Source organism: Chrysemys picta, chromosome 20 (assembly GCF_011386835.1).
Source record: "Chrysemys picta bellii isolate R12L10 chromosome 20, ASM1138683v2, whole genome shotgun sequence".
Taxonomy (NCBI): domain Eukaryota; kingdom Metazoa; phylum Chordata; order Testudines; family Emydidae; genus Chrysemys; species Chrysemys picta.
The window spans coordinates 15,128,696-15,269,911 of NC_088810.1; the positions used below are offsets into that span (position 1 = coordinate 15,128,696).

A 141,216-nucleotide genomic window follows, 5' to 3' on the forward strand; every position below is an offset into this window, starting at 1 on the left:
CCCCTTTCTGGTGTGTCTGTGATGGAGCATCTCTCCACCCCCAACCCTGCTCTCAGGCTGTCTCCCTTGTGCTTGCAGTGCCTGTGTCCGGGGCCACCATTGCTGCAGATCGCATGGGGCCAGAGGTCATGGCTGGAGAAAGCCTGAATCTCAGCTGCTCGGTGGAGTCTGGCACCGCCCCCCTGTTCAAGTGGCTTCACAACGCCCAGGAGCTGGCTGCAATCTCGGGGCTCGGCCCGCCCACGGCTGTGGGGAACACGCTGTATTTCGGGTCTGTGCAGCTGGGCCATGGCGGGAATTACCAGTGCATTGCCAGCAACCAGCTCAGCCCCCAGAGAGTCTTCCAGGCCCGCAGTGAGATCCTGGCCATCACCGTGATAGGTACCTGCAGGGCTTGGCTCAGGGACAGGGGAGGGAGAGGCCAGGCTGGGATCTAGACTCAGGTCCAGTTCACATTCAGGTTCAGAATTCAGATTCCAGACCCCATCGGGATGGGATGTCCATGGGTAACCCCCTGGCCAGCGTGTGTTACATGTCCCTTCTGGGCCTGGTCCACACAGGAGCTGGGTCCGGTAAAGCCCCTCCTAGAGAGGCTTGGCTCAAGCTGTAGCAGCTCCTGCTCTCAGCTCTGGAGGTCCCCAGACCAACCCCTGGTGTGTCGGCCAAGATGGTGGCCATCACAGTGACACCAAAACCAGATGGGCTCGCCTTGTGCAGCTTTGGACACAGGCTGTGAAACTCTCACAAGATCAACTGTTCCCATGAGATTCCAGCCACGCTGGAAGGGAAGCTGGGTTTGGAGCTGACCCAGAACCAAAGCTACAGAGTTAGAGATTAAAAGGTGAGCCTCCTGCACCATAGTCCTTACCCAGAAATCAAAGGGCTCTGATGCTGGTGGTGGCCCGTTCTCTCTATTGATCCTTTCAATAGTAACCAGAACAGAGCTCCTCATTGCTAGATCCCAAAGAGCAGATCAGGGTCACTGGCCCCATGCTCTAGTTCAAATGGGAATTATTTCAAGGGCCTGTGCTGTACAGGAAGTCAGGCTCGATCACAGAGGCCCATCTGGCTTTGAAATCTATGATTTGTATAGATGGGAAAACTGAGGCACAGAGCAGGGACAGGACCTGCCCAAGGCCACACAGTGAATCAGAGGGAGAACTCAAGTGCCCTGGCTCCCAGTCTGAGGCCTGACCCATTGGACTGGGTCCTGCGCCCTGTGGTCACTGGCAGAGGTGTGGTTCAACAGGCTCAGTTGGTTTCTGGCGGGAAGTCTCTTCTCCAGGAGCAGTGTGTTTATCTGGGCATGTTCCCTTTGTCTTCTCCAGAGCACGCGAGCTCCCGGGTGGTTGTGCCTGTGACTGTCTCCTTCCTGTTCCTCCTGATGGGTGTCACTGCGGCTCTGGTGTTCTATTTCAAGTGCTGGAAGAAAGCAGGTGTGTGGCTCCTTCCACAGCGTGTGGCTATCACAATCCATCGGGTGCTCGGAAACTCATGGCCGTTTCCGAGTGTCTCTGGGAGTCTCAGCCATGCAACCGTTCCTGGGGAAAGGGAGCTTGAACTGGTCGGAGCCAGGGCAGATTCCAACGTCCTGCCAAATTCACACCATGAATTCTAGACCTTTGTCCCCACGCTTGCTCTACTATAATTTAGCTCTTTTGCCAAATCCATCCCACAGCTTTAGCCCTGAAGGCTCCTGAATGGGAAAAGGCTGATCCCTTCGGTCACATTTGGTGTCTCGTCTCCTGTAATGAATCACCCATGCCCCCTCCCTTGCATTCACTCCTCCTGAGAGCGACCCAGGCCTGATGGCCAAGGTGACACATCTGGAGAGATTAATGCACCTTTTTCTCGCTTGCTTTGCAGAAGGAATGGTTTTCAATGCCCAGGGGAGGTGAGTCGGGCACAGACGGGGGGAGGCATGTTGGGGTGTGGGGCAGGGGAAAAGGACGAGTTCAGTGTTGCTTTGATTTAAATGGGTCGTGATTTAATCAAGTGACCCGTTGATTTCAGCTCTTGGCCCTCCTGGTTGCTTCCCCTCCGTTCTATGTGGGCTCTCTGGAGCTGACTCTATATAGCACGTCCACCTGAATGCTTTGGGGCCCGATTCTCCTTTGCCTTGCACCTTGTGGGTCATTGATCCCAGTGCAATGTGGGTGTAAAGTGCCATCACATCAGAGCAGCAGCGTTTTACTGCCACACTCTGTTGGTGCAGAAGGACACACAAGGGACAGGGCAGCAGAGAAAGGTAAACATGGTACCTTTAAAAGTGAGAGCAAAGAGAACCCGGGGAATTATAAACCTATCAATCTAACTTCGATACCTGGAAAGATACTGGAACAAATAATTAAACAACCAATCTGTAAGCACTTAGAAGACAAAAGGGTAATAAGTCATAGCCAATGTGGATTTGTCAAGAACAAGTCATGCCATACCAACCTAATTTCCTTCTTTGACAGAGTTACTGGCCTAGTGGATACCCCCTCCACTAGGCCACTAACTCTGTCAAAGAAGGAAATAGAACATAAGAATGGTCATACTGGGTCAGACCAATGGCCCATCTAGCCCAATATCCTGTCTTTCGACAGTGGCCAATGCCAGGTGCTTCAGAGGGAATGAATAGAACAGGGCAATTATTGAGTGATCCACCCCCGTCATCCAGGCTAGGGACATCCAGAGCACGGGGTTGCACTCCTGACTATCTTGGCCAACATAGGCACCGACTCTGTGGTGCTCCAGGGCTGGGGAATAACTGGCTAGGCAGTAGAACTCCTGAAAAGCATCTGGGGGTTGTAGAGGATCACAGATTGGATGTGTCAACAGTGTGATGCCTTGCAAAAATGGCAAATGTCATTCCGGGAGGTATTAACAGGAGTGTTGCATGCAAGACACGGGAGATAACTGTCCTGCTCTACTCAGCACTGGCGAGGCCTCAGCTGAAGTACTGTGGCCAATTTTGAGTGCCATGCTTTAAGAAAGATGCGGACAAATTGGAGAGAGTTCAGAGGACAGCAAGAAAAATGATAAACCCTGGTTTACAAAACCTGGCCTATGAGGAAAGGTTAGAAAAAACGAGGCATGTATAGGCTTGAGAAAAGAAGACCGAAAAGATCAGTCTTCATATATGTTAAGGGCTGTTATAAAGAGGACAGTGGTCAATTGTTCTCCAGGGTCACGGAAGTTAGAACAAGATGTAATGGACTTAATCTGCAGCAAGAGAGATTTAGCTTAAATACTAGGAAAACTTTTCTATCCGTAAGGGGAGTTAAACTCTGGGAGGTTTAAGAACAGGTTGGACAAACACCTGCCAGGGATGGTCTAACTTTCCATGGTCCTGCCTCAGGGTAGCGGACTGGATTTGACCTCTCAAGGTCCCTTCCAGCCTGACATTTCTGATTCTATGATATTTTTGTACCCAACTTGACTCACCTTGAGGCAAAAGGGGAGACACCAAAGTCACAGGTTGCTCCTGAATATTTGGGCCCCCACTTGTTCAGCGGTGGAAGACAGCACAGTCACCGCCTGCTCGTTATGAGATGTAAGAACCAGTTTTTCATTACTGAAGCTGGCTTCTTCGATTTACCTGGCCTCTCCACTGTTCTCAGCTTACAGCAGTAACCTTCGTCACAGGGTGGGCAGCAGCAACATGTGGTCTGGTAGACTGCCTGGGGGGGGGGGGGGGGTGGAATCTCCATCCTTTGAGGTTTTTAAGGCCCGGCTTGACAAAGCCCAGGCTGGGATGATTTAGTTGGGGTTGGTCCTGCTTTGACCAGGGGGTTGGACTGGATGACCTCCTGAGGTCTCTTCCAACCCTGATTTTCTATGATTCTATGATTATGTCTTGGAGTCAAAATATCTGGTTCCACAAGAGAATATTGCTTGGAAACAGCTCTTCTCTACTTGTTCCGAGACAATCTGCACCTCTGGCTGAGCAGAGGCCAGCAGGATGATGTCCATTCATCCGTCCCCAGAGCCCCGTGGCCCCCGGGAGAGGACCCTGTCCCAGAGAAAAGGGGCTACAGGACAGAATCCCAGCAGGGGAGGAGCCAAGAATGCCAATAGGCCTTTGTTAAAGATGTGGGTCTACAAAGTTGGTGTTGGTCCTGCTTTGAGCAGGGGATTGGACCAGATGACCTCCTGAGGTCTCTTCCAACCCTAATATTCTATGATTCTATGAAAGGGGCGTGGCTCAGTGGGCGGGGTTTATTCAGGGTTTTGCCTGCCAGGAAGGGGGTGGCCACAGAGGGCCAGGTGCATTTCTGACACTAGATTCACACAACAGTCACATTTAGTGAGGGGATGGGAAAGGCCCATGACCCAAAAGCAGCAGGACCCCTCTCCCCCTCCCCCCTTCCCCTGGAAATGTTCAGGGCTGAATTCTCATTACGCTCAGCCCTGTCATCCCTGGCCCTGCCCTCGGTGTGTATGAGCTCCGGCCCTCAGTGTTTTCCTGCCTTCTCCATCTCGTGCTGGCTCTTCCTCTCTCTGGTCTATGTCTGCCCGGTTCCACTGTGTCTTCCTATCCGCAGGGACACACGGCTCCCAGCCCAGCACGAATCCCCTGGCCAGAGGCTGCCTGCACCAGGGAGCTTGGGCCTCCAAGCTGAGGAGCCATCTTACGGCAATGGTAAGGGGAAATAACCCAGGCTCAGGGGATGTGACGTTGCTGGAGGCCTGCGTGTGGCCGACACCAGAGAGGGGAGGCGGTGCCCCTCCCCCGAGGCAGGGGCTGGGTCCCAAGGCTGTGGAGAGCTGCCCAGGCGCTGTGGCTGTGCTGCTGTCTCGGTTGTTGTCCCATTGTGCACACACAGCCTGTGACCTCGCTGGGAGGCACGGGTCAGACATGGCTCTGTGACCCTGGCCGCTGTTCCGAGGGAACGACGGTTAATACCAGTGTGTGGTTAATACCAGGGCTTTGTTGGCCTTGTCCGCCTTAGAGCAGGGTTCTCTGCCTTCCCCAGGCTGGGATCTCCATTTCCATACCAGGACCCCTCGGAGCTCCCATCCCTCCCAGCTGGGACCCTGCCCCCCCTTCCAGTGAGCAGTGAGAACCCCAGTGCTAGAGAACTGAGCCGACCCTTTGTATTGAGCCCGTTTGGGTGCAAACAGCTCAGTGTGTCCATGCTGGCCGGGCTGGGTCATGCTCTGAGTCTTTGCACATCCCCACTAGTGCCATCCTTCCAATCGTAACTCCCACTGAGTACCTATCCCCCAATCCCTGGCGAGGGGCTGTGGTGGGAGGAGGGTTTGCGCCGTGTCAGGGAGCTGGCTCCACCCTGGCACTGAAAGGGTGCAGGTGGCAGTGGTCAGCGCTCAGCCCTGCTGTAGCCTGGTCGGATCCCAGTGAAACGTGGCAAGTCGGCATGTTGGGACGCCCTCTGGGAGTGGGCAGCAGGCACACTGCAGCAGCTGCAGGGAGAGCAGATGGTGCCTAGTGCAGGTGCTTGCTCTAGGGGCACAAGGCCAAAGGAAGATGTGGCTTTGTTTTCACAGTGTGTCCCCTGGAGCCGGAGAGTGGAGAGGTGGAGTATACAGTTGTCAACATCAAGAAAAGAAGTGGGGGTGAGTGGAACAAAACAGTGTCTTGCCTCAAGAGGCAACAAAGGGTGTAATAGAGATGTAGGGGATGAGACAGGCAGATGCGACTGACGTTTCCTTCACTTGCTCTGCAACTCTGCAGGCCAATTAACTTGTCCCTGGTGAAAGCCCCTGCAGGCGTACAGGTGTGGTTCGTTAAGTGTAAAAAGCTTGAAGTGGTTGAGAATTGAAAAATGGATGGTAACAGACTGAGAGTCGCAGTGATTTGACCCTGGTGAAATCCTAAAGAACAAAGAGCTCTCGCTCCTGCTTGTAGCTGTTTCCGTGGCCTCACTCTGACTCAACAGACACTCTAGGCTTAGAGTGACAGAAACAATCCTGGAATCTGGTTGTATAGATTGTGCCACTGATTTCTGTCTGTGTGTGCACAGGGGCAGAATGAACACAGCAGATAACATAAGAAAGGCCGAACTGGGTTAGACCAAAGGTCCATCTAGCCCAGTATCCTGTCTACCGACAATGGCCAATGAATGCCAGGTGCCCCAGAGGGAGTGAACCCAACAGGCAATGATCAAATGATCTCTCTCCTGCTATCCATCTCCACCCTCTGACAAACAGAGGCTAGGGACACCATTCCTTACCCATCCTGGCTAATATCCATTAACGGACTTAACCTCCATGAATTTATCCCAGTTCTCTTTTAAACGCTGTTATAGTCCTAGCTTTCACAACCTCCTCAGGCAAGGAGTTCCACAAGTTGGCTATGTGCTGTGTGAAGAACTTCCTTTTATTTGTTTTAAATCTACTGCCCATTAATTTCATTTGGTGGCTTCTAGTTCTTGTATTATGGGAACAAGTAAATAACTTTTCCTTATTTACTTTCTCTACATCCCTCATGATTTTATATACCTCTATCATATCCCCTCTTAGTCTCCTCTATTCCAAGCTGAAAAGTCCTAGCCTCTTTAATCTCTCCTCTTATGGGACCTGTTCCAACCCCCTAATCATTTTAGTTGCCCTTCTCTGAACCTTTTCTTATGCCAGTATATCTTTTTTGAGATGAGGAGACCACATCTGTACGCAGTATTCAAGATGTGGGCATACCATGGATTTATATAAGGGCAATAAGATACTCTCCGTCTTATTTTCTATCCCCTTTTTAATGATTCCTAACATCGTTTTTTTTGACCGCCGCTGCACACTGCGTGGACGTCTTCAGAGAACTATCCACGATGACTCCAAGATCTTTTTCCTGATTTGTTGTAGCTAAATTAGCCCCCATCATATTATTTGTATAGTTGGGGTTATTTCTTCCAATGTGCATTACTTTACATTTATCCACATTAAATTTCATTTGCCATTTTGTTGCCCAATCACTTCGTTTTGTGAGATCTTTTTAAAGTTCTTCACAGTCTGCTTTGGTCTTAACCATCTTGAGCAGTTTAGTATCATCTGCAAACTTTGCCACCTCACTTTTTACCCCTTTCTCCAGATCATTTATGAATAAGTTGAATAGGATTGGTCCTAGGACTGACCCTTGGGGAACACTACTAGTTACCCCTCTCCATTCTGAGAATTTACCATTAATTCCTACCCTTTGTTCCCTGTCTTTTAACCAGTTCTCAATCCATGAAAGGACCTTCCCTTTTATCCCATGACAGCGTAATTTACATAAGAGCCTTTGGTGAGGGACTTTGTCAAAGGCTTTCTGAAAATCTATGTACACTATGTCCACTGGATCCCCCGTGTCCACATGTTTGTTGACGCCTTCAAAGAACTCTAATAGATTAGTAAGTCACGATTTCCCTTTACAGAAACCATGTTGACTTTTGCCCAACAATTTATGTTTTTCTATGTGTCTGACAATTTTATTCTTTACTATTGTTTCAACTAATTTGCCCGGTACTGATGTTAGACTTACCGGTCTGTAATTGCTGGGATCACCTCTAGAGCCCTTTTTAAATATTGGCGTTACATTAGCTAACTTCCAGTCATTGGGTACAGAAGCCGATTTAAAGGACAGGTTACAAACCATAGTTAATAGTTCCGCAACTTCACATCTGAGTTCCTTCAGAACTCTTGGGTGAATGCCATCTGGTCCCGGTGACTTGTTAATGTTAAGTTTATCAATTAATTCCAAAATCTCCTCTAGTGACACCTCAATCTGTGACAGTTCCTCAGATTTGTCACCTACAAAAGCTGGCTCAGGGTTGGGAATCTCCCTAACATCCTCAGCCGTGGGGACTGAAGAAAGAATCCATTTAGTTTCTCTGCAATGACTTTATCATCTTTAAGCGCTCCTTTTGTATCTCGAAAGTCCAGGGGCCCCACTGGTTGTTTAGCAGGATTCCTGCTTCTGATGTACTTAAACAACATTTTGTTATTACCTTTGGAGTTTTTGGCTAGCCGTTCTTCAAACTCCTCTTTGGCTTTTCTTATTACATTTTTACGCTTAATTTGGCAGTGTTTATGCTCCTTTCTATTTACCTCACTAGGATTTGACTTCCACTTTTTAAAAGACGCCTTTTTATCTCTCACTGCTTCTTTTACATGGTTGTTAAGCCATGGTGGCTCTTTTTTAGTTCTTTTACTGTGTTTTTTAATTTGGGGTATACATTTAAGTTGGGCCTCTATTATGACGTCTTTGAAAAGCGTCCATGCAGTTTGCAGATGATCAGCAGGGATGTGTTGCGTGAGAGAAGAATTCCCTCCACACACGGCTTGGGCACCCCAAGTTGCATTTACAACCTAACAGGCGACACAGGGTGTATTTCACCCATACAGATCACTTCTCTCCACCCACCCTAGAAACGCATCCTCTTAGGAGTAGTGCTAGCTGTGTAAATGGCACAGCGACAGGGCAGGAGAGTGAGAGACAGGAAGCGGGGGAATACCACATCCGAGTCACTTAAAGGGACACTGCCAACTTGAATTTTTTTAAATTGACTAATTTCAAACAATTCTGTTTTAGGGGAGAGCCCCCTTTAAACATTGCGTCCCGAGTTGAAAGGAAGAGGGGTTCTGTGCTCCCCTGTTGATGTTAAAGGGGGTCTGCTCACTTAGTCATTTTCTTCTGTGCTTAACTGATTGTTCAAGGAAATTACTGTTCGAGTAACCCCATTCATGGCTCATCAGTCTAGTTTGAACCTGAGACTTTTAGCAGTAAAAGCATGGGCCTTTACCATTTGACCAAAAAGAGTAAATCCATAAGCTGGTAGCAGTAGTAGGTTCTTGTCCTCTGTGTGGAGCAGGCATTAGTGGGGGGGAGGGGGACAGCCCATGTAGACAGAGTGTCACACTTTCAAATGACAAAATAAACAAAAAAAATGGGAAGAAGTATTTTCTCTACACTAACTTCTTACAAGTTCAGTCATCTCAGGCATTACTCATAACGTCATAACTACAAAACCAGCAGATAAATGTGATTTGCAAGTTGAACATGTCCCTTTAAACCAGCAGGAAATACTGAGCTGGGTGAATCTCACGGGTTGGAATTGGGATGCTTTTCTGAAGCTCTTGGGTGGAAATTTCTACTGAGGTTTCTGGCTCTCCTGGCATCCGGCTCCGGCCTGGAATACTGTGGGAATGGTATTTCCCTTGGCATTTTGGCTCTTGTGTCTCCATTCCCCATCAGAGTCCAGAAGCACCGAGGCAAACACAAACATGAAGAATAGAATCATAGAATCCTAGAACTGGAAGGGACCTCGAGAGGTCATCTAGTCCAGTCCTCTGCACTCGTGGCAGGACTGAGTATTATAAGTAGGGGCATTGCTGTATAAGTAGGGGCATTGCCAGCAGATCAAGGGACGTGATCATTCCCCTTTATTCGACATTGATGAGGCCTCACCTGGAGTACTGTGTCCAGTTTTGGGCCCCACACTACAAGAAGGATGTGGAAAAATTGGAAAAAGTCCAGCAGAGGGCAACAAAAATGATTAGGGGGCTGGAGCACATGAGTTATGAGGAGAGGCTGAGGGAACTGGGATTGCTTAGTCTGCAGAAGAGAAGAACGAGGGGGGATTTGATAGCTACTTTCAACTACCTGAAGGGGGGTTTCAAAGAGGATGGATCTAGACTGTTTTCAGTGGTACCAGATGACAGAACAAGGAGTAATGGTCTCAAGTTGCAGTGGGGGAGGTTTAGGTTGGATATTAGGAAAACTTTTTCACTAGGAGGGTGGTGAAGCACTGGAATGGGTTACCTAGGGAGGTGGTGGAATCTCCTTCCTTAGAGGTTTTTAAGGTCAGGCTTGACAAAGCCCTGGCTGGGATGATTTAGTTGGGGATTGGTCCTGGTTTGAGCAGGGGGTTGGGCTAGATGACCTCCTGAGGTCCCTTCCAACCCTCATATTCTATGATTCTATTCTATGGTTATCTAGACCAGTGTCTTTCAAACTTTTGTACTGCTGACCCCTTTCACATAGCAAGCCTCTGAGTGCGACTCCCCTTATAAATTAAAAACACTTTTTAATATATTTAACACCATTATAAATGCTGGAGGCAAAACGGGATTTGGGATGGAGGTTGACAGCTCACAACCCCCCCATGTAATAACCTCGCGACCCCCTGAGGGTCCCAACCCCCAGTTTGAGAACCCTTGATCTAGACCATCCCTGACAGGAGTTTGTCTAACCTGCTCTTAAAAATCTCCAATGATGGAGATTTCACAACCTCCCTAGGCAATTGATTCCAGTGCTTAACCACCCTGACAGTTAGGAAGTTTTTCCTAATGTCCAACCTAAACCTCCCTTGCTGCAATTTAAGCCCTTAATAAAGATGGCTGACACCTCCCACTGTATTTGATTAGACTGAAGCCAGGCCCACAGGCAACCACCCTTGCTGCAATTTAAGCCCATTCCTTCTTGTCCTATCCTCAGATCTTAAGAAAAACATTTTTTCTCCCTCCTCCTTGTAATAACCTTTTACATACTTGAAAACTGTTATCATATTCCCTCTCTGTCTTCTCTTTTCCAGACTAAACAAACCCAATTTTTTCAATCTTCCCTCATAGGTCATGTTTTCTAGACCTTTAATCATTTTAGTTGCTCTTTTCAGGACTCTCCAGTTTGTCCACATCTTTCCTGAAATGTGGCTCCCAGAACTGGACACAATACTCCAATTGAGGCCTAATCAGCGTGGAGTAGAGCAGAAGAATTACTTCTCGTGTCTTGCTAACAACACTCCTGCTAATACAGCCCAGAATGATGTTCACTTTTTTTGCAGCAGTGTTACACTGTTGACTCATATTTAGCTTGTGGCTCACTATGACCCCCAGATCCCTTTCCGCAGTCCTCCTTCCTAGGCAGTCATTTCCCATTTTGTATGTGTACAACTGATTGTTCCTTCCTAAGTGGAGTACTTTGCATTTGTCCTTATTGAATTTCATGCTATTTACTTCAGTCCATTTCTCCAGTTTGTCTAGATCATTTTGAATTTTAATCCTATCCTCCAAAGCATTTGCAACCCCTCCCAGCTTGGTATCATCCGCAAACTTTATAAGTGTCCTCTCTATGTCATTATCTAAATCACTGATGAAGATATGGAACAGAACCAGACCCAGAACTGATCCCTGCGGGACTCCACTCGTTATGCCCTTCCAGCATGACTATGAACCACTGGATGGATGGAAAGGATTGGAAACGTGACCTCGGCTTTTGAGACCCTTCAAAACTTGCTAAGAACTTGGTTCCAGAAGCAGGCGGTGGGCTGGCAGTGCAGGGCTCTGACATCTTGAACAGATTCAGCCTGATTAGCATTTATGTTGGTGGATGTAACTCCCCAGGCTGGGATCTGAGCACCTCAGTTTTGTGTCTCACACCCGTCCCATAGCTGGGGCTGGTCGCTGAGGAGCTGGGCTGCTGGTGATGGGGGCTCAAGGGGTGAACGTTAATGCCTAGTCCTGATCCCTTCCTGTTCCTCTTGCAGATAAACCCAAGGGAACTCTGCCAAGGGACAACGTAAGTGCAACACCTCCTCCCTCCCCAGTTCTGCTGCTCCCTCCCTGCTACTCTCTCTGGCCTTTGTCTGCCTCTGTCCCCGCACTCACTGTCCATGTGCCCTCTCCAGGAGGAATACTATGTCAGCTACTCTGTGTTGCCGGACCCCAAGCCCACCTGGGAGTCAGCCGCAGGAGCGAGGGCTCCAGAAGGAAAATCCCTACCGGACAGTGACCTTTATGAAAATGTTCCCCACCTGTGACCTGCGAGTGACCCCAGCCCATCCCCTGGCCCACCCTAGGGGAGTCTGACAGCCTCATTAACACTTCACTCCCCTGCTTGGCATGTAGGGCATGGAACGCAGCACACGCAGGCTGGGGCCATGAGGGCCTTGTCCCTGGCTGGTGCTCTCTGCATTGGGACTGACAAGCCAGAGCAAAGATGGAGGCAAATGCTCTGGGTCTGCACAGCTGCTGCTGCTTAGTGAGGCGTCGTGAGCAGATGATTTGCTGAGGGGCCCGGGCAGCAGCCCTGATCTCTGTTAATCCCTGTGATGGGTCTGTGCCTGTCAGGTATCCATCCCAGGGGGTTGCCGACTTGGCTGTTGTGCATGGAGGATCTGGCCCAGTGGGACTTGTGACAACTGGGCTTGTCCGCCCTGCTACCAATAAAGGTTGGATTTGCTACCTGGTTTGTCTTTGAGATTCTTTCATTTGCTTAAAATGGCTTTATGTACAACCCTTGTCCCCGGGGACTGACCCGCGGGAAGTGCCCTCTGCCTGTCCTGCTCGCCTAGCTCAGTGCTGTTCCCAGTCAGGCATGACCCTGTGCAAGGACATGCTGAATAGAAACTCATCCATGGCTTGATCCTGGAGAGAGCAGGGTCAATGTAACACCCAGGGAGCAAGTCTGTTCACTAGGGAACCTGCAGCTGGGAGAGAGATTTTCCATCCTGCTTGGCTATAATGATGAAATACAGCAATAGACCAGCGTCAGGACTGGGTCCCTATCCAATACGCTAGGAGGAAGCCTGCCTGGGGAATGGCTGTATCCATGATCACACAACATGGAGCATGACCAGCTGGTATCTGACTGGCGCTGGAGGTGATTTGCACATTGGTTTTCTCTAGCACAAGGACACCTGGTGGCCAAAGATTGCTGGAATTTCCCAGCCTCGTCTCTCTGGCGGAAACTTTGTTCAGTTAAACTTTACAAAGGTGTCTTCAAAACTGTTTCTTTTCTTAGAACTGGAAAAGCAATAAAACACCAAAGTGCCCAGAGCAGCTGGAGAGAGCCACTGTCCCACCTTTCATAGATTCCAAGGCCAGAAGGGACCATTGTGATCATCAAATCTGACCCCCTCTGTAACATAGGGTAGAGAACTTCCCCCAAAGCTTTTAGAAAAACATCCAGTCTTGATTTAAAAATGGTCAGTGATGGAGAATCCACAATGACCCTTGGTAAATTGTTTCAATGGTTAATTACTCTCACTGTTAAAAATGTACACCTGATTTCCAGGCTGAATTTGTCTAGCTTCAACTCCCAGTCATTGGATCATATTATACCTTTCTCTGATAGACTGAACAGCCCATTATTAAATATTTGTTCCCCAGGTATATACTTATACATTGTAATCAAGTCCCCCCTTAGCCTTCTCTTTGTTAAGCTAAATAGATTGAGCTTTTTGAGTCTAGCACTATAAGGCATATTTTCTAATTCCTTATTCAGTCTCATGGCTCTTTTTTGATCCTTCTCCAATTCATTAATATCCTTAATTGTGGCCATCAAAATCTACATTGTGGACACCAGAGCTGGACACAGTATTCAAGCACAGGTCGCACCAGTGCCAAATACAGAGGTACAATAACCTCTCTGCTCCTACACGAGATTCCCCTGTTTATGCCTCCCAGGATCACGTTAGCTGTTTTGGCCACAGCATCACACTGGGTGCTCACGTTCAGCTGATTATCCACTACGACCCCAAATCTTTTTCAAGGACACCATCAAAGCCAATCTGCACTATAGCAGTATCAAACCTAGGGACCTTGAGGACGCCGCCAGCGACAGAACACAGTGGCGTGCAACAGTCAGAAATGCCTGCATCGCCTTTGAGGAAGACCGCTGCCGGCGTCTACAAGAGGCACGCGAACGACATCACAGAGCATCAGCAGCGCACAATCCACTGACCGCGAACTTCCCATGCACCATCTGCAGCAAAATGTGCACCTCTAGAATTGGCTTGTACAGTCACCAGAGGGCACACCATAAGACCAACAACTGATGATCTGCACAGATTTGTCATCATCGGATTCGATGGACTACCAAGGACTCTTCATTATAAACCATTCCCTCAATTTTTGTATCACTTGCAAACTTTATCAGTGATTGTATGTTTTCTCCGGGTCACTGATAAAAATGTTATACAGCATAGGGCCAAGATCCAGTCCCTGCAGGACACCACAGGAAACACACCTGTTTGATGATGATTCCCCATTTACAGTTACATTTTGAGACCTACCAGTTAGCCAGCTTTTAATCCATTAAAGTGTGTCATGTTTACCACTCAAGAAAGAGATTTTGGAGCCATTGTGGATAGTTCTCTGAAAACATCCACTGAATGTGCAGTGGCAGTCAAAAAAGCAAATAGAATGTTGGGAATCATTAAGAAAGGGAGAGATAATAAGACACAAAATATCATATTGCCACTATATAAATCCGTGGTATGCCCACATCTCGAATACTACGTGCAGGTGTGGTCGTCCCATCTCCAAACAGCTATATTGGAATTGGAAAATGTTCAGAAAAGGGCAACAAAAATGATTAGGGGTATGGAACAGCTTCTGTATGAGGAGAGATTAATAAGATTGGGACTTTTCAGCTTGGTAAAGAGACAATTAAGGGGGGATATGATAGAGGTCTATAAAATCATGACTGGTGTAGAGAAAGTAAATAAGGAAGTATTATTTACTTCCTCTCATGACACAAGAACTAGGGGTCACCAAATGAAATTAATAGGCAGCAGGTTTAAAACAAACAAAAAGAAGTATTTCTTCACACAACGCACAGTCAATCTGTGGAACTCTTTGCCAGAGGATGTTGTGAAGGCCAAGACTAAAGCAGGGTTCAAAAAAGAACTAAATAAATTCATGGAGGCTAGGTCCTTCAATGGCTATTAGCCAGGATGGGCAGGGATGGTGTCCCTAGCCTCTGTTTGCCAGAAGCTGGGAATGGGTGACAGGGGATGGATCACTTGATGATCACCTGTTCTGCTCATTCCCTCCCACTGTCGGAAGACAGGATATTGGACTAGATGGACCTTTGGTCTGACCCAGTATGGCCATTCTTATGAACGATCAGTTGCACACATACAAAATGGGAAATGATTGCCTAGGAAGGAGTACAGTACTGCGGAAAGGAATGTGGGAGTCATAGTGGATCACAAGCTAAATATGAGTCAGCAGTGTAACACCGCTGTAAAAAAAGCAGACATCACTCTGGGATGTATTAGCAGGAGTGTTGTAAGGAAGACACAAGAAGTAATTATTTCGCTCTACTCGGTGCTGATTAGGCCTCAACTGGAGTATTGTGTCCAGTTCTGGGTGCCACATTTCAGGAAAGATGTGGCCAAACTGGAGAAAGTCCAGAGAAGAGTAACAACAATGATTAAACGTCTAGACAACATGACCTAGGAGGGAAGATTGAAAAAATTGGGTTTGTTTAGTCTGGAGAAGAGAAGACTGAGGGGGGACATGATAACAGTTTTCAAGTACATAAAAGGTTGTTACAAGGAGGAGGGAGAAAAATTGTTTTTGTTAACCTCTGAGGATAGGACAAGAAGGAATGGGCTTAAATTGCAGCAAGGGTGGTTGCCTATGGGCCTGACTTCAATCTAAACAAATACAGTGGGAGGTGTCAGCCATCTTTATTAAGGGACGCGTCATGCCCCTTGCAGACAGCTGCAGGGCAGTGGCCATATCTTCAACTGCATTGACAGTAATGGGAGATGGCCATCTTGAATAAGGGAAAATTCACCAGTTGGCGCCTTTCATCATGTTTTCGTGAGGCAGGTAAAAACCCACCTGAAAGTGCTGGAGTTGCAATAAAATCGTGATAATTGGCAATTCTGGAACTCTGCTGTCTGGAGGCAGCAAGGTCCCATGCTCCAGTTGTGCCGTGTCTGTGGGCTCTGTTGTCCCACCCTTCTGTGGTTGCTAGGGTGACCATCTTTTCAAAAGGCAAAACCGGGACACATGCAGGAGCCACACCCTCTCTGTGACCACACCCTCTGCCCCACCTCTTCCCCTGAGGCCCCGCCCCCTGCTCCTCCTCTTCCTCCAAGGTCCCGCCCCCTGGCCGGGCCAGAAGCCAGAACTTGGCCATGGTAAGAGCTGCCAAGGGAGACCAGGCCACTCTAGGGAGCCCTGGACCCTTCTTCTGCCTTGGGCAACATGCCCCAGGGGGCAGGGACACTGGCTTGGGGCTGCTCTCGGGCACTCTGGCCCCCCACCCAAGGCAGGTGGAAGGTCCGGGGCTCCCCACAGTAGCCCAGTGTGATGGTTCCCTTGGGTGCAACCTGGAACCAGGATACCGCACAACCTCTGTCTCACCAACCTGGGCTCCCTCTCACACTGTGATGCTGTGACAAGCAGCAACCTGCTCCAGGTCCTGCACTTACACGGATATCCACAGGCAGAGACGCACCCAACTCAGTTACATGAATGCTTCTCCTATTCACTCATGAACCAACAATAGAGAGGCTCCAACCAATTCCCCCAAGCTCCCCAGCCTAGCACTCCAGGGCTGTACCGTCCTGCCCTGCTCAGAAGCCTGACCACTGTACGTTTATTACCTAGTCCACCACTTCTAAAAAGCAAAGTGGATGTGCACCAGCTCTTGTTCCTGAGTAGATTTCCCCAAGCACTTCAAGCAAAATACACTGTTTTAGGTAAAATGTCAAACAGATTTATTAACTAAAGAAAGATAGATTTTAAGTGTTTATACGTAGTAAGCATACAGATCAAAGTTGGTTACCTAAGAAATAAAAAGTAAAATTGCAATCTGAGTCCTATAAACTAGACCCGATTTAAATCAAGCACTGTCTCACCCTGATGGTACAGTTCCTTTATACTCACGCTGGGCTTCTCCTCTCCAGCCTGGAACCACCTGCCCAGTTCAGTCTTTGTCCTCCAGACATGTTTCCAGGTGTTGAGTTGTGGGCGGGAGTGAGGCCCCAATGATGATGTCTCTTCCCCCTTTTATAGCTTCTTCCAGCTTGCTGGAAAGATCCTTTGCTATGACATGAGTCAAACAGTCTCCATTGCTTATGTGAAAAGCAACAGAGAGTCCTATGGCACCTTTAAGACTAACAGATGTATTGGAGCATAAGCTTTCGTGGGTGAATGCCCACTTCGTCGGATGCTTATGTGCTATCTCTGAGAAGTTTCCATTGTATGCGGTACCTGGGACAGTCCTTGTGAGTGCATACTCCCCTTAATGGGCCATCATCAGTTTCTGGCTGTCTCATTATTGTACCAGAAAGGCTGGTTGTGGGTGTTTCCAACCTCACAACATATTTCAGTAACACACACATAGCAAAACTTCATAACTTCACATACAGTGACAGCACATACAATCCAACAGGATATTAATATTCGACAGATCAAGACTTTTCAAATGATACCTCACGAGGCATACTTTGTGCAAAACATATAATTATATGACAGTGGTGAATATGGGGGTGCCAGGGTGTTGCTTTGCGGTACAAGAGTGTCACACCAGGGCTTCCTGGGCAGCTCTTACCACAGTCCAGCTCTGGCTTCTGACCTGGTCAGGGGGAGGAACTTTGGAGGAGGGGGACTTGAACTCTGCATTTCGGGTCTGTCCCGCCCGATTTGGGACAGGTCCTCACCCTAGTGGTTTCTCCTGTCTGACAACCCTCAGGTAAACATCCGATTCTGCACTCCTTGTATCCCTCTTTTCTGGGATTCTCTGAAGTACGAGTCTGCCTGGGTGATGCCCTCCCATGACCATGTGGTGATCTCCTTGGACCCACTGCTGTTTACAGCAATTGTTCCGCAGCATCACTTCCATGAATGGGGCCAGCTCCCGAAACCCAAATCATACTGAGTTTTTTGTTTGTCCGTCTCTGCCTCAGTGTATGCCTGCAAGGTCCTGGTAACTGACACCAGTTTCTATCAGAGCAGGCATTCTGGTTTTCCTTTGATCAAAACGTCAGCAGGTGACACCCCATGTTTCATCAGTGCAATTCTGTAATGTAAAAGTGCTAAATACAGATCAAAGTCTGACTCTGCAACATTTTTCAGTAGGTGCTTTATTATTTTGACATCATTTTCCACCAAACCATTGGATTGGGGATAATAGTACTCGTGGGGGAATTCTGCGCCACTGCATGCATGCATAATTAATGTGCCACACAGTTTTTTCCCACAGAAAATAACTTCTGCCAGAAAGTTGCTGCAGTTCCGCCTTTTGCCCACCAGAGGCCGCTGCGGTGCTAGAACAGAGCGGCCACTCCCGGGCAGGAGCAGGCCCAGCTGCTGATAGGGAAGGGAAGAGGTTGCCTGCCTGGCAGCGCCATGCCTGTGAGGTCTGGTCAGGAGACAGGGGATGGGGGGGGGTCACAGACTGGGGTTCATAAGGGCTATTGAGGAAGGACAGATTGGGGAAGGGACTGAATGGGAGTGGAGGCACTGGGCCACATGGGGGAAGGGAGAGGGGGTTCAGGACCACATGGGGGAAGGGGGTGCAGGACCACATGGGGATGGTGGGAGGGGCTGGCTTAGTGGGTGCAAGGTCACATGGGGGTTGTGGGGTGGCTGAGGTGGCACAGAGACACATGGTGACCGGGGGGAAAGGAGTGCAGGGACACATGGGGATGGGCTGGCTGAGGGGGTGCAGGGCCACATGGGGAGAAGGGGTGGCTGAATGGGGACACAGGGACAGATGGGGGAGTGGGAGTCTGAGTGGGGATGGAGGGACACATGGGGATGGGGGGAGGGGGTGCAAGGCCACATGGGGGTACAGGGACACTTGGGGACAAGGACAGATGTGCCTGACTGAATGGGAAAGGCTAGGGGTCAGCTAGGGTCTGCATGGGGGATGCTCCCTACCAATCCCTCCCTGCCCCCCCCCCAAAACCTGTTCCATATTTCTCCCACCCACACCCCCAATAACCCTCCAGGTTCACTCCCAGGCTCCTTCCCTCTCCCTCAGCTCCTCCATTACCCTGACTCCCCCAAGACTTTGCACTGCTTCTGAGGGGGGTGGGAAATATGGCTCTGTATTGTAGTTTAAATGAACATAAGAACAGCTAGACTGGGTCAGACCAAAGGTCCATCTCACACAGTATCCTGTCTTCTGACAGTGGCCAATGCCAGGTGCCCCAGAGGGAATGAACGGAACAGGGAATCATCAAGTGATGAATTACTCAAAGTCCCGTATTTATAAGCCTGGTAAGAAATCTATTTGACAAAAAACATTTCCTGAATCTTTTTCATTATCTGTATTGTTACAGACATACTTGCTGACAGGTATTTTGAAATAAATTACCAAAATAATTGAAATTGGTGTGATTATATTGTGTTATTTTGACACATAAAAAATGCTGAATTTTACAATATTGTGTGTAGAACTTTTAATTTTTTGGTGCGAAATTCCCCCAGGGGTAATAATAGGGACTAGTGGTTACATACTTAAACCCAAACTTTACTGCAAACTGCTTAAGCTCATGCCCACCAAACTGTAGCCTATTGTCATACATTACTATGTCACACATGCCATGTCTAGCAAAACCAGATTGGATATGCACTGTTTAGCTGTAGTATCCTCTCGTAAGGCTATCTCAGGGGAGTGAGAATAATAGTCCAGGACAAATACATCATGTTTTGCCATCCATCACGAACACATCTATCCCTACCTTGGTCCAGGGGAACAATTTTTCTTATGCCACCAACATCAGCTCCTTCCCTTGACTTGGCCTTTATTTTCAGGATATGCAACAACCCTTAGCAGCTTCCTCAAAGTTGCTGTTCATTTGAGGCCAGCATAAATTGTCTCTTAGATTTTTTTAAATTCCTAAATGACCTTCAGGCTGCTCTAATTCATCCCTGGGTCCTGCCCAGATCCAGAACGCAATTTAAAGCCCCCTTTCCCATCCTTTTGTCCCTGCCCCAAGCGCAGGAAGGGATAACTCAGACATCCATCTGCCAAATGACATGCCCAGCTATGGGGATCTATGAATAATAAAGGACCCGGTATGGAGCTGAGATCCCTGGCCAGCTGTTGCCCTATGTGGGGGGACATGGGCAAGGGGCAGGATTTGGGGCTGGGCATTTAAATTATTGGTGCGGAGGGGACACTTTGGGGGGACTTTCCAGAATGTCTGGTCCCTCATCTCCCCAGGTGTGGGTCGCGGCTGCTGTTAGGGCAGTCCATCAGTATCTGGGGCTATCATCCTGCCTGGTCAGGCAAAGGGGCTGGGGTGGTCTGAGCATGAGGACCTGGCTGAAGGGAGTGCTGCTGAACACACAGCCAGTATAAATCACTGCAGACCCATCACACCCCTAGTCAGCGACCCGGCATGAGAATTTCTTCCTTCCTTGGCATCTGCACGGCATGGGACACAAACCTGCGGTGTCACAAACACCTTGGAGAGAAGTTGCCCTGATCGCCTGGAGCAGGGCCGGCTCCAGGCACCAGCTGAGCAAGCTGGTGCTTGGGGCGGCAGATTGTTGGAGGCGGCGTTCTGCCCAATCCTAGGGCGGCACGGACGCTTTTTTTTTTTTTCTTGTTCTGCTCCGGCCGCCCTGTAGGGGGTGGCGGCGCGGAGAACCAGAGCGCCCTGCCGGGCAGTCCTCTTCCTTCCCTCCCCGCCAACCGGAGCGGAGCCCTTGTGGCAGGCGGCAGCAGGCGGCGCAGCGGGAGGGGCCGTGTGGCAGCGCCCCTGCTGTAGCCCTGGCCGCCCCCTTCTCTCTCTCCCCCTCCCCGCCCCAGCCGGTCCCCCTGCACCCGCAATTTTTTTTTTTTTTTTGGCTTTGCCGTTCTGGCCGCCCCGTTTTTTTTTTGTTTTTTTTTTTGTGCTTGGGGCGGCCAAAAAGCCAGAGCCAGCCCTGGCCTGGAGGGATTTGTGCATTTCACATTCCAGCTGCTGACAATTCACAACCTGAAACAAAGGCAAAATTCAGGTGATAAATTATTTCCTCAGCTCCAGGTAACGGCCTACTTCCTCCTGTGCAAAGAGCCCTGGGGTTTTTAGTCACCACAAGTTGTGAGGGCCTTAAATCTCTCATCTGACACAGGGCACCTTCATTAGCACAGCACCCAGAACACCATACCCAGGCATTGGCTCAGCATGACTCAAAAGGAAGAGCGCCCCCTACTGAATTCCCAGCACCATTTCCTGTAGCACCTGTGATTAGATTTGGAGGTTTCCCATCTAAACATTGACCAGGCTTGACCAACCCTGCTTAGCCTTGGAAACCTGTCAAGATCACATAGGCCATGGTGAAACAGCTGAAGGCAGAACAGGAGCAGAGGGTTGAAACAGTGAAGGGGACAGAGATGGATGATAGGCCATGTAACATACAATAATATTGTGCTAGGCGTGAAAATGAAGGAGACGTAAGACTAAAACAGTTTGCACAGACAGAAGACTTGCTTTGAATCCCAGATGTTACCAGATCTGGAAAAATGTGGAATGAGTGAGTAGCTGGAGTATCCGTCTATTCCATGTACAGAAAACAGTTTTGTATTCCTGCTTCAACATCCAGATGCTGTAACTACACAGTCTGTGCAAATGATTAACTGATGCTTGGATTTTTTTTCCTGCAGTAAATTTATGTTACTGGCCCCACGCCCTCCCCCCTAAATCAGCCCCCTCCCAAACACACACACATACTTTATCCCCTTCTATTCAAATAGCTTATTGGAAATTTCCTTCCTGCATCTTGCTTGTTGGGAGCTTTTGAAAGAAAGGTTTCCTGGCTGCAAAAAGCTCCTGTTGGTTTGGGAAGACTTGGCAGGTCTGCTAGAGAATGAGAGTAGAACCCTGCATGCGTCTATTTTTTTATCCCATTCCCACCCGCTCCTGCATTGTTTCTTACATTTTTATCCCATCTCCACTCGCAAAAGCCTTAGATCCCACAAACCCTGCAAGAGAGACAGATTTCCCCATGCTACTAATGAACTAAAACCAGCAACGGTCGGTTAATATATTATATAGCTAAATAGAATTAAGACACAATTTTTACTACTAAATGAATAAAACAAATCTTGCTTAAACCATGTAAAAATACTTTAACTCCTGTTGTAATAGACATCAAATCTCTTTCTATTCCTCTCTTAAATTTAAGAATTAAAACCTTTATTTAAAAAAAAAAAAAAAGAAAACCTCGCTTTACATTGCTAAAATTCAATTTATGACAAACTGCTGTTGTATGTCTATCACACGGGACGTCAAAACAAATTGCACCACTATTTTGCCTTAAAATGTGCAGATTTTTTTTTAATGATCATAAAAAGAAAGTTGTTTAAAAAAACCTGGAAGTTTTTAAACCGCTTAAATACTTGTTTTAGAACTTTGAAACATGCCAGTCAAGTTATTTATATGTCAGGATTATTATTGCTTTTGAAAAACACTTAATGGAAAAACTGCTCACAGCACTAGGTTTTTGATAGAAATAAATTTTAAAAAGAGGCTTTAAACTAAGTGATCGACAATAAGGTCAGCTTAAACAGGAAGTGTAGGTAAGCTTGCATGTTGTTTTCCTGCAAATTATTGCAGTCTGGATTTTTCGCCCACCCAATCCTGCCCACAACAAAGTACATTTTACCTGATCCCACTATTCATAGAATCACAGAAGATTAGGGTTGGAAGAGACCTCAGGAGGTCATCTAGTCCAACCCCCTGCTCAAAGCAGGACCAACACCAACTAAATCATCCCAGCTAGGGCTTTGTCAAGCCTGACCTTAAAAACCCCTAAGGAAGGAGATTCCACCACCTCCCTAGGTAACCCATTCCAGTGCTTCACCATCCTCCCAGTGAAATATAGTGTTCCTAATATCCAACCTAGACCTCTCCCACTGCAACTTGAGACCATTGCTTCTTGTTCTGTCATCTGCCGTCACTGAGAACAGCCGAGCTCCATCCATCCTAGTTGAAGGCTGCTATCAAATTCCCCCTCACTCTTCTCTTCTGCAGACTAAACAAGCCCAGTTCCCTCAGCCTCTTCTCATAAGTCATGTGCCCCAGCCCCCTGATCATTTTCGTTGCCCTCCGCTGGACTCTCTCCAATTTGTCCACATCCTTTCATTAGTGGGGGGCCCAAAACTGGACACAATACTCCAGATGTGGCCTCACCAGTGCCAAATAGAGGGGAATAATCACTTCCCTCGATCTGCTGGCAATGCTCCTACTAATGCAGCCCAATATGCCGTTGGCCTTCTTGGCAACAAGGGCACACTGCTGACTCATGCAGCTTCTTATCCACTGTAATCCCCAGGTCCTTTTCTGCAGAACTGGTGCTTAACCAGTTGGTCCACAGTCTGTAGCAGTGCCTGGGATTCTTCCGTCCTAAGTGCAGGACTCTGCACTTGTCCTTGTTGAACCTCATCAGATTTCTTTTGGCTCAATCCTCCAATTTGTCTAGGTCACTCTGGATCCTATCCCCACCCTCCAGCGTATCGATCTCTCCCCCCAGTTTAGTGTCATCTGCGAACTTGCTGAGGGTGCAATCCATCCCATCATCCAGATCATTAATAAAGATGTTGAACAAAACCGGCCCCAGAACTGACCCTTGGGGCACTTCGCTTGATACCGGCTGCCAACTAGACATTGAGCCGTTGATCACTACCCATTGAGCCTGACAATCTAGCCAGCTTTCTATCCACCTTATAGTCCATTCATCCAATCCATACTTTTTTAACTTGCTGGCAAGAATACTGTGGGAGACGGTATCAAAAGCTTTGCTAAACTCAAGATATATCACATCCACTGCTTTCCCCATATCCACAGAGCCAGTTATCTCATCATAGAAGGCAATCAGGTTGGTCAGGCATGACTTGCCCTTGGTGAATCCATGTTGACTGTTCCTGATCACCTTCCTCTCTCCCAGTGCTTCAAAATGGTTTCCTTGAGGACCTGCTCCATGATTTTTCCAGGGACTGAGGTGAGGCTGACCGGTCTGTAGTTCCCCGGGTTCTCCTTCTTCCCTTTTTTAAAGATGGGCACTATATTTGCCTTTTTCCAATTGTCCTATCCAATCGTGCTGGTGAAGATGAGAGTCTCCTCTGAGCAGTAGCCTCCATAAACCAGCACCGCAGCAGCACAGAGCCATGGCCGCTGGCTCTGTCTTTGCCTCTGTCTTGCGGACCTCGCACGTTACCGTGTTCCAGCTCACAGCTGACTTCCGGGAGGACGGGGACCCACGGAAAGTCAACCTGGGGGTGGGTGCCTATTGCACAGATGAGGGGCAGCCCTGGGTCCTGCCAGGAGTGAAGAAAGTTGAGCAGAAGATCACCAATGATGCCAGCTTGAATCATGAATACCTGCTGATCCTCGGCCTGTCTGAGTTCCGGGCCAATGCTTCGAGGATCGCACTTGGGGAGCACAGTTGTGCTATCAAGGAGAATCGTGTAGGAGGCGTTCAGTGCTTGGGCATGACTGGCGCTCTGCGCATCGGGGCAGAGTTCCTGAGGTGCTGGTACAATGGAATTAACAACACAGCAACTCCAGTCTACGTCTCTTCTCCTTCCTGGGAGAACCATAACTCTGGTTTTAGCCCACGAAAGCTTATGCTCAAATAAATTTGTTAGTCTCTAAAGTGCCACAAGTACTCCTGTTCTTTTTGCGGATACAGACTAACACGGCTGCTACTCTGAAATCTGTGTTTGTGAACACTGGCTTTAAACCGTTCCAATCATCTAACCGTCCTATGATGGCAGTGGGTCCTGCATAGGGTTGCCAACATTGTATTTCAAAAATAAGGCTCTGTTTTCTTAGCACCCCAATCCCACCCCTCCTCCCAATAGTATTATTATCATGATCATTATATTATTATTAATAATAAGCAGTACTCACCTACATTCACCAGGGGTATTTCTTGCTGCGTTTTGCAGCGCTCAGGAACTCCCAATCTTGTTGTACCAGAGATGAAAAAATACGGGATGTCCCTTATAATAAGGGACTGTCTGTTGGCAACCCGAGGGTGGGACGCGCAGGATCCCAGTCCCTTTGCAGGGATCTGGTGCAAACCATGACACTAGGCCCCGAGCTTTGCAGCGCCCTCTAGTGGGGATCTCTGGGTGAGCGGCTCTGGCTGACAATCCAGCACCAAGTGCACCCTCTACCGAGGAGCCTGGAAGTGCCACTAGCTTTGCTCTTCATGTGGGTTCAAAGAGCTCTGGTGCCACCTAGTGGATGCTCCCACCAATGCCTCTTCACAAAATGCTCCTTATCCCCTTGGCCCAGATCCACAAGGGTATATGGGTACTTACTCACACCGATTTCAATGGAAGTTAGGATGCCTTTGAGGATTTGGGCCCTCATGCCAACCTGAGGATACGTCTACATGGCAACCAGCAGTGTCATTTCCAGCCCGGGGAGACATACCTACACTAGCGCTGATTGAGCTAAACACAGAAGTGTAGTGTTGGTGGCGTGAGCGTGGTACAAGATAGCTGCCCCAAGTAAACCCCATCTGAAACCGTAGATACATATTCAGGCAGCTACACAGTCCTGCTGCTCTCACTGCAGTGGCTACACTGCTGTTTTTAGCATGCTTGCATGACCAGAGCTAGCGTGGGTATGACTAGCTGAGCTGGAAATTACCCCTCCAGCTCCAGTGTAGACATATCCTGAAGGGGGGAGGTTTAAATGTCTCAGTGCTACACACAGCAGAGAGGAAGAGTCCCTTTAAATGAGGGAAGTGGGGGGCCAGGGATCCTTTAAGTGAGTCCTTAAACACCAAGGTTTTGTCTGTTTCACATGTGAAGCATCCAGGGCACGTTTCACATGGTTTCCCCCAGGATCCTTGACATAAATGTCCCTGCCCCAGCTGTTGTGCACCTGTCTGCTGCCCTCCACCCCAGCAGTGGCTGCATTTTGGACACGTCACTCCCACTACCTGCAGTGGGAGCTGCTGTGCCTGCCTGATGGAGGTTTTCACCCCAAAGTCCTCGTCACTGGGAGCTTCCAATTGAAGGCCCCAATCCTGCGGGGAGCCCTGGAGCGGGGGTGGAGTAGGGGGCAGGGATTGGTCTGTAAATTACATTGAATAAAGAGCAGGCCCAATCCCACATGGCTCATGTGCCCACCACTCCCAATGACCTCAGTAGGGCCTCTGGGCACCCAAGCAATGCAGGGGCTGAGACTCAAAATGATAAGAGCATGGTGCAGGTAACAGTCACTGCTAGGACACAGAGCACATTCTAAAGGGAGGACATAGGGGGTCCTGCAATGGTAAGGGGGGCACCCTGTAGGCAGGGGTGAGGGGAGGCCTCACATGCGCTGCCCCTTTGCTGAACAGTTCTTAGCAGAATAAACACTTTTTATAGAAACGCTAAAGAGCCAAATGGCAGGACCTTCTTGTTCCTGAGCCCAGCAGCACCGTTCATGAGGGGAGTTAACTCCCACCCCCACCTCCAAACCCCCTAGGTGCAGGGGTGTCAGGGGCAGCAGGACATCACTATGGTGCCCCTGGGCTCCAGCTGGCAGAGGACATGGGGAGCCCAGAGCCACAATGCCCTCTGCTGGAAGGGGGCAGGTTCTGTGTCTGACCCTGGCAAAAGGGGGAGGAGGGTGCCAGGCCTGGTGTGAATGGGTGCCAAGCCCTAAGGGGACAGGGGGGGGGGCAGGCTCTAAGGGGAGGTGCCAGGCCCTGGTGGGGACAGATGGGGAATGCCAGGCCCTAAATAGGGTGCCAGGCCCTGGCAGGGGCAGGTGAGAGTGCCAGATCCTAAGGGGGTTGACAGACCCTAGCAGGAGAGTGTCAGGCCTGATCGGGGGTGCCAGGCCATAAGAGGGGGCAGGTGAGGGGGGGCCAGGCCATAAGAGGGGGCGGATCCTGGCAGGGGTAGTTAAGGGGAGCCAGGCCTGGGGGGGGGGGGGGTGGCCCTGGTGGGGGTAGATGGGGGGAAACCAGGCCGTGCCGTGGGGGGCGGGGGGCGGTGGCAGGCGCTGCACAGCGCTGACGAGACTCCGGCCCCCGCCCTTTAAAGCTGGCGGCGGCGGCCGGGCCCGCCCCACAGGGCGGATCGATCCGGGCCGATCAGCTCCGCCCCGCGCCGGCAGGAGGCGGGCCGGGCCGGGCGGCAGTGGAAGATGGCGGCGGCGGGCGCCGGGCAGGCGGGCCCGGACCGGGAGCTGGACGAGCTGCTGGACAGTAAGGGGGCCGGGGCCGGGATCCTGGCGGGGGGCAAGGCCTGGGGGGGCCATATGGGGGAGGGGGCTTCCCTCCTTTGGGGACCCCGTCGCAGGACAGGGCGGTGTCTAGAGGGGCCTTGGGGGTCCCTGTCCCCAATGCCTGAGCCCCGTGAGACTCCCCGCCTCGCTTGTGCTCGCAGCCAGCAAGGCCCGAGGGGCTCAAACCCCCCCCCCCCCCCTCGCCCCCGGCAGTGGCTGGAGGAGCCGGTGAGGCTGGGGTGGGTCCCCTGCTGCGCCCTTCGTTGCCCCAGGGGTGCTCCTTGCCCTGGGGCTGGGATTTCAGGGGTGCTGCCGGGGGGCCCATCAGCTAAAACAGCGGGAGACCCTGGGGGGAGGAGGTGTGTAAAACTGGTCAATAAACTTCATCTAGGACATAACAAGGGCCTAACATGGGCTGAATTGGGGCCCTGACCCCTAACTGGGGGCTATTGGGGTAGAAATAACAGTGATTCCTCGGGGCTATAGGAGCCTGATCTGGGCCCTGGCATTAGTCGGGGTAGGAGTTTTCCGCTGACGAGGAGGATCTGTTGACAACAGCTGGTCTTTGACCCGCTTGGCTCTCTCCAGCTGCCAAATTGGCCTGGGTCAGTAACTGAGTTTGGGAGACTTCAGGGAAGATTCAGTGTGTGACCCTCTTCCCAGTTCTCCCGCACCCAGTGCAAGGGTTGGAAAGGGCTGGTCAGAGGGATGTGATTTCTGGAAGAGAGGTGAAAGTTCCCAGCCATCTGGGCTTGTTATGGACTCCCTGGCATTTTCACAAGAGCCTGGCCATTAACTCTATTGGGGCTGAGTTGCTGCTTAGATGATTACAGAGTGTCAGCTCAGATTTCCTTGTGGCTTCATTTAAATACAAGATATTTTGTCCCTCATTTGTCTTAAATTTATTTATGTGGCTGTTAAACAGCTGCTAAGCTTCACCCCAGAGGCAGTGGCATTTCAGTGGATGAACTGATCTTTCTTGTTGGCATTGGTGGGGGTGGTTTATTTTATATTGCAGTAGGGCCCAGAGGCTAACCAGACCGAGCCCCATTGTCCTAGGTGCTGTGTATAAGAAATGGCAGTCCCAGCCCCACAGAGCTTACACCCAAAAGCCAAGGCATAGAGTATGGATGAGACAAATTTGTGATGGGGGAAACAAGGTAACAAATAGTAGGATCTGGATAATTCTTAGTCAGCCGGGATCACGCTGTAACAGTCAGTTCACTAACTTTCCTTATGTTTGCAACAAGATCTAAGACTGGACCCAGATTGCTATGTTACAGGAATCTGAATCCTTAAAGGGACACTGTCACACTACAGAATAGTACTAAAAAGTTTTCTCAACTAGATAGTAACATCTCCGATCGCTAAACTGAATGAATGCTAAGAATTTAGGGCCCAGTTCTGCAAACACTGAATATCTGGTGGCTTCGTTCATAGTCCTGCTCCCCTTTTGCTCAAGTCAGTAGCCAGTGGTGAAGCTAAACGTGCTTTCGGGACTGGAGCCTTCCTTCTCGTTCTTTGTGCTCCTTGTTGATGTTCTCTCAGTTTGAATATCGATGCAAACCAGTCAGGTGGACTTCTGGTTCATCGTGAGTTTCTGACCGATTTCCTTTGAGGTTTTCTGGTGCCAGCCTCGTGCCGCACAGCTTGGTTGAAACAGAAATCACTTTTTTAAAATGAACTTTAAACATTTCACTAGCGCTTAGATTTTATTTTTTTTAAATCATCTTTCACAACATCTGAACGTTGGGTTAAATTTAACCTCATTGGGTCCCTTTAACCATCCCTCAGCTTGGCGCCTTGTGGTCAGTGCATCAGCTTAAGCCCGGAGGGTGGGGGACTTGCCCCACAAAGCTGGGTTTGCAGGGATCATGGCCATGTTGCCATGCAGCTGTGGGCGTAAATTCAAGTACCGAGCGTCGGATGAGAACTGGACGTTCATCTCTCTCCACCCTCATCTGCAGCAACTCTAGGATTTGGAATGTTCTGTGCCGTGAGGGTGGTGGCTGGCAAGCCAATGGCTTTAACAATAAAGGATGACTCAGTATAAGCTGTCAGAGGCCGCTTAGCGTGTTTCTACACAGCGTTTTGGAGCGAGCCTCCCAGCCTGGGCTGACAGCTGTCTACACAGCTGTTTTTAGAGCGCTAGGGTGAGCCCTGCTAACCCAAGTCTGTCAACCCAGCCTGGGAGGCTGGCTCCAAAATGCTGTGTAGACAGACCCTCACTGCAGCATGAGCATCTTAAAGACTTTCTCCTTATCACAGTGTGCATGGCTTCCCCTGGGCTGGCTGCCTTGGCTTCCTAGCAGGCTTCGTGTAACCCCTCCTGTCTCCCCCCTCTTCTGGGGCCTGCATGGTTATAGCCACTCAAGTGAACTCTCCCTGCTTCTGTCTTTAAGGTGCACTCGGTGATTTTGAGAAGACCAAACCGGTCCCACCGCCGCCCCCTGCTGCTGGAGTGGGGGATGCCTGCAGTTCTGAGACGTCACCAGGCGATGCAGCCCAAGTATGAGCTCGGAAAGTCCATTTGAGTGCAGGGTGGAGAGGGTATGGGGAGAAGTTCCCCTTGCTTTACAGATCTGGTAGAGTTCCTTGCTCTTGTGGGCAGGGCTCTTGTCTGGGGATTCTTGGCGTCCCATTCTCCCGCCAAGCCTTCCTCCCAAATATGCTGGCTAATCAGGGCTGTAGCTTTGACTGCTGGTCTCTCTTGGGGATGAGTAGAGTGGCTTGGTCATGTGGCCAGGCACTCTGCTGTCTCAGGAACTGCCTGTCCTTGATCCCTGCCGCTGCGGTTGTGATTGGCCAGAATATTCTTGCTGCCTGTCCACAGAATCAGGCCTTGGGAGCCATGTGGCAGGGTTGTTCGGGGTCCAGCCCTTTGTCTCTGGAATTCACGCTTCCTGTGGCTTGGTCAGGACACAGTGGAAGCTGCATCTGTTCAGTCCAGCTCAGTAGCTGGAAGGGCACTCCTAGTGGATGGAGGTGGTGGGGATTGGGCTAGTCTGGGACCGTTCGTTGCAAAGGTCACTGTTTCTGATTGTTGTGACTTGCCCAGATGCAGCTGTAGTGGGGGCCACGTTTTTGGAGAAGTTTTAATGACTAGAGCTGGATCTGGGAGTCAGAACTCCTGGCTTCGTCACTGACTTGCTGTGTGAGTGTAACACCGACAGATCCCGGTCGTCGGCGGGCAGAATTGAACCTGGGATCTCTGGAGCTAAATGCTTGAGCCTCTACTGCATGAGCTAAAAGTCATATGGCTGTTAGCTAAGGCTGTAGAGAAGACTCATAATCTCTCTGAGTGGTCTCGGTGCCACTAGATGGGACAGAACACCACACCCAGGATGCATATGGGTTACAACGTCTCTGCCTGTAGAAAGGTCCAAATCTCTACCTCAAATTTGAACCCAGCCTGAACACTTTGAATGCTTTAATTTATTCTGTTTTTACAAGTCTTTGTTCTTGCTGTGTCTGTGTTCCCCATTTCTGGGAGCAGAACGGCAATTGTGCAGGAACCTGTTCTCAGGAGACTCAGCTCCGTTTCACAGACTTGGCAAGCTTGGATCAGCACTGGAATTGGCTTGTGGTCCTTCCTGGGCTTTGGTCCTGTCCAGTTGCCCAGGGAACACCCATGTGCATCTCATGGTCCCTGTGGGAAGATTTTGTTCCGAGTGGGGCACAGAGCTCTGTGATACCATGGTTTGCTTGCTTCCTTCCAGCACTCCCTCTTTGCCTCTCAGGAGAAGTTCTTCCAGGACCTGTTTGACAGCGAGCTGGCGTCGCAGGCCACAGCGGAGTTTGAGAAGGCCATGAAGGAGCTGGCTGAAGAAGAACCCCACCTGGTGGAGCAGTTCCAGAAGCTGTCAGAGGCAGCCGGCAGAGTTGGTGAGGAGCGGATGTGGCACTGTTACCCTTTGTGTGGCATTGATTCTGCTGGAGGGGGAGCTACCTGGATTTAACATTAGGGGAGTTAGCTGCCCAGTGGGTTAGCACAGAGGCCTGGGAGTCAGGACTCCTGGTTTCTGTCACTGGCTCGTTGGGTGGCCACAGGACAGTTGCTTCTCCATGTGATACCTTGCTACCTCTCCGTGGCGCTGAGGGACTTAACTCCCGTTTGGTGGGCTGAGACACCATCGGATGACGGACTTCAGGAGACCATTGTAAAGCTTACTGTAGTATTGATTGTCCAGCACAGGCAGTGGCTACTCAAGCATCTCATGTGCTGCCCCACTAAGGTACATCCACCCTGACCAGAATGGGAAGAGAAGAGTTCTGGCTCCATAACCCCATCAGCCCTTGACCCCCTCAGGCTGCCATTGAGGGGGCAAACTTGCACCAGTTTTTTTGCAGAGTGAAATATATGAAACCAAGGGACAGTTTGGGGCCTTGGGTTAGGAACATGGGAGTGGCCCGACCTGGGGGCCATCAGGTGCAGTGTATGTTTCCAACAGTGGTTGGTATCAGCTGCTTCAGAGGAAGGTGCAAGAAATCTAGCAATTGTGGGACAGCCTGTCCCATGCACAGCTAGCTCCTTATCCCAATAGTCAGTGCTGGCTTGTGCAGAGGGTGAATAGCCCTTGCAAAATGTTCTTTTTTAATATTTACTAGTCTAACACTGGCTATACTCATTTTCCATATAAAGTCGTATCCTCTCTGATTCTCCCTAAACTCTTGGCCTCCGTGATAGCCAGTGGAACTCACTGCTACCAAGTATCCATGGCTCATGTGAAAAAAAGTTTCCTTTAATCAGTTTTGGATTTGCCAGCTGTCAGTTTCATTGACTGGCCTGTGTAACCCATCTCCATGATTTCTGTGAATGAGATTCCCTCTTTAAAGAACGACTTACAGACCCCTTCTTTTATTGTGCAGACTCAGATTACCTACCCCTGCAACAAAGAATCTGTTTGAATCCGTCCCTAAGGTGTGCTTCTAAACCCAACTCCTTCTGATCACAAATAGCACCAGGAGAGCAAGGTATTAAAATGGAGCATTAAAAAAAAAAAAAAAAATCAAACGACTACCACTTCACTTAGTGATGCTGGCTGGCTGTCATGGCAGAGAGGACCAGGAATAATGGTAGTAGAAAACATGCAGTCAGGGCACACCATACTGAGATGCAGTTTGTTCACTTCGAAGCCTTACAGAGATGCTAAAAGCTTAGGGCATAGCTGCAGTAGAAAACTTTTACCACTTTAATTTGGCTAGGTCTACACTAGCATAGCTGCACTGGCAAAGCGCTCCTAGTGTGGATGCCGCTTGTCCTGGCAAACCTCTGCTTTTCATGGTATAGGTTATTCCACCATCAACATGCTTTTACCAGCGTGACTATATCTACCTAGATGCTTTTGCCAGCACTGTTATGTGGGTCACAGTGATGCCAGCAAAAGTTTGTAGTGTACACTTTACCTCATACTCATACAGATCATAGAATGTCAGGGTTGGAAGGGACCTCAGGAGGTCATCTAGTCCAACCCCCTGCTCAAAGCAGGACCAATCCCCAGACAGATTTTTGCCCCAGATCCCTAAATGGCCCCCTCAAGGATTGAACTCACAACCCTGGGTTTGGCAGGCCAATGCGCAAACCACTGAGCTAAAGCGGCAAAAAACAAAACAAAAAACCCTCTAGGGTCGTTGCAGTTATACTGGTTTAAATGCTTATATAAGTATAGCTTATTCCAGTTCAGGATGCAAAATCAGCTGTCCTTGTATAAGATACCCTTGTGTACGTATAACTGAGTCCATGCAGGGGTTGTGTTGGTGTAACTTGATGGGTACAAAATCACCCCCAACCAACATTGTTATACTGGTGTAACTTTTCTAGTGTAGACCAGCCCTTACAAGCATTTAAAGAGAGCAAAAAATCCCATGCAAAGCAAATCTGTCTTCTTTAAACAAAGCTTCCTATCATGTCCGGGCCGTGGGCTCAGGTGCAGAGGAGCACGGGCTGCAGGAGAGTTTGGGTTTCCTCTGTCTGTAAATCTTGTCCCTGACCCATGCCCTCTTCACGTTCCTAATCGAAGGGCAGAAGAGAGTTTGCCCAGAGCTGAGCATGTTGTCCACAGCCCCAAGCAGCCTCTTCCCAGTGACTGTCAGGGGCTTGAGACTCCGACTCGCTCCAGACGTGCAGGGAGACCAGAGTCCGCCTTGCAGATCTGAGGGTATAGAGATTTGCCCTCATTTCCAAGGAGCAGCACACATCTGGTCAGCAAGGCACCATGGTCTCTTGGTCACTGCACCAAGTGCACCTGAGAATCTGGAGGGCCTAGTTCTGCCATTTCTGCCTTGCTCTGTGACCTGGGTAAGTCATATCCTCTCTCTCTGTCTGCAGAATTGGGTGTGATAATCCTGAGGCACCTTATGAGAAGCTCTCTGAGGTCTGTGGATTAAAAGAGCAGCAGAGAAAGCGAAGTATTGTTATTACGAAGGTAGTCTGGGTCCGCAGTCCCGTCTCTGCTATTGGAAATTCTCTCTGTTGCAGACATAGAAGCACTAATAACTTGGAACCGTAATTTAACCTGTTTAATAACATGGGTATTTGTCTGATCTAGCATCTCTCCCCCGATCTCCACAGGAAGTGACACAACATCCCAACAAGAGTTCACCTCCTGTCTGAAAGAGACGCTCAGCGGCTTGGCTAAGAATGCCAACGACTTACAGGTAAAGCATCCGCTCAGATTTCCAGAGCTTGGTCATGTTCTGACCCAGCTCAGATGAGGTGACTTCCGGTCCAGACCCTGACTCCTCTGGGTTCGAGATCCTGAAGGGAAATAGCTTGAAAGTTGCCAGAGGAGGAAGCAGCAGGTTGCAAAGGTGTTTGGGGCACAACAATCTGGCTTCTGCACCACAGGAGAGCGTTCACTTGTATTGATGGTGGCACAGGAGGGGGCGCTCCTCCCTCTCCCAGGGACGTTCTCTGCGCTCTAGTCCTTGGGCCGGTTGCCTGCACTCTTTCTGACCCCTGTGATGTGGTGGATGCAAATCTCCTCATTTGTGGGGTTTGGTTTCCCTCCCCAGAACTCCAACATGTCGGAGGAAGAGCTGGCAAAAGCCATGGATGGCCTGGGCCTGGAAGAAGGCGACGGTGAGGGGAATATCTTACCCATCATGCAAAGCATCATGCAGAATCTCCTGTCCAAGGATGTGCTCTACCCCTCCCTCAAAGAGATCACGGAAAAAGTAAGCGGCTGGGAGCTGGCAGAGTGGCACGACCCCGTCTCCGCCTCGAGGGTCACCATATCTCCATGTCCTTTGCTCCTAGTATCCTGAGTGGCTGCGCAGCCACCGCGACTCCCTGCCTGAAGAGCAGTTTGAAAAGTACCAGGAGCAGCACAGCATCATGGGTAAAATCTGCCAGCAGTTCGAGGCTGAGCAGGCTACGGACAGTGACGCCGAGCAGAAAGCTCGCTTTGAAATGGTGTTGGATCTCATGCAGCAGGTGAGCAGCTGTCCTCTTGTAGAGCCTACCTCTGGGGGCCTGCGCTCCCTTTCCAGCCGTGGGCTCTGCTGAGGGGTCCCTGGCCTGTCAACTGGGATGGTGGCTTTTGAGAGCATCAGTCCGCTAGGAACCAGGCTGAGAGCCCAGACTCGCGTCACTCAGGCCACAGAAGCACTGTTGGTGACAACCCAGCTCATTCCTGACCTCTGCTGGGCCAGGATCCAGCCACTGAGAGGCAAGGCTTTGCCTTTCCTGAGTCACCCCCCTCACGCTGTGCTGTCCAGCTGGACACATGCTGCTTGGAGCTACTCTTCCTTAATGCTCTTGTCTCTTTTCCAGCTCCAGGACCTGGGGCATCCTCCCAAGGAGCTGGCCGGAGAGTCGGTGAGTGTGGGACGTACGTTCCTCCTGTAGACACGGCCTGATTCCCAGCCCTGGTCTCGGCACCCTTAGTCCCCACTGCAGTCAAGTGGGAATTTAGAGCCTTCTGCACCTGGAGGGATTGGGCCTCTAATCTGCAGGCTCAGCTAGGAGTCTGCTGGGAGATGGTAGAGCTGTCAGGTAACCCTGGACCTTGTCTCTAGCTGCTCCACTATTCTTCTTTCCATTGGTTGGTATCTAGCAACAGAAGGCAGCACCTCCTTGCTACCGACTAGATCAGTGCTGAGTGCCTTTGGGCTGGTGGGGACGTGGAAGGACTGACTTTCCCAATGGGATCAAGCAGTGTCTTGATGGGATACAGATCATACAGGAAACCTTGTGGCCGCTGCATATTCCCAGCAAGGAGAGCTCTCTAGCGGCTAGAATCCGCACTCAGTTCTGTGTGCTGGTTTGACTCCTGGCTCTGACACCAGTGTGCTGTGACCAGGGTAAAATGGGGGTAATACTGGTTCTGGGAAGAAAGGGACTTGTGTGGCTTCATTAATGTCTGGAGGGCTTTGATCAGGTGCTCCCGGGGTCTAATTCTGCAGTCAGCTGCTCTACTGACCGGCAGAGGCCTAATTAGTCAGGTGTAACCCTTTGTCACCTAGTGGTGCTGATTCCCATGCTGGCTGGTTCCAGCCAAAGGAAAGGATCAGGTGGGTCTGCCCAGGAGAACAGTGAAGTTGGATTTTAAAAGGAAAAATCTTCCTGAGCAAATCCATCAGATGCTGCTTGTCTGTGCACCTTACTCAGACTTATGCCTCTGCTAGAGCGGGTGAGTAGCTGGGGATAGTTCAGTGGTTAGAGCACAAGCCTGGGATGTGGGAGACCCAGGTTCAATACCCCCCTCTGTGAACTTGGGCCAGACACTCAGGGATAATAAGCTAGTGAGGTGCTTCGAGATCTACCTGTTGGGATGCCATGCGGGGCCAGCACTGACCTGGGACCTGGGAAACGGTTCCGGGGCCTCAATTGCACGTAGCGTTCGATTTCTGCTTCTCCGTGCAGCCAGCAGGAATGTTCCTGACCAGACTGCTCCGCTGCCTCACTGCCATTGTGCCTGTGCATTGGCAAGCCTCTCCCAGAGGGCCAGGCTCTGCAGCTGGGAGCAGGCCTCTGGGGCAAGTCCATCTCCAAGGCTCTGCACTGCGGGCTGGGGCTAGAGGTGGCTGATCCAGGGCCAGTGCAACGTTTGTGGCTTTCTACCCACACTGGGCAGAATCTGTCGTAGCCAAGCCTGGCCCAGGTAGATCTGAGCTATAGACCCTGTCCCTGGTCTCACAGCTGGTGCCTGGGACATGCCTGGGGTGTACGGCTGTGAGGGGCTATATGCATGGGACAAGCTCTCCCTTGCCAGAGCTGGGTCCTTACAATGCTCCTAGGTGTCTCTGCACTGGGCATGTTGGACCATTCTCCTACTGCTGGTCTAGCACCTGCAATGTCCCTCAGAGTGGTCGCTCTGCTCTTCCGCAGCGTTGTCGGGGCAAGCTGGTAGAAACGTTGGCAGCCGGTCTGTGCTCGTGCTCTCACCGTTCGTGCCAGTGCTGACACTAGTCTGGCAGTGGGGGAGCTCTGGAACATCCTCGGAGCAGATGAACGAGTTTCCAGCCCCACTGCAGTGTTCTTGGAGCTCCTGCTCCTGGGAGGCTGCTACAGGCTTGTCCGCACACAAGCTGTAGTGCGGATGCAATTAGATCAGTATAAAGGTGCTTATCCCAGCGTAGGTTATGCCCAGAAGGGAAGGGGAATAAACTATTCCAGTGTAAGGCACCTGTAGACCAGACGTCTCCACTAGGGGCTGTCCCGGTATCACTGTATTTGTAAAAATCCCACACATTTAACTGGCATCGTTGTACTGGTATGAAAGGTGTGTGTAGACCAGGCCATGGCCATTCTGGAGTGGCTTGGGATCGCTGGCTCTCCCCTGCTCTCTAGCTGTGCAGTTTGCTGGTCTTCCCCAGGTGCTGGGACAATCACTTTCCCTGCAGCCTTCCCACCGGGGAAGTTTCTGCCTGGGGCACATTCTCGCATACGAGGGCTTAACGAGAGGGGTGGGGATGGGGAGAACACGTGTCCTCCTGGATTCTGATCATGTGCTCATCTGTCATCTTGCTCCGAGTCTCTTCCTGTTGCCAGTGATACTTTGGGGGGTAGGAAAAGAGGCCCCCTGTGGAATGCCATCTGTGGGACTGAGCTCTGTTCACTGGCAGGCCCTAGCACTAACGGAGCCCAGGAGCCAAAACAATCTGTTTGCGAGAGCGGCAGGCGCAGTGACATTTCGAAATGTCTACGACTTCCAAAACAGCCATGAATCAGCCCCTGGCTCTTCCCCTTAACTGGGCATTACAGAGCAGCTGACGCTGGGTGGAAAAACAATCGCTAGGAGCTGTTCGCTGGCACAATAAATTGCCTGAGATTAGGCTGCTCTTAACCCTTCACTGACCATGGAGCTGCAGCCTCGGTGGGGGTAGAGGGAGTGGGGAATTATGTTCCACAAGCCATGTAATCTTTAACCCCTTAACTGCTTGTCCCCCTGCCTGCCTTTGTTGCCGTTTGGTCTAATGCTGTAGCTCTTGTCTAGGCAGCATAAAACTCTGGGGGCTAGCACCTTGTCCCTCTCCTAGGAGACCTGGAATTCCTTTGGGGAAGGACGTATGACAGAAATAGGACCCAGGAGTCCTATTCCAGGTTCTCGCTGACTGTGAGACCCTCTTAACCTGTCCGTGGCTCAGTTTAGCCCTCCAAAACAGGGACGGTGCTATAATCAGCTAGCTGGTGTGCCGCTGCCCTCTGCTGGCTCAAATGAGAACTGCTCAGTTGTCATGGGTGCTACACTGCTGGAAGATGGAGAGTCTCATTTATTGCAGGTGAAGGGGGTGGTGCTTTTGCCTTGAAATCCTCCGATGTGCACCTGTGACACGCTTAGAAAGACTCTGGTTCTGAGATCCCATGGATCTGCCCCTATACCCTTTGTCAGTTTCTTGCCCGTAATCTACCTGGCGCAATAGACATTACTTTGTCCATTGCCTGTTTTGCTCCCAGATCCACACGGGGTGATGTGGGTTCTTGGGAGAGGATTTGGGGGCAAGGCTGGCCCAGGCTGTTTGGACGATGCTCTCATGCCAGGCCTTGTTGCTGAGCCCGTGCCCAGTGGGCTGGGTGCCAAGCGTCAGGATCTCTGGCATCCAGAGCGAGGAAGCAGTGAGCTTGTGGCTTTACTGCAGTAGGACTCCAAGGCTGCCGTAGGAGTGCATTCCCGGGGATCAGAACAGAATGCATCTCAGTCTGCCCATTTGTAAGCGTAGCACTTAGCAGCTGGGCTGAGACGTGACACCACCGCTCCTGTCTGAAAAGCAAAACCTTCGGGTCCATGTGGATCCGGATCTGAGCTTTGCTCCTTGGGCCCCTCTCTGCTTAGCTGTTAATTCCCCAGAGTTCTCCAGGGGCAAGCAGCGCAGGTGGAGAACTGGCTGGGGAAATACCTACTTGGCTTGTCTCTTTCTCTGTTTGCATAAAATCCATGGGATCTTGGCATGTTATGCTGTGATTGGATGGGACTTTGCCCCCTGCCCTTGGATCATATGGCTGAAGCTTCAGGCTCCCAATACTGAAACTGTCCTGCTGAGGTCTGCTTCCTTCCCCCACCCCCAGGAAGGGAGCAATTCCCATTGAATTCTTTGGCCATGCCTCGTGGATAGCTGCTAGTCTTACTCCGTGGGGTGGGAGAAGGGGTGCAGGAGAGGATCCCTGAGGATCTCCCTATCAGTGCACTAGAAATTACCCGGCACCCCTGGATTGCAGAGGCTTGGGGTTGTCAGGACAGCTTTAACCCAGCCACCTGATGTGGGAAGGTCTAGAGGAAGCCAGCAGAATTGCTGGAAGGTAAATGTCACCATGTAAGTGCCCAGTCCAGTTGCCTCTCGCACTGCACTGCCCAGACTGTGATGTAGGGCCACTGTTACGGGCCAGGGATAGAGTCACTGTTCTGACTCCCCCTCCCACACACCCTTCTCGCCTGAGGAGATGGGCGTGTCCTGTGGCCTGGTGCTCAGAGGGCGGAGAGCTGGCTGGTTTTTCCACACTCCTCCCCTAACCGACTTGGCCAAGGAGCTTAAGCAGGAGGAGCTGCTGAACTCTCAGTCTGACAGCACAGCAACGATTAACGGCATGAAATGCTTTATTGATCTTCACATTGGTAGCATCCCGGAGCACTTTGCAGGCACCGCCTTGCAATGTCTCTGCAGGGTAAGGTGGCGACATCCCGATCTGCAGGCAGAGCTGCTGTGTCATTGGCACCCCAGATGGCTTTTGGGAGGTGCAACTTCTCTCCTGATGGCACATTAGCAGCTCTGCTGGGGGCAGAGGCGTGTGTGTGTCGCTGCTGGGTTTCTGCCAACTAAAGGAGAGGGCCATGGAAGTGCCTTGCTGGGCGGCTCCCAGCGCGGGACGTCAGCAGTGGACCCTGGCTAGCAGGCTGCAGAGCAGCAAGTCTGGGAGGGGAGCCAGGCCAGGCACCGAGCTAAAGGTCACCCCGCTTGGGTGCAGGAGGGAGGGACGGCTGTCAGCTTGCTCACCTCTGCTGGAGGAATAAGTGCAGCACAAAGGGAGGCTGCAGGAACAGAAGAGGTTGGGGGGAAGCTGTTCTGCGAAGCAGGGTCTCTCACGCTCCCATCTGACAAACGTTAACCCTTTATTAAAACACAGGTCCACTCTGCTCAGTGGCCAGAGATCCTCTGTAGTCACTAAAGCTGTACTCCTGACAGTTCTTGCTAAGAGGCAGTGTGGCCTAGCGGATAGGGAGCCAGGGGAGCTGGGTTCTGTTCCTGGCTCTGCCACCTGCTGTGCGACCTTGGACAGGTCCCTTCCTGGCTCCGTGCCTCAGTTTCCCCTCCCACCCTGTGTCTATTTAGCTTGTAAGACAATTGTGAAGGATGGTGTCAGTGTTTGCACAGCACCCAGCCCACTTGAATATGAGTAATGAGTAACTTCCTGTAGGCAGGCAGACCCATAAAGGCCCAGTACCAATGTGGGGTGGAACGCTACCATGGTGCTGGGATGGAAGGGAGGCAGAGGGGGGTGGCTTGAGGCCGTAACGGTGCCTTGCTGGACAGCGTGTGCCCTGGGCAGCTAGACAACCAGTGTGACACAAGGAGGCAACCCAACCTGGATGCCCCTGGCTGGAGAAGGGGGGCATCAGGATTTCCATTACAGTGGGAATGTAACTGACGTCCGCACTGGGCCATCTCCCTGCTGTGCAACCTGGGCACGGTGCTGACCCCCACCCCCAGCTGGTCCATCTGCCCCGCTCTCTGACGTCATGTCTGTCTAGCTCATGGTTGGCTGTAGGCCAAGACAGGCTACAGATGGGGGTTAGACCCTTACAGTTGGTACCTAGGTGGGATGAGGACTTCAGCTGATGCGGGTGCAGGTGTGCATGGGGAGCTTGTAGTGCCGTTGCCCAGGTCACACCTGCTGTATGGATAAAGCCTCTTCCGTCCAGGTGCCCATCAGGTTAGGCCTGGTAGCTCCCAGGTACATAAGTATTACTCTCGGATCCCCCCCTCCCCCATGGGGTGAAAGGAGGTGGAGCCACAGAAGCGACGTGAGCAGGAGTAGTCTTGCACTGAGCCGGCAGCAGAGCTGGGAGAAAAGTGCCAGACGAGGGCTCCTGGGTTCTAACATCTCGCCCACTTGCCGTCTGCCCAGCACCTTTTGTAGCACTAGGCTCACAGCCAGAGGCTCCGGCCCAGTTGCACCAAAGCCGGACAGCGGGTGGCCGTGTTGTGCCTTCCCACGTGCTAACCCTTTCCCTCTTCTTTCCCCAGCCACCTGGGCTGAACTTTGACCTCGATGGACTCAACCTGTCAGACACAGCCAGCGCCGGCGGCGACCAGTGTCGGATCATGTGATCGCCACCCGCGCCAGCCGACCAGTTGGAAGGGGTGATGGGTGTAGGTTGGGGGGATAGCCCCCTGGAAATGCTGCAGTGCCTAGAGCATGCCAGGTTCATTAACATATAATTAAAAATCCAGATAGGATGGCCTCAGTCTGTGACTTTCAGAAAGTCTAACGAGATGCCAGTTGATGAGAGAGTGCGCCCTGCAGAGACGCCTGGAGCGCTCTGACCATGTGGTTCCTCTCCGGTACCTCTGAGCTAGGAGTTCCCCAAACTGGTGCTTTCATTCTTTATAATTAGCCTCTGGGGTGCTGGAGTCCTGGTGGAGCAGCCCCAGCTGTTCAGGGCTCCCTCACGGGACGGCGGGCCAGTTGCCTTTTGACTGTGTGGTCTGAAATCTAATCCTCGTTCAAAGGAATAACCAGCCCCCTTGGCCCAAGAGATACAGATCCAAGCCTCTTCCTGCTGTGTCCGATCCCCTAAGACAGGCAGGGCTGGGGGGGGTCTTACTGCTGGTTCTAGGGAGTCCGGCAGTAGCTGAGCTAACCCTTGGGCTGGTCTCTGCCTCCCCTGCGCACAGGCTGTTAGTGACTGAGGCAGCCCAGGTGGGCAGCGAGGGGAGGTGGAGCTGGGGAGATCTCGCTGCAGTTCCTTCAGCGTAGATGAGCAGGTTAGTGTTTGTAGTGTATTAGCAGCACTCTCGCATACTCACTGGTGCTGCTGAAAGGGGGAGCCAGGCCTGTACTGAACTCTCTGTTCCTTTTCTCACACTCACTCCCCTCGGCTCTGGTTTCAGCTGGCAAGAGCTTTCTCCTAAAGGCCGGTGCCCTGCCAGTGGCTGTCTCTGCTAGAGCAGCTGCTGTCTAACTCCCTGTCCAGCGGCTGAGCGTGCGTTGCACGTCCCCTTCCTGAGACCCAAACTCTAGACCTAGTGTGCCAGCACAGTCACTGCCCTGGTCCCCGGTGCCAGCTTGCTGCATCCGGTTCTCTCTCTACTACAAGTCAGTCTCCTCTGACCACCGATCCCCTCTGAATAATGGGAGACCAGTGCAGGCCTCCCAGGTACTGAAGATCTGTCAGGAATTTACACTGCCCAGATGGATTTGCTTTCAGCTACCCTCCAGGCCCCATGCAGTACGTGCCTGTGAGCTCCCCCACTGCATTTCTCCAAACACCTCCTTAAAGGCATCTGCACTGAGCCCCCTGGACGGAAGCTAACACAGAATAAATTGCCACCTGCACACGGCTGTCTCTCCTCTCCCTCCTCCCAACTCTAATAAACACCCGGCATTAATTAACTCAGATCTGTACCTTTCTCTCTGCCAGCTGCCAGGGTGACAGGGGGGAACAGTGCATTCTAAGGGGGCGGCTCAACTTGGACCTGGCTAAGCTTAAGAATGCAGACTCTTTCGGAGCGGCTTGTGAAAACCCTGCCGGCTGCTTCCGAATCCTGGTAGGGTGCTGCCCAGCGGGGCCCTCTGTGTACCCGGCTTGCCAGGGGGAGCTGGGGCAGAAGTGATTGCCCAGGCAACACTGGCAGCTATCAACTCCGTGATGTGATTTTATTTTTTCCCCCTCTCCCCCATTGGCAGAACCTGATTGTACATGATGGGCTGTCTAAATTCCCCGAATAAAGGTGGTGGCGATCTCTCTGACTCTGTCCTCCATGTCTGTCTCGGTGGGGTGGGGGATCTGTTGAATGGGGAAATGAAGGGGGAAGGAATAGAGCACAGACGCCTGCGGAGAGGAGTTGCAAGCGCATCGGCCCTTCTCCCCACTCCATGGGAGAATCCCGCTCCCATGTCAACTGTACAGAGCAATACAACCGGGCTCACCCCTGGTAATCCCTGCCCAGCAGAGCCGGCTTTAGGCCGATTCAGCTGAATTGGGCCTTGCACTAAGAGGGCCCCACGCCGGAGCTCTCCACCCTGTCCCCAGCTCACTTCCCCCTCCTCCCGTCCCCTGAATACTCCGCCCCCTGCTCCTCCCCCTCCCCTGCTTCCCGCAAATCAGAGGTTCGCGGGAAGTCTGAAAAGAAGCAGGGGCGGGCAGGCAGCACCAGGTAACCCGGGGTGGCGGGGGGCACGAGAAGGGCTCCGGGGAGGCACGGCCTAGTCCGGCCCCGGTTCTGGCCTAGCGCGCCGGCCCCCGCGGCGCAGGTTCGGCTCCGGCCCAGCCCGGCCCCCGCGGCGCAACTTCGGCCCCGGCCCGGCCCCCGCGGCGCGGTTCTGGCCCCCCCGGCCCGGCCCCCGCGTCTCAGCTCTGGCCGCCGAGGGGCTCTGGGCCGGACCCAAGCCTGGCGAACACAGCCGGAGTGCGGCTTGATTCCTGGGGGCGGGGCTTGCCGCAAGCCCCGCCCCCAGGGATTGGGCCCCGCTCTTGCTAAAGCCGGCCCTGCTGCCCAGGCCCCTGCTCAAAGGCTCCACTTCTCCCTGCAGGGCCCCCTAAGGACATGGGGGGCGGGGGAGCATTTCTTTCTGAAAAAACTGGCACCTGAGACTGCTAATCTGGCAGCAAGGATATTTAATCTGTGCGGGGGTAGAACCGTGTGACAGAGTAGCTAACGCTGTGCCTGTATTTAAGAAGGGGCGGGAGGGGGAGTGAACAGAGCAAGTACAGATGTGTTATGTTAGTCTGACCTCAGTAGCAGGCAAGGCTGTAGAACAAATGGTGAAGGAAAGAATAACTTTGTGGCAGTAAAGGGGTAGGGTGACCAGATAGCATGTGTGAAAAATCCGTACAGGAGGTGGGGGGTAATTGGTGCCTATATAAGACAAAGCCCCGAATATCAGGACATCTGGTCACCCTATAAAGGGGATGTAATGCAACAAGGGTTTACCATGCTGATTGCCGCCTTTGAGAAAATAACTGATTTTTTTTTTTTTTTTTAGATAAGGGAATTGTAGAAGATCTAACATACTTGGACTTCAGCAAAGCATTTAACTGGGTACCAGCTGGGAAACTGTTAGTTAAATCAGGGGAGATGGGTTGTGCTAAAAGGCGAATTATTGGACTGGAGGGAGGTGACTAATGGTGTTCCTCAAAGAGTGATCTTGGGGCCAATCTTACTCAATCTTTGTATTAATGACCCTGGCACAAAACGTAGGAGTGGGCTGCTGAAACTTGCTGGTGATACAAAGTTGGGAGGCATCGTCAATACAGAGGAGGGCTGGACTATTAGGCAGGAAGATCTGGATGACCTTGAAGCCTGGAGTGACAGAAATGGGAGGAAATTCAATAGTGCAGAGTCATGCACTTAGGGTCTAATAAGAAGAATTTCTACTACCAGCCAGGGCCTCATCGGTTGGAAGCAGGAGGAGGAGAGAGCCCTGGGTGTGATATGCAGCAGTGAAAAAGGCAAATGCAATCCTAGGATGTATCAGTAGGGAGAGAGAAGTATTAATACCATTGTACAAGGCACTGGGGAGACCTCAACTGGAAGACTATGTCCAATTCCTGTCACCCATGTTCAAGAAAGGTGAATTCAGACTGGACCAGGTGCAGAGAAGAGCTACTACAATGATCAGGGGACAGGAGGGCCTGCCTTAGGGGACTGGAATAGCTTGGCTTGTTTAGCCTAGGAAAAAGAAAGCTGAGCGGGGCTATGATTGCTCTCTATAAATACATTGGGGGTGGGAGGGGATACCAGGAATGGGGAAGAGCTATTGAAGCTAAAGGATAATGTTGACACAAGAATAAATGGATATAAACTGGCCGTGAACAAGCTGGAAATTAGAAGAAGGTTTCTAACCGTCTGGAACAGCCTCCCCTTAGGAACTGGGGGCTGGGAGCAAACAATTTTAAGAGCGAGCTGGACAAATGCAGGAGTGTGATTGTATGATGGGGTTGCGTGTGGTGATAGGGGCAGGGCTCAGCAGCCCTAGGGCTCACTTCTTATGTCCCTAAAAGCTCATGCTTCAATGTTTCTGCAGGCTGCCTGTAGGGGTCAGGAAAGGATTCTCCTGCTTACCCCTGCAATGTATTCTCTGATTTTTTGTTTTGTTTTATATCACCTTCCTCTGACATATCAGGGATGGCCATGGCTGGGGATGGGGCATTGGACAGGGAGGGCCAGACCTCTGAGGTGGCATCCAGCATTCTCTCAGGTGCTTGGCTGGCTGGTTCTCGCTCACCTGCTCAAGGTCTCCCTGATAGCTGTATTTGGGTGTGATAGGTTCCCCCACACACACTTTGAGGTGCCACCTGATCATAGAAACATAGAATATCAGGGTTGGAAGGGACCTCAGGAGATCATCTAGTCCAACCCCCTGCTCAAAGCAGGACCAATCCCCAATGTACTGGGGTACAACTGAGCCCACCTGTTTCACCAGACTGGGCTCCCTCACCCTGTCCTGCTCAGTCTCCTCTAGCACACACACACAGGTAGGGACATGCCCAGCTGCAGAAAGACACAGACACTGAAATCAGTACTGCATGGGAAGGCTTTCAGCTAGCCCAGCACTCAAGTGCACTCCCACTCTGGAGAGTAAACCCAAAATTGTATTGTTTTGCGCTGCACTGAGAACTGTACAGCGTAAGCTAATTGAAATTTGCCCCCTCCCTCAATGGGGAGAGAGAGATGCACAGCTTATCCCCCCCCCCCCCCCCCATTATGAATTCCACAAACTGGTTTAGAGAATAAACAAAAACAACTTTATTAACTACAAAAGATAGATTTTAAGTGATTATAAGGGATAGCAAACAAATGAACGCAGATTACAGAACAAATAGAACACACAAATTAAGATTGATACATTAAAGAAACTGGTTACAAGTAGTAATTTCTCACCTTAAAGGCCGGACACCTTTTCCAGCCTGGGCTCAGCTCTTCCAACATTGATATGAGCTGTGTTTACATTGAATTCTTTGTGAGGCCAAAATTATTGAGGCATGCTTTGGCCCCAGCCAAAAACTTAGTCCATACTTTGTGAAACACTTAAGTGATTCCAGGGTTTGGTCTATGTGTTGACTTAACATAGCTGTGATGGGTTGGATCACAGAACCCCCCCCTTGGGGCTGTCAACTGATGTGCCAAGACTACCTCTGCCCCTGCTTTCCCTGCCAGATTGGGACCCCAGCACCCTGTCTTGCTGAGCCAGACACGCCCGTCTGCTCCAACACAGACCCAGGGTCTGAACCACGTGCCCCAAAGCTGCAGACTTAACTGAAAGCAACTTAAGAAGTGTTCCTGTCTTTAACACTCAGATCCCCAACTCCCAATGGGGTCCAAACCCCAAATAAATCCATACAGGGTAAACTCATAAATTGTTCGCCCTCTATAACACTGATAGAGAGATATGTACGGCTATTTGCCTCCCCCCCCCCCCCCAGGTATTAATACATACTCTGGGTTAATAAGTAAAAAGTGATTTTATTAAATACAGAAAGTAGGATTTAAGTGGTTCCAAGTAGTAACAGACAGAACAAAGTGAATTACCAAGTAAAATAAAATAAAACATGCAAGTCTAAGCCTAGTACAGTAATAAAACTGAATACAGATAAAATCTCACCCTCAGAGATGTTTCAATAAGTTTCTTTCACAGACTGGACGCCTTCCGAGTCTGGGCACAATCCTTTTCCCTAGTATAGCCCTTGTTCCAGCTCAGGTGGTAGCTAGGGGATTTCTCACGATGGTCGCCCCCTTTGTTCTGTTCCACCCACTTATATATCTTTTGCATAAGGCAGGAATCCTTTGTCTCTCTCTGGGTTCCCACCTGTCCTTCTAAATGGAAAAACACCAGGTTAAAGATGAATTCCAGTTCAGGTGATATGATCACATGTCACTGTAAGACTTCATTACCCACTTGCCAGCACACACCTATACAGGAAGACTTACAAGTAAAACAGAGCCATCTACAGTCAATTGTCCTGGTTAATGGGAGCTATCAAGATTCCAAACCACCATTAATGGCCCACACTTTGCATAATTACAATAGGCCCTCAGAGTTATATTTCATATTTCTAATTTCAGGTACAAGAATGATACATTCATACAAATAGGATGAACACACTCAGTAGATTATCAGCTTTGTAATGATACCTTACAAGAGACCTTTTTCATGAAGCGTATTCCAGTGACATAATATTCACACTCATTAGCATATTTTTCTAAAATCATATAGAGTGCAACGTCACAATAGCCATTAACGTTTTTCAGAGAGCACTTACTCTGGTATTCAGCCATGAAGGCTGTGAGGTGTTGTACCTCAGTTTCCCTTTGTGCACAGCAGTTCAAGCTTGTAGTGGTTTTTCTGCTGTGGAAAGTTTTAGAAATCTGTCTGTGCATTAGCTGTGAAGCCTCAACATCATTAGGCTTTTTAACACATAGTGTGTTCTTGTTGAACCAAACAACATAATTATAAGGCTTTCTATTATGTACCAGTCTTAACATGTTCAAGGGCTTTTCCAAAAGACCATGCACATTGTACATTTTTATAGTTCTTCGTATCAGCAACAAGTTAGTTACAATCATCACCAATAACATTAACATCAGTTCTATCACGTGTACATTGACAATTATTTTTGTCATGCCAAGCCTTTGGTTTAGACAAATCATTCTTTAGGTCAGCTTGTTCCATATCCCTATTGAATCTTTGTAGCTTTTTCTTGACCTCAGGGTCTTCCTTAGCATAGGCTTTCGGTTTAACCATTTCCTTGGGGTTTGGGTATTTTAGGGTTAACAGGTGGCTTTTATTTGCAAGGTTTAATCCTTCCCTTCCTCCCTGTCCAGTAGGGTCAAAATCTGAACTCTTTTGTGTAACAGAATCCATTGGCTGGCTGGGTGCGTCCTCTTTGCTAATGGCTATGGGCAAGTCTTTCTCCCCCCAGTCATTCAAGTAATTTGCATCAATACAGACACTAGCTTGTTTACCGGTTTTCAAATCCTCAAGCTTTACCAATTTCAAGGCTGGACTCTGTCTTAAAGAGATACCATCCTTTTTCACTAGCATGTTAGACTCAAGGTTCTTTTCTCCTTCCATTACCAACCTCTGCTTCCACATGGAATCAGATGTCAAGTCCACTAAGAGACTACAAGACATATCCAAAATATCTAGAGATGAGAGTTTACCTGCCATCCCCTGTATTCTCGAGAGATTAACTGCACAACTGTCCTCTTGCTCTGAAGATTCAGCTGTCCTGTTGTCCCTCTGAACCTGAGATACAGACTGTTTATTCAAAGAATAAACATGAAGACAGTCCTGTCCCAACACCATTGTCTCCCCTTCAAGCTGGTTAAGCTTATAGGGCTGTTTAAACTCCCTAACAATTTTTATTCCATCTGAAATCTCAAAGCTACCCACCATGGGTTCTTTCAAAACAAATTCAGTGGATTCATTTTCATTTGAAAGACTTTGGCCACTAGGCACCAACACACGTTCCTCAGAAGAGAGACTGTTTACTATCAACAATGGCCCATTAAGAATCAATGGAAACAATTCCTTGTCACAGACTTCAAAGACTTCACCAAGAAATTTCTTTCCTTCTGCAATATCCTGCACTGCGACATATTCTTTCTGAGCTTTATTTATGTCCAGAACCAACTTTGGCACAACAGACAAATCACCAAACTCCTTCTGAGTTTCACATACATCCAGAATCACCTCTGGCCCATCAGGAGGATTTTCACACAACCCCCTTTCAGGTAAACTGCTAGACTTCATAGTCACAAGATTAGAAGCGTACTCTTTCTTGTTACAAGTTTCCAGACTGTCAGCAGGTAACAGCCAAATTACCTTCCTGCTTTCCTTGTGCCCTGGCTATGATATCACCCTGATCAGACAAGGTTGTCATATCTTTACCTAGCAACACATTAGCAACAGGCAAAATAGAAGCACCAGAATCACTTGGTCTCTGGGAGCTATTTATGACATTAACTGGATGCAACCTAGTTACAATGTCATCATCCCTAGCAGACACAAATTCAGGACCACTTCCTTCCTGGGCTTTAGTTGTATCCAGAATCAATTCTGGGTCAACTGATAAATTTTCAACCATCATAGGCTGACAGGCTTCTTCTGTCTGCTTTTCAGACAGAAAAGAGCTGGAGAAACATCCCCTTTTAACAGATAAACAGCTTGGGATATCCTTTCCTTTGTCCCAGCACACACGGCTATTCACAGACAACTGCTTGGAGATTGGGGTAGCTCCCTTCATGGGCAAGTCATTACCCCTAACAGACACAGGAACATTTCCTTCACTGTCGCAATTCTCCACACTGGTAACAGGTAAGGTATGGGGTACTCATGTTCCACTAACCTGGCCTTCCCAAACTGCTGATTGGACAAAGCCATCAGCTCAGAAGGCTGCCTCTGCTCATCTAAACTTTCTTTGCCTTCCCCTCCCTTAACAGAAAAACTGCTATTTTCCACAAAGAGTGTCTTATTACACTGAGCTACCTTAAGCACATCACTTTTACCTGGGCCAGGCTGACTTCCCCAAGCTTTACTAGCCAACGTTCCATCACCCATAAAAAAGTTACCCCTTTCTTCCTCAATTAGGGCTTTAACCCAACTTTAATTTGCTTTAGAGAAACATCTTCCTGAACCTTATCTAATGCCAGATTCACTTCTGAGATACCAGACAGACAATTAGGAATTTTTTCCACATATGCACTGCTTCTTTGCACAGATAAACAGCCATCTCCCTCGGACAAACATTTGGAGAAACCCTCCATAGGCAAATCCTTGCTCCTAGTAGACACAGGTTCAGGATTATTTCTTTCCTGTGACTGGTTTTTGTCATCAACTTGACTGAACAAAGTTTTAATATCATCCCCAATCAAAAGATCCTTAGGCAGTAACTTCCTCACACCAGCTATAACTTCATGTTTAACACCATTCCATTCAAGATGGATTCTGGCTAAGGCACCCGTACGGTAAACTCATAGAGGATCACAATATTCACTCTCTGATTTGGTAAATCTTCCTCTGACAAAATCTGTTTTAACAACAGTGATGTTAGAAGCTATAATTTGCCCTAAACCACTTTTCCCGTTGACTTTTACATTCTCTGCACAAGTTATGGGGTTACCTTCACCTGAGCTCACAGTAAAAGCATTTACCTAAAAGGTGGCAGTGGTGGAGTAAATGTGGTTACACACAGACAGCTGCTTAGATTCAAACGATATACCAACATTGTTACAGACTGGATAGATTCTATCCCCATCTTTGTTGTTGAGAGGAGCTGATTTTTCAGGATGATAAAGTTCCTGTTGTTCGTTTAGTCTCTCGAGTTGGAGCTTAAGTCTGTCCACTTTTGCCTTAGCTTCTAGTTCCTGCAATCGAATATCTGCCATTCTCTGTTCATGTTCAAACACAGGCAGCAGCTTCTCTCAGCAGCTTCTCCTTTATCAGCTCTTTTTTGCTTTTGTTCAAGTTCTAGCTGCTGGTTTTTCACTGCAAGCGTTTTTGCTGGGTCTGCTTCCTTATCCCTGGCAATTAACAGATTTTTCAGTTCCTGCTCTGGGGTCCTTTGCTTAAAATACAACCCTCTCTGTAAGCACAATTCTTCCAGGCTTTTTCTGACAGGATCTTGATCATGGGTCACTCACTGTAACTGCTTTTTAACCCTTAAACTCTCCAATATCAAAATTAAATTTTGACAAGCATCTGGTTCTGATCCAAAAACCCAATTAACCTGTGGTAATGTGCATTCAAGCACGACTACACCACTGTGACTGGGGTCCTAGTGGGGAGCCAGCCATGGTCACTCAATTAGGGTGAACTGCAAAGAATGGGGCAGCCAACCCCCCAAAAGCTGGTGAATATTCCAATACTTGGATTTACCAAGCCAGCATAAAATAGCTTCTTTATTACCTTCCAATTACTCAGAATTCCAAACAACACAGTTCCCTTGAAGTGACCCAGCCTCAGGCCTCCATCCAGGTACCCACGTCAAATATGATGATTTCTGAAAATCTTATTTCATCATATAAAAGAAAAGGATCTCAAATCTCAAAGGATCGGACCCATTACCTCCCAGGATAATTCATGTTTCAGATCTTGCCCAAATACACGCTACAGCCAATTCTTATTAGCTAAACTAAAATGTATTAAAAAAACAAAAGAGAGAGAGTATGGTTAAAAGATCAATATACATACAGACATGAGTTCAATTCACCGAGGTTCAAATTCATAGGAGAGATGGTGAGCTTTGTAGTTGCAAAGAGTTCCTTTAGAATTCAGTTCATAGGTTATAGTCCAACGTCCAAATCTCATATTCAGGGTGTAACAGCATAACTGGGACCTCAGTCTTGCGACTCAAACTTCTCCTGAAGAAGCTCAAGCAGAGTTAAGATGACAGAATCAAGACCCAAGGATCTTTGATACAATTTCATGTCTTTTCACAAGTTGGAATTCCTCAGGGAACGAAAGGTCATTAGGATGACTTTGAAGGAGGTCCATCACCGGTACTTAGCTATACGAATTAACATAAGGCCATTTGCTTGTTCCTCCACCATTCACAGATTATTTGCTATACATTTCAAATGTATACAGAGATGAATACAGAGATATCCCATGTTTACAATTCATTTAAATGCTAGGATGTTCTTTTGACCTCTGAATTATCAGAATCCAGCATAGACAGGGACTGCTGATTACATTGTGGACCCTACTCATACCTATGTAAATACACAAAACCACAAACATTATCTCCCCATATGTCTTTTGAGGGTTATTTATTTTACAGGATGTTTAATCCTTTCTAGCCATGCGTCACACCCGGTTTAATGCTGATTACCGATTCCCAGCTGAAACTGCAGCGGCTATTAGAGGATGTGGAAAGGAATACCCGCCGGGGCCAGGACAGGACTAGTCAATGCTCCTAGAGGTGTGTTGGGATCTTTAATGATAGCCTGAGAGTACTAAAATCTCATTCCATGGGCAAGTTAGTGATAGAAATGGAAGGGGGTGGGTGTCATGTCAGTGTGTTACCCTCTGTGGCGCAGTGGGGGCAACTTGTTCCCCACCCCCTCACCCCAGGTCCTTGATTGGTGGAAATGTTGATAATACGTCATTGGAAATGAGTCAAGCAGGGGGTTGTTCGAAAGCCTGTTCACCCATGAATACAAAGGTACCAACCATGACAAATCTAGAACAATTGCACAGATGTATATTTGAGAATGTTTAAACATCAGCATTTATGAAATTCTACTTTCTGCAGGGATGCATTGCTCACATGTAAAGTGACACTGGGCTTTGGTAATCCTCAGGAAGTTAGCTTTGGCATGTAGGAGTGAAAACATATATTTGTCAGTGTTGTCCCTCTTTAGGCCACCAACACGATATGCTTTGTTGCCCTGATCTTCATCTGTGCCGTACTCGCACGTCTCCATACAAAGCAGGCTGCTGGCCAAACTTTTGCAGGGTGGTGAGCATCTGGTGTTGGCACATGAGCATTTGGTTAGGTGAAGGATTGATTGTGGAGTGCATGGTGTTTCATACATAACTGGTGTGATCAGTTCATTCTCTAAGACCCATCTCTGCCCAATAGGAGAGGGTAGTTTTGGATGCGCTTGATCATCCTGGAGCCATTTCATTGCTTGATAATTTGCCCGCTTGATAGCAGGTATAAATGCACCCCTTGTCAGTGGCAGTTTTTCTTCATTTGTCTGTTTCTTGGAAGATGTCCACCGGTGTGGCTCTGCAAGTGTCGTAATGTTGGTAAATTTGGTAAACTTCAAATGGTAAACTTGGCATACGGACGCCTCCGGTGCATTTATCAGTCACTCATCAGTGACAGTCTCGGCCATTCTGAGCCCCTTCCAAGAGAGGAGAGAGACTTCGGAGGCTGAATCAAATGCCTTTCAGGAAGATAATTTGGTCTTTCCAGCCAACCTTCCAGTAGCGTCACACCTGGAAGGGTGTGGAAACCTGGCAGTGCGGCCGCTTTGCATGGTCCAAGTGATAGGTCTGAGGGATATACTGTAGTTGTTTCTGATTTTTTTTTTACCTTTTGATGCAACAGATTACAAACATTCTTGGTACAGGGCTCGATGTGATCTGCAATGTCATATGCATGGGTGTCTTTTAGGTCTTGATTTTACTTTCCGTGCATCATTTTTGCTAAGAGTGACTGCTTCATACAGCTGCTCACCTGTCTCACATGTTGAAACTGTGCTTAATGGATGCTTTTTGGTTTCTGGCTTACTGCAGAAGAAGCAGGTGTTCTTCTCGAAACACATGTCGTGGGACCTAATATAAGGCGCGTCTTGCCCACAGCTGGCCTTTGTCTCAATGTCTTCAACCTTTTCTTGATGCTTGATGTACTTCCTCTCCAAGCTGGCCAAGTTCAGTTTATGAGTGCATGTAAAGTGACCCAGAGCTTTGTGGCTAGCCAGGTTCTCCACCGTGGTATTTGCCAAAGATTCAGCTACTAGTCAGTACTCTTTGTCTTCCCATTGATGCCTAAAACCAATCAAGACCAAAGTAAAAGCAAGGATTTTGGAATAAATTCCTTTGGGATTGTAATTAATCATGTTAATGCACATTAGGTATGTGCATATCATTTGCAGATGGATTCCAGTAACTTCTGCTGGATGCTGACATCTTAACCAGTGCCTCCTGTTCCAGCTGTCCTGTAGTGATTCAAGTGTGAGTACCAGCCTCAGGGCAGACTGTGAAGAAGCAAGTCACAAACCCCACATTGGCTGTGAATGCTATACTTAGCTTTCACCAACCATTGATTAAGTGTAAACTCCTGATAGCCTATAACAGCCTAACCATGGAGTCACAGACAGTCCTCTTGGGTACTGTAACCTATCTCACCACGCACATAAGCTTACCTTTTGTGATAGAGGGTCCCTTACCCCAAACATCCCAGCAATATTCAGGTTACACCCAGTCCCAAAGGACAGGTCACTTGCACTTTAGATCTCACATCAAAGACCAGGTTTGTAGCCAATCCTAAATAACCTATCCAAAGATTAACTAGGAAAAGGAAAGCCAGAAACTGGGAATGGATGACAGGGGATGGATCACTTGACGATTATTTGTTCTGTTCATTTCCTCTGAAGCACCTGGCATTGGCCGCTGTTGGAAGACAGGATACTGAGCTAGATGGACCTTTGGTCTGACCCAGTATGGCCATTCTTATGTTCTTATGAGAGTTATTTACAAGGTTAAAGAAGGTAAACATAGACACACAAATGAGTTCCAATCTTAAGTTTCAAAAAGTAATAGAAGCTTCTAGGACAAGCAAGTTCTATATATCCTTTAGGGCTAACCCAGACCAAGCCCTGGGGATCTTTCGCTTATGCTTAGTAATCCTTGCCCCTCGGGGTACGTCTACACAGGGATCAAAATCCCACAGCGGGCCCAGGTCAGATGACTTGGGCTTGCAGGGCTCGGACTCTGGGCCTGAAAGATTGCTGTACAGGTATTCGGGCTCAGACTGGAGACCAAGTTCTAGGACACTGCGAGGGTCGAGGTCCCAGAGCTTGGGCTCCAGCCTGAGCCCAAACATCTCCACCGCAATTTTTAGCCCCGCAGCCCGAGCCCTGTGAACCTGAGTCAGCTGACCTAGGCCAGCTATGGCCGTGTCGCAGGTCTTTTGTCCTCTGTGTCGACATACCCCGAGAGTCCAAGAAACATAAAAGACACAGTTCCTCCTTGTTGGGGCTTTTTATTTCTTCCCCCTTTCTACTTTGAGTTGCAAATTCAGCTCTTGGGAGGAACTGACTTGCACGTCTCCTCTTTGCTGACTGCTTTCCATCCCCGCAGCCCGTAAAGTCTTTTGTCCTCTGATGTTCCACAACAGTTGGGTGTCACTGGGCCTTCTGTGTGGGGCAGGAGATAACGCCTCCTGCTGGAGACTGATATTTCACACTAATTAGTGTCTCTTTCCTTGCTGGTGACTTACAGACGCTTTCAATGCAAATGTTTCAGTATTACCTTACAATAGGGGATATGGCTGTTATAAATGAGATTAATGCAGGCAGCCGTTTACAAGCCTTCAATAAAGTCTAATCACTAAGCACATTGTTATAACTCTAATACCTATTTTAACAATACTAACCTACAGGGGAGCCAGACTAATTCCAGCTGTGTGTTTGTCAGCATTCTGCTGAGACATGGGGCCTTTGGATGAGTTGTCCCCTGGTCTGCCAGCATCACGCTCATTGCAACTCTTGTGACATCGTATACAAAGCTGGTAATCAATACCACTGAACTGCTTTTTTTTGTGCTGATGATGGCAAATCAACTTTAAGCACTCCTTCCATTTATAGTAATCTGCACCATTAAAAAAATTAAGCCAGCATCATGTTCGGAGCATTAACTGGTAACATGATACTGTCAGGTGAGGGCCGCAGTTTAGCTTTGGGAGGGCTGCAGGTTTGACATGCCTGTGTTAAGGTATAATTTAAAAAACCCTTGATTTAAAAAAAAAAGAACGAGGAGTACTTGTGGCACCTTAGAGACGAACAAATGTATTTAAGCATAAGCTTTCGTGGGCTAAAACCCACTTCATCGGATGCATGCAGTGGAAAATAAAGTAGGAAGATATATATATATACACACAAATGTCTGTAAGCCCCCCAACCTGAAGCAAATACTCACCAGCAACCACACACCACACAGCAAAAACACTAACCCAGGAACCTATCCTTGTAACAAAGCCCATTGCCAACTCTGTCCACATATCTATTCAAGTGACACCATCTTAGGACCAAATCACATCAGCCACACCATCAGGGGCTTGCTCACCTGCACATGTGATATATGCCATCATGTGCCAGCAATGCCCTCTGCCATGTACACTGGCCAAACTGGACAGTCTCTACGCAAAAGAATAAATGGACACAATCAGACATCAAGAATTATAACATTCAAAAACCAGTCGGAGAACACTTCAGCCTCCCATGTCACTCAATAATAGACCTAAAAGTGGCAATAGTACATCAAAAAAACTTCAATAAGAGACTCCAAGGAGAAACTGCTGAATTGGAATTAATTGGAATTTACAAATTAGACACCATTAAATTAGGCTTAAATAAAGACTGCACGTGGATGGGTCATTACACAAAGTAGAACTATTCCCCCTACTGTTACTCACACCGTCTTGTCAATTGTTGGAAATGGGCCATCCTGATTATCACTACAAAAAATTTTTTCTCCTGCTGACCACCTTAACTGATTACTTTCATTATAGTTGGTATGGCAACACCCATTTTTTCATGTTCTCTGTGTGTATATATATATCTCTTCCTACTGTATTGTCCACTACATGCATCTGATGAAGTGGGCTGTAGCCCACGAAAGCTTATGCTTAAATAAATTTGTTAGTCTCTATGGTGCCACAAGGACTCCTCGTTCTTTTTGCCGATACAGACTAACATGGCTACCACTGATTTTTAAACATTTTCTTGGATGTATATTTGCATAATTGTTGTAGGTTTGTCATGTTTGGTACCACTGTGTTCATGGGAGAAAGGGCTTTCCAATGATCCCCAACCTGACCCATTTCCAGTGACAGTGCATTATCAAAATTTCCCCTAACCTGGCGACCTGGAGTTGAGAATAGGGGCAGGGTGGGCAGCGAGCGCCCTGCCTACGCCACAGCGGGTGACACTGTGAAATTATGATTCCGTAGATTTCCCTTCCTATCGTTAACTTGCTCACGGAATTACACATGCTGCCATGACATGACCACCAATAGTCAGGACCTTGGGTTATAAACAAAAGAGTCTACCTCTAGCAACACAGCGCCCCCTAGAGATGCTCTGGGGCATTCATTGGCCTGAAAAAGGGCCGTTTGATACTCTCCACTCCAGGTTCATACCATGCCAAGCTTGTAAAATTTGATAGAATCACCAGCTCTGCCTGGCCTCTTCTGCGGCAAGAGAGACCACGTTTTCCACCAACGGCCCAGCCACCTTTCTGAGTCAGCCTATAAAGAACCTCAGCGCTGACCTCTCTTGGTGAGCGGATGAGCCAGGCAGCACAGTTACTGCAGAGAGTAGGAGATGAGAGAGCCGGGCTCCACCTGTTCCACCACCAGAGGCCAATCCCCCACAGCTGCTGCTGATGTGGATGGGAGCAGCAGGTGCCTCACTCCCCTTACTTTCTCTTCCCTCTGTAACAGTAGAGCTAATAAGGCTCACACCCTGTCCGGGAGGGAGGGAATTAATTCGCAAATGACTGGACATCATTTTGGGAAAAGAACTTCTCCTGAGTGGTGCCAAGGATTGGCAAAATGCTTAAAGAATCTCGTAAATGTCTGTAAATGAGTGCCAACATCGGGGGCGGCTCCAGGCACCAGCGCAGCAAGCGCATGCCTGGGGTGGCAAGCCTCAGGGGGCGGCCTGCCGGTCGCCATGAGGGCAGTAGTCAGGCTGCCTTTGGCGGCTTGCCTGCGGGAGGTCCGCCGGACCCGTGGATTCGGCTGCAATTCGGCAGCGGGTATGCTGAAGCCGCAGGACCAGCGGACCTCCCGCAGGCATGCCGCCGAAAGCCACCTGACTACCGGGCTTGGGGCGGCAAAACACATAGAGCCGCCCCTGGTCAATATCCTGGCTGGGATTTTCAAAACTGCTGAAGTGTTATACAGGTGGTCAGTCTGATGATCGCAACGATCCCTTTTGGTCTTGGAATCTATAAAGGTGAATTCCCTTTAAAGGCACCACTTCATTGTTCCTTGCCTTTATGAATATTACCCTGGTCCTACCATGGCCTGGAAGTGGAGCTTTCACACCGGATGGAGGCTTGGCCAAAGCGTGCAGCATGCGAAGGCACAGGGTTTTCAAAACCACTGTGAGCCAGAAGCAAACCTCCCCTGCTTCCCTTCTTGCAACTTGGGAAAGTCTCCCGCCTCTGTGTCTGGCCATGCTATTGACACTGGAACAGGAATCATAGACTATTAGGGTTGGAAGAGACCTCAGGAGGTCATCTAGTCCAATCCTCTACTCAAAGCAGGACCAACACCCACTAAATCATCCCAGCCAGGGCTTTGTCAAGCTGGACCTTAAAAACCTCTAAGGATGGAGATTCCACCACCTCCCTAGGTAACCCATTCCAGTGCTTCACCACCTCCAGTGAAATAGTGTTTCCTAATATCCTACCTAGACCTCCCCCACTGCAACTTGAGACCATTACTCCTCGTTCTGTCATCTGCCACCACTGAGAACAGCCGAGCTCCATCCTCTTTGGAACCCCCCTTCAGGTAGTTGAAGGCTGCTATCAAATCCCCCCTCACTCTTCTCTTCTGCCAACTAAATAAGCCCAGTTCCTTCAGCCTCTCCTCGTAAGTCATGTGCCCCATCCTCCTAATCATTTTCATTGCCCTCCGCTGGACTCTTCCAGGAAGACAATGACTCTAACTAAATGAGCAATGCTTTATACTGTTGGGATTCTCCCTGTGAGATCTTTTCATGCACAACACATCCTCCATATACAAAGTGATTTTACTTTTTGGAATGAGAGGCAGGAATTAGAAGATGACATCTGCATCACTGGAGTGTTCCTGAGAGCATAAAACTGGAATGTTTCGTAGCACGCAGCGGAGAAGCATTGTCTAACCCCCTCCTCTGAACTCACAGTGAAGAGGTGAAAGAACAGGCAGCGAGGGATGCTGCTGCACTACAAGGGTAAGGCATAGCAGAGCCAAAAGTGAGCCATCTGTGCTGCTCTTGACCCATGTGCATACTAGGCCAATCTGCCCTGAAATCTACTCATTCTCTTGTGCTCAGGGCCGGCTCCAGGCACCAGACGAGAAAGCACGTGCCTGGAGCGGCACATTGTAAGGGGCAGCATTCCGGCCAATCTTGGGCACATTCAGGCCGCCCTGCCGTGGTTGTTTTTTGTTTTGCTTTGGCAGCCTGGTCCGCAACTCCGGACAGCTCCCCGCGCTCCGCCAGTCCCAGCCCAGCCCTGCAGGGGCACGGACCCCGACCCGGGGGGGGCAGGAACTAGCGATCCCCACGGCTCACCGTGCTGCCGGGCTCCCCGGGACGCACCACTCCCCGCCGCCTGCACCGGCCTCCGCCTCCCGCACCGGCCTCCGCCTCCTGCGCCGCTCAGAGCCCGGCCCGACCGAGCCGCCTTTAAAGGAGCGGCTAAGCCAGCACCTCCTGCAGCCCCTGGGGGCTCCGCCTGCCCAGCCGGGAGAGGCACCCCAAGGCCGGAGCCGGGAGCCCCTCTCGCCTGGCTGCGAGCGGGCTGCAGCGCCTGGCTGCCCACGGGCAGGGGGAGCAGACGGGCGCCCCCCTTCACCTCACTGCAAGCCGCCTCCACGCGCTCCCTGCGGCTGCCATTTTTGGGGGTTTTTTTTGCTTCAGCAGTCCGGCCACCCTTTTTTTTTTTTTTTGCTTGGGGCGGCGAAAAAGCTAGAGCCAGCCCTGCTTGTGCCGGTTGCAGCTGACCACTGGCCAGTGGTGCAAATGGCACTGGGAAGTGGTGTGCACAAGCAAACCAGGCAGGAGTGACGGCACTTCCCTGCTGACTGGGTGAAATGGCCCATATCCACAGGGCACAGCAAGTCTTGTTGCTCATCATGTGTTATTTTTTAAAAACCCTCCTTGGAAACAGCTTTATTTCCTAGTACATTTCAAAATCACAACAGGAAGTGACACTGGTTGAAAAGCAAACGCTGCGTGCGTTCGACTAAAACCTGCCCTACTGCTGGGTTGTGTCTGTGAAGTCTTTCAGTGGTTGAAAGAGTCTATTTTCCCTGCCTTCCAACAAAGGGTCATTGCTCAGCAATTGGAACTCCATTGAACTGAGCGGAGCAGGGCTCATTTTTGACCAGCTGAGGATCTAGCCTAACGTCTTCACTCCTGTTTTATCTCTGTCCCTAAAATCAAAGTTGTTGCGGGACTTGCAGGGATTTAAAAACCAAGCCCTCTTGTGCCACCCCCCAGGGTTACGGGTGTCATGCCCTTTTCAAACAGGAAAGTGTGCCCATGCACCTCGCAAGCGTCGCCGCATGTAGATCGGCAGCAAAGTTGAAGATAATAGAATCATAGAATATTAGGGTTGGAAGAGACCTCAGGAGGTCATCTAGTCCAACCCCCTGCTCAAAGCGGGACCAACACCAACTAAATCATCCCAGCCAGGGCTTTGTCAAGCCGGGCCTTAAAAACCTCTAAGGATGGAGAGTCCACCACCTCCCTAGGTAACCCATTCCAGTGCTTCACCACCCTCCTAGTGAAATAGTGTTTCCTAATATCCCACCTAGACCTCACCCACTGCAACTTCAGACCATTGCTTCTTGTTCTATCATCTCCCACCACTGAGAACAGCCAAGCACCGTCCTCTTTGGAACCCCCTTTCAGGTAGTTGAATGCTGCTATCAAATCCCCCCTCACTCTTCTCTTCTGCAGACTAAATAAGCCCAGTTCCCTCAGCCTCTCCTTGTAAGTCATGTGCCCCAGCCCCCTAATCGTTTTCCTTGCCCTCCGCTGGACTCTCTCCAATTTGTCCACATCCCTTCTGTAGTGGGGGCACCAAAACTGGCCACAATACTCCAGGTGTGGCCTCACCAGTGCTGAATAGATCCAAAGCTTAGATCTGGATTGCAAATGTATGTGGCCCAGTGCGTGTTAATATTTATCAAATCAGATTAAGGGGTTGAAAGTGGGTACCACATAGTAGGTGTGTGTTCTTTATGACTTATTTACGTGACTTTTACCCTGCTTGACTTTTCCTTGAAGGACATCGAGCCTGTTCTTCCCTGTGTATTTGTAGGAGGAGGTTTCTTTAGAGCAGCAAAAGAGCTTTCTCTGCCCCTCGGTGAAAGGGGAGAGATGTTGGAATCCCGATCTCGAAGTCCTAGCGTGCGGGGGAGAGGGAGGAGGAAAGGCAGCAGCAGGCATCGTGTTGCAGTGGTCAAAGCCTTGGGGAGATCTCAGTGATCACAACTCTCCTGAGACTGCGGCTGGCGCTGGGCCCCATTGGGCACGGCCGCTCGAAGATCACAGCCATGGAAGCAGCAGAGGCCACAGCCCAACAAGTGACTGAATCAAAATAAAAGACGTTCTTATTTAGTGATGACACCTAGCTCTTATCTAGCACTTTTCACCAGGAGATCTCAAAGTGCTTTAGAGAGGAGGTCAGTCTCATGATCCCCATTTTCCAGAGGAGGCAGCTGAATCACAGAGAGGAGAGGTGACATGCCCAACATTACCCAGCAGATCAGTGGAAGAGTGGGGAACAGAACACAGGTTTCCTGAGTCCCAGCCCAGTGCTCTAGCCACTAGCTCACACTGCCTCCCCAAGAATCTCTTGTTCTTGGCTGAAGGATTGTGGCCCTGTGGCGGAGTGGGAATTTTTCATAATATTTTGGATGAGTATTGTGTGCCTCAGTTTCCCCTATGAACTGCATGGTTAACTAGGGGGGGGGGGCGGATTATTTACTCATTGCACAGATACAGGTGTGACTCACGCCTGGCTATCTGGGGTGCAGGCCCCATGGAGAGTCCCAGAAGACAATTGTCTGGACATTTGGTACCCTAGCAACTGATGACCGTGGATGGCCCACACTCTGCAGGAAGTCAGTCAATTGTGACTAGCTGGAGAATAAAGGGCTAGGAGGAGGATCAGGTGGAGTGGTTAAGTGTGGGCTGCTGAAAGCAGGGAATCTTCTGACCAGGAACTAAGAAAGATTCTGGGGAGAGCTCTGGGTTCTGAACTAACCCTGATGGACTATGCTGTAACTTTCTGTTCTCTGTGATGACCAAGGGCTTTCTACACCGTGTTCCAGACATCTAATAAACCCTTCTGCTTTTACAATGCTGGCTAAGAGTCACTCCATATTAAGTATCAGAGGGGTAGCCGTGTTAGTCTGGATCTGTAAAAAGCAATGAAGAGTCCTGTGGCACCTTATAGACTAACAGATGTATTGGAGCATGGGTATTCACCCATGAAAGCTTATGCTCCAATACATCTGTTAGTCTATAAGGTGCCACAGGACTCTTTCTTACTCCATATTAAGGAAACTTGGGGGGGGGGGGTAAGTCTCCCTCCAGGTTCCAATGCAGGTGGACTTGCTGTAGGGAGCTCACAGCGTGAAGCAGGGGTGCTGAAGTCTCTGATGTTCAGTCCCAGGAAGCAGTAAAACCAAGGCGCTTACCCAGTGAGAGAGTGTGACCCTAAGGGGGCTGACACACTGAAGGGTTCTCCCAGGGACTGTTCCAGAGCCATATGAGAGCACTGGACCTGTGGATCTGTGACAGGCCCTCCCCTCTAGCTCACCAGCAAAGATCACCCCAGGCTCCTTCCAGATAGGGCTGTCATGTGGGGAAGTCTCACGCTGGAAGGTCAGGGATCCCATCCTGGGGAAAAGAAAGTAGAAAGGGAAAGGATCAGGTTGACGGGGCTGATCCATCCCTTCTGGGATCCCAGTGCAGAGGGTGCAGCACTATGGCTTGTACCTGGCCTCCCGGTGGGAGTCTGTTTGTGGGAGGCCTGGCCTGTGACTGACCCAATCAGCAGCTGTTTGGGGCCTAAGTGCGGGAGGCGGCAGGGAGGGCAGCCACCCTCCTGCTTACCGCATTGGCCATGCCACGGATGGAGGGATTCAGTGAAAACACAGGCCCTGCTAGCAGCGCCAACATACAGAAATAAAAACTCTGGTGGCATGAGAAATTACTGCCCGATGAGAAAGCAGCGTGGGTAGCCCCAGAGCATCAGTCCAAGGCAAGGGAGAGGTGGCACCTGCTGCAGACCTGCCACACCAGGGACTGCGGGGTGGCTGCTCACTCATGGGATGGATGATGACAGGGTGCTGGGTGGCTTGAGCTCCCGGGGAGCACAGCTGAGGGAGTCTCCCAAGGCAAGTGCCGGAAATCACTGGGAGGAGCAATCCCGCCCTGGCCTCCCAAGGAGGAAATGGGGGGGGCTGTTATATCCCTGATTGCAGTGACCCGACAATAACAGAGCTCCCAGAGGCAGGCGGCTCTGGCAACCTGGGGCTGAGTGGGGGGCGGGGGAGGGGCCTTACAGTGACACACCAGGCTGATGTGATGAGACGGTGCAGCTAACGGGGGAGGGGGTTCAAGGGACCCTACACTAGCACAGGGGTCTAATGGGGGAGGGGACCCTACAATAACACGGGGGAGGGGACTCTACAATACCAGTGGATCTGGCGCGGGCAGACCCTTCCCTAACACGGGGGCCTGGGCCCCACCCCCTGGCCGCGACCCTACAATAACAATCCCCAGGCCCTGCGGGAAGCGGGTGTCGCGAAGCCGCCGCTGCCGTAAAGCGTGGGCGGAGCCGCAAAGCGTCCCCGGCGGAGGGAGGCGGCGCAGTAAGATGGCGGCTGGGCAGCAGCCTGGGGAAGGAGGATCTCGTCCTGAGCGGGCCCGGGGCCGCTGGGAGTAGGGTCCGTCCACGTCCCCCGGAGCCGCGACCTGAGCGGGCCCCGCTCCTGGGCCCCCCGGGACAGGCCCCGGCCCCGCTTCCCTCCCCCCTCCCGGGACAGGCCCCGCTCCCCTCCCCCAACCCTCAGCCCGGCCCCGCTCCCCTCCCCCTCCCGGGACAGGCCCCGCTCCCCTCCCTCCCGCCCCCCAACCCTCAGCCAGGCCCCGGCCCCGCTCCCCTCCCCCTTCCGGGATAGATCCCGGCCCGGCCCCCTCCCGGGACAGGCCCCGCTCCCCTTCCCCCCAGGACAGGCCCCGCTCCCCTTCTCTCCCTCTCTCGTACAGGCCCCGGCCCCGCTGGGCCGGTCTCAGGGTTCCGGGCCATCAGAACCAAGGCCTCCCTTACCCCTGTTCGGGCCCCTCCTCTGTGGTTAGGGGGTGGCTCCTGGACCTTCCATCCTCTGGCTCAGGTGCCTCCTGACCCAGCTCGTCTTTCCTGGCCATGCTCCTGCTCCCTCCCCGCTACCTGATTATTCAGCCCTGCAGAGAGGGGCTGTTCCTCCAGCTATACCTTTAACGGTGTTGGGCGGGCATGTGTGGGAAACTCGTGAGCTGTATTTGGGGGACAGGGATTAGGTGTCTTTTCTGGGGTTCACCCAGAGTGTCCATCTCGGGCCCTTTATGTGGGCCCTTGACGACACGCACATTAGGCTGGCATGAAATACTTTTGCTGCCTTTAATCTTTAATTAAAACAAAAACATACATATACTTGGCGGGGGGGGGAGGGAATGGGGTGCTTGAAGACTGGTCTGAGCCATCTGTAGTTCAGAGTAATAAGGTGCAAGAGGGTGAGATCAGTTATAAATGGCACCTCTCGAATTTACACTGTATTTTTTCTTAGTCTCTCAGCAAATCTACAGAGCCAGTTTCCCAGGTGCTGCTGGGTCTGTGTGGTGGATAGAAGTAGGAAAGGTGAGTGCCTCTAAAACTGTCTTGTGTTCAGTCTAATGTATCCCAGCCTGGGGCCAGCAACTTTTCTTTTCCTCTGTTTTTTTTGGGGGGGTGGGTGGGGGGGAGTTATATGCCTGGGCTAGTGAGCTGCTGCTCATTTGCTTGAGACCATGTGTTCTAGTAGTTAAAGCAGCAGATTGGGAATCAGGACTTCTGGGTTTGTAAGAACACATGAATTGCCGTACAGGCTTAAACTAGTGGGCAGGCTAGTTCAGTATCCTGTTTCCAGCATCACCTGTATAGATGCTTTAGAGAAAGGTGCAAGAAACCCTTTAAAGGACAACTTGGAAGAAACCTCCAATGAACAGGTTATACCATAACCCCAGTAATTTGGGTTATGTTCTGCGCATATATATATATATATATATATACACACACACACACTCCTTTTCTTATCCTGTGTAATGTAACTGGATGTTCTTATTATCCATGTAAGTGTTTAATCCTATTAATAATCTTACTAAACTTTGTCCTCAGTGATTTCTTGTGGCAATGAGTTCCACATGTTTGTTGTGCTGTTTGGTTTTTGGTTTTAAACATGTTGCCTTTTATCCGAATTGGATATCCCTTTCTTGTAATGACTCTAGAAATGGGAAATAGGATTACCTGATTTCCTTCTGTACTATTTCTTAGTTTGTGCTTCTGTCGTGTCTCTTCTTATTTATCTTCCCTAAACTAAGGAGTTGTCAACGTTAGAAAGTTGTATTGCTATAACCATACCAGTATAGTTAAATAGGTACAACCTCCCTCCCCCTCCAAATGAGCACAGTTATAGCAATAAAGGTACTCATACCAGTATAGCTATTCTTGTATGAGAGAGGGGAGTGGCATATACCAGTACCGTATAACTGCATTTATGCTAGGTCTTTTACCTGAATAACTAGCTAATAAAAAATCACATCCCTGAGTGACATAGTTATACCAGTAAAGCTTACAAGTATAGCTAGACTAGGCTTATGAGTCCCAATCTTTTCATATGGAAACCTTTCCATGCCTCTGATCACTCTCATTGCCTATCTAATAGGCAGCAGGTTTAAAACAAATAAAAGGAAGTTCTTCTTCACGCAGCACACAGTCAACTTGTGGAACTCTTTACCTGAGAAGGTAGTGAAGGCTAGGACTATAACAGAGTTTAAAAGAGAACTGGATAAATTCATGGTGGTTAAGTCCATTAATGGCTATCAGCCAGGACGTATAAGGAATGGTGTCCCTAGCCTCTGTCTGTCAGAGGATGGAGATGGATGGCAGGAGAGAGATCACTTGATCATTGCCTGTTAGGTTCACTCCCTCTGGGGCACCTGGCATTGGCCACTGTCGGTAGACAGGATACTGGGCTAGATGGACCTTTCGTCTGACCCGGTACGGCCTTTCTTATGTTCTTTGAACTTCCTGAGATAAGGTGGCCAGAAATGAGCACAGTGACCCAGGTGAAGGGGCCCTATTGACTTCTGAATAGCTTTATAATATTTGCTTTCCTGTTGTCTGTACTTCAGAACACTCTAGGGTTGTTATTTTTTGACAGTATTGCACATTGAAGTGTCCAAAAATGATGCCCAAGTCTCTTTCCTGAGTGGCTAATTAATTAAGGCCTGTTCTGCACTTGATAGTTTGACCACTCTTTATTTTGGTTAGTGGGGTGAATTTTTTGTTACTGAAATAACTGTCCACCTGAGCTCTTTTGCAGGTATAAAAGCTATGTATACAGGTATATTTGTACCTGTATGAGAAGGAGAATAGCTGTACTGAGGCTATAGCTACTTAGCCCCCTGGGCTGACAGGAGCACTCTCTGTTGGCATAGCTTTCCCTACACTGGGGGTTTTGCCAGTACTGCTCTGTCGCTATGGTGTGTTCTGTGGTGTGTGTGGTCGTCTTCCCCGACCCCGCTGCCTGACCTAGCTATGCTGGCATACGTTTTAAATGTAGACCAGGTGTGGGATAAAACACCTTTATATTGTGATAACTGTGCCCTCACTAGGGGGTTGACCTGCTTTGATTATACTGGTACAGCTAAAGGGGTACAGGTCTTGTGTGTAGACAACCCATAATGTGTGTTAGTAACTCAAGGATTGTTCTTTCCAGTGTACGTTACCTTGTGTATGACATTGAATTTCATTGCCCATTGTGCTGACCAGTTGTGTGATGTCAGGCAAATCACATCTTCTCTTCTCTTGCCAAATGGAGTCAATGATCTCTCCAAACAGGGTGGGGGTGAATGTGAAGGGTTCTGAGTGTCTCTGACAAATGGCGGAGGGGGATCTCTCTCTTACAGTTTGGCAACATTTGTGAAGCTGGTTGTGTCAAAGCCTCATTGACTTGAATTGAGTGCCTTGGATATGGCATGTAAAGTAGTAGTATTCATTGACAAGGCTGTTCCATTGTGCTTCAGAAACTAGCCTATTGTGCAGTAATTTAAAGGTGTCCGGTTTGTGGTGGCTTTGAGGTGCTTTATCTCTAAATGGAAACCCTTCATTTAATGGTTTATCTTCCTCCCCTCCCCCCCTTATGATTTTTAAGGAAAAGAGTAGCCAAGAAGCTGATTTGTGTGCCCCCAAGAGAGGGTGAATCTGGAAATTAAAGTGTGTGTGTGTGTATATTCAGGACACTGCCAGGTTTAAAAAAAAAATAGTTTTCTCCGTTAATTGGGAAGCCTGCATATTTGGTGTGATCTTCAGGACCTATGTTCGCCTCATAGCTTCCCTAGTATAGAGAGGGCCTTTCTAAAAACATGCCCACTGTTACCACCACTGGTTCTGCTCTCTTGATATTAACTGTATTCGGGGCCCTAAGAGAGGCAGACTGCTGGTGTTTCTAGCACTATCTTGATTAGATCTGCTCGTAGGATGCTTGTATGATACGCTGTTAAAAATGCTGGCAGTCTGTCGACAGGAGAACCTGGTCCTGCACAGAGCACCATGCAAGAGGACATCTGGGCTCATGCAGTTCTCTCTGCAGGATCATGTCTTAAGGCTTCCAGTGTTGCTAACAATTGGAGATCTTTAGAAAATGTTCCTATTATAAATAGGATATTGTAGTGAATGGCAAAGACTGATGACTAATCAGTACAGGATTGGCATAATCTTTACTTACCAGTGAGCTCATTTAGCTAGTGCTGCTAGGGTAAGTGGTCTTTACCCAGGTTTTCCATGGGTATGACTTTCTATTGAACCTCTGGTTAGTTAATATAGACTATGCCAAATAAAGATGTGTGTTTGGGAGGGGTCGGGGAACGGAGGAGATTTGCAGAATGGTAGCACGTAGGGTCCCCAGTCGTAGATTGGGGTCCCATTGTGCTAGGGGCTGGACAAACACATCCTGCCTTGAAGCACTCACAGGCTTAAGTAATGCATATTACTGACGTGTATCAGCACAATAACTGATCTTCAGGCTTTTGAGAAAGTCTTGTCACTTAACGAGATCAGACTCTACTGGGAAGGCTCCACTAAGAGAAGTCTTCTACAGTTGAGAAACAAAGTGCCCTTAAGTTTATTGAATTGCTGCTTTTTGTGTGTCAGAGGCAGCATTTGTCCAGTGGAAGAGGCCCCAAACTGGTAGTTAGAGGACTTTGTTTCTGCTCCCAGTTCTGCCACTGACTTGCTCTAACATTGGGCAAGTCACTTCCCCTCTCTGCGTCTCTGGTTCCCCGTCTTACAGATGGGCATAATGATACTCACCTGTCTCTGCAACACACTGACATCTGTGGCTGGAAGGTGCCATGGAAGTGCTCTGTTCTTAAAACTAAAAGGATTTCCTAAGCATCTAATGTGCTGTCTCCTCTGGGTAGGCAGTGAAACTAAAGTAAACAGCATCCATGGAAGTATTAAGTCTGGTCAATTTCACTGTCAGGTTCTCATGCACTAGGACTGTGTAAATCCCCATCACTCTAAGACAAGGCTTAAGAGCAATCAACATATTTTTCATTGAAATTAAAATAAAATCATGTAAATATCAGTTGACATCCCCATCCCTCTCTTATTCCTGAATTATTTTGGTAATACTGAGGGGTGGTGGTGTTGTATGAGTTGTAGCTGGGAGGACTTGGGAAAGAGAATGAACAGTAGCTGTCTGCCTGGAATGCCATTAGCTGCTGTGTTAGCTGGCCTAAGAGCTATACCCTAGAAAGGAGTGATGGTGGAGGGGGCAGCTATGGCAGAAAAGCAGAGAGCTGGCCAGGGGTAGGGGTTCCAGCCCTGTGGTTTTCATACTATGTAATTGGGCTTCACATATTGCACACATCTGAAATGTAAGTGAGTGCTCAACAGTAGAATGTGTCCTTTGGAAGGTGGGGGCCTGGGGCTAGCCGCAGCTATCTACTGAGAGTCAAGAGTACTGCCTTTTTTGCTGTACTCCTAGAGTGGCATGTTGGGATGAATGGGTTATCAGGCAGTATAAGATCTTCATCAAGTTACATTTGGGGCCTAAACCACCTGACAGCCTCCCTGGTTCTTAAAGGAGCACTGTCTTAGTCAGGTTGCCATACTCCAGTATTTAGGAGGAAATCCTGCTTAAATAATATAGGAGCCTCAAGTGAACAAATACAAGACTGTGAGAGTGTACAAGAGATCCAGTGTATGCAGATACACAGGGTTGTGTTCACAGCAGGGATCTGTCTGCAAAGACCCATGGGGTTTTTGCTGTCTGGTAAAGCAGACTGAAATCAGGATGACCCTGAAGGTAGGGAGTCTTTAGTAGACCAGAGAAATGCCTGACATTTTTCATACTGCTGCCCTATCTCCACAGGCATTGTGCCTGTGCTGCGCAGTCCAGATGTGGCTGCGATACTGTATGTTCTAGCAAAGCTAGTCCATTAGTGTGTTTATAGCTACATATCCATTATAATAATGGATTGTTCAGTAACTAAGGAGCTATAAATATCAATTCAACACTCTTAATATGGGCTGGTGTGCAGTATTTTAATCATGTTATTGGACTTTGTATTGAGTACCATTGAAGTGTAATTGAGTGTTTGACAATCAATTGTCATTTGCAAGGTGGGGGCAGGGGCTAACTGGCTTTCTATTGATGGACACTACTAGATTGTAGACTTCAGAAGAGTGCAAGTATGTCTGATATAAAACAGAACACACACGAACTTGCACACAATGTTGTTTGATTGGAGCTAGGAATCTGTCTTCTGGAAAGAGCTTGCAAAGTGCCTTGCATCCTGTTGGCTTCTCAATTTTTAAAAATATCTGGTAGATGTTATTCATAGCAGTACTGGAGCCTTGGCCCCACAACTTCCATTCTAGTTAATGGCGCTTGTGGCTAATGCCCCCGCACTACTTCAAAAATCTCAGCTATCACCTTTCAATGAGGTGATCTCAAGGTGCTTAAGCTCAACTCGTCTTGGTGAACAAGGCATCATCCCTGTTGGACACCTGGGGCGCTCAAGGCACAGGGCCGGGAGGTGACTGCAGCAGAGCTGGGAATAGAATCCGATTCTCAGCTCCCAGTCTTGTGGTTAAGACACAAGACTAACTTTCCTCTCCACTATCCATTTATTAGCATTGGGTAACATGGAAAACCCTCTTTTGGTGGGCACAGCAGTATTCCATCTGCATGGTGTAAGTGCGGGATGTGGGGAATCCTCAAGTGTTGTTTGTTTAGGGTGAATCCATTAAACACTCGACATAGGTCTCCTAGAAGCTGTCCAATGTAATGGCTCACTCGCTGGGAGCTGGGCTGGAATTGAGGGCATTCCAGGAGTGAGAGACTCCTGCCCATCTTTAACAAGCAGTAGGTTAAGGGAGGAAGGATGATCTCTTGGTTAAAGCACAAGCGCTAGATGTTCCATGCTCTGGGTCTGTTACTGACTTTGGGCCATGTCCCTTCAGCTCTTTGCCTCTTTCTCCACCTGCGTACAATGGGGCTAATACGTGCCTCACAGGGCAGTTGGGAGGCTAAATTCAGTGACCCTTGTAGAGTGCGTACACATCCTTGGATGGCAGGTATTGGAGGGTGAATGTTCTTTCACTGAGGGGCTGGTGTGGGAGGGATGTCTAAAAGTTTCCCATGTGTTGCAGCATCATGTGCATTGTTACCTGCTTCTGTAATTACTGTTTCTTCAGCATCAGAGATCTGCATGGGGCTCAGCCGGCCACTAGTGGTGTTTCGGGGAACAAGGTGTGGTACAGTAACGTCTTCCTGCACATTGGCCTCCTTGCGTTGGGAGGCTTGCTGGCTTTGAATATAGTGATCTAGGTATTGTGCTGGGCAGTGCCCTGGCATTGCTGCCTGGTAGTGTGTGGCAATATATGGGGTATTGGAGCCTGTTGGAGACGGCATCTCTTCAGCTTAACATGAAGAGGATCTTGTCTGTAATTAAAATGTAGGTGGTTCAGGTTTAATTGAGGATCCTGGTGTCTGTACACGGGGGGGCCCAGGGTGTAAGCTCGTTCGGGCAGGAGTTGCATCTTTCTGTGTGTTTGTAGGACACCAACTCTGATTTGATGCTCTGGGCACTACTGGAATGCAAATAATATGTAGCAGAGCTACAGAGACAGCATGCTTAGCCCCTGGTAGGTCAGGGAGCAAGTGAGTGCTTTGCCTTAATGACAATTCCCCCACTTAATTTCTGGTCTAGCCATGTAATCTGTGGGATCCCAAGCTGTTAGAAGAGTGGGAGCAGACCAGGAGTTGCTTTCCCTTCTGGTTCCACGAATAGAGAACGAGAATTGTTCAGGATGCTGGGCCCCAAGTGCCTGCTTGCTCTGCTTGTGCTCCTTCCTGTCAAGCCAATTTTAGAGCGTTGCGTTGGTGGGTTTCCCAGTGTCCAGCCAGTACTCAGCTGGAAGGATCATGCTGTGTTGCAGGGATCTAGAAGGCTTTGCGTGCTGTTGTGGAGGGATATCTTCAAGTCTCTGACAAGGGCACTGGGGACGCCAGCCTTTGGGCATTTGAAAGCTAGTGTAATTATCACCTCCAGATGTTTAGAACACACAGTTTTGAGTACCCTAACATTTCGGTTCCCCCCACTCTGTAAAGACTGAAAACTAAAGAGTTTCTTATACCTATACTTTACTCCTGGCTTTTGCCATTGGCCGAGTGAGGACTCTGAGTGTAAGGAGCTGTTGCCATCATTCCAGTGAGACCTGAGTTGGTGGATAACAAAGATCCCATGATGCTTTTATCCACAGTCAGGATATTATCCCAGACTCATGGGCAGTTTCATCGCTTAAATCTTTCTAATCCCAATGTGGCGTTTAAACACCAGCACCACTAATTGTATTCTCCCTGCAGTTTCAAGTGAATATGGCTGCCTCCTTCCCTCAAGCTGTTATGCCAGTGGTCCCCAACCTTTTTCGTCTGGCAGGTGCCAGACGACGAGCCATGGAGGACCTTGGCGGCGGACGAGCATCTACCGAAATGCCGCCGACAAGCGGCAACGTCATTAGGCGTCGCCGCCGAAATGCCACCAACAAGCAGCGTCATCCAGAGGCGTTGCCGCCGAAATGCCACTGAAAATTGGCGGCGACGCCTCTGGATGACGCTGCTTGTCGGTGGCATTTCGTCGGGTGCTCGTCCGCCAGCTAGTACGCGGGCGCACTTAGATGCACTGGCGGGCGCCATGGCGCCCGCGGACACCAGGTTGGGGACCCCCTGTTATGCAGTGTTGCTGTAGATTGGTAAACAGCGGCCATGTTTTACCCTGGAGGTGGTTGCATTCCATTAGGTAGGCTAGTGATGCCTCTGTAATTTCTTTCTACCCTGGAGGCTTGTTCTCTGGATGCCAATTAACTCAGGGAGTTAACACCTTTGTAAAGGCTAGTCTGGACACTCCCAAACATTTGTTCCAGAATGCACGGTTGTCTACCCTAAGCCAGTAGTTCTCAACCTGTGGCCCACAGATTCTTTGGGGTCTACAGATTGTCTGAGGGACCTGCAAAAGCTTGTCGTTACCACAGAACAGTGGTTTTCAACCTGTGGTCTGCGGACTAATATTTCCAATGGGGTCTGCACCTCCATTGGAAAATTTTTAGGGGTCTGCAGATGAAAAAAGGGTGAGAACACTGTCCTAAGCTGATCCCTGTGGGGAAACTCCAAACACTGATAGCTGGGGAATGTCCAGGCTAGCCTTTACAAATGTTAGCTACCCTGTGGTAGTAATAAGTCTCATGTAGATACAATCTGGATGAAAGAGGCTATTAAATAGGACTAATGGGGAAAACTGGGTTAAAATACCCACCTCCCTCCCAGCTTGTTTTGACTCTGTGCTGCTCCTCTTTTGTTTATGGAGAGTTTACTTCTTCTTGCCCCCTTCAGGAGAACCCCATGAGGGTTAGGGCAGGTCTACACTTAAAATGCAGCTGTAGCACTTAAGTGAAGATGCTCCTATGCTGACAGGAGAGCTTCTCCTGTCGGCGTAGTGAATCCACCTCCTCGAAAGGCAGTAGCTATGTTGATGGGAGAAGTTCTCCTGTCGACACAGCGCTGTCTACGTGGGGGGTTAGGTCAGTATAACTAGATCACTCAGGGGTATGAAAAATCCACACCTGTGAGTGATCTAGTTATACCGATATAGGTCTGTAGTGTAGACCTGGCCTTAGTCCTTGGCTGTCTGCTCCCTGGGCCATCTCATTGCATTTATCCCAACTCTCTTCCCCTGCTGACTTCTGCTCATCTATGCCCAAACTTGTCCCTCCTGAACCCCTGAGAGGCTACAGCTGTCCTTTGGTTCCTATCTCTGACTCCACCTAACTCTGGCTCTAACTGCTTTGTTAGGCCAGGGATCCTGGTAGTCACCTTTGATCTGAGCAGCTTTCCTCCTCTATCACCCTTCTCTCCATATGGTCACTAGAGCAGGGCCAGGACTTGTCGTTGCCTTGGCTGTGTGTCTGCTGAGCCATCTGACTGTTTCCCTTTCCTGGGAAAAGGAGCTAGAATGCTGCACCTTCCCACTGCTCTGTGGGACTCGTTTGAGGGTGGATTGGCTAGAACAGTGGGAGCGTTTAGTATTGGGGCCTTTGGGAGCCAGTGAAAAGGTTCTGCTGTGGTTGGACTAAATAGGATATCTCCATTAATTTATATTTATATCTCCTAGAACTGGAAGGGACCTTGAAGGGTCATCGAATCCAGCCCCCTGCCTTCACTAGCAGGACCAAGTACTGATTTTGCCCCAGATCCCTAAGTGGCCCCCTCAAGGATTGAACTCACAATCCTGGGTTTAGCAGGCCAATGCTCAAATCACTGAGCTATCCCTCCCCCCTGTTGATAGTTGATTGGAGTAGGTAGGGGTAACAGCTCCGTAGGGTAATAAAGAGGGGGTTATGCCTCCAGCCAGGGGCAGCTGAGGTAGGAGACCCCAGGAGAAACCATGAGTCCTGTGAACTGAGGAAGAGCAGGGTTGAGGAGTGCAGGCCGGGCTAGTGCTGTGAGCTTGCAGCTCTAATGGCCTAGTTTAAGAAGTATGGTTCCAAAAAGGGGTCTTACGTCAGCCCCTTGCCCCCCATGAAACTAGGGAGAGGCAGCCCCATGACAGATCCCCTGCCCATTGTCTCAGCACAGATTTGTCTGAGCCACCAGCTTGTATATGTGAGGGGAGGGATTGTTCTCTAGTAGTTGGAACATACAGTCAGGCATCAGGAGGGGACTCTTGGGTTTTATTCTCAGCTCTGCTATCTGGGCATTGTGGCCTTGAGAGTGATGCCCTTTCTTTATGGGTGGGCATGCGGGAGCTCAGGTGTGAGTGACTGCTTTTTGTAAATCACTTTGAGGGCCTTGAGTGGAAGGGGCTATACATGGCCCAGGTGTAACTAACAGAGCTTTGAGTAAAACTTGATTGATCACCTGGAAGTGACAGCGATCATACCAGGCATTGGGGCTTAAAAGCACTGATGCCACATGTGGTGGCAGAACCATGTGGTAAACTGTATTGACCATGCACCTTCAACCATTTCACCTGCCTGTTTGCCCATCCCCACTGACCCAAGCCACTGATGGGCAGCGTTCAGTCTTAAACCTTGAATCTGTCCTGTGTTTCATGAACAGTTATGTCTACGAATGGCCACTTCCCCTTCCTTCCAACGGTGTAAGGCATTGGTTTTCAGGCTGGACTGAACGTTGTTACACTGCATACTAAGAAGCTCTTCTAGAGGCTATTAAAACCAGAGTGGCTCTCTTCTCCCACTAATGCCTCTGGAGCTGGACTCGTGGTCCAAAAGAAGCTCTCTGGCTTTACAGAGGGATGTGAAAATGAGCGCTAGTAAAAACTTCCTATGGAATGTGTGGCTTAAATAGAATACATGATGGCATGGGTCTAAAAGGTCTGACACTCGTTTGGGGTGACCTATGTAACTCCATTGTGTCCATCTCAATGTCTGTAGAGCAAACCTTTATTCCACACAATTGTGTACTACAGAGAAGCAAGTAAAGTAGCTGCCATCACTAAATCTTTCCAATGTGATGGTTATCTGCCCATAATAGACAAGAGCCAGCATGTTAAATGAAGAGTAGCTGACAGATGATGTCTTTAGGCATCCCTTAAAGCCATCCCTTTCTGCAGGCTCCACCAGAAGTGTGTCCCTGCTAATGAGCTACTTTCTGGAATAACTTGGAGTAAAGTCCCTTGTAGACCTGAGAAGACTTTAATCGGTACTCTGTTTATAAGATGTGCTTACTATGTAGATGTGAACAAGATGTCCGTCCTTCCCAATGTGGGAGGAAAAATCACAGCCCAAACCTACCTTCACCCCACAAGCAAAAGACCTCTCCTCACCCTTTTGCCATGCCAAAAGATGCAGCAAGCCCTGGCTTTGTCAGACCTGTGGGGAAGGTAGACTGACATTGAGTGCCCTCCACTGGCACTGCCCTGCCACAAGCCCCCAGAGAGTGTCCCATGCTTTAAGCAGCTCACATCTAGTACAGCAGCACAGAGAAGGAGAAGCATAACTTGGGTAGCCAGGTGCCCAGGGGTCAGTCGGCCCAGAAGAGGATTGGGATTGCTTCCAAGGAGGACAGCCAAGGAATACCCTAGTGAAGGGATTTGGTAGAACTGGCAAAAGATCTTTAGTTGCCCCTCTTGAGGATTGCAGACTAGGCCCTCTTCTGCAAAAGTCCTAGTTTGCTTTCCTACTTGATCTTTGTTGAGTGCTATGCTTTAATCTCCATTGTTATTATTGAGTGGCGTATTCAGCCCTGTACACCCAGACCCTGCCCCAAGGAGTTCCTAGTCTAAGTACATTGTAATCTCATTGTCAAGTTAAACTGTGTTTAACTGTGTATGAATCAGATAGCTAATAGCCCATTTTAGACAGGCTGACACAAAGTCTCTGTAGCTGGAGAGAATCCAGCCTGCCTTACATACAAATCAGTTTATAGAGCCCTCGCTTTGAACTCCTTCAGCTACCTAAATGTAGAAGAGGTGGCTAACGGATACAATCTGTTTTCATCTTCACAGCGGCTGAGTTAATACCGCCAGAGGAAGAGAGAGATGGAGAGGCAAGAGGGAGCAATCTTTCCTCCTCAGAAGTTCCTTGCTAGGCAGCTGAGTGTTTTCAGTTTGCTTCCTTATTTCTTAGCTAGGTTTATAATTAGAGCAAATACGAAAAACAAAGTATAAAGTACCCTGCTGCGGCAGCTCCTGTGGCTCTTGTCCCGTGGGACTAGGCCTGCTTCACCACAGTGGGTGTTGTGACCTGGTGCACTGGGTCACAGCACTGACCAAATTTGGCCCAGCTGCCCCTCCATTGTCTTGCCAAAATTGAGCTGTGATATGGCCAGTGTGCCAGGTTGCAATGACTGAAGTGGGGAGCTGGGCTTAGCCCCGCAGAACAGGAGCTGTCACTACAGGATGAATGCAGGATGGGCTTGTTCCCCCCAAGGTCTGTCCCCTTCCCACTGTGGCTAAAACAAAATAACATGAAATTCCTGAAAAATAACATGAAAATTATTTAAAAAAATAAATTAGAATTTCACAGAACTTTGATTATAATCCTCTGGAGTGAGTAGGTGAGAGGGAGTCAGATTAATTACCCAATAATGACCACCTTCCCTCTTGAAGTGGGTTTCTTGTTATATGCCTTGATCAAAGGGTTACCATTTCAGTAGGTAGTTTGGGGACGGGGGCAGAACCTCTTGAAAGCTAGCTCCATAGCAGTAGAACCATATCTACATATTTCAGTATTATGTGTCAAATCCTCCAGATTAATACATCCACTGAATGTGAAGTAACTTTAACTGCCAGGTTCCATAGTAGCATTCACCAAGTGGAATTGAAGATAAGATATTAAATGGCTTTCCAGTCTGCTCATTGCTTGAGAAATATAATTAACAGTATCAACGTATAGTCCAACTCCAAAAAAACCTTCCAGCTAAGGTTGTTCCGGTGGTTTAATGTAATCCTTGTACATATCATATATCCAGAATGTTACAATAAAAGCAACAACAACAGCTTGAAATCTGGTCAGATTAAAAGTAGTTGTCATACACCTGCCCTGCCAGTTGCTGTCCTCGTTTTTTTAAAGTATGCTTTTATCCTGCATGTCTCGTGTGGAACTGCCCCATGCAAACAAGGAAAATGGACTAGAAAGAACAGCCAACACTTTTTGAAAGTGACTAATGTTTTTGCATGCCCAAGTTGAGACTTTTAAAAGGGCCCAATTTTCAGAAAGTGCTGAGCACCCACTTCTGAAAATCTGGGGTCTCAAGTTGAACTACCCAAAATCACCATTCAGAGTTTATGCCAAAGGGATGGCAAATGCATAGACAGAAGTGACTTCTAAATTGACTACTCTTTAAAGAGCGAATGGCTGAGAAGCAGACCATTGTCTCTATTTATTTAAAATGACCACAATCTGTTTGTTTCGTTGACAGCAGTTTGAAATATTGCCCTTGTGATTCAATCTCACTCAGAGTAATCTGAGTAATACTTCACTCTGCTGTAAAAATCCACTGAGCCAAATGCTGTCCCTTCCTGGCACTCTCTGAAATCTTATTGTGCTGCAGGGGTATAAATCAGGGCAGAATTTACCGTGGTATAAGAGAGACCAGACTGGGTCAGACCAAAGGTCCAGCTAGCCCAGTATCCTGTCTTCCGACAGTGGCCAATGCCAGGTGCCTCAGAGGGAATGAACAGAACAGGGAATTCTCAAGTCGCCCATTCCAAGCTTCTGGCAAACAGAGGCTAGGGACACCATCCCTGCCCATCCTGGCTAATGGACCTATCCTCTGTGAATTTATCTAGTTCTTTTTTGAACCCTGTTATAGTCTCGAACTTCACAACATCCTCTGGCAAGGAGTTCCACAGGTTGACTGTGCGTTGTGTGAAGAAATACTTCCTTTTGTTTGTTTTAAACCTGCTGCCAATTAATTTCATTTGGTGACCCCTAGTTCTTGTGTTATGATAAGGAGTAAATAACACTTACTTACTTTCTCCACACCAGTCATGATTTTATAGACATCTATCATATCCCCCCCTTACTCATCACTTTTCCAAGCTGAAAACTCAGTTTCATTTATCTCTTCTCATAGGGAAGCTGTTCCATACCCCTAATAATTTTTACTTGTGGCACCTTAGAGACTAACAAATTTATTAGAGCATAAGCTTTCGTGGACTGTAGTCCACGAAAGCTTATGCTCTAATAAATTTGTTAGTCTCTAAGGTGCCACAAGTACTCCTGTTCTTCTTTTTGCGGATACAGACTAACACGGCTGCTACTCTGAAACTAATCATTTTTGTTGCCCTTTTCTGAACCTTTTCCAATTCCAATATATTTTTTGAGATGGGCAACTACATGCAGTATTCAAGATGTGGGCATACCATGAATTTATATAGAGGCAATATGATATTTTCTGTCTTATCTATCCCCTTCTTAATGATTCCAACATTGTTTGCTTTTTGACTGCTGCTGCACATTGAGTGGATGTTTTCAGAGAACTATCCACGGTGACTCCCAAGATTTCTCTTTTGAATGGTAACAGCTAATTTAGACCCCATCATTTTATATGTATAGTTGGGATTGTTTCCCAATGTGCATTACTTTGCATTTATCAACATTGAATTTCATTTGCCATTTTGTTGCCCAGTCACCCAGTAATTTAGTGAGATCCCTTTGTAGCTCTTCGCAATCTGCCTGGGACTTAACTATCTTGAGTAGTTTTGTATCATCTGCAAATTTTGCCACCTCACTGTTTCCCTCCTTTTCCAGATCATTTATGAATACGTTGAATAGGACTGGTTCCAGTACAGACCCCTGGGGGACACCACTGTTTACCTCTCTCCATTCTGAAAGCTGACCTTTTATGTGTGTATTGATGACATCTAGTAGATGCTTTCACATAGATTAGTCCCAGAATTTGGTACAATGTGTGTTGCACTGGTTTAAGAAATAATCTGAAGGCCCTAGGGGTGTCTAGTGAAATTCATGCTAGTGAAAGATAATTTATGGAAACTGCTGTTCTATGTTTGTTCCAGTGTAGACTGCCCTGACCCTACCCTATCAGTGTGTCTAAGCGCTGACCTAGAAGTCTGACCTCATGGATGTAGGCTGGATGGGGTGGGAGTTTGTTCTCTCTAATCCATCTAATCTTTGCCTTTTCTGCTGAGACTACAAATCAGGCCAACTGAAAACTGATAGTGTGCAAAGATCCATTTGTGTCCCCAAGATCTGGATTGAGATCCACTAACTTTATGTGGGCCACAGAGCCACCAGCAGGTGGCAGTAACCAGGGTGGAGCAATTTAAATCAAGGCCATTGAAATCAATGATTTACATCATGGTTTGTTTTTAAGTCTCATTGGTTTTAAATCAGGTTGAGATTTTGTAATGTGTGCTATTGCAACTTTAGATTAAAACTTATAATGAACCAAGTCGCAAATTCTTTAAAAGTTGCCATTCCTTTTAGGGTATATTCTAGACATTTGTAAAATTCAAATAGGCAAAAAACCATCCTGAAAACTAAGGCCCTGATCCTGCAATTGCTTGAATAGCTGCTAACCTTGTTTTCATGAATAATTCCACTGACTTTAATCCATGTGCTGGAAATTAAGTATACGTATAAGTGTTTGCCGCATCGGGGCTAAAACTGTATTTTTATTAATCTTCTCTTAAGTGGCAGATCTGCTGGTTCAAACCAAAATTGCCTCGCTGTTAATGAAAAATCTATTCAGACTTCAACAAAATGACTGTAGAAAAAATTCACCCAGGTCAGAATTTTCAAAAATAGGAGCATTTGTCCTGTAAGGATGGAATTTTCCTAATCACCTAAGTGACTCAGGAACATAAGTCTGATTGATTTCAAACTTTAAGCCCTGATGGAGGAACGTAGCCTGGCCAAAACATTTCAGCTTTCTTGACATGTGGATGTTCAGTGTATCAGAAGATGGTGGTAGCTATAAATAGAACATTGGTTAATTTTGTGTTTGAATTTGTCTTGCTCTCACAGTAAGGATGTTGAGGCCCTGGGCTTGTATTTTTTTCCCCTTCATATAAGCATTTTAAGTGTAAAACTTCATGGGTGAATCTACGTAAACCCTGACATTCTTCTAAGAATAAGAAATTAAAGAAAAAAGTATAAAACATCCACACTCCCGGTTTATAAAAAGGGAAGGAAGTAAAGGACTAGCAACATGAAAAATATCCTGATTTTGATCCACCTTGGCAATAACATTTGCCACTTCTGACTTCAACTGGAATTGTGACCTAGATATTTTTTTTTGTTGGCGGTTGTGGGGGAGCTTATAAACTGAGCAAATAGTGCCACTGTTTTTGCAGGGTGTCCCATTGAACTATATCTGAGCTGCTGCAGAGGAGGAAGCAGTGATTCCCACGGCATTGTGAAACCATTGCCAAAGTGGGAAATGTGCCATATTTTTTATGGTGCCATATTCAGGCATCATTGATGCTGATGGACAAAGTAGAGAAGTGCCCAGAGCTGCGTTAATTACAGGCTCCATTAACTGCACTGGAAATGGCCGATAGCAAAGAGAATAGTGCCTTTTCTAAATACTACAGCAAGTAAGAGAATCCATGCTATTTTTAAAAAAAAAAAGTCACTAAAATCCAGTATGGGGGGGGAATATCCCTGTGGCATAGACCAGTATGATACAGTCAGCTTTGAAGTGAATGTCTAAAAGCAGCTTTTACTAATTGCCGCTCGATGGAAAGATCAATATTGAATAGCTGCTCTGCCTCTAGCAGTCTGCAAACTGAAATTTCTCTGCCAGGGGAAGAGCTCTGGGTGCTAGACTACGTTTTATTAACTAATGATTAAAAATCATTTTCCTCTCAGAGAATTAACACTAAAACATTTGGCTGGGGCCAGGGGCCTGGAATATTTAATTCAGGAAGGGCAGGAAGAACTCTGTAGAGTACCTGACAGGATAGTATAGTCACTACCCTGGTAACTTTCCTGTTGGGTTTTTGAAGGGATTCTGGAGATGCCCGGGTGAGTGGGCTTAAGACTTGCATTAAGGAGACTAAAAGTAGCCGTTGCTAGCATGAGATCCCACGTGATGTCACTGTGGGGTAATTAAAGATCTGTTCCACAATGCCCTTGGAATGGAGGGAGCTGGAAACGCTGGAGCACTATTCTTTTATTTTGGATTTCTCATGTGCGCATGTCCAATTAAAATAGTGCTCAATTAATTGAGCAACGGCAGCAAGTGTGAGGGAGCTTCCAACCTCACAGCTAAGTTCCCCTGTGCTCTGGGAAAGGCATGGGAGGGTAAATGAGCCCTGAGGGTCAAGACTTGGACTCCAGACTAGTGAGGGGGGTGAATTCCAGAGCAGTGGGACTTCCTCCCACTACATTACTGCACACTTGAGAGAGCGTTTGAGGTTTGGAAGTACCTTGTGCGTAGGAATGTGTTTAGAAATCTGTGATTTGGGGTAAAAACGCTTCTCAAATATATTTTGACCCTACAATCTGTGGATGCCAAGAAGTTCTGTTGTTTGCACTTACTGCACCTCAAAGCTACCCTTCCTCAGCTGTATTTCAGATCTAACACGCTTAATTTTGTGGTATGGGTATGTGAAACTGGTCTCTTCAGTTATGGATGGATTTTGTGCAGCAGTTATCGCAGAGCTAACATCAATAACTCATCCATCATTCCTTTGAGTGTAGCTGGGGATCAGGGGTTGGATGGAAAGAGCTTGCCTTGTGACAGGACACAAACGGAAGGGGAGTCCGAGGACCGAAGTGGAGAGACTGGGGAAGATTCACATAGTGAAATATGGTGGAAAGCTTTAAGAAATTAAGCAGATACGTTAAGTCATGGGACCTTTGCTTCCCTGTTGGGACAAGGCAGTCTTCATAGAAGAATGCAGCTGGAGAACTATACAGATGTGGAAATGGTTGGACAGGGGCAGAGGGGAAGAATTATCCCCTGAGAACCAGAGCCTTGCGGAAGTTATGCTTAGATTAGCTTTGGACTGCAATGGTAGCAGCCATAACTGTACTATGATGTATTTTCCACTGATCTTGTGCACTAAACAGGGTCAGTATTTGGGTGGGAGACATCCAAGGAATATTTAGGTCGTCTAGTAGTAAGTGTTGGTGTTCCAAACCCATACCCCAACATGGTGTAAAGGGGGCACTCTGATGCTCCAGTTATCACGTATCAGAGGAGAGACAAAGCTGAGCTCCTGACTACTTGTGGATATTAACAGTTTGTGGTAGGACTACCAGAGTTTTATGATGGCCCCGGTGTCCTGGCCAAATGCCACCTTGAGTGATGGCATTACGTTTCTGAAGTGTCCACTTACAGTAGACAGTAAACTGCTATCCAATGTTGCAGTTTTTAATAATGCACAGCCACTTTCCATCCCAGAAGTGGCCAGGAAAGTAGTCCCCCTGTATACCTTGGAGATGAGTTTGGGATCCTTTGAGGTAAAAGGAGCGATGGAATTTGGAGACCTTTACTGGGGAAATGTGGCTATCTAACACGCACACACGCGCACACACACCCAGTGTATTTGAAACTAACACATCGGGTATCTTGATCTCTGCTAATCTAATAACAGCCTTTGAGAAAATGTTAGGCTTTTAGCATTTTTATATTGCGTTTGATAGTACATGTCCTGTGGTAAACGGTCCAGTTTCATTTAAGTAGTTCTTCCCTGTTTGAGAAGTGGGTACTTTTTCTCAGTAGACTAGGTCAAGTCATTGTAGTTTGTTGCGAAGGAGTGCACTCTTACTAGACCGAGTCTGTATTAGAAAGCCATGGCCTTTATGAAATGGTCTCCTAGGGGATCTCTCATCTTGCTGTTCACCAATTCTCATATATATATATATTTTTTTTTAATCTCTCAATTGCAGGTTCAATTGAACGAAAACAAGATGTCGGATAAGGGGAGTAGCACTGATGGAAAAACAGATATAGCCAATGGTAAGGGTAGGGGTGAAGGCCCGTTTGAGTCGTCTGCGCTTAAGACTAGCGCTCAGTGAACACCAAGAAATTCTGGATCATTTAGTAATTTCTCTGAGCATGTTCAGCCTCTACATTTGCCGGTTGTGAACCCTTATTCAAATGAAGAGCTTTTAGTGTCAATTCTTGTACAGAGCAAATATTGGATGTGGCACCAAAATACATTTTAGTAAATGAAATGAACACGGTGACCAAACAAATTCCTCACTGAAGTGTTCCATAATGTGATGCAAGTGCTCACCAGCCCTCCATCAGCAGGGGTTTGTTTGCACAGAATATTTATTGAATAGCTTTGGTTAGTGAACACTCACAAAAATGGTAGGCTGCTTATGAGCAGCACAAGAGGCTACATTTGCCAAACAAATCACTTACCCTGTGAATTGTTCACTTAGCTCTATATAAGCCATTTAAAGTGATATGGGGGAATCAAATGTCCGATCTAAGCATCCTGCAACATGGGGAAATCCTCATTCTGTCCCTAGATCAGTGTTTTCTCTCCCATCACTTCACTAACAAAGTTGCATTAGAATAGGATCTCTGGACCAATTCCTGGTTCCACTGAAGTCCGTGACACAACTTCCATTGACTTCTGGAGACCCAGCATTAGGCCCTCTGTTCCTAATATCTGCTCCACTGTTGTCTCCTTCAAAATCCCTTGAATCGGATCATGGCTGGATCATCTTCTGGCGGAGGAGAATCGGCAGAGAAACGCTTAAAAAGCAGAACTGGCCTTCAGATAGCCTTTGTCATGAAGAAGAGGAGTATGTCTGTGTAAGCAGGATTGTTGCCTAATACTGTAGAGAACTCCCCGAAGCATGGCAAAGCTAGCTGTTGATTCAAATGCCAGGTAACGTCCTACATCTGCCTAGACCCTGCTCCTCTGTACGTGGGAGTAGAGATTTGTTAAAGCTCTTGTGCAAGGTATTGCAACGTGGGGCAGATTTTGTTTGTTGCTAAATGAGTGGAGGTTACAGAATCCTGAGCTTGTTTATAGCAGTCTGTGATCCTGTTAATAAATGTGAGAGGAAGGGGGTTAATGGTATGCTCCAGGGGGAGATGGGAAGAGACAAAGACGGGGGGGGGGGGGGGGGGGAGAATACAAGACTTGGTTGGGAAAGGAAAGAAAATAATGGGAGGCACGTTGTGATCCCTGAATGAAGCTGCGATTAAAAATGTAAAACATGGGAGTGAAACAATTGGCCACAGGGTTGTTCCTGAGCTACTGTTGCCCAGAGGAGATGTCCCGACATCAGGTGTGAAATACAGAGATTTCCTAGACTAGAACCGTAGCTTGGAAAGTTCCATCTTTCAGGGAGCTAGCTGGAGTTCCATGCAGCGTAAATGGTTCTGGGACTGTGGACCAGACCGTAACCCCACGTCTTGGTCACTCTGTGTATGCGCTGGCGATCCCATGGCCCTTTGTAAGAGTAGGGATTTGACTGGAATTTTTCCCCCTTCTGTTGTGCTGGGCTCCACCCTGGAAGTGGCTGCATTTCAATGGTGCTTTTGGGTACATGATAATCCTTTGGTGCTATAGAGATGTGAAGTTATTTACCCTAGAATCAATCCCATGGTCTCTCCTGTGCAGGGAGCTTATCCAGCAGCCCTGAAGAAATGTCTGGAGCAGAGGAGGGGCGAGAGACCTCCTCAGGCATCGAAGTAGAGGCCTCGGACCTCAGCCTGAGCCTCACTGGGGATGACGTAGGGCCCAATCGCACCAGCACAGAGAGCCGGGACACGGACACGGAGAGCTCGGGAGAGGAAAAGGACTCAGACAGCATGGATGACACGGGCCACTACTCGATCAATGAGGAGAACCGGGCCCACGACCGGTCCCACTCAGACGAGGAGGAGGAAGAGGAGGAGGAGGAGGAGCAGCGGTCCCGGCGACGTGCCCAGCGCAAGCGTGCCAACCACGATCAAGACTCCTCAGATGACGAGAGGGCGCTGGAGGACTGGGTGTCCTCAGAGACGACTGCTCTTCCTCGGCCCCGCTGGCAGGCTGTGCGTGCCCTCCGGGAGAGGGAGCTGGGCTCCAGCTCACGCTTTGTCTACGAGGCCTGCGGGGCCAGGGTCTTTGTGCAACGTTTCCACCTCCAGCACGGCCTCGAGGGGCACGGCGGCTGTGTCAATACCTTGCACTTTAACCAGCGTGGCACGTGGCTGGCCAGCGGCAGCGACGACCTTAAGGTGGTGGTTTGGGACTGGGTCAGGAGGCAGCCGGTGCTGGAGTTTGAGAGCGGCCACAAGAGCAACGTCTTCCAGGTGAGAGGGGGTGGGGCTGAGTGTGTCTGGAGAAGGGGGTGGCTGAAGGGGCTGGTAGGGGCATCTCCCACTCCGCTCAGAAAGATGCCAAGAGCTGAGTTATTCTGCTACGTTTGTAAAGGGGTGAAAGTAACTGAACGTGTGTGTGCTGGGAGAGCAGGTGTCTTGGTGCCAGGACTCCAGGGTCCTATTGAACCTCGCTTTCCCTGGCAAGTGGGAGAGCCGGTGCTAGCCCAACTGAGCTTCCATAGCGTCTCCAATCGGCACGGCTGTGAAGAGCCTCCCAAAGGCAAACCAAGTCTGCCAATAGCACCTTGGCGGAGTCTGCTCTGAGTTGCTGCCCAGGGGGTTCTGAGCAGCAGCAGGTACTCTAGCAGTCAGGTCTGCTGCTCCTTAGGGGAAGCTGGGAGCAGCAACGGAGGCAGGAGCTGTATGTGGAGAAGGGTCTTAGGGGAGCAGCGACCATGTTCACAGGAGGCTCTGGAGTGGCAGGGAGATCAGAGAACTCTGGCTTTCTAGCAGCCAGAGGTTGCTGTGGGGAACGGACTTCGTTTTATCTCACCTGCTCACCAGAGGCTAATAGGAAAGACCAAGTCCAGGGGCAAACCTGTGGGCATCCCAGCATCTCCACCCCTCCGTACCTGCTTGAGATGGAGGTAATGCTGGGCTTCTCAGCCAGGGCATTGCCCTGCACTGTGCAGGGCATCTCTCTGGCTAGGGTAGAATTGTTCAAACCCTGTTCGAAGTACTGTGTAGACTCCAAACCAGCCTTTTCAGTCCCCCTATCTTACACATGGAGAAACTGAGGCATAGAGCACTAGTGACCTGCTATCGGATGTGGCACTACAGCTGGGACTCGCTGTTTTTTTGCCTGTATGCTCAGTCCACAGATCCGGCGGCTGTGTTTGGGGTGGAGGGTGGTTGGGATTCCAGCCCTAAGGACTGTGGGAGGGCAGCTGTTCCCAGCCCCAGTGGAACGCAGCATCTCCTTTTGCTCTCCTCCAGGCTAAGTTCCTCCCCAACAGCGGCGACTCGACTTTAGCCATGTGCGCTCGGGATGGTCAAGTCCGGGTAGCTGAACTCTCTGCCACCCAGTGCTGCAGAAACACCAAGCGCGTGGCACAGCACAAGGGAGCCTCACATAAGGTGAGCAAACTGGCTGCTGTTTCTGTCTGGTGCCAGGGTGTAGGGACGGATAGGGCCCATAGCAGCCAGGCTTCCCGTACATTAGATGTCAAAAGGAATCGCTTATACCTGTGTGACTTTGGAACCGGCCAGTACCCTCCTCTGTCCCTTATTTTCAGTGAATATAAACCTCCGTCTAATTTAAAGCATGATTTGAAAGGCCAGTGCCTTCTCCTCCCTTGGTATGTAGGTTTCCTCTGAAGCTGATGTGTTCCTTTAACTCAGTTGCATGTCTCTGAAAAACCTGGCCTGTCCCATCTAAGGGAACGCCTGCCCAAGGAGATGGGTCTCACGTTGCACTTCGAAGGTGGTAAGATTTGGACTACCTCATTGTCCAGGGCTTTCCTCTGAAAACGCCTGGCGCTGAGGATTTCCTCCTGGGCTCTCTGTGGAGCACACTATGGCAGAGGGTCACAGTTCATTCCTTTTCACCTACTCTGGCCCCTCCTCAATGCAACTCTAGCATCTTTCTCTTTTGATGGCTCCTGCGTGCGAAGCAGATGAGTCCCTGGCGCTGGCTAGGACTCCTAGCTTTATGAGGTCAGAACAAATGCAGGAAGTACAGGTTGTCCTGGAGCCTTTCAGTTGACGTTGCCATGCGTTTACCTACATTGAATTTAATCTATGATTGCACTGCCGAGCATCCAATCCCCTGTGGAGTCCTTCTGAAGTACTTTGCAATCCTAATTAAAGAGTTGTGCCTTTTCATTGGTGGTCTCCCCTGCCAGATGCTGCCCAGTAACAATTCTCTCCTGGATTTCATGAGGCTTGTTGCTACACCACTTGTTTTTATGGTCACTGTAGCAGGAGTGTGTTTATCCGGGGGTGGGGGACTGTCAAAGTGCAGGCCGAAGGCAGCATTTGGAGTTCTGCGACCCATGAAAACTGCATATCCCAGCATGCTCTGTCTCAATCCAAGTTGGGGCGGCTCAGTCACTTGCAGGATATTGACTAATGGGCCGTGTCATCTGCACTGAAGGCAGGATGGGCTTGGTCTATAGCACAGCCACCAGGCACCTGTACATTTACCACTGGGTCCTTCCATTGGGCAAGGTGTGGAAATGTTAGAATCATAGAATATGAGGGTTGGAAGGGACCTCAGGAGGTCATCTAGTCCAACCCCCTGCTCAAAGCAGGATCAACACCAACTAAATCATCCCAGCCAGGGCTTTGTCAAGCTGGGCCTTAAACTCTAAGGAGATTCCACCACCTCCCTCAGTAACCCATTCCAGTGCTTCACCACCCTCCTAGTGAAAAAGTTGTTCCTAATATCCAACCTAAACCTCCCCCACTGCAACTTGAGACCATTGCTTCTTGTTTTCTCATCTGGTACCACTGAGAACAGCCGAGCTCCAGGCTCTCTGGAACCCTCTTTCAAGTAGTTGAAAGCAGCTATCAAATCCCCCCTCATTCTTCTCTTCTGCAGTCTAAACAATCCCAGTTCCTCAGCTTCTCCTCATAAGTCATGTGCTCCAGCCCCCCGTTGACATAGGACGGACCTCAGTGGTTCTTTAAGAAGCATTTTCATCAGATGTAAAGTGCTGATTACATTTGCACAACTGGTCACAGAGGAGCAAGCGAGTGACTGAGACCTAATCTCGGGTTGTGAACTGCTGTGGACAGCGACCGTGCTCTGTCTGTGCAGCTCCAAGCACAACCGCAATCTGGGTACTACTGAAATAGATAAATAACCCCTGGCCTCATCTTAATACAGGAGGGGCAGGCAGTGAAGGGTTTGCATTGTCTGATCACAGTCACATCGAAGTGATGTGCTAAGAATAAACCTACCCGGCATGTCTAACTGCGGCAGGAAAAGCAAACTGACCTCCTTCCGCCTGTCTTTCCTTACAGATCTAAAAAATGTGATTTAACTGCCCTAACAACCTGACCGAATCCCCCCTCAGCCGGCTCTGTCCCAGAACACACTGCAAAGTGGGTCCAAGTGGCTAATTCTGCTTTCCTTGAAGCAGGGGAAGCCGCCTCAGAGCCCATTTTCCCTCCTCCGTCTCAAGGCAGATGCACCTGTCTCAGTCCCACTGACAGATTAAAAATCATACATCAGCCTGTCCCAGGTTTTGTGGGGCTTAGTCATTGAAGTGCTTCCCGATCTCAGGTGGGAGGGAGGGTGGTATACAGGGGAAGGAGTCTTGTCCCACTTGTTGGTTAAAAAGGGAGCCAATCCCAAAGCATTTATCTTCCAGCTGGCCCTAGAGCCGGATTCTCCATGCACTTTCTTATCAGCTGGCGAAGATGCTGTGGTCTTCACCATTGACCTGAGACAAGACCGCCCTGCTTCGTAAGTATCTTTCCTTTACGCCTGCTGTTGATTGCTATGAGATCCTGGTGAATCAATGAGGTTTCGAAGCTCCTAATGGTTCCTGAGGCCTCAGATGTTCTGCTGTATGCCAGAACGTTGTCTCGGTAAAATGTGTAGTTGATCATTTTAAATTGGCCTGTGTGTTTTGCTAGCTGTCTGCTGTGCAAGGGTTTTATCAGTCTGACCTAGAGACGGGCTTACTTGACAGCAATAAAGTTGGCTAAGCAAACTGTTTACTCTGCTGTAGAGAATCTTTTAATGACTAAATCAGTGTGCACCCTTTGGACTGGATGGCTCAAGGTGTTTGTTGATGGCTGGGATAGACAGCTTTTACATGACTGGTCTGAATCCTCCCTGTTGCTTTCTGATCCATCTGGCAGATGTTTGGTGGCCCACATGACATGAATTTGGCACTCTGTCTGCATTTGTCAGCCTCATGAATTAGGCCACTGGGACTGACCTCCCTCCCCCCCCCACCCCCCCAAGGGGATCCCTCACTCTATCATGATAGCTGCAGAAGCTCAGGCTCACATTGCAGAGTCTTTGCACCTGTACTGTGGCTGCTGTCAAGGCTCAGTCCAGGGCTGAATTGCATGTGCATGCGAACAAGTGGATGTTTGTTTTCCTCAAGACATACCAATGAGATTGAGTGTGAAAGAAAGAGGCTTCTACAAGTGCGAGATACTGTTATCTAGTCTGTTTTAGTGAAGGGTCTGAAGTGCACTAATTAATCAGTGTTGCACTTGAAGCATTTAGCATGAGCCTCTTGCTACACTCTGTTGTAGTTAATTGAAAAATCATAATTGAACTAGCAGGTTGTTTCAGGTTTTAACCTCGTCTCACATGTTGAATTGTCAATTTTGACGAATTTCCAAAGTACGCAGGTTGCTTTTAAAGCAGGCTTCTAGTTTAGTAACATAGTCCTTTTCTGATGCACTGGAATCTCTTTGAAGATGATCTGATTTAAAATGAAGGGTTTCAAAGTCAACAGCATCTGAGCTGGTCTTACATAGACCGTTCTTAGTTTAACATCACACATCTAGGTTGCCTACAATTTTAAAACCATCTTCTTCATAACCAAGGTAAAGATTAAAGGGACATTTATTTATTTAAAACAAAAATCTTAGGTTTTAAACCTTTAAAACCTTCTGCCTATTACAACTGAAATAATACTAAAATGGAGCTACATGGTCAGTTTCACTTTTTGTTTTTAGTTTTCCTGAAATAGCTTCTATTCTGCTGTTTGGGTTTAACACTCCAGGGGAAGATTTGAATTGTCATCTCTTAAATATCATGAAAACGTTTCCATTCCATTCCATACTAGCTTCTACAAAACCTGAATATTGGGCGTGTACTTGTGTAGCTTTTTAAAAAAGTTTGAGTCTTATCCTTCAGGCTAGAACAGGGGTTCTCAAACTGGGGATCGGGACCCCTCAGGGGGTCGCAAGGTTATTACATGGGGGGGGTTGTGAGCTCCCAGCCTCCACCCCAAACTCCACTTTGCCTCCAGCATTTATAGTGGGGTTAAATAGATAGTAAGGAGTCCTGTGGCACCTTATAGACTAACCGATGTATAGGAGCATGAGCTTTCGTGGGTGAATAACCACTTCTTCGGATGCTGCTCTTACAGATCCAGACTAACACGGCTACCCCTTTGATACTTAAATAGATAGTGTTTTTAATTTATAAGGTGGGGTGGCACTCAGAGGCTTGCTATGTGAAAGGGGTCACCCGTACAAAAGTTTGAGAACCACTGGGCTAGAATAACCTTAGCACAAGTGTTTCTGCTGTTGGATAAAGTCTGGTGCCCTTTAGCATGCAGTAGGTTATTACCAATTGTACAGATACATCAGCCTCTGGTACAAGTAGCAAAAACACTTCAGATCCCCTCTACTAAATTCTGTTTCGAAGGAAAAAGCCAGAAAATGACTTCACTCCACTGTGTATTGACTAGGAACTGCAGCATAAAATCATAGTCATGTGCTTTCTTCAGTTTGGAACCAGAAATGACTTTTTTTTAACTCAGAGTAAGAATCTGTCTGCTGAGTGAGCTTAGAGAAATGCCTGCAGTTCCCATCTGGACACTGTTTTGCATTAACACATGGATCTTATTTTCCTCCTCTTTAAAGGAAACTGGTTGTGACAAAGGAGAAAGAAAAGAAAGTGGGTCTCTACACCATTTATGTGAATCCCTCTAATACGCACCAGTTTGCTGTGGGCGGCAGGGATCAGTTTGTCAGGTAAGTCTATCTCCAGAAGATATGAGAGAGGCAGAGTCACTGCTCCATATTGGGCTAGAGCATTTGGCTTAGGGGCATGATCGGTGCCCTGGAGAAAGCAAAGCGGCTCTGAAGACTCCTGTAACTACATCCCTTCCATAGTCTTCTAACACACTCTCTGTGGTGCTTCATGGACACTGCTTCTTCCACAGGGCATCACTGGGGCCAGGGAGGCTCAGTATTAGACTCTTTTAATATGGATGATGACATCTACACTTACATTGTCTAGGGCAGGGGTTGGCAACCTTTCAGAAGTGGTGTACCGAGTCTTCATTTATTCATTCCCATTTAAGGTTTCGTGTGCCACTAATACATTTTAATGTTTTTAGAAGGTCTCTTTCTGTAAGTCTATACCTAAAACCTTATTTACTTTACATACAACAATAGTTTAAAGTGTTTATGAAGCTTCATTTAAAATTAAATTAAAATGCAGAGCCCCCCGGACCAGTGGCCAGGACCCGGGCAGTGTGAGTGCCACTGAAAATCAGCTCGCGTGCCGCCTTCGGCACACGTGCTATAGGTTGCCTACCCCTGGTCTAGGGTTATAAACCCACCTGCTTTGGAGCATAAACCAACCTCTCCTGATGGGTTGAAAGCAAGCTGCCATTACAGGCTGGTTCTTCTATTATTAGTCTGCTGGTGCCTTCCTCGGAAGCATCTTTTTCTAGTCGCTCACCGACAAGATGCTGGACTAGGAGGATCACTGTGATTAGGTCTGGCAGTTCCTATGTTCTTACACTCAAGTACTTCGAATCTGCTGTATTTAAAACACGAGTTCCACGAGTTCCTTTCTGTATGACTGTTACTCCCTTCATCTAAATCTCTCCAAGACCTTTCACTGCACGAGAGCACAAATCCACCCGTCTCAGCTCAGAACTCGCATTCACTTCAGTGTGCAACTTTGGTGTCACATTTGAAGCTGCCTATTTACGTGCAGCCTCACCCTAAGAGCGTCAGGACAGCTACACTGGGTCAGACCAATGGTCCATTGGCCCGGAATCCCATCTTCTGACAGTGGCCGGTGCCAGATGTTTCAGAGGAAGTCAACAGAACAGGACATTTTACCGAGTGATCCATATCCCATTGTTCAGTCCCAGCTTCTAGCTGTCAGAGGTTTAGGGACACTCAGAGCATGGGACTGCATCCCTGACCATCTTGGCTAATAACCCTCGGTGGACCTATCCCCATGAACTTACCTGATCCTTTTTTGAACCAAGTTATACTTTTGGCCTTCACCTCATCCCCCTGGCAACAAGTTCCACAGGTTGACTGTGCATTGTGTGAACTACTTCCTTTTGTTTTAAATCTTCTGTCCATTTCATTGGGTGATCTCTCCTTCATGTGTTATGTGAAGGAGTAAATAACATTTCCTTATTAAATTTCTCCACACCATTCATGATTGTATAGACCTCTATCCTATTCCCCCTTCAGTTGTCTCTTTTCTTTTCAATCTCTCCTTGTATGGAAGCTGTTCCATACTCATAATTTTTGTTGCCCTTCTCTGTACTTTTTCCTATTCTAATGTATCTTTTTTGAGATGGGGCAACTAGAACTGCACACAGTACTCAAGGTGTGGGCGTACCATGGAGTTATGTAGTGGCATATTTTCTCTTATCTCTCCCTTTCCTACTCGTTCCTAACATTGTTAGCTTTTTTTTTTTTTTTTTTTTGTCTGCTGCTGCACATTGAGCAGATGTTTTCAGAGAACGATCTGCAATGACTCCAAGATCTTGCATGGTAACAGCTAATTTAGAGCCCATCTTTTTGTATGCAGAGCTGGGATTGTTTTCTAATGTGCATTGCTTTCATCAACAAAGTTGATTTTAATTTGCCATTTTGTTGTCCAGTCTCCCAGTTTTGGGAGATCCCTTTGTAACGCCTCGCAGTCTGCTTTGGACTTATTTTGAGTAATTTTATATCAACTGCAAACTTCGCCACCTCTGCCCCTTTTTCTAGATCATTTATGAATGTCTTGAACTGCACTGGTCCAGTACAGATCCTTGGGGGACCCTACTATTTATCTCTCTCCACTGTGAAAATTGACCATTTCTTCCTACCCTTTTGTTTGATATCTTTTACCTAGTTACTGATTCATGAGAGGACCTTCCCTCTTATCCCGTGACAGCTTACTTTACTTAAGAGCCTTTGGTGAGGGACCTTGTCAAAGACTTTCTGATAGTCCAAGTACACTGTATCTACCGGATCACCCTTATTCAAGTTTGTTGACCCCTCAAAGAATTCTAACAGATTGGTGAGGCATGATTTCCCTTTACAAAAGCTGTGTTGACTCTTCCCCCAACAAATCGTGTTCATGCGTGTCTGATTCTGTTCTTCATATAGTTTCAATCAGATTGCCTGGTACTGAAGTTAGGCTTACCAGTCTGTGATTGCCAGGATCACCTCTGGAGTTTTTTTTTAAAAAAATCAGCATCACATTAGCTATCCTCCAGTCATCTGGTACAGAGGCTGATGTAAATGACAGGTTACAAACCACAGTTCTACATTTTCATAGGAGTTCCTTCAGAACTCTTGTGCGATACCAGCTGGCCCTGGTAATTTTGTGGTGTTTAATTTATTAGTGGTTGGTTGTATACAATTATGCGCAGCCTCATCCTGTCCTCCACAGGCTCCCCACTCCTGCTTGCCCCAGACTTACTCCTCAACCCAAGGGCTTTTCCTGCTGAATTCCCTTCGTCTGCTCAGCTAGCACTAGCCACCTCTGTCCCCCTTTTCGGGGTAAGAGCCTTTTCCCTTTGCTCCAACTGGCAGGAGATACAATCTTGTCTCTTGCCACATGGTGTCTCCGAGTCGTATCAAATCTCAGCTGAAAACCTGTTTTCTCCCTTGCCTATCTGCTGTTTATCTAAAACTCTCTGGGGTGTAGTAGGTACAAATGTAACTGCTCCAGCATGATGGATGTAGACAGTAAGCTGTAGGTGTTGCATTCTGTCAGATGAGACTCAGGTCTAAGGCCCCAACCTCTCATTGTCATTAAAGATCACGTGGCTCTACTCAAGAGCTATTGTGTCAGCCTTTGTCATGGCCAAATCCCAGTTCTGATCCTTGCATTTTATCTACATTCCCTCTAGAGTTTGTTTGACTGCAGTCTTAAACAGATGCCACATTCCATCTCGGAGATGGTGCATTTAATCGAGGGTGAAGTGACTTAGATGCATCTAATCTGCATAGTTAGAAGCTGTAGGGCACTTGAAAACTCATTTGCAGAAAAGCACTTAATTCGTGCAAGAGCTTTACGTGTGTTTGAATTTGGCATTAATCTTACCGGCTTTCTGTCTTCATCTAGGATTTATGATCAGCGGAAAATAGATGAAAATGAAAACAATGGCGTGCTTAAGAAGTTCTGCCCTCACCACCTGGTAGGAAGCTGCTTTCATGATGTATTGAAATTCCTTCCCCCAGCTTACGGGGGTGAGGATTAGAGGGTTATTCCTCAACCAGGGCCTGCAGTATCCCGTACACCCTATACGCTGCAGGCGTGGCCTGGGAAGGTGCGTGCTTATGGGTGGGTCAGTAGAGGGTATGTACTGTTAGGTGGCTAACTCTTCATTGCCTTGTCCTTGTGGGTTTGCCAGGTTTGGGGTGAGTGAGCGTGTAGCAGCCCTAATTGCTTTACAGCAAAGCAGTTTGCTCATACTGGTCTCCTAGGTTTTTAATGATTGGGGGGTTTGGAGGGGGCTGCACATCTGTGCATGAACTAGCTGTGCATGAACCCATCTCCATAGGAGAAAAGTAATAGAGAAACATAGCTCCGATGGAGAAGGTATTGTGTGCCCAGCCCTTATCAATCAAGCTTGCACGTTCCCAGCCTCAACCAATCAGGTTTGCGTCCACAGCACATAACCATTCAGTTATGTGAAGAGCAGCAGAAAAGGGCCTCTAAGGCCAACACTTAAATCTATGAAGTGTTGTTCCAGATCTACTCAGGATCCACTGTACTGTAGAGTCTGGTGGGGAAAAGTAGGGTTGCCAAGAAAAAATTACACCCAGAGCCCAATTTCAGAGACCTCCTATCTAAAAATTATGGAGCAAAACCCAACAACTGCATGGCGTGTTTCACCCTTCGAATGTTCTAACGCTGTGTGAAATCTTACAAAGATGGGCTGCCTAGAGCTGGAGAGGAACAGGCCCCGTTTTGAAGTCTGTTGTAGAACACAGCCAATTGCTGTCAGGCACCACCGTAATAGAGGATGGTCAGTGTAACTGCATCCCTGAATTAGCATTTGGGAGCCTCTGAGCAAAGGAAGTCTGACTAGAGCTGTCTGGTCCTTCTCCCTTGCTTTTAGGTAAACAGCGAGTCCAAAGCTAACATCACCTGTCTCGTGTACAGCCATGATGGCTCAGGTATGTAAAGCACTATGTCTTTAGGGCCAGTCCTGCAGCCACCTCCCTCTGCTCCTGTGGAGTCCGGGTCCTGCTCATTAAGGTGCTGAGCAGTGAGAATACCATGTCCCTGAGTTGAAGCCTTCCTGTTTGGACTTCTTGGGTGTGTGTAGCAGTGTCATAAAGGAACAAGTGTTGGAAGGGGAGAAACATCCACAGACATCTGCTACGGGGGGGGGGGGGGGGGGCACACTGTATACTAGTGACTGCAGTAAGCGCCTGGGATCTAGGTTCTGTGTGCAGCTGAGTCAGATTCTTTGTGCTCCAGGATGAGTCACTTAACTCTGCCTCATCCCTGAATGTAAAATGGGAAGGACACCTGCCTACCTTCTTTACAAGGCTCTGAGATCAGCCCTGGCTCTTGGGCTGTAGTGGAGTCTGCTTTAGGGGGGGGCTCCTGGGAGGTGTGCTGGCATAAGCTGCTGTATGGCTTGCCCATCCTAGCCTCTGTTTCAGGGCAGAGACTGTCTAGCATGTTAGAATCCGCAGGCAGACGCTAATGATCCTGTGTGCACGTCTCTTCTTCTGTGGCAGACCTCTTGGCCAGCTACAATGACGAAGACATCTATCTCTTCAACTCTTCTCACAGCGACGGGGCAGAGTACGTCAAGAGATACAAGGGACATCGCAATAATGCCACAGGTAAGAATAAGCCATTAATAGGCACCTGTCTCCTTCCTCCCTGATATTGTTCACTAACGAGCATGCACAAACCCCTTGGCCTCTTAAGTGGCAGGGATGCTTCTGCCATCAAAAACCTCGGAGGCTTTTAAACTGAGATCTTTCATGATCGCTAACTCTGCCATCTCCACTCTGAAGAGGTTTGGTGGATAGTGCGGTTTTGAACTGGGGGGCATCAGTAGAGCTGTGTGGAGGATACAATCAGTGCCTGTTACTGCCTCGTTCTTAGTCCCTTATTTCACAAGCACCAAATTCACATGTTAAAATCAACTCTTGGGCTTTACAGCGTGAGCCATTGTGTGTAGAGGGATGAACAGATCCATGCTGGTAACCTTGGAAACTTGTTGTCAGCCAGGCATAAAGTAAACAAATGTCACAGGGAGAGCTGCGTGGACTTCGGAGCTGTCCTTGAGCTCTCTGCTTGAAATCTCTCTCCTTTCAGTGAAGGGTGTTAATTTCTATGGCCCGAAGAGCGAGTTCGTGGTGAGTGGCAGTGACTGTGGACACATCTTCCTGTGGGAGAAGTCATCCTGCCAGATTGTGCAGTTCATGGAGGGCGATAAAGGAGGAGTGGTGAGTGCCCTCTTCTGTTGTACGTGCCAGACTCCACAGCCGTGCTGCGAAGCCATCTCTTGTCCACAATCCTTTGGGCTCCCACCGCATTCGATAGCGAGCTGGGAGTTGTGACTCATGGATTCTCTTCTTAGTGGTGAGGGCAGAATGGGAATTGGGAGATCTGGGTTTTATAGCTAATTCTGCCACTGATGTACAAGGCACTCCCATGGGTCTGCAATGGGGTATTTGTCCACTTTTGTGAAGCACTCTGAGATCTTGGTAGAAATGCCAATTTTAACAGTACATGCAGCTTCTTGACCCTCTGCATAAGAATGGCCATATTGGGTAGACTAATGGTCCATCTAGCCCCATATCCGACAGAGGCCAATGCCAGGTGTCCCAGAGGGAATGAACAGAACAGGGAATCAAGTGATCCATCCCCCGTCGGCCATTCCCAGCACTGGCAGTCTGAGGCTAGGGACACTCAAAGCATGGGGTTGTGTCCCTGACCATCTTGGCTAATCACTAGTGATGGACTTTGTGAGAGAGAAAGACTTCCTTTAAAAAGTGGAAGTCAAATCCTAGTGAGGCAAATAGAAAGGAGCATAAACACTGCCAAACTAAGTGCAAGAATGTAATAAGAAAAGCCAAAGAGGAGTTTGAAGAACAGCTAGCCAAAAACGCCAAAGGTGGTAATAAAATGTTTAAGTACATCAGAAGCAGGAAACCTGCTAAACAACCAGTGGGGTCCCTTGATGATTGAGATACAAAAGGAGCGCTTAAAGACGATAAAGTCATTGCGGAGAAACTAAATGGATTCTTTGCTTCAGTCTTCACGGCTGAGGATATTAGGGAGATTCCCAAACCTGAGCCGGCTTTTGTAGGTGACAAATCTGAGGAACTGTCACAGATTGAAGTGTCACGAGAGGAGGTTTTGGAATTAATTGATAAACTTAACATTAACAAGTCACCGGGACCAGATGGCATTCACCCAAGAGTTCTGAAAGAACTCAAATGTGAAGTTGCGGAACTATTAACTAAGATTTGTAACCTGTCCTTTAAATCGACTTCTGTACCCAATGACTGGAAGTTAGCTAATGTAACGCCAATATTTAAAAAGGGCTCTAGAGGTGATCCCGGCAATTACAGATCAGTAAGTCTAACGTCGGTACCGGGCAAATTAGTCGAAACAATAGTTAAGAATAAAATTGTCAGACACATAGAAAAACATAAACTGTTGAGCAATAGTCAACATGGTTTCTGTAAAGGGAAATCGTGTCTTACTAATCTATTAGAGTTCTTTGAAGGGGTCAACAAACATGTGGACAAGGGGGATCCAGTGGACATAGTGTACTTAGATTTCCAGAAAGCCTTTGACAAAGTCCCTCACCAAAGGCTCTTATGTAAATTACGCTGTCATGGGATAAAAGGGAAGGTCCTTTCATGGATTGAGAACTGGTTAAAAGACAGGGAACAAAGGGTAGGAATAAATGGTAAATTCTCAAAATGGAGAGGGGTAACTAGTGGTGTTCCCCAAGGGTCAGTCCTCGGACTGATCCTATTCAACTTATTCATTAAATGATCTGGAGAAAGGGGTAAACAGTGAGGTGGCAAAGTTTGCAGAGATACTAAACTGCTCAAGATAGTTAAGAACAAAGCAGACTATGAAGAACTTCAAAAAGATCTCACAAAACTAAGTGGTGGGGCAACAAAATGGCAAATGAAATTTAATGTGGATAAATGTAAAGTAATGCGCATTGGAAAAAATAACCCTAACTATACATACAATACGATGGGGGCTAATTTAGCTACAAGAAGTCAGGAAAAAGATCTTGGAGTCATCGTGGATAGTTCTCTGAAGATGTCCACGCAGTGTGCAGAGGTGGTCAAAAAAGCAAATAGGATGTTAGGAATCATTAAAAAGGGGATAGAGAATAAGACTGAATATATTATTGCCCTTATATAAATCGATGGTACGCCCACATCTCGAATACTGCATACAGATGTGGTCTCCTCATCTCAAAGACATACTGGCACTAGAAAAGGTTCAGAAAAGGGCAACTAAAATGATTAGGGGTTTGGAACAGGTCCCCTATGAGGAGAGATTTAAAGAGGCTAGGACTCTTCCTCTTGGAAAAGAGGAGACTGAGGGGGGATATGATAGAGGTATATAAAATCATGAGTGATGTGGAGAAAGTGGATAAGGAAAAGTTATTTGCTTATTCCCATAATACAAAAACTAGGGGTCACCAAATAAAATTAATAGGCAGCAGGTTTAAAACAAATACAAGGAAGTTCTTCTTCACGCAGCGCACAGTCAACTTGTGGAACTCCTTACCTGAGGAGGTTGTGAAGGCTAGGCCTATAACAGAGTTTAAAAGAGAACTGGATAAATTCATGGTGGTTAAGTCTATTAATGGCTATTAGCAAGGATGGGTAAGGAATGGTGTCCCTAGCCTCTGTCTGTCAGAGTGTGGAGATGGATGGCAGGAGAGAGATCACTTAATCCTTGCCTGTTTGGTCACTCCCTCTGGGGCAACTGGCATTGGCCACTGTTGGTAGACAGGATACTGGGCTAGATGGCCCTTTGGTCTGACCCGGTACGGCCGTTCTTATGTTTCTATAACTCCATGAACTTGCTTAATGATTTTTTGAACCCAGTTATAGGCTTGGCCTTCACAACATCCCCTGGTAACAAATTCCACAGCTTGATTGTACGTTGTGTGAAGTACATCCTTAAGTTTGTTTTTCAACCTGCTGCCTGTTCATTTCATTTGGTGACCCTTGGTTCTTGTGTTACGTGAAGGAATAAATAACACTTACTTTCTTCACACCATTCACGATTTTCTAGCCCTCAATCCTCTCCCCCCTTAGTCGTCTTTTTTCCAGGCTGAACAGTCCCATTCTTTTTAATCTTCCCTCATATGGAAGCTGTTTCATACTGTTAATCGCTTTTGTTGCCCTTCTAATCGCCCTTTCTCTTGCTAGAGTCCTGTGAGTCATTGAGTAGCATTCCCTTCCCCCAGGCCATGTCGTGCATAGCATCTGACAGAAGCTCTCCCAAGAGTCCATGAGCACTGCTTCTGAACTGACATTACATTGTGGCATGATGCATTAGAGCAGCTAGGTAGGGAAAAGACTCATTCTCTTCCTATGTTCCTGATAAAGGCCAAATCAAGTACTCTTGAGTTGATCATGGTGGCAGTGTCCAGAAATCATCTGAAGCTTGTAAATCACTGGTATAGTATGATTTAAAGCAGGGGTAGGTAAACTATGGCCCGGGGGCCGCATCCGGCCCTCCAGAAGTTTTAATCTGGCCCTCGAGCTTCCACCACATGCTTGACATAGCCCGGAATGCTGACTCTTAGAATAGTGTGTTATTCACCTACCTTTCCTCCCATACTCCAAACAAAATCTTATCCCCACATGCAAGAGCAAGGCCTCACCTCCTATTGTACACGCCTCCACAGCTAGGTTTTCATCACTTGACACTTTCCCTCTGTGGATCTTAAAGTGCTTCAGAAAGTAGCAGAAGTATCATTGTCCCCATTTTACAGACAGGGAAACTAGTGTCCAGAGAGGAAGTAACTTACTTAAGTTCACACAGCAAGTCAGAGAGCTGGGACTAGAACCTGGGTCTTTTGACTCCCAGTCCATTGCCCTCTTGACTAGACTCCCTTGCCACAGCCTGTGAAGTCAATTGCCATCAATATTATTTCCTGCACAAGCTTCCTGTCTTGCAGGATGTATTTCAGCTATCTCGTTGGTGTTGGCAACCCAAAGACAGCTGTGCTGGGCTTGTGCATGGGCTTGGTGAGAGATAATGTTAATGCAGTAAAGTGGAGTGACATGCCACCGCCTCAATGGGGGAAAGTCAGAAATATTTAAAAGTTGCGTAACCGATAGTAATCAAGGTAACTACAGTTAGAGAGACTTACCTGGGCAGTGTCGCCAACCAGGAGTATGAGACATTTATCAGAAGTAACTTTCTCAAATGCTATCTCCGCCCTATTGCCCAATAGCCAACCTGCGCAGCTCTGCCTAAAACCCATGAAACTCATCTGTCAGTGGGTTCTGTTTCAGAGGCAGGTTAGTAAAGCTGCATTTACAGCTACATTATTATTTATCCTGTGGTTTAATCATGGGTCACTGGGAACCACTCAAGAAAACATGGCATTTTCAGAGCAAAATTGTTCCAGGGAGCGTTGGAATCCTGGCTGTACCTCACCACCGGCAACAAACATTCTCCATCTGGCCATGCAATTGCCAACAGTGGCGTCAATGAGTAAGGCAGCAGCAGCTAGGAACAAGTTCCTGTTCCCTGGGCCTAGCAAATTGCTGTGATTGCAGATAAACATTGTGCCCTGTTGGGCTCAGTCATTCAGTCCCAGCTCACAATACAAGTTTATTAGCATGTTGTCGCTGTGACTCGGAGCCGAGGTAGGAAGGGGCCATAACTGTTCCGGTAGAGGACTGGGCCTGAGCAATCTGGGACTTGGGGCTGATACCAGCCTTTGGCGCTCAAACTGTGCATTGCCACACAATGCCAGATGCCCTAGCTATGGAGGAGTCTGTAGTCAACACGCAGGCTCGTTCCTGGCTGGGTCGCCACTACTGCATTCCTTCCATTTGTGATTCTCCTGAGCATGATGCAGCTTCTGCTGATGGTTAAGGAAACCAGGGGTTCCTACTGGGGACTTTAGGTCTATTTTGCTGCATTGTACATGCAGGGAGTGGGTTGGTCGTGGTACTTGAACAGGAATGGCAACAAGGGCCAGTTAGTGCCAGTCTTAGCAGTGAAGCTTAGCCTAGGAGGAGAAGGTCCCTCCAGGTCACTTTCCGGGAGCTTTCAATCTAGCACCGTTCATCAGCACTTAATTATAGAGGTCTGAGCAAGCAGAGCACAGCGGATTCTGTGGGTTCTGTGTTTTGAACAGAGCCCCAGAATTCTTTCCCAGAGCACCTCTAGCAACACCATGTTGTTTCTAGCAGCAAGGGTGACAGTGCACCCGCCCCTGCCCACAGCCCTGCAAAAAACAAACCCCAAAACCTACATGACCATGGTTGGAAGCTCCTGTGACTTTTTTTTTTATTGGTCTATCCATGTTGAGCCTTAATCTGCTCGTGCTAGGAGCTCTGAACTATTTGCTCCAATGTTGAACCAACTCTATTTATAAATGGTCTTTCCTCTGCTACCAGTTAGCACTGTCTTGGCCAGCAAATCTCTCTGAGCTCCTGCCCAGTTGGGGGCTTGTCAGTGTTTGTTCACCAGCAGGGCAGCAAGTCCTGAGAACCTCTAATCCTCGGTGGAAGCGGCAGCTTTGAGGCTGTAAATTACAAGGGATCTTTCACCTTCTCTCCGTGTTGCTTTGCCTGCCCCTAACTTTACTGCAGACAGAGCACCGGCCTAATTTATCCTAGGTTGTTGGGAATGGTCTTCGCTGCTAGACTGCTGGTGTGAGACCCACATAGTAATACTCTGCAGTTGTATAGCATCTTCTCACCAAGGATCTCTAACAGAGCTGGGCAGCCCTCTATTACCTCCTGTCTTACAAATATGGAGACTCTCCCTCAACCCTTCGCTGCTATAGATGGTGTTGCCCCATGGATATCGATTTCTCTCTAGGTCCTTACAGTGGTCTGTCTGGATATTCCATTTAAGGCCATCTCTGGCACTCTTATTGTGCCATCAGAACAGTTGGTGCCATGTGATTGCACGTCTTTTTAGTGGCATTCCTTGGTAAACACGCTTTGGAATTCGTTGACCTGCCATTCTAATACATCCATACCAAGAAAACCATGGAAACCGAACCAGTGCTGATGAAGATGTTTTCTGTGTTTGGCTTTAAATATCCTCACTTCTGATCTCGTCCTGCCATTTAATATGGAGCAGCTTGCACAGACGACAAGAATTGAAAATATCAGCCTGGTGTTCTTCAGCCTTCCTCAGCACACGTTTCATTTCCATACAGTTAAGTTGATACAACCATGGTTCTGTAGAGTCACAGCTTCCTGGCAAGTTAGGTGTACATCGTCCCTACAGAGGCCTCTGGAAGGCCCAAAATATGGCAGCAGCTGCTGCTGTACAAGTGTCACATCATTCCACCATCCTCCAACACTGCCAACGTATCTGAGAGTTGCCATGGACTACAGAGCTGGTTGGAAACTGGAGCTTGATGGTAATAGCCAAGGACCTCCTCTTATCTGGATTAATAATCCAAGTAATGCACACTGCTTCTTGCCCAGCCAGATCAGCCATCAGCTACAGTGATCCACCAGACTGCACTAACTGGACTATGTCATCCGTGTATTCAAGACCTTGATGTCCAGTGGTGTTCAGCAGTCAGTGCTACCAATAGTTGCCTCCTCAAGCTTATCCATCAGCCAATCAATGCTGATATTGAACAAGAATGGTTTCAGAGCCCAGCCTTGCGAACTCCCATGGAGATGCATAGCATAGTTTCCTATCTGCCATTGACTCAAACACAGCTTTCTGTTCCATTATAGAGCTCTTCTGTTAATGGCTCTGTCTTCCCAGGGATGCCTAGACACCTCATCAGATCCCGCACGCTTGCTCGATGCAGGGAATCAGAGGCCAGATGGAAGTCTCTAAAAAGTGCTGCATGTGGCTTATTAAATTGAGCCATCATCTCCGAAAGCTGCCTCAAGGTGAAGTTCTGGTTGAGAGCAGAACCACCAGTTCTGAAGCCACACTGAGCGTCCCGGCCTTTGCCACAAAGTGCATCGCTGATTCCAGACCTTAATGTGGAAGCGAAGACTTTCCGTGGGTCCGACAACAGCTTAATACCTCATTGCCCTTTTCTTTCAGTCATCGGGAATATTAGTGCAGCAGGTGGACTGGAAGAGCCTATGCAACCACAGTACAATGCCCTTGCAACTCTGGGATGATATTGCAAACACCTGTTCCCTTCCCACCCTTCAGCCTGTGGATTGTGATCCGGATCGCTCCTTGGCTGAAGGAAGGAGACCCTCCCAGAGCTTTCTGCCCCTCTTCAAACTGAAGAGGGACTGCAGGCAGCAGACAATCAAGGAGCATCTTGAAATGATCTTCCTGTCAAAGCAGCTGATTCTGAAGGCTTGGTCTGATGCTTTCATTCCAATCCTTCTGGACAAACCAGTGCCGCCACCTCCCAAAAATACCACAAATTGAATAGTGGGCGTGGCGATCGTGCCTGGTGGCAGCTCCGAAAGCAGCTCCTTTAACAAGGCAATTGCTGCCCTTCCCATGAGCCTCGGTGTCACAGCTTATCCCCCTGGCTACTTCGCTGCCCTTACCAGCTGTAGCTTCCTGGGCTGCTGTTCACCACCTCCCTTTGCCTGTGTGACACCCCCTCATCCATTCAGCAGTGTGTTCTGGTGCACTGACCCTATTAGCACCAGGAGACCGATTTCACGGCTGTGCAGTTCCACCCCAGTGCTGCTCAGGCCCCTGTGCTTTCCAGCACCACTGACCTTGCACTGCGCTGGGAGCTGCATCTGGTGGTAGCAATATGAAAGCTGAAGAGAGTGTGGTTTTTTTTTTTCCTACTGCATCCTCTCGGTGAGCCTAAAATGTGACAGCACGCCGCAGGGTGAGATGGCACAGAGATCTAGTTCTGGGGGTCTTCTTCTTCCTGCATTCTTTATTCTCCCTAAAATTCCATGGGGATCTGATCATGGCTTCTGCTGGAGCCTGGCCTAGAACTCCCATCCAGAGCCAAGAGAGATGCTATTTTGATACTGTTGAAGGGCTGGATTATAATGACAATGAAAACTGGTGCTGAGCAGATGCTGTTGGGCAACCCCTCTCCAACTGAGACCCATCTCCTCGGAAAGGCAGATTTGTAAGTAGATTACATAGTAACGGCACTAGAGAATAACAGCCATCAGACGGTGATGTCACCCAGCAACACTTCCGAACTAGGGGTTAAAAGCCCGAAAATACACACCCAACCTGCGTAGATTATGGATGCTTTGCAGTAGGTAGCACCTCTCCTCAGAACTGTGCACTTTAACATTGTCTCCCAAGATCTCTTTTGAGGTATACATTCTACCCATTTTACAGAGGGGTAAGCTCCAGCAAGTGACTTGTCCAGGGTCCCACAGTCAGTGCCAGAACCAAGACTAGAACCCAGGAATCCAGGTTCCCAGCTCCATGATTTTGTCCCTGCGCTAGGCTGCCTGCCTTGTCCTGAGAATCTTTTCAGTCTGGCCCTTTGGATGGTTAGACCTTGTGCTGAGTGAGAAGGCCTCAGGATGGTGAAGGGAATGATATCCTGTCTTCCAGGTGTTGCCTTGGGTCCCACGTCAGAGTTCCGCTGTGGTCCTTGGCAAAAGTATTTTAAATTGGCTTTCCAGGGAAGGGAGGTGACCTCGTGCCATTATATTGTGAGGTGCAATGAGAGAGGCGGGGTGCTGTAGGAGTTTTATTACCAGGAGCTGATCAGAACAGTTCACTTAGAGTGTTTGGCAGTGTCCACAAGTAGTATATTGAGCTAAAGCCAGACCTCGAGGGATAACTGAGCACTACCAAGGGGTGACTAGTCCAGCGGGTTATAGCTAAACTAGTTTCTGCGGTCAACTTTCTCAGTGCGACACACCTGCCATATTGCCTTGTATTGGCGTCCGACACTTGCTCTGCCACAGATAGGGTTTATTGGCTGGGAATCCAGCCAGCTAGCTAATGGTGCTGAGACATTGGAGCGGCAGCTAGCTGTGAGAGACAAGAGTACGTCTTGCTTTCCCTTTAGCTCCCTTGTTCATTGTTCTTCCCTCCCCCAATCATTCCTGCTCATGGGCATTCTTGGGAGTAAGTGCAAATGCAAGGGTTTGGAAAACTGATCCCTCTAGCCTTATGCTCTGGATGGCTTAGCCATCTATGTAGCTGGAACACGTTTCAGGGTTTATGGTTAATTGCCAGGCCTCTGTCTTCTGTGTCTGACTGACTGGGCCTCCAGCACGCTGTATCCCAAACAATACATTCTTTGCTCCTTGCTGGCTCTCGAAATGCACAAGAGGGGGGGAGGAAAAGCGACTTGTCAGAGCTCTCTGTGTGCTATAACCAACAATTTTCATGTGCACTAACTGAGCCGGTCACTTCAGATTCATTGCTGAGTTCACATGTCCTAAGTGTTGACCTGTGGGATGCTGGAGAAGGTACAGAAGCCATGTAGGTCAAGGCCATGCAGTTGAATCGGGTGGACGGGATGGAGGGCAAGCGCATTTCTCCTCGGTCTGCACAGGATTATTCCCTCCAAGGACTTTCTCGTGCCTTCTCTAGGCTTGTATCAAGTGTCCCAAGTGATAGACTTTCTGCCACTCCCTGTGAACACTTCTTTTCCTGACAGCAAAATGTATTCTGCCAGATACTGTGCATTGAACTGGGTATTGAAATACTCATAAAAACGTTGAATCCTGACTGTGTTTGGAACGCTCTCGGACTTATCACGGAAGCTTCATCAAAAGAGTCTGTCACTGATAAAACTGGTTTGTTGTTCATGTCAGGTGTTTTATTACCGGTAATACTAGCGCTGTAATTACAGATGCAGTAAATCATAGGAGTGATGTAAAATAAGAGGCGCTTTTCCCTATGTGTAAAGGCCTACGTCAGGTGTCTGATTTCACTGAAACACAAAACCTGTGTTTTTCAATGGGCTGACTGTGAATGCATTTCAGAGATCAGCCCTTGTAGTGAATGTGCAAGTATCCATTTCTAGTTCTTCCTGGTCAATACCCGCCCATTACTGCACTGTGAGATCTCGGGAGGTGCATTTTATTAGAACTAGCTCTTACTTGTTTGGAAAGTAGAGCCTTGGTTGTCGCGTTCACGACTGGACCATGCATAGTGGCAGGGTCCCAGGGAACCGGCAGGATGTGGATTGTATTGGGTTACAGCCACCGTGCATCCTGTAGTCACGCAGGCGTGTGTTAAGTGGGTGTGTAGTGGATTCTGAATCCCAATGAAGCTCTTGGGTAAAGCAAATCCTATTGTAGCTGTGCTTTGCCTTTCTTCCTTCTAGCCTTTGCCTTGTACACCTCAGATTTTTCCAACCTACCAGCTAGCAACACTAGTCTGGACAAGCAGGGCCTGTCTGGTCAGCACCGCCCCATCTGTCACTTGCACTGAATGAGGTGTTAGCTCTACACCGCTCCATCTAGACTAAAATGCTGGTTCCGCTTTTTAGCTAGTATTGGACATACTCTGTATTTAATACTTAGGGTTAAGCTAACCATCTAATAAGCAGATGTTTTTTGCTGTCTCCATGTAGCCTAATTTTGAATCCAGGGATCTGGGCTGAAGACTCGTTTCCAAGCAACTTGCATGAAACTATCAAGCTTTGCCTTTTACACTTCAATTTGCTATTCAGTGTGTACTTCGCCTCCCCTGTTCTTGAGCTAATTCACTGGCGTGTTGAATATTCTCCTCTGGGTTTTAGCTTTCCCCTCCTTTGTCACCGGAACGTGCGAGCTTGAATGCCTGCTCGTCTGAATTCAGTCGTCTTATGAATTATTTAAGATGTACCAAACAGTTCGGGTACAACTTAATTGGCGAGCATTAACTCCCCTTGAGCGCGCGCTCGCTCTCTTTCTCGGTTCTGTCTGCCGCCTCCCCTTTTTTGGGGGGCACTGTCTGGAAATGTGAGTTCATTACTCTCAGCTAGAGCGGCTCTAGGAGAAAGTAGACATCCTCCTTTACTACAGACTTCCTCATGGAATTGGGTCTGAAGCAGAGCTCCACAAGTAGTGGCGGCTTCGTCTGAGGGGGGCCCCTCTTCCAGGGTGTCGTGCTAGAAATAATTTTCACAATGGCACTTGACTGATCCCAGTAGAAAGTCAGAGCAGCCTTTTGCTGCTTCCCACATCCGAAGCAGCTGTTTCAGCATCTCTTTTTGCTAATCAAGTGCGGTGACACAGCCTTGGTACAGCGCACCAGGCTCGTGAGTCAGCCATCTACAGCTCTGTGCTGCAGCGAGCAAAGAACTTTGTTATGCCTGTGTAGGGCTGAGAACTCGGGCACTTCCCTTGTCTTCAGCACTCGACAAACCATTGACTCCAGCTTCAAGCTGCTCTAAGGGGTGTGTGTATGTCCCTATCGTAGAACCGGAAGGGACCCTGAAAGGTCAAGTCCAGCTCTTGCCTTCGCTAGCAGGACCAAATACTGATATTTTTTTTTTTTTTTTTTTTTTTTTTTTTGCCCCAGATCCCTAAGTGGCCCCCTTAAGGATTGAACTCTCAACCCTGGGTTTAGCAGGCCAATGCTCAAACCACTGAGCTATCCTTCCCCCCGGTAGGACAGATGGAGAAACTGAGGCACGGAGGTGAGGCGGCTTGGCCAGGGTCATGGGGCAAGGTTGTAGCATAGGTGGCAGTAGAATCTAGATCAGTGGTCCCCAACCTTTTTCGTCTGGCAGGCGCCAGACGACGCGCCACGGAGGACCGTGGCGGCAGACGAGCATCCGCCGAAATGCCACCGACAAGCGGCATTATCCAGAGGCGTCACCGCCAAAATTCGGTGGCATTTCGGCGGATGCTCGTCTGCCGGCCAGTCCGCGGGCGCACTTTGATGCCCCGGCAGATGCCATGGCACCCGCGGGCACGGCGTTGGGGACCTCTGATCTAGATCTTAGATTGTAACTGTGGGGCTCACTCTGCCTATGAACGTGCTCAGCATTGCGCAAAATACTTAGCGGCTTATCTGTCTATCTCAAAGCACTTTCCGTAGTGCGGAGTGGTGCTGTCCCCAGCTTACCACTCGGGAAGCCAAGACAGAGTGGAAGTGATTTGCCCACGATCAATGAGCCAGCGGCAGAGCCAAGAATAGACCAGGGGGTTCTGTGCCTTGGTGCTGTCTCCAATATACAGTGTGCTGGGCTGACCTGTGCCTAGTCATCTGCCTCCGTCCTGTGCTTCACCTGCCCACCGGGCTGCCTTCGCTGGCTTTCCCGTGAGCCTGCTCTCACTGCAAGACTGTTTCCATTGCAGGTTAACTGCCTGGAGCCTCACCCTCACCTTCCTGTCCTGGCCACCAGCGGGCTGGATCACGATGTCAAGATCTGGGCACCGACCGCGGAGGCGCCCACTGAGCTCACTGGACTGAAAGAGGTGAGAGCTGTCTATGCCTCTGGGTGTCAGTGTGCTGCTTGCCTGGCTCTTGGGATGAATTGTCATAAGAACGGCCCTACTGGGTCAGACCAAAGGTCCATCTAGCCCAGTATCCTGTCTTCCGACAGTGGCCAATGCCAGGTTCCCCAGAGGGAGTGAACAGAACCGGTAATCCTCAAGTGATCGATCCCCTGTCACTTTTGTCATCTCTTAAGCGACCCCATTGCCTTCCAAATCACCATCTGTGTCTGTTACATTAGGGGCTCAGTCCCTTTAGTCAGTATCGAGGGCAACGGCGAAGTAGCTGCCAAGTCAGGTAACAGCAGGCAGCAGCACCTGGGCAGCGTTTGGATGGGAGATCTCCAAAACCGCTGAGATGGCCTGGGAGGCTCAGGGATGCCGAAGAGTGCCGGTTCATGTATTGTGGGGGCTTCACTGTGGGAAGTGCAGTTGCTCAGGGGACAGGTAAAACCGAAGGGCCTGACCACGTTCGGTCACAGATCCCTTTTTGAGCTGAGCTCCTGGACTGTGCACGGTCAGACATGCTCCAGCTCCAAGAGCCGTTCTGTTCCCTGCACCTCCAGCGGTGTTTTCACTGCCAGTCTGACCTGCCTGTGCTGTTGACACCTCCAAGGTGTGGAGCTCCATGTGTGGAGCTGGTCTAATGCTGTGATGGGCTTAAGGATCTCTGACTGGACAGCACTGTGATAGTATCTGAGCCATGTATGCTCGGGCCGAACTGCTTTGGTTTTTCAGTCGTGTTCCTGCCTTGCTGCCCTTACACTCTGCCGGGAGGGGGTTGGAGAAGGGGGCTAGGAAAGGAATTGTCCCCGGATAGCTGCTGCACTTCTCTTGCCTCCCAGCCAAGCTTTGAGAATCGAGCTCAGAAGCGGAGTCCTCCATCCAGCTGGTGCTGCTCTCCTGGCAGCAGCCTAGGAGCTGCATGTGGATAGCAACCTCCGCCTGGGTGGGAGAGTCCCAGCCGTACGGCACCAGCCGTACGATCCCAGCCACGGCTTAGGTGGCACCCAAAGGGCAGAGGCACTAGCTGACTGGAGCAGGCCAGGCCTGCTGACCGCTCGCCTTCCCTGGCATCGTCTTTCCCGTTCACATTGCTCAGGCTGACTCCTGATGTCCTCTTGGTGGGTCGACCTCTGTCGCAGAATAAACAGAGGCTGGATCTAGTGCCAGAGCGATGGCAGGCAGTGACGTCTCTGCGCTGCCGCTGCTGTCTGCTCACTCTCTGGTGCTCTCATTTCTAGGTGATCAAGAAGAACAAGCGGGAGCGAGACGAGGACAGCTTGCACCACACCGACCTGTTTGACAGCCACATGCTGTGGTTCCTCATGCACCATCTCCGACAGAGACGTCATCACAGGGTAGGTATCCATCCTGCTTGCATGTGGCCCTCCTGCACCCTTTGGCTTCCTGGGGTGTCCTTGACCAACACTAACGAGGAGGGACCTGAGCATTTGCCAGCCCACGTGGCCCCCCTGTTGCTCCCTCCCGAGTCACCAGTACAGTCCATGTCTCGCTCCAGCTAGTGGGGAGCAGAGTCTAGAAGAACCAAGGTGGTTTCTGACACAGCTGATCCTCTCCCCTTTCTGCTTAGTGTTCCCAGACTAACATGCTTTTTCCATACTCTGGCATGAGTCTGGCCAGGACCCAGTTCCCAGGAGACTGGGTCTGAGCTTCCCGGCATGTAACAGCTGGATGCCCTTTCTCTTGGAAGGCAGCGTAGGCTAATGCCTAGAGCACAGGGCTGGGACTCCTCGGTTCTATTCCTGGCTCAGCCATTAACTGTCTGAGGATGGGAAGGTCCAGCCAGCTGGAACAACCTCCTGTGACCCCTCTCCTCCTTGGTTTGTTTACACGTTGGGCTGCCCTCGGTAGGAGTCGCTGCAGGACTTGCTGTTTGCAAAGGGGGCGGGGCCTGGTTGAGGGGGCGGGGCTGACATCCTGTCCTTTCTTGACAGCGCCGAAGAGAACCCGGAGCAACAGACGGTGACTCGGACGAGTCCCCTAGCTCCTCTGACACCTCGGACGACGAAGAGGAGGGTCCAGATCGGGTGCAGTGCATGCCTTCATGAGGCCACCGAGGACGGAGAACCCCTTGGAAGGGTGGGGTGAAGGGAGGAGACAAAAAAAAAAATCTCTACTAACAAACACTTTCAGCTTTTTCTTGGAATGTTAAGGAACCCCCAACTCCTCCTCCCCCTGTGGTCCCGGGGTGACCAGCTCAGCAAGATTGCACTTTGGACTCGCCTTTGCTTTAGGGGCTTTAGGAGCCCTTGCCAGGAAGGGGAGGGGGCAGAGTGTCAGAGAAAGAGTGACAGAGCATTAGCCCCTGGTCTCCCCGTGTGGAACTGCCTGGAGGCAGGGGGGCCTGTGGAGAGGCCTGTGTTCTTTTGGTACTAGAAGATTTTTCCGGAGGAGGGCGCGCTTGGCTTCCATGCATGCCTCTTCCCAAGAGCTTCTCTTGAGCCTGCATTGAGTTGTTTGTTTTTTTTCCTTCCTCTCCTCGAGTTGTTGGTGTGGGCCTGAAAGGCATTCTGCAAGCTTGTGCTTTGAGGGGCACGGTCTCGTGCTTCTCTTGGTTTGTTTTTTCCCCCACCCGAGAGATCTTTGACTCTGCTTCTCTCAAACTGGGGACTTCCCTCCCTTTCTGTGTTGGTTTTATTTTTTTTCCCCTCCCACTGGTTCCTATGAAAGGAATACCTGATCTAGAACGTCTCCACCGAGCTTGTGTTTTGGATCACCCATGCAGAACCTGTTGTCATGCCTACTTCCCACCCCTTCCTGCCCCACCACAGGGGTGTTTGCAAAGAGATGCTTGCCTAGTTTGTACATATCAGTGATTTGCACTTGGTTTTGACCCTTTCTCCAGCCCCCCCTTGACAAATAGATAGCTAGGGCCCTGATCTTGCTGTCCTTACCCTGGTAGGATTCCAGTGGAGGGGAGTTATTTGCCAGAGGAAGGGTGGTAGGATCAGCCTCTTAGTGGAGGGGAGTAAAGGAAGGTCCTTTAATTTTCTGTTACTTTTAAGAAAAATTTATTGTTTTGGGAGCTGTGGCCAGGAGGTTCCCCATCACTGTTTAGAGGCCTAATTTTATATATATTAAACACCAAATGAACCAAACTGAACTTGGATGTTATCAAGTTAAAATTATTGTAAAAGTTTAAATATATATTATATATAAATGCAATAAAAAAATTGAGCGAGAGCTGCAGGGGCCTGAGCTGCAGTGGGGGCGGGGGGGGCCTGTCTGAGCATTTCTTCCACACCACGCCAGACTCAGCAGCTTGGAGCTTTTCTTTGGCTGCCACCCTTGGCTTCAGAGCAGGCTGTGCTCTCCTGTTGAGATCGATGTCGTGGTCCCAGCTGGAGCAGGATTGGGCCCCTGTACAACGCTGGGCCCCTGCCCTATGTCTCCACTTGTCTTGTAGCAGCTTGGAGGCTGCTGGGAGAACAGTGCGCAGTGTCCCCCAAGGCCAGTTCTCCCCTGGGCTGGGAGCAGAGCGGCCATGTGGCTTCACTCGTTTCTAGGCACCCAGCTACCCTACACCCCTTTCTCTGCATAGCTGTACACAGACAGACCGGCCCCTGGGAGCTTGGTCCTCTCTTGGGTGGCAGACGCACCTTCCACTCTCCTCCACCAGGGCAATGGATCCTTCCAGCCCAGTTGCCATGGCTGCGTGCTACTTGGTTCTCCCCTGGCCCTGGCCACCCCCTGAGGGGGCGAGGGTTGAGCTCCGGGCATTGGTATTTCTCTTTAAAGCTTTTACTGACTCCTGTTGCAACAGGTGCATGGGCAGACTGTGCCTTGGACTTCCTGCCACTTCCCTTCCCCTCCTTCTGGCTTTGCCAAGCTCTGCACCTGCCTGCCAGGTTAAGGGCTTGTCCACTCCTACAGGGTCTGAGTCTGTTTACGTGCTGGCATACAGGGCAGGGCGAGAGGGCACCTTTCTCCTGCTGCCCTGCATTTGCCAGTCCTGCCTAAAGCACCACACATCTCCACTCTGGGCAGCATCCTTTCCACGGGTCCCAGGGCTTCCCTGCTTTGTGTGTGAGGGCAGGGGACCTCCACCATGGGGAGGCAGAAATAGCCACCAAGGCTCCTGTGTCCGTGACTGGTGCCCTACCCCATGCCCCCAAAAGCAGGCTCCATGTCCTACTACATGCCTCCCCCACCCCATGCTGACAATGACCATGCCCTACTCTCAGCTAAGAGGCTCCTGGGGCTGGCAGCAGGCCCTTTTCCCCTCTGTTCTCACAGCCTGAAACCCCCTTTCACTGGCAGCCTACAGGGCCCAGCCGCTGCCCCTTTGCACGGCCAGAGGTACGTAACAGAGAATAGGGTGCCTGCAGGTGCTGGCTCCTGTGTTTGGGGAGGCTGCATGGAGTGTGGGTAATACAAGTTCCACCTCTGCTCTTCTAGGCATGGCCTAGTGCCCTGAAGCGCAGAGGTTTTGAGGGGCAGGGGTAGAACCTGTATTCCCCACCCTGGCTGGCCCTGTTCACTCCTGTCTCACCCCAGTCCCCTCCGCTCCCTCTGGGCTAAGTTCCCCTCTACTAGCGGGCAGGCTGGATGCAGGTCAGGCAAGTGTTTTGGGCTCAGCCAGTTGCTTGCACTTCTTGGACATGTTCCTCCCATTACCTAGGGCACTGCAGCCTGGGGCGTTGGGTCAAGGGTGAGGCAGCTGGCATTCAGCTTCTGCCATTGCTACCTTCCTGGCTTGTTCCCCCCTGCTCTCTGCAGTGGCTTTACCCCATCCGTGACTTTAGTTTGGGAGCTGGGGTACATGACTTACGAGGAGAGGCTGAGGGAACTGGGCTTGTTTAGGCTGCAGAAGAGAAGAGGGAGGGGGGGATTTGATAGCAGCCTTCAACTACCTGAAGGGGGGTTCCAAAGAGGATGGAGCTCAGCTGTTCTCAGTAGTGGCAGATGACAGAATGAGGAGTAATGGTCTCAAGTTGCAGTGGGGGAGGTCTAGGTTGGATATTAGGAAACACTATTTCACTAGGAGGGTGGTGAAGCACTGGAATGGGAGGTGGTAGAATCTCCAACCTTAGAGGTTTTTAAAGCCTGGCTTGACAAAGCCGTGGCTGGGATGATTTAGTTGGGGGTGGACCTGCTTTGAGCAGGGGCTTGGACTAGATGACCTCCTGTGGTCTCTTCCAAACCTAATTGTCTCTGATTGGAAAGTGAGGCACAAGCCGGGGTTGATCTGTGCTATGGTCATGTCCAGTGGTGCTCCAGAGCTCTACTGCTAGAACCAGAAATGAATTCCTGCTCCCAGCCACCCCACCTCCAGCCCTGAAACACGTTACTGGGTTGTTGTCTCCCACCTCTGCTCTGCCCCCCCCCCCACCAATAACTCAGTGTTGGGGGGGGGGAGGGGCTCTTTGGTGCCCTCCAGCAGCTGAGCCAGGTATCCAGGTCTGCTCCTGCCTGAGAATTGGCTGTTGATACTGCTGGAGCTGGGGTCCCAGCTGGGGGTGTGGTTACATCTATAAACCCTGCCAGTGGCTCTGCTGGGCTGGGGGTGCTGCTTATTGCCTCAGTCACAAAGGGCTCCCTTAGCCTGCCCCCAGAGAGCTCCCCTGGGGTGGGCAGTGCCCGGCTCTGAGCCCTTTCAGGGGCATTCTAATTGCACTATGAATCCAAGGGCCGTGGGAGCCGTGCAGCTGCCGTGCCTTGTTCCAGACGCAGCCTCCGCCGCCTTTCCCTTGGCATGTTCCCTGATGCCTTTCAGCTTTGTCCCTTTGCCTCCTGCTGCAGCCGTCCCTCCTCCTCCCTGCCCCAGTTTTGCTTTGGTGGCTGTTTTAGCCGAGCGGGAGCGTCTCCTGGGAACACAGCTCTGCTTGGTCATCCTGCACCAGCACTCAGGGCCGGTGACGTACAGGCTGCCCCTGCCCAAGAAGAGCTCTGGAAGGCAGCCCGGCCTCAAGGGAGGGACAGGGCTGATCTGCTTGGCACGCGCTGCAGGGACTTGGAAAACCCAAGCACACAACCATGTCAGCTGGGAAGTCACAGACGCTAGAGATGGGGGAAAGGCCTCTTTCATAGGAACCTCTGGAACTACCTGCCCCAGGATGCCATGGGGGTCCAATGTCCATATAGTGGGTGCCCTGGTTGTCTGGGTAATTAGAACACCTGCATGCACATCAGACGCAATTCTGGGCTGAGGAGTTCATTAGGCAGCTTGGAGTCAAACTGTGGATGGGGTGTAACCTCACTGCCAATTGCCTCTCCCCTTTCATTATTGCATCCTGTCCTGGAGGCACCATGTGAGATTAAGGCCCCGTCAGGCCTGCACAGATACCCAGGGTGAGAGACCGTCCCTGCCCCAGCTGAGCTCAGGGCCTCTGCAGGCCGGGCGCTGCATGGACACAGAGTGTGAACAATTCCTTGCCCCGAAGAGGACTCGAGAGGACTGGGAGGAGCTCCAGGGCGGGGAAGTGACTGCCCCAAGGTCACCCCACATCTCAGCAGTGTGTCACCACCCCCTCAGGCTTGTGCTCACCCCCACTGCCACAGGGGCTAATGCCAGCTGATTAGGGGGTCTGGAACAGCTTCTGCACAAGGAGAGATTGAAAAGACTGGGACTGTGAAATTGGAAAAGAGACGACTAAGGGGGGTATGGTTAGGGTTAGAGGGCTATAAAATCATAAATGGTGCAGAGAAAGTGAACAGGGGTGTGTTATTTATCCCTTCTCATAACACACATATCAGGGGTCACCCAATGAAATTAACAGGCAGCAGGTTTAAAACAAACAAAGGGAAGTACTTCCTTTTGTGGTGGTGGAATCTCCATCCTTAGAGGTTTTTTAAGGTCAGGCTTGATAAAGCCCTGGCTGGGATGATTTAGTTGGGGTTGGTCCTGCTTTGAGCAGGGGATTGGACTAGATGACCTCCTGAGGTCTCTTCCAACCCTAATCCTCTTCTATGATTCACACAATGCACTGTCAACCCGTGGAACTCATTGCCAGGGGATGTTGTGAAGGCCAAAAGTATAACTGGGTTCAAAAAGAATTAGGCAAGTTCCTGGTGGATAGGTCCATCAATGGCTGTTAGCCAAGATGGTAGAGATGCAACCCCTGCTCTGAGTGTCCCTAAATCTCTGACAGCCGGAAGCTGGGACAGAAGGCATCCCCTCAGAAGCATCTGGCAGCAGCACTGTCAGAGACAGGGCTAAATGAACCATTGGGCTGTAGGGCTGGTGGTATGTTCTGTTAACCAGGATGGCTCACTGTCCAAGCATGGAGTAGCTGGACACATGGGCAGAGCCAGTCTACAAGCTACCGAATTAACTGGAGCAACAAAGCCCCCACTCCCCTAGTGAATCCCCTGGCTGGGCCCACGGAAAAGGCAGTCACACACACGTCACGGTCAAGACAAATTTTTATTTGATCATTAGCACAATGACTGTTGTTTGTACATCAGATTTGGATGGACAACGCAAAGCGGACTCTGTGTTTCATTCGGCTTTTGAACCGTTGGCTCTAGTTCCTGGCTGTATTTTTGAGCTGTGGCTGCAGTCAGGGGGCAAGGAGCTGTGCTGGAAGTTGGGGGCACGTAAAAACAATCAGTGCAAATAAGGAAATCAAAACCACAGCCTCACAGACGTGGTATTATTCACATTTTAGGATGCCCGCACTGCCCCCTGCTGGTCCCAGGGCCAGGCTACTGCCAGCCTTGTGCCCTTTGGGCTGCAGCTACCTCCGTGTCTCCATGGGCCCATTGAGCTGACCTAGCTGTAAGGTTCGGGGGGGGGGCAGGGTCAGATCATTGGGACCACTCCAGCATGGCAGGATCCGCCCCCACCGGCTGCGTTCCCATTGCAATGGATGGGACCAGGCTGTGGAGTAAAGTGCCACTGAGCATGGCAGAATCTGGCCCCAACCCCATGCCAGGGCCACAGCTGGTGCTCCCTGCGAGCCCATCACACCAGCGCCTCTGGACAGGATTCTGGCCAGAGAGGAGCTTCTGCAAAAATAGCTAATCCCTTAGAAATGCTGGGCCTGCCCATCTCCTTCCTGGCGGAAAGCAGGGCCAGCCAGCGCCTCTATGAGCAGTTGGCCTGCTAAGCCCCAAAGTAGTTGGATGGGTTTTGTGGCTGGGTTGCGGTTGGGGTGGGGGGTGGGCGGGTGTTCCTGGAAATGGCTGTCAGGTGGCTGGAGTTAAGGCAGGTTCCAGGTCTGAACAGTCACGATTGGGTGACTCCTTTAAGAGGCGCAGGTGTCTTTAAGGCAGGTTTGTCGCTGCGACGGGGAGAGGGATGGGCAAACCCAGCATAACGTGCAAGCCCTAGTGAGACTAGGCCAGCATCAGGCCCCTGGGGAATCCAGGAAACCCCAAGTCCCCCAGCCACAGATTTCAACAGACATGTTAAAAAACATTTTACAAAAGAGTTGTTATTTTGCGTTAAAGCGAAGACCTGGTTCTAGTAATAATACTGTTTATTTTAGCAAAAAAATCCAAAACAAAACCCCCAAACCTTCCTCTGCCTCCATCACTAGTCCTGGTTTGTTTTTTTTGATGGCAAAATAAGTTAACACTAAACAACAATAAGGAAACACTCAACATTATAGTTACTATACATATATTTATAATATATATGTACACACAGTTAGCGCGGTCTGAGCGTTAGAGGCTGCGTGGGCGCTGGCGGAGGGGGAGAGCTGGCAGAAAGCAACCAATAGCAACCCAACCCCCTTTCCCGTGGCCCCTTGTCCCCTTAGCCCAGCTGGGGTCCTCTGATTTCTCCTACGCCCCATCAGAGACGATTCAAATGCCAGGCAGCAGCTGATTCCCACTGCAGGACATCTGGCCCTGCCCTGACAGCTCAGAGCAGGGCGCCCCCATGGGGTGACACTGGGCAACACCTTCTGGGAGTAAGAGCCCAAGAGAACTCCCGGGTTTGTTTGTATTCAGCAGCCTTGCTAAAGAAGACTAATTACAGCAAAGGTTAAACCAGTAATCAGCCCCCCCAGAGGTGAGAGGCTCCCTTAGGGAGATCCTTAAAGGGGAAAAGCAAGGCTGGTAGTCAGCACCTGCCCCCTGGATTGGGGGGAATTAGAAACAGCAGCTTGACCGTGTCTTGTGTGATATGAAAGTTTCAAGGCTTCTTCCCAAACACTGCTAGGAAAAGCAGGACACTACCAGCCCCAAATGTGTTGCACTCCTCAGCTGGTAGGTATGGGAGCAGCAACTCCATCCTTTTGTCACCTGTTTGCAGCGTTTCAATGAATACTGACTAGCAGACTGCAGGTGTTCCAGCCTGGGGTCTCCTTTACAGCATAGCTGCGAATTTGGATCCCCAACAAGGTGGTGCGTTAACACTATTTATTAACCCTCATGCACCCGCCTCTAAAGGGGGTGGGTTGGCCCAATCATCCTCATGTCACAGATGGGGAAACTGAGGCACAGAACAGTACTTGCTTGTTTGAGCTTAGCGTCCAGAGTGGGATTTGAACCCTCAGCCTCTTGGCTCCCAGTCTGTTGTCTTGCTATGCAAAGAGTCCACTGCTAAGCTGGGCCTTTCTGCCAGCTCTGACCCCCCCAGGGGTGCAGCTTTCCGGCAGCCAGACACCAGGAATGAGGGGGAACGCAACACGGTGTTTGCACTACGGCCGTGTCCCCCGCCTCCGAGTCACCGTGGCAAAGCCTCCACCAGCCAGCCCCGGCCCAGTGCCATTAAACAGAAAATAAATACCGGCTGGTTTGCCTCTCCAGGGTGATGCCTTAGCCAAGCCGGCTGCTCCGGCTAAGGGGAAGCAGATGAAGGTGAGAAAGAGAAGAGGCGTGGGGAGGCCCTGTGGGGAACAGGCCTTCCCGCTGTGCGGTAAGGAATAGCGATGCAGGCCTATGACACACACACCAACGCTGGGCAAGGGGAGCACTAAGGCAGACACAGATCTGGCTAACAGGCAAGATGCACACTGCGGATTTTAGCTTTTATTAAATAAAATATATTAACATAAATTCTTTTCAATCAGTCGCCCAGAAGACCCTATTGATTTCGCACGCGTCTGACTCCCCCCTCTTCCGGGGGCTGTTAGTTAATAGCCAGCTGTTAGCACGAATCTCGCTCACTCCTCACCTGGCCACTCGAATCTGAGCTTCCCCTGCACGCCCACCACGCTGGTTTTATAAGCCACGGGGCTGGGCCTGCATGGCACTGAGTGGTTAAGGTGCTGGGTGCCATTAGCGTGTGCTGAGCTAAGGGTGTGCAGGCAGTTCAGATGGCAATGGGATCCGAAGGTTCTGTGCTAAGATCACCCCCCCACACACACACACACACACACTCTCCTTATGCCAGATTAAGTGCAGCTGGGGTAAACCAGCAGTGATTTCAATGGAGCGATGCCGATTTAGCCCAGATGAGGATGTTGCTCAGGTGTAGGCATCAGGTAACAGAAACATCCATGGGGGGCTCCACGCACTGGCTTGGTGCTACTTTGGCACCCCCAGCTGAAGGGAGGAGGGATCCATTCCACAACCACCACCCCCCCAGACACTCAACGTTTTCCTTGCCCTGGTTTGAAAAGCATCTGGATATTTTGTGCTTTAAATAAAGGGTTTTGTTCTCCTCCCCCAGCAGCTCCTCCCCCCACCGCTCAGCCCCCACTGCAGGCCGGATTGGGAGTGCTGTGCAAGCCCCACCTTTTCTCTGATGGGCGGGGAGGGGAGGTTTCCCCTGGGAATTGTCACCATTTTGGGTGCAAATTTTAGCTCCGTTTGCAATGGAAACCGAGTTGGGCTGTGGGAGAGTTTTGCGCCCGAATAGGAATCGTGTCTTGGGGCCGAGGCACAAGTTGGATTTGCTGGCACAACGGGGTCTCTTCTGTTTTAGAAAGTGGTGCGTTGTCAGGGACCCCGCTCCCACCCTGCCTCCCCGCCATTCTCAGACCTCGGCCATGTTTCCTGCTGAAACGGAGTTTCTAGACTCAGGCAGGAAAACTAAAGAACCTTGTCTGCAAACTCTCTGTCAGGTTCAATGAGCAAATTTCAATCGCCATTTGTAATGAAACCCACGGGGGCCTTACCAGCAGCTCAGGCTTCTAGCCACAACCCACTGCCAGTGCAAAAGGATCCCAGCCTCCCTCCAGCACGGGGCTGGGAAACCATCTCCCTCTCGGAAGCAGGCAGGAACGGAAGCTGGTCCCCGCTCCCTGCCTCGGGCTGTAGGTTCCCACGTGCAGCTCCCAAGTGAGGCTCCGCTCCTACCCAGGGGGAGCCCGCAGGGATGTCAGCTGACTGCACCCCTTCTCCCTGGCACTAGGGGAGCGTTCGGCACTCCCCGGAGAGGGTGGAACAGCATGACGGCTGCCCCAGAGGGCACCAGATCTTGGTGGCTGCCCCTGGCCCCATATCATGACAGCTGCATGAGCGTGGACTCCCCGTTACGACGCACTGGCTCCCCTGCTAGCCCTTCAGGCCAGGCCCCCTAAACCCCTGGCTTCGTCCCCTGAAGGGCTGAGAACCTTCAACCCCTTCATGTCCTTAGGAGATAAGGGCAGCTCAGAGCTCAGCATCCTGGACCAGAGTGGGCCCAAAGGGCCACACTAGAGGGTACCCGGAGCAGCTCAGCACTTGGCAGGGTCAGCTGGCTACTCTGGCTAATGGAGAAGGGGGTGTTTGGGGGCAGGCTCAACGTTGGGCTGCCCAATGGAGAAGGAACGCAAAGCCTGGCCCTTGCCTGGGCTGATCCTCCTCTCCTCTCCCCCCCCCGGGCCCCTGCCTTCTGGAATCCCCCCACACCTCAAGCAGCTGCTGCCCCCAGCCATTTCCAAAGTGGAAGGAACTTTGGCTGAACATTCCAGAACCTTCAGGCCACCAAAGTTCCATCCAGCAAAGGGGCGCAGGGGAAGGGCCCCCACCAGCAGGGGGTGATGAAGAGCGGGATGGATAGGAAGGCCAGGGGGAGTGAGAGGGGAGGGGGTGGCCAGTTTCCATCCGTGATATGGAGGAATGGCACAGAGTCAAGAGCGGAGAAACAGGGTCACAGCAAAGGCCACCTCCCCCCCCGGCATGCGGAGCTGCTGTGAACAAAATACAGATACAAGCACTGACGCAGGGCGACCCTGAGCAAACAGAGCTGGGGGAGATCCCCAATGGAACATCCCCCTCCGAGGGCCTACATGCTCAGCTCCCACTGCCTTTTGCTGACCCCCCCCAGAAACAAACTGAACCAGTACCAGCAGAGCTGGGGCATCCCCAGCCCTCCTCCCCTTCCCAACTCTTAGCGGACCCCATCCTCTCTCCATCCGGGACCCTGATCTGTCAGCTGCAGGGCCGATACCAACATGGGACTGGCCAGCTCCAGCTCCTTCGCAGCCTCATTCGCAGGGCCCACCTCCCAGCCCCATGATGAGGGGTGGGGAGAAATAACGGGGGAGGAGAGGGGCTGTGTGTGCAAATTCACGAGCACGTGTGTTGTGGGTAGGTCTGTGTGCGCGCAAAGGCACAAGTGTGTGCACATGTGACTGTGTGCACGAGGGCGCAAATGCAAGAGGGCGTGTGCTTGGGTGTGCGAGCACACAAGTGCCTGTGCACAAGTGTGCATGTGCCTGTGTGCAAAGGCATTGTGAGTGGCTGTGTGCACGAAGGGTGCTTTTGTGCTAGCACGTGTGCACAAAGCCCCCGGAGGGTATGCACACGTGAGAGTCTGTGGGTGTGCTCTGGGGGAGGACTGACTGGAGAGAGGATGGGGAGCGGACACTGACGGGGTGGGGGCTGGTATCTTTACCCAATACCCCTGTCCCAACCTAGCCCCTGGGCTTTACCCAGGTCTGGATTCCCTACCCTGACCCCAGGCCCGTCCCTCACCCACCTTCCTCAGCTGTGACTGGGAGGGGCCTGGCAGCTCCTTTGCATGGTGTCCAGGGGGGCGTCTGCCCGTGCCGGGCTCCTTGGTGCGGGGTGGGTGCTCACACGCTGGGCCCAGACCCTGGGGAGCGGGCACAACGCTCCAGTCCCTGCCCCCCTGCTGCGGCACAGCCTCCCCGAGTGCTTTTGGGGCTGGGGTCCTGGAACAGTTGACGGGCCTGATCCTGAGAGGAACTGGAGCTGCGGGGGGGGGGGGGGGGGGAAGAGCTGCTGGGTCAGTGGGACAGCTACCCCTAGTCGCACCAACTGGGTGAGTCTGCTCTCCCCAAGCCCCCCACCCCCCAAAGCCACAGTTCTCATCACACCAGAGCCCTTTAACTGCTTCACAGTGAGTTACCCACTTGGGGACCCCACTGGTCCCTCCCCCACTCTCCCTCCATTCCTACTTTCCCTGCCCTCCCCCCCCTCCCTTTTCCTTCTCCTTCCTCAGCTCCCTCCCCGCTCCGGGCTCTCTTCTGGGGGATGTTCCCTTCGGATTCAGCCCCATCTCCCCTAACAAGGGGGCACGCATGAGTGCAGACCCAGCCTGGGAGAGGGGGAGGCATGGATCTCCGCTTGCATAGGAATGTCCCCCCCCATCCCCTAGGGCTCATCCGTATCAGCCCTCCCATCCCCAAGGCCAGACACATGCTGGGGAGGGGGGCATTCGGACTGTGTTAGTGACCCAAGCTCTCCCCACACCATCGGGTGGCAGGAGGTGAGGAGTGGCGGGGGAGGGGGGGGCGAGCGGTGCTGGCGGGGTGGGGGAGGGGGATGACGGTGGTGGAGCAGGGCTGGGGGGGGTAAAGTGGTGGGCCTGGCAGCCGACCCCTTCTTCCTCCTCCCCCCCCCCTCAGGCTTTCTTGGGTGGGGGGGCCAGTTTGATGATCTCTTCTTCCGAGGGCTGCCGGATGATGTCTGCAGAGAGATGGGGAGGAGAGTGAATGGGGGTTCTGGGGGGGTGGGGATTTCCTCACTACCCCCCCCCCCCCATTTAACCCATAGGCTGGCCTGCCCTGGGCTCTGTAGGACTGTGAGGGATGTCACCCCCAGGGGGAATCCCACGCAGCAGCTAAAGGCCGGCAGTGCCAGGAATGGGGGGTCCAGGCCCAGGGCCCTGCTCGGTTCTGGACACGTCCTGGGCTTGAGCACCGGCAGGTGGCTCTGTGCTTCTGAAACAAGGGGGGGCTCAGACCGAGGAAGCCCAGGAATGGCCCCTTCCTCCGCTGCCCATAGACCCACATGGGGCTCCTCGCGGAAATCGCACATGGAGGAAAGATGCATCCTTGTGACCCCGCTGCGGCCATGGGGCTGGTGCCAGGCGGGTCCCGTGCTGCCCTGTGGGACTGTTCGCGTCGGTCACAGCCCCCTGCCGGCCCCAACGCTGCCAGCCATGTTTGGGCTCCCACAACGGCAGGAGCAGGGTTAAATTTGGGCAGCGGAGCGGGGCCCCCATCCCCTAGCCCAGCGCTCAGGCTCCCAGGTCCAGGCTGAGTCCCCCTGGGCCTTGCCATCTGGATCCTCACTGGAAGGTCTGGTCCCCCTTCAGCAAAGTCACTCAGCTCCCCCTCACCCCCGTCACTCTGCCCCCACAGGGGGATCCAAGCCCAGAGAGACGTTGCTGCTACTTGAAGCCCAGGGAGCCAGCACCAGGCAGCGCTGCCCCTCCACCCCCATCCCGTCCCTCAGCCCCAATGGCAACTGCAGGTGCCGGGAGTGTCATGGGAGGAGGAGGTGCTGGCCTGGTTACTGTGGGTGCCATCCTGCTGGGGCCCAGAGGGGAAGGCAGGACTATCGCAGTGAGGGGGGGTGGGGTGGGCAGAAAGACTGTGGCAAAGACCAGCCCTGTCTCCCTAGTGCCTGTTGCCTAGGGTGATCAGGTGTCCGGTTTTTGACAGAAACACCCGGTTGAAAAGGGACCCTGGCGGCTCCGGTCAGCACCGCCAACCAGGCCGTTAAAAGTCCAGTTGGCAGTGCTGCGGAGCTAAGGCAGGCTAGTCCCTACCTGGCCTGGGGCACTGCGCTGCGCCCCGGAAGCAGCCAGCAGGTCCGGCTCCTGGGCAGGGGGACCACAGAGCTCCATATGCTGCCCCTGCCCCAAGCACCGGCTCTGCACTTCCATTGGCCGGTTTCCGGCCAATGGGAGCTGGTGGGGCGGTGCCTGCAGGCAAGAGCAGTGCACACCATGGAGCTTCCCCCCTCCTGGACCCCAGAGCCCTCACCCCACCTACACATCAACCCCCAGCCCAGAGCCTCCTCCCACACCCTGAACCCCTCAGCCCCAACCCAGAGCCCTCACCCCCTCCTACACCCCAACCCTCTGCCTCACCCACAGCCCCCTCCCATACTCCGAATCCCTCAGCCCCGACCCTCAGCCTGAGCCCTCCCTCCCCCTCCCACACCCCAACCCCCTGCCCCAGCCCAGTGAAAGTGAGTGAGGGCGGAGGAGAGCAAGCCACTGAGGGAGGAGGAATGTAGTGAGTGGGGACAGGGCCTCAGGGAAGGGGTGGGGTAGGGTGTTCAGTTTTGTGCTAATAGGAAGTTGCCAACCCTACTGTCGCTCTGCATTCCCCCACAAACACCCTGCCCCAAGTCTCTCACACTGCTCCCCCGTGCCCTGGCTGCTGGGAAACACCCTTCTCCCCAGCGTCTGGCCTTTGCCAATAACCCCAGTCAGGGACCAGCGCCCCATGTCTCCTGCCATCCCTGCAGCAGCACTCAAGAGGGGACGCTGGGGGCACCTCACGCCCCAGCCAAACCCTGAGGGGAGGGAGCCTGGGGTCTCGTGTCCCATGGGTGGGGGATGGTCTTGCCCTTGTGTGTGTAGGGGGGGCTCTGACCTTTGTACTTCTTGGCGCTGGGAATGCGGGTCAGCTTGGTGTCCACCTCGTCCTCCTCGGAGATCTTCAGCACCTGGGTGCGGTACTCCACCACCACAGTCAGCAGGTCCGGGCGCCGCGAGATCTCAAAGATGTGCTCGATGTAGGAGAGGTTGTCTGTGTGGGCACAGCATGGGGGTGAGAGCCGGTGGAGGATGGGGGAGGGAAGGTGAGAGCTGGGGGGGGGGGAGAGGTGGGGGTGAGAGCCCGGCAGGAATGGGGAGGCGGGGTGAGAGCCCAGCAGGGGTGGGGGAGGGAGGGTAAGAACCGGGTGGGGGAGGAGGGGTGGGGGTGAGAACCCGGCAGGGATGGGGGCGGGGTGAGAGGCAGGGATGGGGGAGGGAGGGTGAGAGCCGGGTGGGGGAGGAGAGGTGGGGGTGAGTGTGTGCCTGGCAGGGATGGGGGAGGAAGGATAAGAACTGGGTGGGGGTGGGGGTGAGAGCCCAGCAGGGTTGGGGGAAAGAGGGCGAGAGCTGGGTGGGGGAGGAGGGATGGGGGTGGGAGCCCAGCAGGGGCGCGGGGGGGGGGGGGGGGGGAGAATGTGTGTGAGAGCCCAGCAGGGGCGGGGGAGGGGTGAGATTCATAGATTGTAGGACTGGAAGGGACCTCGAGAGGTCATCGAGTCCAGTCCCCTGCCCTCATGGCAGGACCAAATACTGTCTAGAGCTGGCTCCCCCCAAACCCCGAATCGGGGACTGAGACCCAGAGGTGGGAGAGGGAGCCCAACCCCCAGCCTGAGCCAGAGAGCAGCTGCTGCAGCCGCTCTCTACCCAAGGTCCTGCACACAGAAGGGGGTGCGGGTCCCACACACACGCAGGGATCAGACCAGACGCCACCTCAAACAAAGCTGGAGCCGGAGCCTGAGGCCCGAGGGCCAGGGGGGTTAGACCCCAAACAGCGTGTGAGCCCGGCTGGGGGTCGTCCCGTCCCCCCACACCCAGCACCTCGGCTCGCCGCACTGAACTGAGCCACGCATACTGTGCGTGTGGGCGCAGGCCGGGCTTGGGAAGCGGCCTGTCCCCTCCCGCTCGGGAGAAAGGTTGCACTGACCTGAGTTTCCTTTAACAATGAGACAGGAGATGCTGTGGTTTCCCCAGGAGTGGGAGAGAAAAGCCACAAGGGCTCAGTACGGGCCCCTGTCTGCCAGGGAACCAGCAGCCCCTCCAGTGGGGATCTGTGCATAGGCAAAGACTGACAAAGCTGGGGGGCTGCAGGTTGGGATTGAGGGGCACTTGCACAGCTGTGGAAGGAGGAGCCCAGAACTGGCATAGCAGGGACCTGTGGGTCGGGATTGTGGGGCATCAGCAGAGCTGTGTGTGTGTGGGGGGGGGAAGCTCAGGGCTGGGATAGCAGGGGGCTGTGGGTGGGGATTGAGGGGCACTGGCAGAGCTGTGGGGGGGATGGGGGGTCCAAGGCTGGGATAGCAGGGGGCTGTGGGTGGGGATTGAGGGGCACTGGCAGAGCTGTGGGGGGGATGGGGGACCCAGGGCTGGGATAGCAGGGGGTTACGGGTCGGGATTGAGGGGTACTGGCAGAGCTGTTGGGGTATGGGGGACCCAGGGCTGGGATAGCAGGGGGCTGCTGGTTGGGATTGAGGGGCACTGGCAGAGCTGGGAAGGGGGGACCCAGGGCTGGGATAGCAGGGGACTGCGAGTCGGGATTGAGGGGCATCGGCAAATCCTATCTCTGACTGGGACTGCAGGGAGCCGGAAACGACCCAGAGGGGCTAATGTTCTGAGCCCAGCAAGAAGGGCCTTGGCAGCTGTTCTCTCTCTCGTCTGAAAGATGACAGCACGTCCTGCAACACAGCACCCACCAAGCCGCTATGCCTCAGTTTCCCCATCTGTATAATGGGGACACCATCACCCTTCGCTTGGGAAACTGAAGTCACTCTGGTCTGGGCTGCGTTTTGCCCCACTGCAAATAATCCCAGCCCTGCCTAGCACTTCACATCTCTTTCTGGGCCGTGCTCACTTGGAACTCCACGGCCACCTGGGCGACGGCTCCTCCTGCTCCCCTCGCCCGAGCTACAGGAGAATCCCCCCTGGCACCTTGTCGTACAGAGCCTAGGCTCAGTTCTGCATCCAGGCAGCAGTGAGAACTAACCAGCTCCTTACAGTGCAAAGCCTGCATCTAGGGGACCGACCCCCAGAAGACGGACAGGGAAGGGCTCAGTCTGTCGGTGCCTGGTGTGCATGTTCTCCTCTGCACCCTGGGGCGCAGAGCCCCCCTGCCCCCTTCAGACGCACACACATGCGCCATCCATGTACCACTTTCACCTCCCAGGAACACATCTCCTGGCTGGGCCTGCTGAGTCACTGTCTCTCCTGGGAACTGGGACTGGCTGTTCCCAAGGCCGCTGGGCTGACTCACAGGGCTGGGCTGCTTTCACCTTCAGGTCTCCCTGGCTGGGGAAGGAGGGCTGGTAGAGACCCTGGGGCAATCTGCTTCCTGGGGTGGCGCTGCCTGTGTTCTCCCTGCAGCTGCTGCAAAGCACCGTGTGGATGCAAGGGCCACTCGCAGACACAGAGCTCCTGAGATCAGCCCATGGCTGGGGTGAATCGGCCATTTCCACCAGGAGCTGAGGTGTCGGCCCCCCGCAAAGGGCTGTCCCAGCATGCACTGGGCTCCGCATGGATTCTCAGGGTGTGGGGTGGGTCATGTCACTTTGCTTGGAAGCCTCAGTCAGGAATTGGGAGGAACACCGCCCTCGCCTACCCCCCAATGGGGCACCCTCTTGCACATGGATAGGAGCCCACTTTGGCCTGCAAGCTGCAGTGTTGGTGATCCAGCCTCCTTTGGCAGGTGGGTGTTGTCCTATAAAAGATGTCATTAAGGGTCCCATGGCACTGGGAGGGAGGAACCCAGGTGTCCTGGCCCCATTCTGGGAGGGGAGAATCAGATGGTGGTTTCAGTTGTTCAGTGGACTATTTTTCTCTCCCCGACCTGAACTCCTGTGCTACATCGATGAAACAATCTGCCAGGTCCCAGCCCAGAAGTGGCTGCATCTCAGTGCTGGGCCAGGGGATCAACCCTTGGACAAACAAATGGGCTATGGAAATATCCATCCTCACCAGCCATTCGCTCAGGGCAGGCACCAGCCCCAGGGCATAAAATAAACCGGAGCCATCTCTCAAAGAGAGAGAGACTGGGAGGGGGGCATTGATGGAGAGGAACGGCTCACTGAGGCATCCACCCATCCATTGGATCTATCTGTCCTTCCATCCCCAATATCTACCAACAGGAACCCAGCCCTTGGGCAAAGCCCTAGAGAGGAGTGGATCGAACAATAACTGTGTCGGGCAGCACGGACACTGGATCGGGGAGTCAAAGCTCACTTAGCAGCCTGCAGTGCCGCCCGTGATTCACGAACAGAGCTCGGGCCTGAGGGGCGTGAGCAGAACTGTGCACGGGGGGCAGCGCAGGGCTGGGCTAGCAGGACCGAGCGGCGCCCGCCGTGCACACGCTCACCTTTGTCCAGCTTGTTGTGCTCCTCCAGGAAACTGAACCAGTCTTTGCTCGTGGTGATCGCCTCGTGCTTCTCACTAGGGATGTCCTCCTTGCAGGCCGACTTCAGCTGGTCCAGGTCCTCGTTGGTGATGTTCTCCGCCAGCTCCTTCAGCAGGCTGCAGTACTCCGCCATTGCTGCAGGGGGAGCACACAGACAACAGCCCGGTTAGACCCAGCCCCAGCAGGCCAGTTACCGACCCGAGTTGGGAGCCGCCTCCCCTTGCCAATGGCACCCGGGTGCAGCCAACTGGGAGGGGTTTCAGCCCAGTGCCCAGGGCAATGAATTTGGGGTGGTCTAGGTCCAGGTCTCACATGTCCACATCAGAAACACTGTTAGCCCCAACCCCAGATACGTTAACACTGTCACTGGGATCTACCTCCTGGAAGTGACACCAGGGCCCCACTGTGCCAGGCGCTGTACCGATACAGTCCCTGCCCCAGACAATCTGGGCAGAGAAGACAGGCATAGGGACTTCCCTAGGTCACCCCAGGACGCCTAGCCCAGTGCCTCCCTCCCTCTCAACACCACGGCACTTCTCCGGTGCACAGGGGACCAAGGACCCACTGGGCCACAGAGACTGAGCCCCCCACTCTGCCCTAGACAGGCCTGCTGGTGGGGGAACTCTCTGGGGACTCGGCCCAGGATCGGGCCCACGGACTGTCAGGCTCCTGTCCTCCCTCTCCAGTCCTGTCTCACTGGTGGTTGGTGGCTGCTAAGGCCTTTAAAAGTTAAACCCTTGGCGGAAAGATTCAGCGACTCTGTGCCAGGAGTCGGGAGCACCAGGGCAGGGAGCGTCTAGGCAGCAATGATGAGGGAGGGCAGGGTTAGCAGCCCTCACCCGCTGACCTGGCCTCCCCCTCCCCCTCGAAACCTGCCATGGGGATTGAGACCCACCCCCGCACACCTCGCATGGTGCTTTGAGACCAGTGGGGATGGGGCGGGGTTGTGGGTAAGGCAACAAACAGGGAGCCCAGTTTGCGCAGTCACTTCGCTCCAGCTTTTCAGACGCAGCCTCTGACTCTGCGTGCCCCTGCGACACGATCCCCTGCTACAGATGGGGAAACTGAGGCTCGGAGGGGGTCGGGATTTCTCCCCCGACATGCCTTAGAACAATGGCAGAGCTGGGAACTGGCCCTGGCGTCCTTACCCCTAAGCCCATCCCCTGGATGATGCCAGCCCCCCTTGCAGACTGTGCTAAGCATAGACAGCGCTAGCCAGGTCCCTGCACTGGCCATCTATAGGGCTTCCTCCGAGCCTGGGAGAACCCCAAGGCCTGACCGTGCCCAACGGCCCCCACACAGAATCCCCCCAGGTTCAATTCCACCTCCGCGAGCAGGAGGCGCGTGAAGGAGGCTGCTCCAGGTACAGGCCTCGAGCGAGCAGGAGGAGGGGGGCAGGGGGGCAGAACGGCGCTGCCAAGGGGGCAGGGGAACAGGGCTGGGAGGCAAGGTGTGCTTCACCACCAAAGCCCTTCTGTACTAATATCGCCCTGAGGTCACTCCGTGGGCCCCCTCCCTCCCCCCTGCCATGGCCAACCCTCGCTCCTACAACAGCCTGCTACTGCCGTACAGACGGAGGAGCAACTACAATGGCTTTGGGAACTCTGTTTCCGCTTGAGGACCTGGTGTACTAGACCTGCAATGCCTGGGGCTTTGTGCTACGAAGGGACCCGCTCTCCAGCAAGGGAACAGACTGGATCCGGTCGTGGTGCAGTCTTTGGGAGGCTGCAGTAAACATCGGATTGGTTGAACCTCTTGGGTTTTGCCTCTGTGTCCAACACCAACCGGGGGATGCTAGGAGCCTGGGGACACCTCTCGGAGGAGAGACTGAAGAGATCTGGACTGTTCCCCTTAGAGAGGGGATGTGATAAAATCCTGAATGGGATCGAGAAGGGAGATCCAGGGCTGTTCTCCCTGTTTCAATGAGAGACAGTCACTGACATGGGAAAGGGTGAAATTCACAAGTGATCAGAGGAAATGCTTTTTCACAGAACAGGTGATTAGCCTGTTCCTATGGGATGTGCTGAAAGGTGAAAGATCAGACTGGAGGGAGGTTATTTTGCTGATGGTTCAAAGAGGGGAGGCATCACCCATACAGAGGAGAGCCAGAATATTATACAAGAATTGTGAGATGACCTTGGAGACAAGAGTGACAGAAATGGGATGAAATTCAATTGTACCAAGTGCGAAGTCATGCACTTAGGGGCTCATGATAATTTCTGTTACGAGCTTGCGGCATATCAGTTGGAAGCGACAGAGGAGAAGAGAGAATTAAGTTTAGAATTTAGAGAATGAAAGGAGGGTAATATAATTAATGCCAATCAGCATGGGTTTATGAAATATAGATCCTGTCAGAGTAACGTGATGCCAGGTTTTTGATGAGATTACATGTTTTGTTGATAAAGGTAAACAGCGTTGTTGTAATATACGGAGACTTCTGCAAGGCGTTTGACGTGATCCCACATGACATTTTGATTAAAAAAACTAGACTGATTTAGAATTAACACTGCAGACAGTAAATGGATTAAAAGCTGGCTACGTGATTAGTCTCAAAATGTAACTGTAAATGGAGAATCATCATTAAGTGGGTGTGTTTTCGTGGGGGTCCCGCAGGGATCAGTTCTTGGCCCTACCCTGTTTAACATTTGTATCAATGCCCTGGAAGAAAACATCAAATCCTCACTGATAAAGTTTGCAGATGACTCAAAAAGTGAAGTGGTAAATAATGAAGAGGACAGATCACTGTCACAGCGCAATCTGGATCGCTTGATAAACTGGGTGCAAGCAAACAATATGCATTTTAATATGGCTAAAGGTAAATGTGTACATCTAGGAAGAGTGTAGCCGTACTGACAGGATGGGGGACACTACCCTGGGAAGCAGTGACTGAAAAAGATTTGGGGGTTGTGGTGGATAATCAGCAGAACATAAACAGCTCCCACTGTGATGTGGCCAAAAGAGCTAATGTGATCATTGGAGGCATAAACGGGAATCTCGAGTAGGAGCAGAGAGGTTATTTTATCTCTGTATCTGGCACTAATGTGACTGTTGCTGGGATCCTTTGTCCAATTCTCGTGCCCACAGTTCACGAAGGATGTTGACAAACTGGAGAGGGCTCAGAGAAGAGCCACGAGAACAATTAAAGGATTAGAAAACCTGCCTGACAGTGACAGACTCAAAGAGCTCGATTTATTTAGCTTAACAAAGAGAAGGTTACGTGGTGATTTGATTACAGCCTATAAGTACCTACACTGGGAACATATATTTAATAGCGGGCTTTTCAATCTAGCAGAGAAAGGTCTAACACGATCCAATGGCTAGAAAATGAAGTGGGACAAATTCAGACTGGAAATAAGGTGCGCATTTTTAACAGTGGGGATAAATAACTGGAGGAACAACATAGCCAGGATTGATGCATTTTCAGGAGAGAGAGAGAGAGAGAGAGAGAAGTATTAGGGCCAGTGTACAAGGCACTGGGGAAACCTCCTTTGGAATACTGTGTCCAGTTCTGGCCACCCATGTTCAAGAAAGATGAACTTGACCTGGACAGGTGCAGAGCAGAGCTGCTAGGAGGGACAGGGGACAGGGAAATGGAGACCTGTCTTAGGAGAGGAGACTGGAAGAGTTGGGCTTTCTTAGCAAAAAGAAAGCTGACAGGGGCTATGATCGCTCTCTCTAAATACATCGGGGGGGGGGGCGTTAATACCAGAGCAGGGAAGAGCTTTTAGGCTAAAGAACAATGTTGCCATAAGAACAAATGAATATAAACTAAAGAACAAATTCAGGCTGGTAATTAGAAGAAGGTTTCTAACCCTCAGAAGGGGGAGGTTCTGGAACAGCCTCTCCTAGGAGTTGGGGGCTGGGAGCAAACAATTCATGTTAAGAGAGCTGGATAAATTTATGAGCGTGATCGTACGATGGGGTTGCTTGTGATGGTGGGGGGCAGGGCTCAGCAGCCACGGGCCTCACTTCTAGTTCATGTATCAGGGGGTAGCCGTGTTAGTCTGTATCTACAAAAACAACAAGGAGTCTGGTGGCACCTTAAAGACTAACAGATTTATTTGGGCATAAGCTTTCGTGAGTAAAAACCTCCGAAGAAGTGAGGTTTTTACTCACGAAAGCTTATGCCCAAATAAATCTGTTAGTCTTTAAGGTGCCACCAGACTCCTTGTTGTACTTCTAGTTCATGTCTTCTGTCCCTAAAAGGGCATGCTTCAGGGTTTCAGATGGCTGCCTGCAAGGGTCAGGAAGGGATTCTCCCATCCCCGCTGCCCCTGCAATGTATTCTCTGTTTGTTTTTTATATCTCCTTCCTCTGAAGCATCAGGGATGGCCACAGCTAGGAACAGGACACTGGACGGGGAGGGCCAGGGCTCTGGGATGGCATCCAGCATTCTCTCCCAGACTAGCTGGTTCTTGCTCACCTGCTCAGGGTCTCACAGAGTCAGGAAGGAACTTTTCCTCTGACATTGCAGAGGGGTTTAACTTTAGCTGTTGGGTTTAATGTGCGGGTGTTGGTGGAGTTGGCGGCCTGTGTCATGGAGGAGGTCGGACTAGATGATCTGGTGGTCTCTTCTGACCTTAAACTCTATAGTGTCAGGAGTGGCATCCATTCAGAAACAGAGACTTTGTGGCTAACCCCTGTCTCTGTCGGGGATTTCACTGATATAAAATGCCCCGCAGTCAGAGCTCTAAAGGCAAGGAATGGTCTCTCAGGTGGGGGTGAGATGTCCCCTTGGGCACAGGGTGTTGGTGGGCAGACACTGGGCAGTATTTTCCAGATATTGCCCTTGGTAGCAGGCACAATTCTGGGCAGGTGTGTAATGAAAAAGAAAACAAGATCCCTAGAGATTTCCAAGCCAGCAGCTGGACCCTCCTTAGCGCTGTCACCTCCACTTCAGCAATTCCAGCAGACGCCGACTGGTCTTTCTTATGCACAAAATTAAAGGGCAGGTTTGACAGGTCTGCCACCTGCCCACGCAGCTTACTCTGAGCACCACGGTCCTTTGGGTGCAGACTCCGGCAAAGCTTTGAGAGCTACGGGCTGTCAGGCAGCAGCACGTAAGCAGTCTATAGCAGGCCTATGTGATAAGCATGTGTATGAGTGGAGATGTCTAGGGCTGTGGGTGTCTCTCTATAGGTGTTTGCCTATGGGTACAAGTGCGTGCACCTGTGGATCGCTGCCTGGCAGCTGAGCGTGCCTGGGGGGCATAGGAAGATCAGTTTGCTCCAAATCCGATAACAGCCACTCTGGGAACTTTCTATCCTAAAGCAGGAAGTTCGGGGCTGCTGGATTCCCCATGGTTCTGAACCTATTCCATTGATTTTACCTTGGTCCCAACAAACTCCCCTAATAACTCCCACCTGCACTCTGCATTGCTTCCAGGTTGGCACAGACCCCTGAGTGGTCTGTTAGTCCCAGCCCGAGGCACAGGTTAGAGATCAGAGTTCAAATCCCAGGGCTTGCTCTGGGATCCGCACAGATACGTGGGACCTGGAGCCTAAACAATCCCTACACATAAGGATTCTGCATGCACAATTTTCACCAGTGGCACTGGCCAGCCTGGCTTTCCTGACAAACCCAGCCAGAGCCCAGGGTTTTACTGCTGCTGAGTTTTGTCCCAGGAGGCAGAATTCTGCCAATTTCCTGGGGAAAATGTCACTGGTTTTGTCATCCAGATGAGACTGCCCAGCAGGAGCTGGGGGAGGGGCAGAGGAGGGTGAGCATGAGTGTGTGTGCGTGTATGTGTGTGTGTGTGTGCGAGTGAGTATGTGACTGAATGAGTGTGTATGTGCGCGTGTGTGTATGTGAGTGTGCGTGCATGTACACACATCGAGGAGGGGTTTGTTAATTTTCAAGAACAGAGGGAAGGGTTGGAATGAACTGCCCCTCCCCCGCATTCTTGCTCTCTCTCTCTCTCTCATTATACTGCTACCCTGTTATTTCTGCTCCGATCCAGCCGCTAATGACCCATGGATTTGGGGGAATGGCCGGATTTTCAGACAGTTTTTGGCAGATTAAAGCGAGGCACCAAACCAGTGACCTGGATAAGAAAGACGCCCCCTCCCCCGTTGATAAACACGCCAGTTGGTGACACTTGTTCCTAGCTGGGAGGCGACGCCAGGGCTGGTGACCAGACCCAGGCATTCACCTTCCCGAGTAGCAACACACGGAGCCCATGGCAGACACTGGAGCTCTCCCATCCTCCCAGCTTGCTCGTACACCCCACCGCACACACACATGCACACCTACACTGCTATTTTGTGGGATACTCCAAGCCCTGCACACTCACTAACTCCCCCCCACAATCATACCCATTCCCACAGCCCTATCAAATCACACTTACACCCCCCATCACAATCACACCCATTCCCACAGCCCTGTCAAATCACACTCACACCCCCAGCACAATCACACCCATTCCCACAGCCTGTCAAACCACACTCGCACCCTGGCACAATCACACCCATTCCCACAGCCCTGTCAAACTACACTCGCACCTCAGCACAGTCACACCCATACCCTTGCTCACTTACACTCATACCCCCCCATCAGTACACAACACACATTCCTACACAATTATTCTCATACACACAACTCTGCACAACGCCACACACTCACATAGCCCTACACAATGACATACACACCATAGACACCATCACTCTGATGCACTCCTCCTCTTCCGAGCTCTGACACTGACCCCTCAAACACACGCCCTACACAATGACACAAAGCCCAAGTGGGTGCACACACAGAGCAAACAGCATCACTCTGCTCTCCCTAGCCCATCACTCCCCTGCACACACACCCTGACACAGTGACATACACCCTCCACAGTCACACACTCATACCACTCCACAATCACTCCGCGTGTGTGCGCACACACGGCCACGCACACACACACAGTGCAGCGAGCACACTAGGGCTGTGGCATCGGGCCGGCTGGGCTGTGACTCATGTGACACTCATTGGTTCTGACAGAGATGGGAGCTGCACAGAGCAGAGCGCTGGAGACACCGCGACACACAATCAGGTCACACTTCACTGCACACTCACCCCTATCCACACGTGTCTCCCTTCCCCCGAGTGCTGAGGACCCCATCTGCCTATGGAGAGAGAGACAGGGCTGAACCGATTCTGCCCAAGCACTCACACCTATCCTGATACCCCCAACACCCCATCATCTACTGACACCCCCCAAAGGCAACAGATTCTAGTACGCCCAACACACACAAAACCATCTACTGACAGCCCCCATACACCCAGACATACATGCGCTCCATCTACTAACACCCCCAAAGACATATCCCGACAGCCCCAGCACACACAGACGTACTGACACTCCCCAGTATACACACATCACATCTGATGCCCCCCAATAGAATGACACCAACACCTCCCGCCTCGTGACAACTGCACCGCACACAGGTATTTATGGAACCGTATCCTGCTCCTTCCCCTGCCCCCAGTCTCATCCCTCTCCCGTTCCAGCCCCGGTGGGGCCACAAAGACATCGTCCGAGCGAGGGGAGTTCAGAGAGGGGCGGGCAGGGGGGGGCAGGGGAGGAGCATGAGTTATGGGGAGAGAGGAAAAGGGTTAAATCCACCCGGCTGGGCAATGGCAGAGGGGGAGAAGCATCTTCAGAGCCCTGATGCGAGTCCCCTGGGGGAAGGGTGGGCAGCCCTGTTGACTCCATGACAGGGGAACAGATCTGGCTGCAGGGTACAGACCCCCCAAGGAGGTGCCATTGGGAGTCCTGGGCTGCTGGGTACAGGGCTGCTAGGGAAGTCTATAAGGGTGACCTCGTGCTGGGCCCTGGGTGCGGGAGGAGATGGGACCTGTGGGGGCTTCCCCGGGCCTGAGATCTTGCATCCAAACTCTGGCAATAGGGCACAATATTGCCCCAGAGCCCAGCCCCCCCATCCCTCGCACTGAGCCGCCTCGTTCCCTCTTGGTTGCCCTGGAAACCACTGCCATCCACCATGACGGTAAAGACGGTCACCATGGCAACCACTATTTCTTTCACTTACTGTTTTCTTCTTTCTCTCCTTCTCCCCTGGGGCAGCACCCCCTCCCCCCATCCCGCACACCTGGCGCCTGGAGAGACATGGGGTGGGGATGTGGGGGGAGGACAGCAGGGGTTGGTTCTGTCAGGGCCCAGATTGTCTCTGACTTTTCCTGATGGAAAGGGGGCAGTGAGGCCAGCAGCCAGCCAGGTGGGGGGGGGGGGGGGGCAAAGTGGGGCTCCATCCATCCAGTCATCCATCCCCAGTATCCGTCTGTCTATCCATCCATCCCCAGTATCCACCTGTCCACCCATCCCCAGTATCCATCTGCCACAGAATATATGCGTCAATCCATACATCTGTCCACAGTATCGATCCTTTCATTGTAACCTGCCAGCGATCACCTAACACAATATGTAATCTATCCATCAGGTCTGGCCACCAATATCCAATGCCCCAATTCCTCCATCCCCAGAAATTACCCCTCCCTTCCTCCATCCCCACATAGTTCTCCAGGATCCATCCAACTCCTTCATCTCTCTAACGTCTCCCTCCATCCCCATGTCTCTGGGGCTTCTATAGCACTCTCACCCCGGTCCTGGCCCACCCATGATACACCCCCCCTGATTTTGGTAAAGATTTGGGACAGAGACCCCGGGCTTTACTGCTAACAGCCCAGCTGGGCTTATTTTGTCCCTCTCAAGAGGCATTTCCTGAGCTAAGAACGTCTGTCCTTGGCATGACCACTAGAAGGTGCTGAAAGCTGGATGCCCCTATCTCTACACTGCCCAACAGAGCATCATCTCCTCTGGAATAACCAGATTCACTGAGAACAAACACTGGAGCCAGACTGGGATCCCAGCACGACTTTCACAGAGGGCCCCTCAGTGTACAAGAGACCCAAGTCACAAACCTGGAGCCGAACACGCCCGCAGTGGTGGTGCCCGAAACCCAGGCCTGCACCCACAGCCAATCCCTACAAAGCCCTTTGCCCTGCCGCACCCACCCTCTCCTTTTGCTGCGGGGAGCTCAAGAGCGCTCGAGACTGGGACAGGGCAACCGGATGTAGACCTGAAATGTTGGCTCCAGGAGAAGGACCAAAATTTTATACACAATTAACTAAACAGAGACACTCCCATCCCCAGATAACCCCACTGTCTGCCTGCTCAGTTCAGGATCTCCCCCCATTTACTCCTTCCAGGCTGTGATCCAGCCAGGCCCTGGGCCCTTACCCCTCGCTGAATATCCAGGCATCTTCTGTCCTTCTAGCAACAGCCTCCTCCCTCTTCTCCAGCCACACCCTCTGCCCACTGCAGGCATGAGAGTCTCCTCCTCTGCAGCCCCCACCTCCCCCGCATCTCTCCACTGACAGAGCTGTATCTGTCTCACCAGACATCACGTTATCTACCCAAGTGTTGGGCTCAGGGATCCAATCTAACCCCTTTCTAGAGTCTGGGACTGTTCCCACCAGCCCCATCTCACTACTACACGATCTGTTCATTTCAAGTGGCCACGACCCCATCTCCTGCCACAGGCCGGTCATGCCCCAGCTGTGCACAGGCCGCGGGGGAAGGAGGGCGTGTGTAGCATGCGCATGCAAGTGCATTTCCTGGCCCCATTTTCTCTCCATAGAAACCTCACAGGCCACCCCCTTTCTCAGGGCTGCTTTTCTATTCTCCTGGTTTCACTGGGAAGGGGAAATTCCTGTTGTGTTTCTTTAAAGGGAAACGTTTCCCAGCTGGCCCGTCTTCCTGAAACAATGAATCACTGGCTCGGCTCTTGGCCCGGTCTCCTGGGTTCTTTTTTCCGCTGTTGTTGCAGGCGGATTTTTTTGCACTCAGTATTCCAGGCTGCCCCTGCAACTTGGGAGTGTAGTGCACAGGGGAATCCTTTCTCTGCCGGTCTCTCCCATTCGCTCCATCCCAGGGAAGGTTTCCTCCCCATTCATCCGCGCCTTTCACTTCTCCTTCCCTCCCCCCGCCACTTTCATTCTGACTGGTTTTCTCTCTTCTCCCCCTCTTTTTGTTTTGTTTATTCCTTTCTCTCCCTTTTGTCCCGCCGGCGTAACACAGCCCTTCAGGGATAATAAACTGCCCAGCCTGGCTTCCTGCCCGTTTCCCAGGCAAGCTGGGTGGCACGAAGAAAAGAGCATGGTACAGAGATGGCTGGAAGTGCTGTTAGAGGAGGGGGACTGTGGGTTAGAACTTGTGGGTTCTATTCCCAGCTTTGGGAGGGGAGTGGGGTCTAGTAGTTAGAGTGGGGACACGGGGAGTCAGGTCCTCTAGGTTCTCTGCCTGGATCTGGGAGAGGAGTGGTTCCTATCTTTCCCAGGGGTAAGCTGCCCCAATGCCAGTCTCTCCTCATCCTAGTGCAGTACGTATTCACTAGTGCAAAGAATGCCTGGAAAGACTCGGCTCAGTACTCTGAACCCAAGTCAGCCCAGCGCAGTCCATGTTGTTCCAGCTCCCATCGGCCTGTCCCAAGTCAGTCTGGCCAGGCCTTGACCGTTCCAGTCTCATGCCCCAAACCCTGAATAGCTAGTACGCTCTGAGCCAAACTCCATTGACTTCCATGGGCATTTGGACCCAAAACAACTGCTCCAGGGAGACATGGCTGTACATGTCCCACCTGCATCCCAGTTCATGGCGCTTCTCTTTCACTTTGCAAGTTCTACAGAAAATCCTCTAGGGTTAATCTCTACAAGCTCTCAAATAGAGGGATAAAGATCACCTCCCCCCCTCAGCTCCCAAGCCAGTACAGGTTACTGTGGTCTTATACAAATGTTACAGCAAACAGACAATAGCCTTGAACCAATAGGAAAGGGGTCACCAGCCAATCTCAAAACAAGATGCTCCACAGCACCCCCTACTGCCCATTAGAGTCATATGCTCTGCACCTTCTCTGTGACAGCAAACCCACCAGACAGGTGCATTGGACCAGCTTTGGCTAAGTCAGGGTTCCTGGGTTCTGTTCTTAGTTCGGCCACGGACTCGCTCGGTGACCTTGGGTGAGTCTCTGTGTCTCAGTTTCCCCATGGTAAAACAAGGATAATAAACCTGATCTTCCTTGTAAAGCTCTTTGAGATCCGTGGAGGCAAAATGCTATAGAACTAGTATCCCTGCCTAAGATGGTGGATGAGAAACGGATCCCAGAAATAACTCCATGGCAGCTTAACCAAAGGCGACCAATAATGTCTGACTGGCCGTTATAGGAAGGCCCCTTCGCAGCACTCTAGTAGGGTAAAGGGGCCTGCCCCAAATAAGAATCAGGCCCAATTGCCTCTGGCTACAAGAACTTTGGTGCGGGGGATAACAGGTGACACATTTTGTCAGTGATGGGGGGCACTTTGGGTCATTTATTGCATGTCAGTTGTATGTTATCACATGTGGTGATCTGTTACAGCATGTTCTGGGGTTACACGTGTCAAGTCAATTATTGTACATAAGTTACAACATGTGCTTTCAGTTACTGCAGTCCAAATGATATTACCCATGGTAACTTATCGCTTGTCTATTATGGCAGGATAATGTGGTCATTTATGGAATGACAGTTCCATGGTATCACAAGTGAGATCAACTATGGCATGTGCTTTTGGTCATCCCAGGCCCGTTACCATGTGTCATGTTAGTTATCATTGTTATGGCATGTGGGGTAATTTATGGCACGCCAGTTGTGTACGGTGACATGTGAGATCAGCTATGTCATGTATCCCACACATCAATCAGGACAGCTAGTGTGGGTCTGCTATGTCATGTGTGATCATGTAGGACATGCCAGTTGCATATGATTGCATGCTATTTATGGGATGTGCCATCATCACATGTGCCGTTACAGCATGTGGCATCATTGCATGTAGTTGCGGCATGTGCTGTCCATTATCCCATGTCAGTTACCATGCGTCAGGTGGGTTATCATGGGGCCCTCATGGCACACGAGCTCAGTAATTGTGTATTAGTTAGATGCCGGCACGTACCCTGAGGCTAGCTATAAATCAGGCCCTTCTAACTGCCGCTTAATGCATCTCCAAAGCGATCCTCATCTATTGCTATTTAACTACAGAGACTGGCTCAGAGACGACGGTTCCCAGGGGGCCATGGAGGGAAAACAAGCCCACGCTCCCAGCCTCTGCCTACTCACGGGCTCCACAAGGCCTGTCCGAGCAGTGGCCCCTGCACACCCCATGACTCAGGGCATTCGGGACAGCGTTGGCTTCTCCAGCCACCAGAAGGGCACAAGATGCAGCCCTGCCCTGTCCCCCTCAGGGAACGTAGAGATCAGGATCTCCCCATCTCCCAAACTGCAGGGAGGCCAGGGGCCAAGTCCCCTTCTCCTCTCTGCCTCTGCCTGGGGAAGCTCCAGCTCCCCTTTGGGGGCTCAGGAACAGGAGGCCCCCAGAGCCAGCCCCAGAGGAGGGGAGCTGGGAGGAGGGCACACTCACTCCACTACAGGGGCGGGTGAAACCTCCAGTGGCAGGAGCCCATCTCACCCTGTGCAACCCGCTGCTGTTTCACATGGAGGCAGGATTTTCCTTCACTTCCTGTCCCAAAGTGCGAAGCAGCTGTTACCCAGCTGCCCCATTCCACCCCAGAGGTGGCTGCATTTCAGCAAGGAGGGGAAAGTGACACATCAGGGCAATAACACATAGCAATGGGGGCGGGAGGAGGAGTTTAACTGAGGGGAGGGGTGGGTTATGAAAAGAGAGGGCCCCAGGGCCCAAGCAGCAGCAGGGCGGGGCACGGGGTGAGGAAAGCTGATGGTTTCACTTTGCTCCAGACAATCGAGCCTTTCAAGCTCCTGGTAATTGAAGCCATGAGGCATGAGCCTGACACTCGGGAAGAGGAGAGAGCGGTGGAGCTGGAAGGAAGGGGGCTGGCTGGGGGATCCCAGGGAGCAGTCTGCAGGAGGCTCCGGAACGGCATTCCAGGGATTGTCTCCCACACCCCAACCACCACCCAGATACTCACTGCAATTCCAGGGGAGTCCCAGGGACTGACCAATTCAGTCAGCGGCTGGGCTCTAGATGATTAAACCGTCACTCCCAGGGGGAGAGCAGCACACAGTGGTGGTGGTGACGTGTGGGGCATAGGAACAAACAGTGGGGACATACAGTGACACCACTGACAGACAATCCAACCTCAGCATCACACTGCCCTAGAACCCCAATGGGCCGATCCAACCTTACTGTCACACTGCTCTAGAACACCCGTGGGCCAATCCGGCCTTACTGTCACACTGCTCTAGAACACTCATGGGCCAATCCGACCTCAGCATTACACTGCTCTGAAACCCCCGTGGGCCAATCCAACCTTATTGCCACACTGCCCTAGAACTCAAATGGGCTAATCCTATCTTATTGTCACACTACTCTAGAACACCCATGGGCCAATCCAACCTTAGCACACTGTCCTAGAACACCAGTGGGCCAATCCAACTTCAGCATCACATTGCTCTAGAACTCTTGTTGACCAGTCTGATCTCATTATCAAACAGTTGGGAATTTTCATCATCCAGGTCTTTGTCTACTAATTTAAAGAGCTCATTAGGCAAAAGAGCTCATGTGACCCTGGGAGGCATAAACAGGGGAATCTCGAGGAGAAGCAGAGAGATTATTTTACCTCTATATTTTGCACTGGGGCGACCGCTGCTGGAATCCAGTGGCCAGTTCTGGTGTCCACAGTTCAAGAAGAATATTGATAAATTGGAGAGGGATCAGAGAAGAGCAACAAGAATGATTAAAGGATTAAAAAAAAAACAAAAAAAAACCCTACAGTGACAGACTGAAAGAGCTCAATCTCTTTAGTTTAACAAAGCAAAGATTAAAAGGTGACCTGATGACATCTTGAAA

At 50.3% G+C, this 141,216-nt stretch overlaps 5 protein-coding genes across 14 annotated transcripts in view; 4 read left to right on the top strand and 1 right to left on the bottom strand.

Annotated features, from left to right (window-relative positions):
- The window catches only part of LOC101943016 (Fc receptor-like protein 3), a 32,512-nt gene extending 20,353 nt beyond the window's left edge, over positions 1-12,159 (top strand). For both annotated transcript variants that reach the window (XM_065573695.1, XM_065573696.1), the window contains 7 exons: positions 79-381; positions 1,329-1,436; positions 1,867-1,894; positions 4,530-4,627; positions 5,494-5,562; positions 11,463-11,494; positions 11,604-12,159. In XM_065573695.1, coding sequence (XP_065429767.1) covers positions 79-381; positions 1,329-1,436; positions 1,867-1,894; positions 4,530-4,627; positions 5,494-5,562; positions 11,463-11,494; positions 11,604-11,735 — 770 coding nt within the window. In that variant the 3' untranslated portion in view covers positions 11,736-12,159. The remainder of the gene's footprint in view (positions 1-78; positions 382-1,328; positions 1,437-1,866; positions 1,895-4,529; positions 4,628-5,493; positions 5,563-11,462; positions 11,495-11,603) is intronic.
- The window catches only part of NDUFS2 (NADH:ubiquinone oxidoreductase core subunit S2), a 349,529-nt gene extending 333,879 nt beyond the window's left edge, over positions 1-15,650 (top strand). Inside the window, exon 15 of the transcript XR_010594164.1 lies at positions 15,639-15,650. The gene's annotated coding sequence lies outside the window, so the exon portion shown is untranslated. The remainder of the gene's footprint in view (positions 1-15,638) is intronic.
- Positions 15,651-26,717: 11,067 nt separating this feature from the next.
- PEX19 (peroxisomal biogenesis factor 19) lies at positions 26,718-42,293 on the top strand. 3 transcript variants are annotated; one of them, XM_008170357.4, is made up of 8 exons: positions 26,718-26,871; positions 29,294-29,400; positions 30,611-30,776; positions 33,463-33,548; positions 33,906-34,067; positions 34,150-34,326; positions 34,666-34,710; positions 40,575-42,293. In XM_008170357.4, the coding sequence occupies exons 1-8, from the start codon at positions 26,811-26,813 to the stop codon at positions 40,656-40,658; spliced, it is 888 nt and encodes a 295-aa protein (XP_008168579.1). In that variant the 5' UTR covers positions 26,718-26,810; the 3' UTR covers positions 40,659-42,293. The 3 variants fall into 3 exon arrangements, with proteins under 3 accessions (XP_008168579.1, XP_008168580.1, XP_042699319.1); XM_008170358.4 differs by having other exon boundaries at positions 30,632-30,776; XM_042843385.2 differs by lacking the exon at positions 29,294-29,400 and having other exon boundaries at positions 26,781-26,871.
- A 20,515-nt stretch (positions 42,294-62,808) lies between these two features.
- DCAF8 (DDB1 and CUL4 associated factor 8) lies at positions 62,809-111,240 on the top strand. Of its 6 annotated transcripts, XM_065574691.1 has the most exons (16): positions 62,828-62,965; positions 63,845-63,915; positions 78,097-78,192; positions 82,207-82,276; positions 83,011-83,162; positions 83,904-84,580; positions 85,586-85,726; positions 87,967-88,061; positions 90,212-90,322; positions 93,666-93,738; positions 94,666-94,723; positions 95,297-95,404; positions 95,886-96,016; positions 107,981-108,100; positions 109,363-109,479; positions 110,077-111,240. In XM_065574691.1, exons 5-16 carry the CDS (start codon positions 83,156-83,158, stop codon positions 110,188-110,190), a joined length of 1,752 nt encoding a protein of 583 aa, XP_065430763.1. In that variant the 5' UTR covers positions 62,828-62,965; positions 63,845-63,915; positions 78,097-78,192; positions 82,207-82,276; positions 83,011-83,155; the 3' UTR covers positions 110,191-111,240. The 6 variants fall into 6 exon arrangements, with proteins under 6 accessions (XP_042699315.2, XP_065430763.1, XP_065430760.1 ...); XM_065574688.1 differs by lacking the exon at positions 83,011-83,162; XM_065574690.1 differs by lacking the exon at positions 78,097-78,192.
- A 10,443-nt stretch (positions 111,241-121,683) lies between these two features.
- PEA15 (proliferation and apoptosis adaptor protein 15) overlaps positions 121,684-141,216 on the bottom strand; it is a 40,865-nt gene continuing 21,332 nt past the window's right edge. The window contains exons 2-5 of one of the 2 annotated variants that reach the window (XM_065574692.1): positions 134,422-134,471; positions 127,327-127,500; positions 123,817-123,972; positions 121,684-121,894 (exon numbers count right to left, since the gene is read on the bottom strand). In XM_065574692.1, coding sequence (XP_065430764.1) covers positions 121,830-121,894; positions 123,817-123,972; positions 127,327-127,500; positions 134,422-134,471 — 445 coding nt within the window. In that variant the 3' untranslated portion in view covers positions 121,684-121,829. Of the gene's footprint in view, positions 121,895-123,816; positions 123,973-127,326; positions 127,501-134,421; positions 134,472-140,986; positions 141,036-141,216 lie in introns of those variants that run through there. The other variant, XM_065574694.1, reaches the window with a different exon arrangement.

Coding starts and splice junctions, on each gene's coding strand:
- DCAF8 (XM_042843381.2), top strand. CDS start 82,228: ATGTCGGATAAGGGGAGTAGCACTGATGGAAAAACAGATATAGCCAAT. Junction 82,277..83,903: donor AAAAACAGATATAGCCAATG/GTAAGGGTAGGG, acceptor TCTCCTGTGCAG/GGAGCTTATCCAGCAGCCCT. Junction 85,727..87,966: donor ACAAGGGAGCCTCACATAAG/GTGAGCAAACTG, acceptor TTTATCTTCCAG/CTGGCCCTAGAGCCGGATTC.
- PEX19 (XM_008170357.4), top strand. CDS start 26,811: ATGGCGGCGGCGGGCGCCGGGCAGGCGGGCCCGGACCGGGAGCTGGAC. Junction 29,401..30,610: donor CACCAGGCGATGCAGCCCAA/GTATGAGCTCGG, acceptor GCTTCCTTCCAG/CACTCCCTCTTTGCCTCTCA. Junction 34,711..40,574: donor AGGAGCTGGCCGGAGAGTCG/GTGAGTGTGGGA, acceptor TTCTTTCCCCAG/CCACCTGGGCTGAACTTTGA.